We start from the raw sequence: 144,179 nt of genomic DNA on the forward strand, positions 1-144,179 counted from the left end.
CCAGGGCGTGAGTCGAGCCAAGTGACTGAATAAGTTTGTAGAAATGCCTGTCAAAAGTGGTTGAAAGTTCCATAATTAAGGGGGCTACGATATGAAAGGTAAATGTAGGATGTATAGTGGTAATAAATGCAGCAAATTTCAAGAGGAGGGAACGTGACAAGCTTGAGAAATATCAGGAGATGATATCACTGGAAAGCTGGGGATTGTGATGACAAGAGTGGTCCAAGCAGTAGTTGGAGTACTTGGGTTTATCACACACACAAACACAAACACACACACAAACACACAGACATATCTAAACATCCATACAACACCTTTATTGTTTAAATGTAAACATCTCATTACTTCTAATCTGATTGTGGATATGACCCAACAGAACATTTTTTGATCCATTTTCAACCGTGTATTGCCTCAGCGATTCCCCAAATTTGTGTGGTGAAGGCCATTCAGAAGAATATTCTGAGAAATGCCTTGCCCCTCTGTACCTCTTTGTTCTTCTCCCTCTTCATCATCAGCTGATCATCTCTCTTTCTCTCTATCATCATCTGAACCTCTCTCCTCTTTCTTCTCTGTTGGGACTGACTTGTCATGTATGTCTGCACTTGTTTTTCCAAAATAAGTAAACAGGTGGTCAGCAGAAGTTTAAACTAGAATGAGAGTCTAGATTTTTGTGACTTTAATAGTTTAATTATTCCTACTTGAAGTCATCACTGCTCTCTTTGATATCAGATGACCAACGTCATGTCTGTCTCCTTCACCATTCTTCTCCACTATATCGTATGGCCAAGCAGCAATTATTTCATCTTTAAAAAAAATTAAACATCTTGCTAATGCATGTTTTTTTAAATGAAGAATAAAATATAAAAATGACTGACTTTGTATTAAACGCAAAAGGCTGTAAACTAAATAGTCATTAAAAAAAACAATTATCAAACCTTTAACAATACAAAAAGAAACAAAAACACCATCTAACCCATTATCACACGTACTTCTCCCTTCTGCACATAGGAGCATCTTTTATCATCACTTAGTGCTGTTTCAGTCAAAGGATAAACACTTTTTCTGTGTTTTGGTACATCTAGTTAAAGTAATTGTTTAAAACAAAATCAGCAACCCTCTCGGGGCCCCCGGTCACTCTGGGTGTCATCCGCTTCGGCTGCGGGGTCTGGGGTGGGGTGTCGGCTCTGTCCGTGGGGGGGGCGTTCTGGGGGGGAGGGGGGGCCCGCTATTGGTACGGGGCGGGGGGGGTTGACGGGTCGGGGTCTCCGCTGAGGCAATCGGCGGTTGCCCCGGCCGGTTGGCTGCCTCGGTCCCGTCGAGGCCTGACCAGAGCTTTTCTAGGGCCGGCGTTTGGGGGTGGGGGCCTGGGCTTGCTCCGGGGGGGGGGGCGACGCTTTCTGGCTCCTCTCTCTCTGTGTGGGGTGGGTGGTGCCGGGCCTGGGGTGTCGGCGCCTCCAGGGATGGGGCCCCTGGGCTGGGTGGGCCTGGCCCCTTTGCTGGGGGGGGGGGGGGGGGGGGCTGGGGGACAGCTGTTTAACCACCGGGGGCCAGTTTACCAGCTCTCCCCAACTTACCCCCTTCCTCATATGACCTCATATTAGGGTGAGGGGTGGGGGGTTTATCCTGCGATGCACCTTGGGGGGGGGCTACTTGGCAGTGGCCTCCCTCCTATGGTCACCGTATGGAGTGGGCCCCCCTTTTTCTGTTTTATTTGCACCTTAGACATGTAGGGTCCTTGGTAGGGGGGGTGCTTGGACATCACTGCCAGCAAGCAGCAGATGTCCTCCTAGCACCCTACCCGCCAATTTTAACCGCGCCTTAGACATTTAGGGCCCCTTGGTGGGGAGGGTGAGGGGACATCACTGTGAGTAAACAGGAGATGTCCCCTTAGTGCCCTACCCGCCAATTTTAACTGCACCCCCCTTAGTACACACACCCCTCCCCCCTCAATATATACATTCCAACATAAACACACACACATGCACACACACACCCTCTCAAACACACATACACACACACACATTTTGCAAGGAAGGTGGGACCTAGGACCATCTGTCCCCTACCCCTTCCCTGGTGGGGGGTGCGGGCCCCTTGGCAACGGCGGCCGTGTCCCCTGGGTGCCGGCTTCCTGGGCCCAGCGGTGCTCTCTCCGCGCGGTGGGGGGGTTCACATTACACCTGAGCCAGGGGTGTTCGTGTCCCTGGGGGGTGGGTCCTGGTCCTTGCCCCTGAGCGCTGGGCCCCGCCAAATTTGCAACTGTGGCCGAGCCTGGTCGGGCCATATTTACAACACCCCTTATGGGCCCCCTTTTTTCCCCGGGGTTCCCCCCTCCTGGGTGGGGGCAGTGGGCCCCTGCCTTGCTCCTCCCTGGACCAACCGTGGGCCGGTTGGTGATGGGGTGCTCGTCTGGGGCTGTGGGCGTCCTTCTCCGGTGGGGCCCTGCGTTGGGCTCTCCCGGCGCGGCGGGGGGGCTGCTCTCCTCGTTGGGCTGGGGCGGCGCTCTCTTTCCCTCCGTGCTTCCCTGCTCTCTGGCTCTGGGGGCCTCGCGGCGGTCCTGCTGGCCCTGGCCTGGGTGGCGGTCATGGTCGCCCGGGGGGCGGTTGTTCCCTGCCTGTTCCCGTGTGGCGTTGGGGGGATTCCGGCTGCCGCTGCTGCTGCGGCGGGGGTCTTGGGGTGGGGATGGCTGGGCACTCTCCCTCCTTCTTTTCACGTTCCACCATCCATTTTAGAAGAACATAAACACTCACCTGAGCACAGGTGTTAGCTCACCTTTGCACTAACAGTTTGTATGATTGAATGACTGAAATATTTCACACTAGCTGGTTTAAAGGCATAAGTATGCGTGTGTGAACACTATCTGTTTTGTGTACATGTTGACATGTGGGCATTTTTGCGTCTAGCAGGTGTGTTGATAACATTTGAGTGTGTGTGTGGACAGGCCCCGCCCTTTTTGTACTACATTTGAACCTTACCGTAATGATAAACATCCAGTAAACTTGTTGCTTTATGCTGCTTCATGGTCTTATCCCCCCTCCTCTCCTATTATCACCGTCCTACCCCCTTTCTCTCTAACATCCCTCCCTTTTCTTCCATTCTTTCCTTTTCCGTCCGGTCCAACACCCAAGATTTTCAAACATGGTTGAAATTAATAAAGTTTGGCCTCAATTACAAAAGGGGTTTATTCAGACATACCTCTGGTTTGTATGAAGATTAATAACCCCTATTGTTAAAGTAAAATATGTCCAACACAAGAGGCCCTCAGCTCTCATCTGTCTGCCCAGCTGTTGGACAGGACAAGTTAAAAAAAAAAAAAAAGAAAAAAAAAAAAATCAGCACAAACAAGCTCCTTTTCCTCTTCATGATTATTGATACTGTAAATCCTGCTCAGTTAGTACAGCGGCAAGACACTTCTGTGACCATTTTACTGTAGTAGCATTAACCTGAACGTTTCCAAGCCTGTTTTTATCACTGCTATAATATATCTGCTGTCTCTCAACAATTTAGAGAACCATTCTTCATTCACACCACATCCTTGTCCCTTTTGCGTTTTCTGTTTTAAGCCCCAGATTGTTTTTCTTTTGCCTTTCCATTTTAAGCGCGCTGTCATCAGATAATCACACAATTCAAATAAAAACAAACAATGGCGCAATGACAAAAAATACGGACTATAAATAATTTTCACAACTTCAGGTTTGGCGGCCCCTTTGGCCGGTGCCCCATGCGATGCGTATGCTGCACACCCACTTTTTGCGCCACTGAGCCAGAGGTAGGGTCCACAACCAAGTGTAAGAGCCGGAGCGGAGACAAGGTACACGGTCAGGTAAAGGAACACAGACGAGCTGAGGTAAGGTCCACAGCCAAATACAGGAAAGGAACCGGAATCACTCCCCCGGAGGGTACTGGGGAAACAGGGAAAATGCATGAATCGCACTACAACAAGCATAGGCATGGAGAACTGAATGATATATACATTACTAAGAAATGAAAAGAGGAGGAGAGGAGAAGTAGATGAGAGTAGAGGACAGAACCCCAGTGCACCATACTTTCCCCAGCTTCTGGTAAGTGTAAAGCTTAGGGTTCAGGTCAGGGCTATTCAGTCAGGGGTTCTATTTGATTGGTAAGGCACTATGAGGTCTTTAATATAGGATGGGGCCATACTATGCAAGGCCTTGTAGGTTAGCAGGAGGTTTTGAACTAAATTCTAGAATCAACTGGGAGCCAGTGAAGTGATGCTAACACAGGAGTAATGTGTTCTCTTCTGCTAGTTCCTGTCGACAATCTAGGTGCTGCATTCTGAACAAGCTGAAGACTTCTCAAGGAACTTTTAGGGTCCGCTGTTAGCAAAGAGTTAAAGTAATCCAGTCTGGATGTGACAAAGGCATGGATGAGCTTTACAGCATCACTGTCAGGTAATATATTTCTGCTCTTAACTATATCACACAGGTGAAAAACTGCAGTTTTACACGCCTGAGATATGTAAGCCTGAAATGATAAATCCTAGTCAAATAAAATACCTAGGTTGATGGAATTCGAGGCTATACTTATGTAACCGGGACAGCCTTTATCTTACAGTATTTTATAATAGCACAAAATCTGCTCAAGGGTTACCATACCTGAGGGATCTCCAACAAACTGCTCCATTACACTCGTAGTCATAGCCCCTCCTTCCTTTCTTCTTCCTCTTCTTCTTTTGACTCCCCTATATATTCCAAAGGTTACTGTTCCACACCCCTTTTGTATGACCTCATGTCAGAGAGGTTGGTGCCGACATCCTAAAATAATTTTATTATCCCAATCCATCCTATTGTTCATTGCCCTATTTGGTTTTAATTTTTATTTGTATAACTAGAGCAATATTTGTTTCTAACTTGTGATGTGATGATTAAAAGGGATTGATGGTTTAGGAGAGATATTTTGGGGATTCACTGTTAAAGCTTAAATTTTGGTTTGTTTTGTTTGTATAGGAACTGGAGTGGGCAGGATCATACAGTGTAATGTTTTCTGTTTGTTTATTACCAGGTATGTATGAGAAAAATGTGACTGTAAAATGTGTTACAGACATTACCTGTATAAAAATTTTAAGCTAGCATGCCGCGTGCGGCATTTACGCGGCCCCTTTTGCATGACCTCCTGTCAGAGAGGAACTGGAGTGGGCAGGATCATACAGTCACAACGCAGAAAGCGACCGGTTACACTTACGCCATCCAGGGAGACTGTCAGATCAGACAGAGCATCTCTGAGGTTTTAAGGACCCAATATAATGACCTCAGAATGTTGATTAAAACAACAAACCTTTTCCAATTCTGTTCTTCCTCAAATATTTACTCCTTTTATAGCTTTTTAGGACATTTTTGGTGTCAAAACATAAAGGTACTTCTGGAATTTTAATGTTGTATTCAACTACTGCTCAATGCTCTGATTTTTCAAAGATTAATGTTGTATTCAACTACTGCTCAATGCTCTGATTTTTCAAAGATTAAACAGTCTCAGGTCTATTTTGAAATGAGGGAAACCAATTTAGATCCTTCAAACATACTGCGCCAATTAACATTAATTCTTTGATCATTCAAGTTGGTAATTCTAAACAACAGCATTCTATCTATCTATCTATCTATCTATCTATCTATCTATCTATCTATCTATCTATCTATCTATCTATCTATCTATCTATCTATCTATCTATCTATCTATCTATCTATCTATCTATCTATTTATCTATCTAAAATTTTGCAACTTCTATTGTTATTATGAGGTTTCTACATGTAATTAGTGTATTTAACTCTTTTGGTTGTGTTTATCTTTTGTCAACTTTTACACAAATCAACAAGCTGTAATTATTTTAGTCATCTATTGCCTTGTATGCTTCCATTGGCTGGAATCTGAAATTGTCTGCTTAATCTTTCCGCATTTACACTCTCAGTTTCACAGACAAAGCATCCTTTTTATGTATTTATCCATTTATTTTCCACTGGATTTGCGTGCCTGCTTGTGGGCAGGTGCAGGAGGATGGATGATGAGGCAGGGCCAGCGCACGCGATGCGGAATCCCCGCTTTCTGATTGGCCGAGAGGCGCTGGTACCCTACTATGTCAAAGCAGAGGATCTACCGGAAACTAGACTTTCAGAACAAAAGCTGCATTTTCGTTAAACGAGCTCAAAATGAGCTAAAATAGTATGTATCAACATATAGTTTAATTTAAGACAAATCGTGTAATAATAAGAGCTTTAATATTGTCATTTTTGTAAAGACAAAACCCTTTTTGACTTGACAACATCGGCTGTTGCGCTTGCAGTTTCCGGAAATGGAATGTTCCATTTCGACGATCTTCACTGTGGTCCAGAGAAAGAGGAAAGGATGAGCCCTTCTCTTGTTCCTCATCTGTCCTTTAACGAAAAGGAATGGAACCAGCAGGAAAATAGCTAAAGTGCACCTCTTCGACAACTTTTCCTCACCTCTGGAGAATGATCCACGGCCAGGTCCTTTTATCCCAGGTGAGCTGCCTCCATTGTTGCTGTGTAATCTTGATTGATGCAGCGGCCCAGCGCTCCATCACTGCCGAACGTGTCCTTCTCCCCTCGGTGAAGGAAACGATGCGCCGAACCATGTAAACACGGACGGATTTACTCACTTGAAAACACAAAGGTGACGGGGTTTATTGTCAGCTACATTCTGGTTTATCTCGCAAACAAACACTAGTTATATATTATTTTGCGTTCGTGTGTGTTGCTGACAGACGTCCTTATTATAAAAGTTCGCATTATCACAAATTGAAAAAACAAAAAAATCAACAAAGTGTTGCGCGACCCGAATCATTAATAGTGGGTCGACAGCGAACTATTATCGTCGTGTTTTATTACACATTTTAGGAAGCTAGCGTAACGTAATTAGTTTAATGGGGGTTTGACGTAAAGTGGTGACGCTGGGAAATGGGGGCTCAGGGAGCGTCGCCCTACTTTCTCCTGCTTGTGTGTGAAGAGAGGGTTCCCCCCGTGTCTTTTTGTGTGGGAATCCCCGTCGTGAAAATCCTCTTAAAAGCTGGAGGAACGCTCCATGTGGTGTCTTTTGTTTAGCGTTTGTGTGTCTGAGGATTGTTGGAAAAAATACAACACAATCATACCCCCCTGCATCCAGATTGACCATATGTAATGTTTTTAATGTCTAAAGATAATTAAAAAAATCAGTTGGTGTTACTGAAGATATCAGAAACGAAGATATGAATAAAAAATATTTGATGTATGACAGTCAAGATAATAATTTTCAGTTTATATACACTGTTAGAATAATTCCCCCCCTCAAAATGACATACCCCCCCCAAAAAAAACATTTAAAATACTCCTTAGTGCCCTGTTACTTTCACTGCAATATGTAATGCAGCAGAAATTGTATTCTTTTAAATAATTTTAATTCAATAAAAATTGTAGTGTTGTCTTTTATTCAAAGTTTTATGTTCTTCCCATGGTCTTTTAAGTATTTCTACTGATTTACCAATGACTGTATATGAGAACTGGACTGAGTGGCCCCTCCCCTTCATGTACCAAACAGGAAGTACCTGCTGGTTTCAAGAAGCTAAAATCTCATAGATTTTTATTGAGAAATAAAAAACTACTATTGAGTCATTATATTTATTAGAATAAATATTCTTGCCCTGCTACTTTTGTTAACACGTTCTTCCTAATTCCAATTTTTTTCAAAATATTTTTTTTCTGTTAAGATGTTAACCGGCCAATCAGATGCCTCAATAGAAGTAATAAGTCTCATGTGGAACATTTGATCAACAGATTGTCCTGATCCTGCTTTCAAATGGTAGGTGTGTGTCCGACCAATAATCTCACTACTAATTGGCAATAGTGGTTCCCATAGAAATGACGATTCAAACCAACTTGGACCAATCACAGCTGACTGACCAAATCTGATTTCAACTTGTTGCCGTTTGTGTTGTGTTAAAATGCCGACTGAATTGACTCAATTTCGTGAAAACCAGAAGCAAGCCATTTCCTATGGGTGACGTCACACTTGTTTGGTTCAGTTCTCATATACAGTCAATTTATTTTATCTACCTTTTCAAATTTTAATAATAATAATAATGGATTTAATTTATCTGTGCTTTTCCAGACGCTCAAAGCGCTTACAATGTGTCCATTATTCATTCACTCCTCATTAATACTTGGTGATGGTAAACTACTGATGTAGGCGTGGCTGCCAGTTCGTGCCTATGGCCCCTCTGACCATCACCGGGACATTCATGCACCAGTGGAGCCACTCTGGAGTCAAGGAGGTTGAAGTGTCTTGCTCAAGGACACAGCGACAGTTGACAGGGGGATGGGGTTGACAGCGTGGATTAAAGATCATTCGATTTTTTTTCTTTAAAATGTGCTGTTCAGTTATAGGTACTGTAGATTTGATGAGAAGATATAATTAATGATGATTTTCACTCTTAGATTTTTGGTAAATTGTGATGAGTGTTTAAACGCGGCACTCATGTTGAGAAAGGAGGTTCACCTCGGCTTTTCATGTGCTTCAACCTTTTTAAAACCTCTTTGTTGCACTGCGAAGTATAGCCAGCTCAAATGCTAACAAGTAACCAGGCATGGCTAAAGGACAAGATTTTAAACTCATCCCAAATACAATGTTTGTAATGGTGCTTCCTGGGAAAGATGCTTCCTGTCCTTGTTTTGGGTTGGGTTATAAAGGGCGGCTTTTAGGAACTAGACAGGCTAAGTAACAATCCTAGAAACCAGCATCGCTGCTACTGAAGAAAAGGCTTTTATGGAATTGTTTCCAATAACTCATAGATGTAAGCTTTTTACACCAGAGCTTTAGCTCCGACATTCTTTCGACTATCAGAACTACTCAACCATTTACGCAACTATCAATATTCCAGGGGATCCTTAAGCGAATGCTTTACAGTGGTAAAGTGCTAATGCAAGCAACGTATGATTGGTTGATTCTGTCGCGGAGAAAAGCCGCTTTGTCGCATTTCGATACAGAGCTGATATAAAAAGCCACTTTATTCACCCTTATCTGCACATCACAATTATCGCAAACGCTCCAATAGATATAGTTTGTCATAGTCCATGTGTGAATCAGGTGTCACTGGCAACAAGGGGCTAAAACTAAAGTGTCGGATTTTATCATTATTATTATAATTTTTTTTGTGTGAGATAATAGAAAACAGTCACGTCATAGAACATACTCAATTTAAACCAATGCTGTTTCTGAATTCCCTCACTACTTATTGCACTATATAGGATGTTTGCCATGCTGTAGAGATGTCTGAATCTACTATTTCAAAATCCAGTGCCCTGGAAATTTCCCAAAAGTCTTTGCATTAAACTAGTATGCATCAGTTCTCACTAAATGTTCATGTCTACATCAACCCTTCATTTGATTCAGGTTTCTGTTCGTAAGCCTTATTTAGGTTTAGGACAGTGAAATACTTCTTAGCTCGCTCCTCTTCTGCTCTTTTCAAGGTCAGACTCAGTGTTACTGGCAGCACATGTCAAATCTTTAGTCGGGTTTTGCTGAAATCTAGGCGTGTTATGAATCTGAATGTTCTCTTCTGTCACACGCTCAGTGTTTCTTTTATTAACGATTGCTTTGATTCAGTTCTCTGCAAAGCTCTGCAAATCCATCCTGTCTCCCGTTCACATTGTTGTGTGTACTCATGCTTTACTATGTGAGAGGGAAGAGAGGAAGTCTCTTTGAAAGCACTATATTTTAACCATTTCATGAAGATTTACGTTTAAATTGTTTATGTAGGTTTAACTTGATTTCATGTCATGTTCGGTTTTCTGGGTTTTGTTTCCACTGTTTTATTTTGTTTCATAATCACACCTGTCTTGCTAGTCATTTACTGCTGTTTGTTTTGATTACGTTCCTAATGTATGCAAAGCCTCAGCTACAGGGTCTTTGGTTTTCTGTCTTTAAATTTGTTTAGTCCAAATTCAGTTCATATATTTTATAGACAGATTCAAAACATTTTTATTGTGTGTATTACTGCCATCATACACCATATAGAATGCTACAGTCTCATACACAACTGTGATGGAGCGATGGAGAAGCATCGGCAGAATCTTCACCATTAGCTTTTGATTCAGACTATCACTGGCGTGGTCATGAACGCAGACGGCAGTCAGTCAGGTGGGGATGACGCCTTTACGAAATCAGGCGACAGCTTGGCAGCCACAGGGCAGTGGCAGCCGGATCACCAGCCAGCAGCAGCTCTACTTAGGTGATATGTAAACTTCTCCGGACTGCAGCCGTCCATATCATGGGCCAAAGCCAGCCACCCAGTAGTCTAGGGGTTTATAAAAAGCAGGCCATTCAGCACCAGTGGTTATTTGCATCTTAGGTTTGGAGTACACATTAGAATCTTGTCGACTTACAAAAGTACACTTTGAACAACGTGCCTCCCAAGAAAGCACAATATTATGTCTTCTTCGTATTCTTCTCAGCATCAACCGCATTTCGTTAATACGCAGGTCTCAGATCATCAGTGCCATCTCCACATTTGGACTTATGGTGGCCGAGAATGCCAGATTGATGTCTGGTCATCGCCGTGTCCCTGTCAGTCAACAGCCTTCATCAAGTGGCGGCGCTGCTACTCTACTCTAACAATCAGACGCTGGCAGTGGGATGGCAGCAAGGGGGCAGGGGGGAGGCTCGAGGGTTGCAGTCTCAAATCGGCTGATTATCAGACGATTTTGGGGAATTTGGGGACCCTCCCATCAGTAAATTACTGGGCTACTGCTTTCCTGCCACCCGTTAGACTGCCATCACGCTACCTCCAAATACGCCCGGGTGAGCACTGGCTGATGTAAAACAATTGTCCGCCTTTGAATTTGAATTTTTCTTGAAACCTTCGAGTTCGCCGCACTTCATGTAAAAATGGGACTGCTGCCTCTCGATTAAAAATGCCACTGTGCGGCCACCTGCCAATTTGCTAAAAAACTTGCATCTAGGTCACCGAGCTGTGGTTGTTTGGCATGAGTGATCGTAAGCTTAACACGCCTTTCTTATCTATTTGGATAACTAAAAGTTGAAAAAGTTCTGGTGTGTAAAAAGAAAGGATATAAAATAACAAATGCTCTCGCACTCAGTATCCAACCATTTGGAATTACATTACATTACATGTGAGAAAAAAAAATTCATTAATCAGTATCACATTTAAAAAAAAAATACATGCTTAAACGTTTTAACATCAGTGTTAAAACCTGCACCAGCAAAAAACACATGTTCTTCAAACTACCATTACTCTTTTTTCATTTGTGCAATAATGTAATTTCAATGGGTTCTTAGGCGGTGAAAAGCAGCTTTGCGCTGATATGCAACACTTTGCTATGGTAAAATTACAACACCACTTTATGGTCAGCGCAAAGCGCCTTTTCTCCGAGCCAGAATCATTTGTTTTATGTTAATTGTTTACTACTTTACTACTGGAAACATCATAAAGTGTTCCCTCATTTATCACAAGAGGTACATTCTAAAACTAACCAGCTGAAGTTTATTTTCCAAGATTAGTGGTGTATGGAGATTTGATGTCAAGTCAGTTTCATCCTCCTAAAATATGTTTTGCGACTTCTTTAGCCAACTCTGTTTCTTGTAAACAGTAAGACCTCAGGACTTCAACGTCTCCGCTTTTCAGTGACGTGATGAATTTTCCATCCATTGACACTGTGTGAAGGCAGCTAACCCAGCCTTTGAGGCAAGCTGGGAAACCTCTGCCATTAGAGTTCAGTTTCTACTTTGACAGTCACGTTTAGTAAATCATATTCCCTTTGGCTTTCTGACAATGCAAAGAAAGAGTAGAGGGACAATAGAGGTTACTGTTCAACTTTCTACACATCCCTTCAGAGGTCGCCACAGCAAATCAGCTTGCACTAAGTCGTACATTTGGTTTGGCAGAGATTTTTATGCTGGATGCCCTTCCTGACACAACCCTGTATAGCATCTGAACTGGGGACCGGTACAGGAGACCCAGACCCCCCCAACCCCCTTTTGGCTACATGGTTAGGCAGTAGCCCAAGGACCTACACTGGATCAAGCTCATCCGACCCCCTGGAAAGCAAACGCTGGTTTCCCATGTCCCAATTGATCAATGCTAATGTTTTTAATCTGAATTTCTTCTGCGGGTTGAATTATTATTATTATTTTTTTAATTAGTATTTTGAAAATGTTTTGTTTTCTTGGTATGTTCTTTGTTTTAGCTTTGCTCTAGTTGCACATAAATCATAAAATAAATGTGTTATTGTGTGTTGAGCCATATTATTCAATTTGTAGGCTTCACTCCAAGGTTTCAGCAGTTCTTTCCTTTTTTCGATTTTAAAATTTTACTTCCATACCGTATTTTCCACATTATACTTTAAGGTGCACTTAAAAGCTTCTTTCTTTTTCAAAAAAATGACAGTGCATCTTATAATCTGGAGGACCTTGTATTTGGAATAATTCTGATTGTGTTTACTGATGTTAACACGACTTTGAGAGGTACACGGCGCTCTGTTAAAGTCCATGTGTTAATGTAAATACACTAATGCGGCGAATGTGTAGCAGTGTCAGACTGTGTTTTCTTTACATGACACTAGCAAGGTTGTGAGTTAGTGTAGTCACAGTAATGTTTGTTTTAGCGGTATCAGTCTGTATTTTTTCGTGTTGCAAACTAAGTTGGTAGTTACAGGTATTGTATATACGCTAATACAGCTAAATGTAGCGTGTTACAAACAAGTTACTGTGAATGGAGTTCATAAAGTCTGACTGACTGATGGATTTATCTCTGACTTTTTTTGTCTCACTCACTTTGTCTCAAACGTCCGGTTCCGGGTTAACAAACGGACAGGTGTTGCCTGCCGGCTGCTGTCTCAAAAGATTTTCAAGCGACTTAAAGTTATTTCAACGATCAACAATCGACTAAAAAACGCTGATTATCTCTAAGAAAGACAGCCGACCATGCAAGTAATGAACTGAAACTGTGTTGGTAAGGCATTGATATCAGATGAAAAGTTATGAACGGGATAATGATAAATCATGTAATTAGATGGTTACGGTAGAACAGGGGTGGGATTATATAAATTCGCTTCCTTCCACTCCCTTTCAAGCAATCTTTGATTTCATATCTAATTATTCTAAGTTTGATACGTCTTTGAATGAATCTATGAATACTTATCGTATTGTTTTGTGAATTATTCTGAGTGCTTGAGATAAACCATTTCAAAATCAAATCAAATCAAATACCCCTTATAGTTTAGTGAGCCTAACATAAGTTCAAAAATAAACCACTCATTGACGGTGTGCTTTATAATCCAGTATGCCCTATAGTGCGTAAAATACGGTAGTTGTCGGGATAAATTATTAAAGTCAACACAAATACATAATCTCATACCTTAAAATATATTGCTTTCAACATTTCGTCTTCAAAACCTTAAAACAGTGAACATTTTAGCAATCTATCTGTTTTGCCTTTAAGAGTGACACACACACAGACCATTTTTTGTAAATAAAGTTCATTCCATTTTCTTCTCCAACTTCTATGTGTCTGAAATTGCACCAGTCTGCTGGAAGCTGTCCCAGCCATCTTTAGCTTTGGCTCACTAGAGGGGAGTTTGGACACACCACTTAAATAATGTGCAGTTTTAGCACAATTATGCAGGTCTCAATCTCCAAAGACCAGTCTTTCCAGCTAATATTTACATTATGCTAATTTAGGCATTTTTGTGTTGAGGAAACTCAAAAGTAAACAAGAAATGTACTTACTGTCTTTGCAGACTGCTGTCTGCCTCTTAGCTGTCTGTAAAAAGCCTAACATTTACTTTTTGTACATTTCTTAATGACACTGAGCAGCACAACAGCAGCATATCTACTTTCACTGGAAAATGGACGCCAACAGAAGCAATGATTGGAGTAAACTGCTGTGATTAGATCACAGCTGCGGTTACTCATCCTCGCCACTGAACTGCAAGACCTTAAAGGCCAATTCAGGCTGGCCCAACAGACCATTAGTTTGTCATACCGGATGAGTTCATTAAACGGGAAGGGCTTCCAGTCTCACTTGTACAGGCCGTGCTACTCTGCATGTGCTCTAAAATAATAATACTGCTTAATTATGGCGGTGGCAGAACAGTTGGAGAGATTTCCCTGGAGAACCCATGTCAGCAGGGTCCCCACAATAATGTGTGTGTAAGGAGGACACAGAGCAGGTCACTACCAGGTTGCACTTTGAATGGGAGTTTATTATTTTGTTGCCACGGTGTTTAAAGACCCATTCTGATGAAAACTGTGTTTTTGCAACCACTTGTAGACAAACAGATCCATGTATGTATTTGTTGTCCTCATCCAAGCTGGAATATGGATCAAAACTGGATGGCTGGATAGCTCCAACATTGCTCACCATTTTTGTTGCACCGATAATGTTAGGTTTGTGTTGTGAGGGACTGTAAGCTTTTAGTAAAGAGTGTAAACAGATGGATAATGGGAAGTGTGGGTGTGATTGCTCTGCTGCAACCATCTCGGCCACAACAATTTCTAATGAAAAACTTACTTATAATGAAATCAAATACTAGGCGCTCCAAAATAAAATAAAATAAAAACATCGTTAAAACAGTAAATTGAATCTGTGCCTTTGAACATGTACTATGAATACAGCTGATGTTTAGTCTAAGCTGTTGGGGTTAAAAAGAACTTCAAACTATCTTTAAAGTAGGAGTCCTTTTCTTTGAAATTTGTAGTTTCTATATCCATTTTTTAAATTTTGTATGTAGATTTTTTCCCACTGGATGTCCCTTTTACACTGGAGCTGCTGCTGACATTTAAATAACACACGCTCTTTGACACAATGTAAACCTTTGACTGGTAGAAGTTTGTGAGTTGATTCTGACGCAGTGAAAAGCAACTTTTTATATCGGCTTTGCACCTATAAATCAGCTGATTTATGTACGTTGATTGGCTAAACAACTCACTGCTGTGCAGCGTTGCATATCAGCACAAAGCTGCTTTTTTTGGCTTCAGAATCTGCTGGAATTACATTAATTGCGTACACAGCTGAAGAGTTACGGTAGTCGAAAGAATGTCAACACTGGAGCTAAAGCTCCGGTGTTAAAGGGCTAAAGGCAGGGCTAGAACCAAAAGGCTGTAACTGGGATTCATCTGTCATCTGCGTCCTGTAAAACACTCTGCATGTGCACTCCTTACCATTTGAGTTAAAGCTACAACATTTCTTCTTCTCAATAGTCCTGTGATCCTTTCAGGCTCTCACAGGAGTTTATGTAAGTCTTCGTGCTCACGCTCCCACAGTGGATGTTCTTGAGTGAGGGCACCAGCTTCTGTCATCTCCTTGCAGATTCAGCCTTGAAAGCTGACTCTCACTCAGAGATTTTGGAGAAAATCAGGCAGCATTTCAGACCAGTTTTAGTTACAGCAAAACACACTTACCAATCAAGAATTAATACTAAATAATACTCATAAATTATTCATTTAAAAAGAGGCAATAATCATAAAATAATGACAATTATTCTCAGTGGTCTTTATAAATACCCTAAAGCTGTCTGATCTTTGCTGTTGGAGCTTTTTGTTTGCCATATTAGCTTTTATTATTGTAGATAGAGCTTTATTTTTCCACACAGCTGATTTTTGCCGACCAAATGTTCCTTCTTTTCCGTGGTATTAGGTTTTTCCTTTGGGGATCAATCCCTTCAGCTGAATTGATCTTCAGACAACATGTTCAAATGGTTATTATGTGATATGTAAAGGCCAGCAGTGGCAAAAGGATTTTCCTGCTCATGACCAAAGCAGCAGTAAATATAATGGTTTGGCAAAGATTTTACGTCAGACGCCCTTTCTGACACAACCCTCACTATGTATCCGGGGCTGGGACCAGCCCAATAAGACCCTGGTTTAGGCCCTTCATGGCTAAACAACTTGAAGGGTTATGTATGGGAAACATAGATCTTAGTAGTCTTTCCTTAGTTTCTATTCACTTTATATTCATAACATCTGTAGTAAATTGGTTATTTTTGAGTATTCCCTGAGTGTTGCTTAGAAAAAGATAAGGATGGGAGTCCAGGCATCATCTGTGTCAGAATGACAGCCCATTGTGGCCATGTTTTTGCTAACATACCTTAAAAACAGTGGGCTTCTTTTGCAGCTATAGCACCTTGACATAATTCAGTCATCTGTTAAGATTTTTACACACAAATACCATAAATTCAACAATTCTGTTTGAATATAATTTATTATTTCCAGAAGGGGAAATAAAAAAGAAAAGTGAATCAAATTAATAAGTAAATGAGAACATTGTTGTATAAAAAGCGGACCAAAGACCCTTGAAAATATTGTGAGACCCAAACTAAAAGAAGAAAACTGCATAAACAAACAAGATATATCTCTTTGAGGTGGATCTATGAGCTGCCAATTCCTTCCTAATGGTCATCATGTGTTTTTGCTTCATTTTCAGTTCCATATGTGAGCAAATCACTGTGCTGTTGCTCTGCAGATGTGGATTCTGCCTCATGCTTAATACGCTGTGATCTGAACATTTTGATTGTTTTTGGAATTTGTAAGACTAACTTTTTCTCTGACTGCATATGCACCATCATCAGACGATGCTGCTGTGTTGTCCACCTTTGTTTTACTGTTGTTAGTCTGTTTCTGCTTCATTGTTCATATTTCAGTCTGATGAAGTATGAAGGGTTAAAGATGATGCACATATGCCCTCACCTGCAACATTGGCTGCCCTTTGTCTTTTATTTTTTATTTTCTTTTGTTCTTGTTGTTTGTAACACACCACCCTTTTCCCACTTCCTTCAGGTTTTGGTCTGCTTTGGGTTGACTGGTCATTATGCTGATGCAGCTCTGTAGTTTCAAGGTCAGTGCCCCCACTTCCCTGCTGTCCAACCGTCTCCATTCCCATTTCAACCCATACAGCATGGTCAAAAATACATAGAACCTTAAACTTTACATCACACTTTCATCTAATCTCAAGGACCTATGTTTGCAGAATGAACTCGGCAAACACAAGTCCACTGCTAACATGGCATGGTATGTGTGGGTTTGCATGCTACATCACTAACTGCACGCACAAACTCCTTTAGCATTTAGATCAGGTAAGGCTGGCAGATTTGTGGCCAGAAGCTGCTTTTCAACTGGAGCATTTTCTGATCTGATCGTGTCTGAGCCCCCGCCACGATAAAACGCTCTCCATTTACGATCTGCTGCCGGAAATGCTGCAAGATGCCCCAAAATCCTAGCAAAAGACAATGTCAGCTTTTTTTTCTTTTTTATTGATTCATTTATTTATCATAACTATTTACTCAAAGCGTCTTATGATGACAAACACAACACTTGGATGTAGCACGACAAACAAACCTTAATTTTATTTTTCTGTAAAGAACGTAAACCTGTGAAACAAAGGCAATATTTCTGAGTAAATTTATATGTTGTTTAAATAAATAGATCAATCATTTTGTTTGTCTTCAGGTGACGTTCATCGAATTGTCAATAAATGAAGTGTTTATGAGAGAAGGGGGCTTTTTTGCTAAAACATTAGAACTAAACCCCAATAAAAATCCTGGCACTGTTGGTTAAAAACAAGAGAATAACCAAAGGCTTTTTTACCTTTTGTTATTCAAACTATGATTTTAGTCATATCAAATTATATATGAGCCCCAGACGAAACTGGTCGCAAAAATAATTATTTGACCCAACTGTTCTTAATGTTTTGGCTTCCTCCCTTTCATGGCTTTCTGAATAACCTTTGCGCTCTATTCTTGCAGTTAATGGATGACAACACTTTTGAAGTTTCCCTCATAACAATGAGAGCCAGATAATAAAAAAACTACTGAGACCAAGGTCATCAGAGTTGTGTGACACCAAGAGATATTTTTTTAGCAGGGGATGAACTTATGTTTCCCATATTGCAACACAAGATATGAAACATGATACACAATGCTGATAACAACTACTATTTAAAAATTGCTTGAGAATTCTTTCTAGATTTTGAGTGACAGATATTTCAAAAGCAAGGACCATGTTTGTTGGAATTTGTAAAACTGAATTATATTGGGCAAAAGGACATTTAGGAGTCACCGATTGTGCAAATTGAGTCTTTCTTTTACCTCTTTTCAATAAAACTCTGTATGAGTCAGAGTTATGCTATGCATTGGACTGTCGGTTACATGTGCATCATTTTGTCATCATAAAATCCTTTTTTTTCTTGTCACAACTTAAGTATAATTGAAAGTTTGGTCAGAACATTGAATCCCATTCATCTTTTTACTCTCAAAACTGGGACCCACTTATGGAACTCACAAAATACACTATAAAAAGACTTCTTTTTTCATCTGATATTCAAGAAGAATATGAACAAATAATTGTTTTCCCATCCATGTTACAGTTAAAATTTACTAAGATGGAGTTAGCTCAGTAATGATGTTAGAAAATCGTCCACAGCAAAAGATTTCAGCACGATTTGAAACTGCTGGACACAAAAGCAGCTAAGCCATTAAAAATTGGCAGAGGCAGATGTTTTGACCAGAACGAGCTATCTCTGTCTATATATAAATAAGAGACAAATGTACCTACTGTACAAACACATCAACATTTATGTTATTTAAAAGATATTGTAAACTATTATCCCAGAGAAATGTTACCAATATTGCTTGCAAATGTATTGAAGGGTGGAAACTCTGTCCAGGTAATGCACTGCTGCAGACTGTCAAAGTTTCACCACATCTTATGAAATATTGAACAAGCACTAACAGATAACCACGTCCGTAATTCATGTTACCACAAACTTCATCCATTGATTTGGCTAAAAGCATCCTGCTGTGTGTCTTCTGTAGAACTTGTACCAAAACCGGCTCCTGAGCCTGGCTACAATGGCCTCCCCGACCCGCAGCGGGCCGACGCGCCAGCGCTGCAAGGATGCTGTTCGTCATAGCTACGGCGCTGAGACCTACGCTGTCAATGGTCTGAACCAGGAGGCTTTTGTGCTGGGCTTGTCGCGCTCCACCAGTGACACCGACCTGGTCTCCCCTGATGCCCGCTCCACGCTCACTGTTAGCACCTCCCACTACACCATAGGCCAGTCTGAAGATCTGGTGATTTCTTGGGACATCAAGGAGGAGGTAGATGCTGGAGACTGGATTGGAATGTACCAAGTTGGTGAGTGAGATAAGATCAAACATGGCAGAGTGATCGACACATAAAGGACCTTTCATTTTTTTAGAGAAAACAATCAAATCAATGTATTCTTCATAGCACAGTGTTCCATGGTTTATTGCGCAAGTTGCATTATGAAAATAGATGAAATCTGCAAAGTAAGATTACAGATGTTTATAGAGTGCAAAACTTATCAATAAATACTTTATTCATAAACCTTTCCCAGACATACATGAATATTTTCACACTTTCCTCTTTTGTTTCAAAAGATTTAGGAAGATTGATTGACAAGGTCAAGAGCCAATCAGGACACAGAACGAAGCGCCCTATTTAAAAAAAAAAAGCAAAATTACTCCAAAAAGATATGTGAAATATCAAGACCAGTAAACCAGGATGAGCTGTTCTATAGCTAAGGAACACTGTACTGTAAAGCCACTAAAAGTTCATAAGGGTTTTAGTATTTCACTTCCTAAAAAGACATTTAATTTATTTACATGTTGTAGATGTCCTGCTGGGTGTCAGATAACTATGTTGTTAAAGGATCCCACTGCTTGCTGTGTGTCAGATGCAGATAGCAGTATGTTGGAGAAATTCTTGATGTCTGGATGGTTGCCCTTCTCAGTTTGATCTTTCCTTCCAGATGAAGTTCTGTCTGAGAACTTCCTGGACTATAAGAACCGAGGCATCAGTGGATCTCACAAGGGACAGATCGTTTGGAAAATCGATTCCAGCTCAAACTTCCGTGACGGTAGGTAGCAAAGAGAAGAAAATAACTTCACTTTCATTTGAAGTTTGAAAAATCATGTCAACAAAAAGTACATGTATGTGAAAAATTTAGTGTTTTTTTTTTTTTTTTTTTCCAAATATGTACATCAATTCACAGTTTACATCACAATTTAATTATAACACTAGTTTTAAATCCAGTTGTCCAGAAAATGTTAAAGAACAACCCCAGCCTAATATTTACACTATAAATTATTTTCCACCTTCAGTTAAAAAACATTTTTCCATTTTTTTTGTATAATTTCATGGTGATCTATACAAAATTTTACTTATAATAAAGTTATATATTTTAATCCAAAGAATTGTCAGAAAACAGTTCGTCCTACACCATAACCTGCTCCTTTAGTTCAGATTAAATATGCGTGTCTTTATTTTATTTTATTTTTAGATAGATAGATTTGGGTTTATTTATCATATTTAGTTACCATGTTTTGTTCCTTCCCGGTTATATTATAACCAGGTTTAAATTTTTAAACACTGCAGCTGTTACTGTTTTAGTGTATAACTCCTCCAATATATTAAAGAGCCCTATATCATGCAAAATCAACTTTTAAAACTTTTAAGTGCATTAAAGTGCATTCAAATTCCTCATGGAAAACAGTCCCAAAGCAGTGATTTGCTCCATTCACGCATTTCAGATTACCAGTATTCCTCTAAAAATCTGTGATCTTATTAACAGCCCCTTCCAATTCACAAAAACGAATGGGTCGTACTGTGCAAACAAAATCTAAAGTGTAATCCCTAACTACTAAAAAACGATATAATGCCCTGGATTTAAAAAACTTATTTGGACACCATGCTAACAATTTTTCTTTTTTAAACCGTAAATATGTCGTCATAGAATTCACAAAGTGAAAATCTTAAATAATATGAACATTTTATGATGACTACTTATCAATCCAATGTGTTCTGATGATGAAAATGATGATGGTTTATTTAAAAAACACATATAAATACATTTTTCTCACAAAAATGCCCCAATTTAGTGAGCAGCAATACACACTGGTTTTTTGCAGAGACTTGCGGGAAATTTCTGGGGCACTGGAATTTGGAACTGTAGATTCGGACGGCACTACAAAATGGCGAACGCACTATATAGTGCACTATGTAGTGAGTAGTGAAAGGAATTCGGATATAGCCAGTATGTACATCCATTTCATTCAAAATCGTTCTTTAGTGTGCCAAAAGTTATATATTGTCATATGGATATAGTTTACTCTGAAAGGCTTAAGAAAATCATGATATAGGCCATTTAAATCCAAGTGTTTAGTTACTAAATCTGTCCATTTGTGGTACCAGAATTCAAAGTTATTCAAAAGATAATTAACATTGACATAACAATTTACACTGTGGAAATGATTGCTATCCACTACAGTAGATTGACGATATAAGACCCCTTAGAAATGATGGACTGCTCCGATAGCAGTCCTTTATTCTGTAGGAAGAATGGTCAGTCAGAATGCAGACCAGATGATCATCTAGAAATCCAGCAAACTATTCAGACTACACAATTCAGGAGTGGCTGTGACATTTTTTTGGATACCAGCTCACATAGGACTTTCAGGAAATGAATCCTCCAAAACTGGTTTCTAAAAAAGCAGTACTAAGCAGTAATGACAATTTAATCAAAGGAAAAGTAATACAATTATGGCAAAAAAAATGTGGGAGGAAGAAAGGAAGGGAAGGTGGTTGTATGGAATACAGAGAACGGTGGGGGGTATGGGGTATATAGGTAGGAACAGTAGAGGAGATCATGTAATAGGCTTAGATTGGGTCATGTTTTTTTAAGCCAACATCTTTTCAGGAGAGTATAACATGTGAGTTGGACTTGTGCCTTCTGAGGTGATGCAGAGACAATAGAACAAGTGTGACAAGTATTCAGGACAACGAAAAATACTCAAGGATAAAATAGGAAAACTGGAGATAAGATGGAATATACAGTGTGCTCAGTGAAATAAGTGCTTATGATTTTTTTATTTTGTTTCTCAAGAGAATAAAGTTGTTGTTGAGAATCTAACATGCACCTAGAGAGGGTAGAGAAAAAGTTGTGGGGGGGAACATCCTGATCCACACTCCAGACTGGCTGGTGGCAATAATGCACCAATAAGCTGTTTGCCAACCGGCAACAAGCCACAAAAGAAGAAGAAGAGGGAGCAGTTACTGGCGTAATTCATATTATACCTTTGGCTGGTGTCCTGTCCTTGAGTCATCAAACATCATCTTATGAAGTCAGAACGATCTGACAAACTGAAGTTCCAAAAGAGGAGTTAGTGTGGAACAGCCAGTCCAAAACAATAAAACATTGCACATATAAAATCCAACGAGAAAAGTGAAACAGCATGAGAACGGAGCAGATATGAAGTTCAAACACAGGAAATAAAAGTAAACATCAAATGTTTAGGGATAACCCTGGAAATCTTAAATGAAGACAGAGAACCTCGCTTAAAGCTCCTGTCAGTTTGATTTATCTGTGGGATCAGCTTTTCTCCATCCAGCCCACTGCAGGATAGACAAACTCTGTCATTAATCTACTCTTTTCCAACTGAAGATTCTCATTTTGCCAGTTTCTGACATTCAAACTAAACATTTTATGTCCCAGCTGCATCTGATCGCTCTTTAATAGGGTCAACAGCACAGAAAAGCTATGGGTTAATGTCTTGATTGTAGTCATAACTCCAAAACAACCTCCTATAGGAGTTCTGCTGAACCTTTAAAATGAATAGATTTTGCCATCATCTATTGTTCACTTATATTCAGGTCAGTTTTACCCTTGAGAACAAGCGAGTGGCAGTGAAATTAAACTGTTTAAATCACATGGTTCTCCATATCTTGTTCTTCCTCCACAGTTGAAACCCAAGTCTGCTTCAGGTACTACCACGGTGTTACTGGAGCGCTGAGGGCAACAACACCCAGTGTTACCATCAAGAAGAGTGCTGCACCAGTAAGTTTACTCACACTTCTGATAGCCTCACACAGAGTCATGAGGAACCCCAATTGCCTTTAGTACAACTATTGAAAAGCACAGATGATTGTTTTTGAAACTAAAATGGGGGAAATTCACAGAAGAGCAACACTCTAGAGGGAAAATCTAGATCTTTGCAAGTCCGTGAAGATTCTCAGTCATTCAGGTGGTCTTATCCTAGGATTCTATTCTTTAGGACTATCCCAAGATAATATAATGAATAAAAATGAAAGCAGCTTTGTAATGACCTTCATGGACTTCATCTAATCAATGTCTGAGTTGGGTCTTCTCACACAGAACCTACATACATTAAAACCGGGGCAGAAATACGAATAAACCATGCATAAATCACATAGAGCAACGTAGAACATGGTTTCCTTATTTGCAAATTCTGTGTATTTGCAGGTGTCTCTGGTCCCTAAACCCAGGGAATACGGATGGAATACTGTAAACTATGTTAAATACGCATAAACTGCACATTTTACCTAGAAGAACATCTGCGCACATGGACAAATACTTATGAATTACGAATCACGCATGTATCGCAAAAAGACTGAAATGTCATATGTGGAAAATGCGCAAATCGTACATGGTGGCTCTGTGTGACACCGCCTTACTGCTTATTTTATTCAAATATTTTTTCTCTTCTTCAATCTTAATGATGCAGGTCCTTTTCTCTGAAAAAGCACTTTGAATCGCCTCTGTGTGTGAAAAAACGTCAATGTGACCTCTTACATCAGTCTGACCCACTGTTCACTTCAATGATCTCAGTCACACTTTTAAACCAACAAAATCACAAATAAGGAAGCCACCCAGACAAAGAGCAGATTATTGACTGACCTGTTGGCTTACTGTCAGATTAGACTGACACTGAGATGTTCGGATGTTAAACCAGACAGGACTGTTGTTCAAAAATCAAATGTAGAACAAACAACAGACAGGAAGTTGACTATCAAACCCAGTTTCAAGGGATTAAGTGAATGTTGGATTGGCAGTAGAGTAATAAATTGGGACTTGAGTTGATTTTGGTGACTGAATTATCATAAAGGGATGGGGTTTGAATCAAATGCCACATCCAGTAATATAAAGTCTGATACTAATGTGGAAAAAAACTTTACTCCAAAAATCATTGAGGAATCTCCTTCAGGACCTCACAAAAGGCCATATTTCACTCAATATTCTATGTTTTAGTGAATTTTAATATAGATTTCTTTGATATAATTAAAGGTCCATGCACAGCTTGTATAACAGCCGACATTGGTTGTCATCAATCCAACATACATCTACTAATCTGTCAACTGTAAGGCAGTCAAAAAAGTAAGTACACTACTAAGTGAAATTGTCTGATCTTTACGAAGTGTCTAAATTTTTTTAATCTATTTCTCCAACACTCCCCTAAAGACCTCCTTTGATGAAAATATGTTTTTTGAGTTTTTGACATGTAGAGTACGTGTGGCATTTTTCCTATGAAAGAGAACAAATGTAATAAGAAATCATTTCATTTTTGCATTTCTGAGTATTTCTCCTTTTAAATTGCTGTCAATCAAACAGTCGTAAAGACGTTCTGTTTGAATTAATGAGCTGTTGTGATGTCACAACGCCCCAGGAGCGCATGCACATTGCTCAAGCTCCCTGATCGGCCCCGTCCAGCGTGCACATGCTCAGGTGTGGGAGAAGAGAAGATGGCACATTGCTGCGTTGTCGCAGGCATTTTAAGTACGTCCAAGGCTTTTGGACCAAGGATTTTCTTGTTGGCAGCACATATTTAAAATTAAACTTAAAGTTAAAGTCCCAAATGTGTTTTCCGCATTTGTGTTCTCTCATAAAACCAGGAGATCTTTTTTGTTATTGACTCAATGAATATAAGAAAAATATCATAAAGTTCAGGAGGCCCGAGCAGGCTGGCTCCTCATCCCTCAGTGCAGTGTTTTTCAACCTTTGACAAAATCCCGCGGCACACCAGCATCCAAAAAAAAAGGAGAAACTCATAGTCTGTATTGATCTACAGCCCCTCTATAATCTCACATGAATTTTTTTGATAATTGTGGCAGAAAAAACAGGAAGCTGCAGCGATTTTTTCTAAAAGATGAAATAAAAGTTAAGTCAGAAGATTTAAAAACTGTTTGATGTGTGATCGTTGTGGTTTCATGACGTTTAAAAAAGACGACTCTGTGTGCTGAGGCGCTGTCACTTTAACCCAATGCATCATGGGAGATGTAGTGCAAACAGCCGCCGAACGCCAGACAGACTAGCGTCTCTGAGCTTCATTGCTTTGTTCACTTGTTCCACGGTCTGATACTGGATTATGTGGAAAGCTACACCACTAAATATGCGCTTTAGATGTTATTTTTCTTGGAACTCAGAGACTTTACGAGCTAAATCGTAACAAGGAAGTGAAGACTTTAACCATTTCTGATTGGTCAGACTGATGACATGTGATTAAGCCTCCACAAATGATTGGTGGAGACAGTTAAAGGGGCGGGACTTTTCCTAAAACAGTTATAGCTGCAGCTAAATCGCAGTACCGTCATTCTTATCAAAGTGTCTTTAATAGAATCAAATAAACACAAATAAAAAAGTATTTTACGATCTTTCATATTCCTAACTACTCAGTGTTTTATCAGGGCCTGTTTGGATGAACAAAGAGCTGATATCCTGGAGATGGAAAATGTTTTTAGATCAGTTAATGAGGGCAATTTCCCACAGCACACCTGGCCATCTCCCACGGCGCACTCGTGTGCACTCTGGTTGAAAAACACTGCCTCAGTGGCTCTCTGTCTGATCGCCAGCTCGCCTCCCGGGAGCCGGCATCAGAATCACTCCAGCTCCATAGGCCCTGTGAAAGACTTTCCAGGGCATACCTGCTTTCGCCCAACTGTAGCCGGGATGGGTACTGTTGGACGATTTTGTCAAAACGGTTCATACGGGTACCAAATTTCTGAAACCGCACTGCTACCAGACTTTTGTGCCACACTTGATGCTCAAATTGCACTGCAGGAACTCAGATCACATCTGTACCATTGACTAAGGGTTGAAAGTGGCCCCATCGGCCGCGAGAATCACGTTCACAGCTTAACCCTAACCTGTAATCTTAAGCTTAACCTTTTCTCTGGATCGGTGAGTCTTTCTGGCATTTCATTTTATTTACTCTGCAAGGTAATTCAACAATCTGCATGTGCAATCTAGCCTAAATTATGATGTAATTCAAAGCATTTTCCATGGACATATTAAAGTTATTTTTCATGTGTAATTTCATTAAACAGCAGGGTCTGGTACACACGCTCGTTTTGTCATTCCACACGTTTTTCAAAAGTGTTGATTTGGAACCAAAAATATGTCACTTTTCACAGTTTCTTTATCGCTAAAGAGAAACTTTTGAGAATAGAGACTGTCAATCGGTGTCGTTTGTGCCCCTCCTCTTGTGTCATGCTCTTCACTCATGCAAGACACAGCTATCATCATCAGAAAGGGGGAATCAAGGGCGGGGCTGCTAAGTTCAGCACAAACAGTCACACCCATGTAGAGGAGATTTTGGAAACAGAGTCTCCAGATAAACATGAAATATGAGTTTTTGAGGTTGTGGGATTTTGGTTAAAATCATAATTAAAACACCACTCTGAACGTTTTTATAAAAAAGTGTGATGGGGGACTGACACTCTTTTGGTCATAGGTTTGACCAGTTTTACAGGTTCATACCACAATCCTCTTCCACCTCTCAGTAATGACTTCACAGAGCCGGTTGATGTTGGAGATTGGCACCATCACATCCACTTTGAGAATATCCTGCAGAGGCTCATTAGGGTTTATTCTGAGAATATTTAACTTTAGTTGCGATTGAATTGGTTAGTTCAAAAGGGGCCCAAGTCCAAGAGGTTTGTTTTTCCAGGAAATGATTTTAATTGCATAGCTTAAAGGGAGCCAGATTTAGCACCAGTTCATAGCTTACAAATGCTATAATATGAAGCACCGTACTTTTATAATTTCAGAGGACTAGCAAACTAAAGTCTCCGGACTTGGGCCCTTATTGAATTGAACAGGGGCGCTGCCATAATGGATAACTAGTGCTGCCATCTATGGGATAAAGCAAAACCCATGCAAGAGGGGCCAAGGTCCAGGAATTCTGTACTTAATGCATTTAACATGTCAAGCATAGTCAATACATTACAACGGACTTGGGACTTTTTTGCACATAATCAGTTAGCTTTTCCCTTGAAGACCATAGAACAAAAAATATCTCTGTTTTGAAAAATTGTAGACTTGGGCCCCTTTTGAACTAACCAATTCGATTTCTTCATCAATATGGTGGTTTTCCTGGAGGAGTGCTACGGGCCTTTATCAGTCAAATTACATGAACTTTAATGTAATGTAGTGCCCTGGAATTTAAAAGCAGTTCGACACCATGCTCACTACTTTTTTTTTTTTTTTACTGCAAACGTGACATCGTCAATTTCCTGAAGTTAAAATTTAATTGACATGAGCGTTTTGCGATGATCATTTATGAACCCACTGTCTTCTGAAGATAAAAAACGTTGATGGTTTATTTAAAAAATGCATTTAAATTTATTTTGGGGCAAAAATTGTTCAGACGCAATGCATTGTGGTTTATATTCGCCGGTCTAGTGAGCATCGATCCACACTGGTTTTTCGCAGAGACTTCTTGGAAATTTCTAGGGCACTCAATTTTGGAATTGTAGATTTGGCCAGCACTGCAAAATGGTGAACCCACTATAGTGCACTATGTGGTGAGTAGTGAAGGAATTTGGACACAACCATACTCAAATATCAAATTTAAGCAAAACTTGCTTTTACATTTGCTTAAATGAAGCTTTTTGTTTTGTTCTGTCCTTGTAAAATGAAAGCATTAACCCTCCTTTACTGATAGCTCCTAGAGCTGATACAGAAGGTCTTCATCTTCTTTGATGTTAAAACTTTCAAGCATTTTGTTTTTTACTTCCCAAAAGCCACCAGATAACAGTATTCTGATGAACTCGACACTTTCCAAACCTGCAACATATAATTATCAGTCTATTGTCCTTCCACCGTGGATGAGTTTTAACTGTTATCTGCAGGGTGTCTGCATCAGGATTGAATTTCCATGTTTGTCTTTGCATTTTGCTGCTGTGGCCCCCCGTAAAATGCTGATGGGCCCAGAACTTGATCTGTACTTTCTTCCTGAGGACAAAGGAGTAAAAATAACCAGCACACAGGATGGGGAGAAAGACAGGGAGGGTGCCAGCATGGAGAGCAAATATCCGTCCAGTCCTGGTGAGGCACTCTGGTTTTTGGAGACGAAGTAGGGTGGATGCCGAGACCGGACGAAGACATATTTATTATTACTGACTGGAGTTCAGGCTAGCTGCAGAACCTGTCAGATGCAGCAGTCAGGGGAGACACGGTGCTTATTTCTGCATGTGTGGGATGGATGGCATATGTCTCCAGCTGGGACTGCTGTTTCCCAGTCACCAGAGGAGAGGAAGGAGGAGGACGAGGCCCAGCTGGATATCCGGGGGAACTGTAAATATTCACTTAGTCCAAGTCCTTCATCTTTTTTCTGTCGTTCAGCTTTTTCACTGAAATCTGATTGTGTTGATTGACTTTCAAAGTAATGGGTGAAGTGTCACAGGCTATAGATCTCCTTATCTGTTGGAATGTATGATAAGACTGTAGAATGGAACACCTTCTATGATGCAGCTTATGTGATGATATGTGATGCTGGAATGGTTTCTCCAAATTCTTTAGATTAACTTCTTGTCGGATAATGTGACAAGCAGCTGCTGGATTTGTTTGGAAGAAAAATCTACTGGATGTGTGGCATGAGAAATGACAGATGAAAGTAGTTGCAACTTAAAGCAGTAACATTCTCATTTGAGAGAATAAGAAGCAAAGTGCTTTTTTTTTGTTTCTTGTATTTTATATTTATATTCTGATTTGCACAATTGCAAAGTTATTCTGATCCAGAAAATGATGTGTCGATGTCTTGACGGTTAAATTCTATTTACATTTTTACATGGTTGTGTTTTTTTTCCTGCCAAAATAAGACATTTACCCCCCCCCCACTCCCTTTTTTTTCTTCTTTTTTTCTTTTATCTAGTTTTGAATTTGAAGTTTTTTTTTGATGAATTGTTTGCCAGTTTATAATGAAACACATCCAGCAGACAGATGCAAAAGGGAAATATAAACTTCCAGTCTCTTTCAGCTGGCAAACAGAACAAAACATAAACACTGAATTTTTTTACAGGTAGGAATGTGTTTTCTTTTTTTCTACTGAGATGCCATCAGGATCCGTTCCTAATTAAAGACCCACTCTGATGAAAAAACATTGTTTTTGGTGTTTTTTAAATTTTTTCTTCATGATGGAGGACATGTATAAAGAAATTAAGCCCAAAATTGCATTTAAGTGTTTCTTTATTCAAATTCTTGTGAATCAGAAGCAGTTGAAAAAAATGACATTTCAAAAGTATCATATTTGTGACGAGAAAATACACTGGGCAGACCACAAGCTCCCTGATCCTCTCCATTCTGATGCATCCATTGCAGACGAATAGATCCAAGTACGTCTTTGTTTTTCCTGCCTCAAAACTGTACGGCTGGACAGCTCCAATATTGCTCGCCATTTTTTGTTGCTCCAGTAATGTTAGGTAGCAGGAGAGCAGATGGATGATAGGAAATGGGGGTGGGGTTGCTCCTGGTCCAGCAGTCTCATCCACAACTCAGAGCCACTCTGGAGGCATTATTTCCTAATTCTTTCCTAGAAAACAACAGTTTTTTTTGTGACTAAAAATGGCACAATCATAATTTTTTTTAAAACACTAAGAACACTTTTACAATAGATCAAAAATTAGGACAACTTTCGTGTGACGGATAATAGATGATGGTGTCTCATCAACCAGCCTGACCCGACCTTGTCTAACGCTGAGCTGAGATAAGCCCCTCTGGTTCATTGTGCTTCTGCACTAACTAGGTTTGACCATATGACCTTTCTTTCTGGAGTGTCATTGACCTTTCCTGACATTTCCTAATCACAAATGTGGGCAAGAATCTTTAATATTGTCTCATTCTGGCTCAAATCAGCAGAACTTTCATTGCAAATCTCTCTCTTCAACATATTTTCAACATAGAAGCAAAGCTTCTTTCATTAACGCTATTTTGAAAAGAAAAATAACTTTTTAGAATAGGATTTTCAATAACTTTTAGTTTTCCAAGAATGTCCTGGTAATCCAAGTCAAACGAATTGTATGTGCTCTTCTTTGGAATCAAGTTGACACCATTGACATTGATTGAACTGGTCTATGGCTTGAAGCGGAGTGGGAGTTCTCTCTCTCTCTCTCTCTCTCTTCTTTTATTGTTGAGCTCACTCTGCCGCTACAGATGGGGCTGCACCTGCTTTTTCTGAGTTATTTGAAGTGAGTGTGAAAACTTCCAGGAATCATTTGACCTACTTTAGGATAAAAAGCAAAAGGTTGCTCAGAGAGAAAAACACCACAAGATTTCTACAATTTTTCACACTTGCAGCCTCAGAAGAATGTAGTTTCAAATCCCACAATATTTATTATACAGTATTTTAGTTGAAGGAAATCCAACTGAAGACTTTCTCTGTCTTCAATAATTCAGGGAAATGAAGCATTCTTGCTTCTTTTTTTTAACCATTTGCCCGTTGGATGCAAGTGAAGGAAAGTGGTTTCTCTGCATGCTGCAGCTGACAGGACTCAGCAGCATTTATTCTCCTCGACTTCCTGCTCTCTTCCCCCAGCCCCCCATCCCATGCCCTCCTCTTCCTGGCTGCAAAATCAATGTCAGCATAATGAAGACACAGTATTGATCACAGGACACGGCCAAGATCACCCAAACCGAGCTCTAGAAATGAGCATTTCTCATTTCTATGACAACCTTTTTTGCATTTGTAGCAACCACGTTTATCACGCATTTACGCTGCAAAATATTAAGAAGCAAATTGTGTTTTATTGTAGTTTAATTACTGTTCTTTTGTTTTCATGTGTCTACAGGTTTCAAAGCCAGTAGTCAGTCCTGAGGTGAATCATGTAATGGGGAACAGGAGGCTAATCAACTTTTGGTTGTCAGGTAAACCTAAAAAACTTTTTTTTTCTTATTCCCTTCCCGTATTACTTTTTTTAAAAACACTCAACATGTCATTCTCACCTTTTCTCAGCTTTTTGTTAAAGTTTAGAGCCGATATTATGCCAAACTTGACTTACTTTTGAAACGTTTCGGAAATAATTTGTATTAAATATTTATGATAAACTCTGAAGCTAGCGCCCTTGGCAAGGCGCATTCAAGCGTCCACATCCAATGAAAAGTCTATGTAGAGCTGCAGTGCTTGGGGCTTCCATGTTCAAAACACAAGTTTTTGCGACTGTTTTCAGGCTCAACGTACGAAGCGACCATTGAATGAGCTTTGAAAGTTAAACCAGGTAGAACTTTGACCAATCAGGGACTCGGATGGCGTCCCTTTTATTTCCAGAAAGTGCCAACCATTTGAAAATTGATAATGAAGGAGAAACTAATAAATGAGGTTTATGTCTGACGGAAATTATGACGCCAATTCTGTGATATATCGGAAAAAAGCTGTAAAAGAAAAAGCCTGGAGTAAGATTCCCCAGATTTGCCCCGCTTTGATACTTCGCACCAAACCTCTTCCAACAATAGTTGGTGGACATGCGCTAATAAACAGTGGAAGAAGAAAACCCTCCCTGCTTGTCCAGTGTGAACACCATGGGCTATACTCACGCGTCACTCATGTGTCTGTAGCTTGACGCAAAAAAACTGTATTGAGGACGTGAGCAAAATGACATTCTAAAATTATTGGATGGGTTTGTGAGAAATTAACTACTTTCACATGGTCAAATGTTGTTTAAGCTTTTGTTTAACCCTTGTGCTATCCTAGGCACTTTATCATTGGGAGGTTGTAGTCATACCACCAGTAAAGATAATAATGAAAATAATGAAACCATACTGTTATAATGAAACCATTTTGAATCAACTTTTGAGAGTCTAAATAAAACCTCCCCACACCATTACACTACCTCCACCAATCTTCCCACTTCGGACAAGTCAAATCATATCTCTTCCTGTGATTTTCATCTTCTGGGGTTAAAACAAATAGTTTTTGTAGGCTCTCTGTAATCTTTCTGTTTTTAACTTAGAGCAAAGTTTGCTGTTTTACTAAGGGATTCACACTGAATATATTTGTTTCGCTTAAATTGAACAAGAGTTTGATTCCCCAGATAATCAGTTTGGATTTAGCAACTTTGTCAATCTTTTTTCAAATCAGCATTTTTTTCTCAATGTCAAATCGCATGTTGCCATGGTGGCTTACATGGCATTAAAACCGTTAGTGTTGTGTGTATTTTCTGGAAGTCACAATCTTTTATTTATTTTGGTTTTAATATTGTGTTTTTTATCATCCAAACAAAGGAAGAAAGTTTCTTTGTCTTTGTGTTCCCACTTGTCAGACCTGCAGGCTGTTGGACTGAAGAAAGGGATGTTCTTCAACCCCGACCCGTACCTGAAGCTCTCCATACAGCCAGGGAAGCACAGCATCTTTCCCTTGTTGCCTCACCATGGCCAGGAGAAGCGCTCCAGAGTGGTGTGCAACACGGTCAACCCACAGTGGACCACAGAGGCAAGCAGACACACTCATGACACTTATTACACACTCAATCCACAAATGCAAAAGAATTCATGTTCTACTGAACTATAAATCTGGAGAATTTTGTCGGCAAAAGTCATCTGGAAAGCCCTCTTGACAAAAATTGTTTCCCAATGATATGTTTGGGATAAAACTATTGCTATAATGTTTTTTTATGAGCATGCATGAAATATTCATCTTTTAAGTGATTGCATCATTACATTTTGACAGGATTTTCAAAATCTAGTCCTGAGACTCATGTCTCAACCACCTACAGAGCTTCGATGGGGGGGGGTGACTGAGTTTTTTCTTGGTTTTAAAAGCAAAACAAGAGAATCAATGTAATCCATGGCAATTGTGTTTGCGTTGCACAAAACAAGATCAAAAGATTGATTCCTTTCCTTGATGACCTTTTTTTGAAAATCCATGTACATTTCCAGAGAAGTTAGTCTCTAATCGCCTGTGTTGGTCGTTGTGGAGACACGAGACAAAAACATTCAAAAAAATAACTCAAGTCAGCCCTTCATCAAAAAGTAAGTCCTATAGCTGCTGAAAAATATATCATATTTAGCTATATTTGATATTTTATATAATTTTCTTTTAATTCATAGTAAATGTCACCAATGCCCCTACCCCACCATCACGTCCACTGTGTCATGTGGGGAGGGGCAGGCGGGCAGGAAGGACCCAGAATGCAGAGGCGGGAGGGTTCCAGGGCAAGGGATTTATTAACTTAACAAAAAGCGCTGCTAAGCAGGGAAACAAAACAAAAACCAAAACTCACTGTGGGCATAGCATGGTGAACAGGGCAGAAGACTTACATGGAAGAGACATTACAACGTTAATGGACCAGCACAAGAGGAAGGGAGAGACGAGACTTAAATACAGACAGGGCAGACAAGACACAGGTGAACATGATCAGGACAGATAGGGACAAGGAAGTAAAACTCAGGAACATGACCAAACAGAACACCTTTCAAAATAAAACAAGAAACAGAACCAAACATGACAGAACAAGAAATAAAGCAAAAACCAAGACAAAAGAAACCCAAACCATGACACACTGTTTCCTTTATATAATTATTGTAGTTAGTACATGACTTCCTGTTCATTGTGATCACTGGGATATTTAAGGCTGTCAACTGCAGCTACGTAATCTAATAAAGTCCATTTCTCCCTTTCATCGCAATCAAAGCTGCTGAGGTCAGCTGTTTCTGTACGAAACTGAAATCTGAGCAAGAAGTTATATGTAATTTAATTCAATCTGTTTCTGTATAACTTCAGGATCTACATCTAGAGTCATGGAAGACCAGTGCTTTCCAAAAGTACAATTTGCATGGTACCTGATCGATCTATGGATGCAGTTCCTTTTCTCTGTCTGTCTAGAACCACCAAAAAGAGCAATTGCCTTGAGGAGTTGATCTGTACTGATAGCAGCTCAAACAATTAAGCCTGTTTCTTTTTTGACAGTGAAGCTTGACTCTGCCTCTGCTTTTCCCTAGATTTCCCTTAAAGTTGTACTCATGCTTATTTATTTTTGCCACATTGAGGTTAAATGGTTGTAAAAGGGCTAGTTTTTAACGTCCATTTAATTTTAGTGATCATTGGCATCAAAAAACATTTTAATTAATCCTGACAGTATTACGAGGATACTGCTGAAAGCTGTCAGGATATTGTCCCCTTAGAAAAGGGGATAGAAAAGACAATCCTTTTCTGCCTTCCACCACACAATAACTATGCATTTCTCTTTAGTCTGCGTCCTGATACAAAGTGGCCCATGGACCGGTACCAGGGATTGGGGACCAATGCTCTAAAGAACACATACAAGCTTTTTGATGTTTCACTCTGGGGACTTCTATCCTGATTTTAATGTTGGTCTTTTCTGGGAGGCATGCACTCAGCTGGTCCTTACTCTTTCTTTCCACCTGACTTGAAAGCTGAGCAAGTATGAAAAACTGCAATATGTAACAGAAAGATATTTTTAATAGTCGTTGTTTCATTGCAAGAAATAATACATCCAATAGAATAAAACTGTTCTTGTGGATCTGCTTGCAGTTGGACCTTAACGCACAGTCACGCTGCCAGATAAAGGCAGTTATTCCTTAGGATTACCCATCAACCCCCACTTGTCACAGCACCCACATTTTTAAAAATACATTTATATTTTGACTTTAAAATATTTAGATCCCTGACTGCCAAATGTTTTGCAAAGGCTAAAATATGGTGCATCTCAAATTATAAATTAAATTCAATTGCAGAATGAACCGATTCCAAATCACCTTTGAGTTAAATATCATATTCAAGACACTAAATAACCCCTTTTTGCCAAGTTAGTAATTAAGCTACGTCCTTTTAAATAAACTATAAAGGCCCGTACACACCGGGACGAATATTCGCCAGCGTTTTTCGCCACGTTTTTTGTGTTCACACCCAGGCGATTTTCGCTGACGATGAGCCGAGCGAGCATGCAATTTCATTCCCTGACATTAGATGGCGCTTAATGTAAATCAGAAAAACTCCTGTACACAAGGTGGCGCAGCGCAACTTTACGCTTCTTGAAGTCGCTTTTCACTCAGAAGAAGAGAGCAAGTATTTACGCGCTTGTCAGAATCAACATGAATATTTCCAGCAGCAGTAGCTCTAGCTCCAGTTCCAGCGATGAAGAAATTATTGTTCTGTAGAATGATGAAAGACACCGGAATAGACGCCGATTTTGGGTACATGCCATAGTTACGGGAAGAGAAGAACATGGGGAGTTTTGTCGACTGGTACAAGAGCTGAAAATGTATCATGAGCGTTTTCGGGGATATTTTAGAATGTCCGTCAGTGAGTGCATCTTCTTCGTCTTATTTCTTCGCGCAGTGTAGACGCTACTTGGCGTATATCTTCTTCGCCATGACGTATGTGTGCTCAGCAAGACAGTTTTGTGTTTGAGCACCCCCAAGTTTTGTTTTACTGTAACTTCAGAAGCTCCAGATACGTGTGCAAAAGCCCCATTCTCATTGGTCGTATAGTTTTTGACGCGGCGCGTCAAACCAAAAAAACGAACCCGAGGCGTTTTTAAAAAAATGAAGCTTTTACGCGTGGCGTTTTTCGCGTCGGTGTGCACACCGAGCCGCAAATGTTCTTAGCGCCTTAGTCACCTACACCTGAACAAGTGGTGCAGGTTTTTGGGTTATCCTGGCCTGTGGAGGGTTGTAGAGAGGAGAGGGTGTGTCTTGCGGCTCCCTTGAGGCTCAAACGGCAACCTCAAGGAGTGTCATGAAAATGGAACGTACCATTGTTGTACGTGTGGTTAGTTTACCGTACAAGCACTGGCCCCTTACTGACTGCACACGAATGCTGGCTGTACAGGTCTGTGAAAGTGATACATTAATGCCTGTGGGAAGCTATAGAATGTCCATACAAACCATTCTCTGATTGTTTAATTTCCTCATTTTTAACGTTTAGGATGCAACTGATTGCTATGAAAATGGGCATGAACATTTTTACTCTACGGGCTCTCTGAGCGGTCTATGACCACATTCCGTGTGGCTTACCTGCGTGGCCCGTACAAGTTTGCACATTTTTTCACCTGCAGCCCATATCCACCCATAAGGGCAGTTGTGACTAAGGCTTAGGGCAGGTGAGACCAAACACAATTTCCTTTACATCATCCCTGATTAATTACATGATTCTCATGCTCTTTGAAAACCAAAAAGCATTCGCAAAACACAACACAATAGCGCCCTCACATGAAATGTTTTACATGGCGATGGAGGTAAAGGATCTACCATGGGTGTGCATGAATATATTTATGGTTATTCTTATGGTTTGCCAAGCTAAATATTCAGATAAATATAGCTCCCAAAGGAGGCCCGAAGGTTGAAAAAACTAGCCTTTCATGGGAGAACAAATGTAATGTGATAGCACCGCTCTTACTAAATCAAAGTCCTGGATGTCATTGAGATAATATCTTCTGTCAGCTGACATTGGCTTTCCTCTCAGGAGTTGTTATCTCTAAATTTTTATATATTTATTGTGCTCAATCCAAATGCAAATCTCCTCTTAATAAATTCAAAATGTCATCTACTGTGATTCTTGACTACTTTCATGTCTGCCTTGATTTGTAACTCAAATTCTGTGAGAGATATAGATTGTTTTTGCTACTCAGGGCTGCTTCAGCAGAGAGCCACTGCGGAGTTGCAATATTAGAGATGTAATATGCAAAGCCCATGACCTTGCTATATTGATTTTTATTACCCTTTGACTTTGCTGAAGGGTATTTCTAAATTGGTTGAGCCTCTTGCCCTTTGTCTGCCTGTTTCTGCACCAAATCAGCCATTTTCATTTACCTTAATGCTCCTGCTTTTACACACGTCTTTTTCCTGTCTTTGAAATTTTTCCAAATTCAATTTGCTCCCTTTTGGGTCAACTTGTGAATTATTTACCTTTGCCTCTCCTCGCTTCCATCTTTTCTTTTTCTCTCCCTCTCCTTTTCAACGCTGCCAGCATCCCGCTGTCGTCTACCTCCATCCTAAACTGCACGTTTTGCTTCTGCGTGCTGGTTTAATGTCACATTCGTGCTCCACTTCCCTTCAAGGGAAGACAATCAAAAAATGAAAGCAGGCGTGAAAATGCTGCAGGAGCGCTGCAAGTTCAGCAGAAAGCAGCAAACAAAAAATGTTCTCTAGAAGCTGCTGGTAATCAAACTTTCAGAGATGCAGAAACAGTTGAGTCTTTATGCTGTAATTACAGTTTAATTACATTGCAAAAGAGCCTGATAAGTCACCATAAATAAAAATGACTAAATATATTGGAAATGAAAAATTGAGGTATTCCTTAAATCAGCATACTTGCTCATAAGCACCAGAAATGATAGAAACAGAATATCTATCGATAAAAGCACAAAAGACAGCAGCAGCAAACTGAAAGCTTGTTTTTCTGAATTATGCATGTCTTCACAGTCATTGTAAAAGCTCTGAGCTACAGACAGTTAGAAAACTCGGCTCTGTGTACTGCTTTATTGATGTGTCTGCTCTTTTTAAAGGAAGATTCAGGTAAAGAGATGACAATGTCTGTGACAGGAAAGTATGCGGGGATTCCACCTCTTTATTTTGTTTGTAACTATTTTCCTGCATGTTAAATGAAAGATTCTGAAGCAAAGCTGACTTGTTATTGCTGTATTTGTCCAAGAAAATCCTTTTTTTTAATCCACAAACAATTTGCAGTATTACTCTTTGGGCATTAGGCATGACACGATGCTGTTTAGTTTATTAAGAGTTCAATCATACACAACATTTTTTTCTCTTAAATAAACAACCCAAGAGGTGTTTTTTATTATTTTTATTTGGATGTTTGGACCTACAGAAGGACGCTTGAATCAGGCTTGAAAACGACATCAGAGCTAATCAGACCAGGACTGACGCACAGCTTCAAAAATATTTTCAATGAAAACTATTGAGAGTTTTTATTTCGTTTGAAAGAAAATGAATACAGTTTACTAATCTGTGAAGTAATGGATTAATATTAAAAGTATTAGATAGTTTTGAAATCAAATCAAAATTTGCATTTAAATGTTCAAATTAACAAAATTAAAGCGGTAACTGACTGACAAACTCTGCAACAGAACCAGTTCTCTTCAAATGTTTTAATACTCTTTATTTTTTACTGTAGTTAAGTCTGTTTACAGTCTAGTGGAATGGTTTTCCTTTTTTTCCAACAATGTGCTGCCCGCAAAACGTTATTTTGGCAAAGGCTACTTGCTGAAAGAAAGTATTTAGATTTACTAGAGTAGTTGATAAACTACAACTGCTCTTTAATCACTTTATCATTTTTAAGTGTTTTTGATTAACGTTTAGAATATTGTCAGTAGCTCTCCCCATACATGTATGTTTTCAGATTCAGTATTAATTCAACCTCTTTTGTTTAACATTATTCTAAATCTACAATTTTCAGAACAGAATCAGAATCTTTTATTTTATTTTATTCTCTACTGTGCTTAAACCTTCAAGTCCTTTTTATGTTTTAGTTCCAGTTGTCAACCATTGGTAGAAGAGTGAATACATTTGTTACTATTTCCTTTTCAAATGTTTACCTACAAATTAGAATTGATTTTATCCTCCTGTTCATTCAGGATGTAGGCATTTAAAAGCTAATACTCTTTGAAGTAAAAACAATTTTTTTTTTTATTTCAAAGTCCCACCCTGATCTTCTATTGATCTATTGCAAAGGCGTTCCCAGCGGTCTTTTAATTATGACTGTGCAGTTTTTAGTAAAAAAAAAAAGTATCCTTTTCTATAGCTTTGGCAGAGCGGCAGTAGTTCATTAGAAATTTGTTTCTGAGTTGTGGAGGGGACTGTAAGTCCACCTCCACTTCCCATTATCCATCTGTTTACACTCTGTCCCTTACACTAGATTACAGCTCCTCACAAATCCAACCTAACATTATTGGTGCAACAGAAAAGGCGAGCAATATCAGAGCTATCCAGATGTACAGTTTAGATTCAGATTCCAACTCAGATGAGGAAAACAAAGACGTTCATGGATGTATTTGCCTGCAAGTGGATGCATCAGAATGTAGAGGAGCAGGGAGCTTGTCTACCTGCAGATTGTAGTTTCTTCATCACAAAGTAGCTCTTTTTCAAGCAGCATTTTTTTTTCCTCTGCACCTGATTCACAAGGATTTGAATAAAGGAATACTCAGAAATGCAATTTTAAGGCTTAACTTTCTTTATATCTGTCCTCCATCCTCAGAACATTTTCAAAACACTAAAAACAGACGATTTTCATCAGAGTGGCTCTATTGTTGTATTTCTTCCTGGTAGAGTGGAAGCAGGCATTGGCATGTAACAGTTTGAACGTTTCATTTGTGTTTTCTGGTTGTCATTTTGCAGACTTTATCGTTATAGTAATGTCCACGTCTGGATGATGATTCCGTCTTTGTGTCCACAGAGGTTTAACTTTGTGTCTCTGCCCACGGACGTCCTGGAGATTGAAGTGAAAGACAAATTTGCCAAGAGTCGACCAATCATCAAGCGCTTCCTTGGAAAGCTGTCCGTCCCGGTCCAGAGGCTGCTGGAGAAACATGCCATTGGGTCAGGGAAAGAGCTTGAAACACCTGTTTTCCGTTTCTCTTTTCTGCTTCTGCTCTGATTTTCTCTTGTATTTCATCTGAAGGGATCGGGTTGTGAGTTATTCTCTGGGCCGCAGGGTGCCAACAGATCACGTCTGTGGCCAGCTACTGTTCCGCTTTGAGCTGACCTCCTCCATTCACCCCGGTACGCCAGAATGAGTGTTACATTTGTCATGCCTCCCCTTTCTATTGCTGCTCTGTTTGTTATTTGGATCGGATGCTTCAAAAATAACTTCTATCCTTAGATGACGAGGAAGTCTCTCTGGTCATTGAGACAGCCTGTGCTGAGGCGGGAAATGCAGCAGACGACGCTGGAGGAGCTGCAGATGACGACACGCTGAGTGTGGGCCCCGACATGCCCAGTCTACCCTTGGATGCCCCTTCTGAAGCAGAGACCTTAGTCCCTGCCCCCTCCACACTTGAAGAAGAAACCCATTCTGCTGAGGGGGAGGAGGAGGAAGCTGGAGCTCAGGTGGAGCAAGGAAGACCGGAGGAGGAGGAGAGGAGGGAGGAACCTCCAGCCAGTCAGCAGCAGGAGGAGAATGAGAAATCATCGGAACAGCAGGAAGACAACGGTATAAAGGAGGAAGACATGGTAGGAGGAGAAGAGAGGGTGCAGGAGAGGAGGGAGGAGGAGCAGAGACAGGAGGCCACTCTTCAAACTGAGGAAGAGGCGTCAGTGGAGAGGAAAGATGTTGGCGATGAAGCACAGCTGGAAGCCTCCTCTGGTGGAGCAGCTGCTGTGGAGGCTCCTTCTGAGGAAACTGCCACGTTCCAGGGAAACCACACAGGAGCAGGTGAGGAGGCCCCAACGGGAGTAACAGAGGGAGGTGAGAGGAGCTCTCCTCCCTGCTCCTGCCAGCCTCTATTGTCAAACCTGAATTCCAACGCTTTGTCCCGACGGAAAAACCGCCCCTGCTCCCTCCCGGTGTCGGAGCTGGAGACGGTGATTGCGTCGGCTTGTGGTGAACCGGAGACGCCGCGGTCCCACTACATTCGCATTCACCACCTCCTCCATAGCCTCCCATCTGCCCAACAAAGAGCCCCAAGCCAGGAGGACGAGCACGTCCTGGAGGGAGACGATACCAGCAGCACTGTGGACGCCACGTCACCAACACTCAAAACCTCCAAGGAGGAGAATGGGCCTGAGGAAGAGGAGGAGGATGATGATACAACTCAATCACCATCACAGGTGGGTAGAAGAAAGTCGCCATTACTTGATAGGTTATCTGAGAAATGCTCAGCTTGAGCAGAGCAGATTTCTTCTGGAGTGCAACTGAAGATCCGGGTTGTTTTTAGGTGCCTGAGTGTCCGGGGCCCTGCTGCCGGCGCTCCCTGCCCCGCAGCCTTTCCATCGAACGCCTGTCGGAGCTGAACCAGCTCCTGGAGGGCGATGGAGGAAGAGCACACCCAGTGGTGAGGAGGATCTCCCCCTCCTGCCTGGACAGTGAGGAGGGGGATTCCAGTATCGGAGGAAGAAGAGTTTGTGGCGGCACGCACAGACCTTTGGGTGAGAACGAGTGCGAGTTCTGCGACACCTCCTGCTACAGCACCTCCTGCTACAGCACCTCCTGTTACAGCACCTCCTGCTACAGCAACTCAGGCTTTGAGGCGAGGGGCCGATTCTGTAGCCACAACCGCTTGTCGTCGGTTGACAGCAACCGGCTCTCGGGGAGCACGGTGTTCTCCTCTCAGGATGAGGACGATGAGGAGGAAAGCGCCTTTGAGTCAGTGCCTGACTTCGCCCACCCTGAGGCCCAGAGTCTGGGTGGGCCAGAGGAAGGCAGAACGCCAACAAGTGGATTCAAGGAGAACAGGAGAGGGGAGCAGGAGGAGCCAACTGTGGCTGGACCCAGTGACAGGAACGGCATAGGTGAGGATAAACGAGACATTTTGTTGGCTGATAAACAAATGAACACATAATTCACAGGCTGTGTTTTTTTATGAATCCACTCACATTCAACCATTTTATCCATTGCAACAAATCAGAGGCCACATTATAAAAGACAATACTGTGTGCAGAGTTGGAAGGTTCATTCCTTCCATAATAACAGGGCTGAAGAGTTTAGCTTGTATATTTAGACATATTTTTTGATTCTTCAACACACAGCTTTTTTAACCTTCTTTATGACGCTGTCTCTGACTATATAGAGCTGCACAATGAGTGAAAAATTCAAACCGACAAGCAGAAAAGTTTGAGAGAGAACTTCTTTTTTTTTACATAAGTATGTCCACATAATTCAAATTTTTATCGGCAGAGTGATTACAAACCCAAAAATGTCAGCCTGCGTTTGGTTGGCAACTATATAATGGAAAATTAGGGAATTTTCAGATAATAAGTACATAAAGTACTAGCATTTACTGCACCAATGGCAAAGGAGAAGAGCAATGAACACCACAAATTTTCTGAAGAACAAAAAAAAAAAAAACAGCCACATAAATCAGAAAAAGCCTAAAAAGGATTCCCAAATGTCATCAATAAGAGTAAAAACTGATAACATACAGAAAAAGGGCTGCATGGTTAGCATAATGGCCTCACAGTAAGAAGGTTCGAATCCCAGCTGGGACCTTTCTGTGTGGAGTTTGCATGTTCTCCCCGTGCATGTGTGGGTTTTCTCTAGGCACTTCGGCTTCCTCCCACATTCCAAGAACATGCTTCATAGATTAATTGTTTAGTCTAAAGTGTTCCTAGTTGTGTGTGCAGGAGTGATTGTGTTGCCCTGCAACAGGCTGTCGACCTGTCCAGACTGTACCTTGCCTTCACCCAACACTAGCCGCGACAGGCTTCGACAATCCCATGACCCCGAAAAGGATAAGAAGAAAATGGATGAATGCGGTCAGAAAAATCAAAAATCTGTCATTGAAGCAAACACATGAGGACAGTAAAGTTCACACCATTTTCCTACAAACTGAAACATCAAATCATTTAATTTTGTTTAAATAGAGCACATGTGCTACAAACGGGATATGGGTGCAGTCATAATTGTACTTTAAAAAATTAGAACTTTGTACTGTGTTGCTTTGTTTGTTTGAATGGTTTGCAGCCTGCATAAATAGTTAATATTTTGCTGTATAGTTTTTTCAGAAATATTATTTTTGACAGTTCAACATGATTTTCTTGATGCTAAATACAGATGTTGACCCCAGCCTAATGGCACGTTTCCACCAGGTATGTTCTTAAACGCGCGTTTAGTGTTTCCACTGGATTGTCGCTACTCAATAGTAGCACATATCTGCCACCTATAGATGGATGATGTTTGATGTGAAATGTTGAAGCGGTTGAAGCAGTACAAACTTTGCTTTTTCTTTTGCTTTCACAGCTCTACTATTCCCATATATGAAAGGCTTTATGTTATACGCTTCCAGCCGGGCACAAACTGCAATTATTCATTTCTCCTCCATGATCAATTTTCAAATAGTTGGCACCGCCTTGAAATAAAAGAGATGCCATCTATACATCACTACCAACTCTGACTCCCTGATTAGTCAAAGTTCTATCTAGTTTAACTTTTAAATTAGCGCTTTAGCTTTGTATGTAGAGCCTGAAAAGGGTCGTAAACAGTTACAGAGAGACACGTGAACACGAGAGTTTTACACAAACTTTTCACTGAAAGTGGCTGCTTGAACGTGGGTTGCTGAGGGCGGCGTGAATGTAGCTTAAAGCTAAAAAGGTCAATTAAAAACTAGTCAAAGAAAGGCAAAATTTGTTTTGAAAAATTGCTGGAACTATGAAAATCACAATATCTGCATGAAAGGTTCAAACAATTACCAAATACTAAATAAGTTGATGCTATTTTATAACTATATTTCAAATTTAATTACCAAAAAAGCTAAAAAAAAAAAAAAAAAAAAAAATTAAATGCCCAAAGAGGGATGCCAAAAAATAAATAAATACTGGTAATAGTAAAAAAATGCCAAGAGCAATACTTAATTTTAGATGGTCTATCAGGAGAAATCAATGAATTAGTACGGTGGTTTCAATTGTGCAGTAAAACCCTAAAGTCAACAAATTCAAAAGTGGACCAATCCCTTGATGGTAAAAGCATTCATTTTGAAAAAGCTGAACGTAGGCCGAAGATTTTATGTGCAGAGAACCAGAATACAGTTCTCAGTAAAGTAATGTCAGTGCTTAAACAGAACACATATAAACCACATTGTAAGTTGGATAGATCCGCTTAATGGTCTGCTGTAAACGGAGACTGGCTGCCAAGCTTCACTGGATGATGCATCTGTACCACAGTAGATTTTTCAGGACGACTGTCTCACACTGTGGACCAAGAAAGTAGGACACAGTGCCACCTTTGTTTTCCTCTGTTGACGATAACCCTCCAAGGCTTGTTCATTTACCAACATTGATCTGTTTTTTTCTCTTTTCTTTAACACTCACAGAAAAACCAGGGACACTCCCTGCTATGGTTGCACATAAACACAAATGCACACACTCGTGGAGTGTCTCACAAAAATAAAATTGAATTACCCTTCTGCGAAATGCAATAAAAATGTCAGACTTTCAGACTCCTGGACAGATGTGGGCGTTTTTAAGTTATTTATGTTGGCTGGTCTTGTTGTTTAAACACACACACACACAGCTATTACCAATTTTAGGATTATATCTAGTTGTGGTGACCCTAAAAATAAATCCAGGATTCTAACAAATTTACTTGTTCGTCTGGAAGAAAAATGTTGACTGTTCCCTCTCGTCCAGCGGGGTTTAACCTTGTTTAAAGACCAGCAGGTGGAGGAGGAACAGGGAGGTGAGTGCTTTCTCTGGCTAGACTGCAGCTGTTCGGAGACACCTGCAGAGCGGAGTGAGTGCCATGGTGAAATGTTCATTTTTGGATAACACTCTTGATCAGGGGTGGGCCAAATTTTTAACTCGTGGGCCACAAAGTGGGCCAGACCAGGAGCAGATCTGTAGAGTGTTTTGTTTATCCACCTAATTGCTAAAGGAAATCCTGACAAAAAAGTGCTTTAATTTTGATTGGCAATTGAAATATATGTTTTAGGATAGGACATTTTGGAGTTTTTATTTTAAAGCTGTGGCTTTTGTTCTCATTTTAGTACCAATTGCACCAATGGTTTGATGTGAAATGGAAATTAGGGAAATACTCCGTTCATATGCTATTGGAATGATCAGAAAAATGCCTGTCCGAGTCAAATAACACACATAAACAGTTTATTTTTTTTATTCTCCAGCACCACATGAATGCAGAATAACTTTTTGCACCTGGAGAAAGGTCAATGTATTTCTAGTGCACCATCTATTGGGGACACACCAAAAAATAAAGGATTCATAAAGGTTATCAATATATTGATTCCAGTTTAGTGGATCAGATTTGCCCATCACTGCTCTAGATGTATTCGGGATGTTTCTGAATGGAAGCAGAATTGAGCTACAGAGAAGGGCTTTAAATATTGTGTTGAAAGTTTGAAAGTTACAAAATTGTCTCTCACTGTAAGTATAACTGTTAAAAATTTCACAATAGATCAATGTCTAAAACCCATCATGTCTCAATATTCATGTAGTTACAGTATGATGATCATGAACATAAACGTTTGTTACATTCCCTGCTTTTCATTTCCTTATCCATGCATGTGTCATGTTTCTGTTAGGGGATTTAGAGGTCTGAATATCCCAGCAAATGCATCTCAATACTGAATCCACCTATAAAACATACAAATGTAAAAATGGTTCATCTGTATGTATTTCATTCTGTTTCTGCAAATTGGTCCTTTAAGCTGTTCCTGTCAGGCTGCTTCCTGTGTCCAGTGCAGTTTTCACAATTAACAAGAGAGTTGTTGAGTTAAAAACAAAGAAGTGGATTGATCAAAGAAAAAATGGTTTTAAAATTAAAAATAAGAAGAAAGTTTATTAACAGGAGGTTAAAAAAATTCTAAATGAAGGGATTTATAGGAAAGCAGAACCAATATTTAATCCCTCGTAGTAGAAGTTAATTCTGTCAGTCTTTTCTATTACCCCCTCCCAGAAATACCACCTACCTTTTCTTTAATCCTGAGGCTTTACTGTGTTTTTGTCACACTTACTTTGCTCTTACAGTCAAACTAACTACCAAACTCTAAAAGCCGTCTCTCACAGCCACTTAGGAAACATATTGTGCTTATTGAACAGATGAAAATTGGTCATACGTCAATATACGTGGAAAACTGAAAAGAGTGAAAAAAAAGTTGTGGTCTTTACGTGAAATTTTCACAGATGTATCACTAATGAACCACGCTAAAACCACAGAAGAAGCACTGGCTGGACCCAGAAGCAGGACAGAAACAGTAGGTGGCTGAATAAGTGGTCTTTATTGAGTCCCAGTGGTGGTGGAGGATTCAGGCTTGTAGGTTTGTGGCTTTGACAGGTGACAGAATGGAACCTTGCTTGGAGTCCTGAAGAGTGACAAACTGTGACCAAAGGTGGAGGCGTAGCTGATGCCTGGAGAGGCAAACAGAGAGTGGATAAGCTTGCAGCATGAGGCACTTGGCATCAAACCAAACGTAGACTTGGCTTAGAGCATAACATGGGTCTGAATTCTACCGCCTGAAGCAGACGGACTGACGTCGCCTGATGGGTGAGGAGTCCATATGAAGGCCGAGGCTGAAGATTCCCTGGTGCTGTAGGTGTGGGGGATCAAGATCCTACTACAAAGAACACGTACATCAAAGTAGAACATGAAACATGCGTGATTATTACATGGTTTATAAGTAATTCATTAGTGATCCATGCGTCAATTACGTAATTTGAACGTGATATGTGTGCCGTATACATGATATAAATTCATACATCTGTGGCACATGCATAAAAAAAGACCATTAAACGTAAATGGAAGGGTCATAGAAAGCCTCAAATTTTGTGTATGCATCTCGCAAAAATCACGCACTATTGCGTAATATTTGCAATTACAAAAAATATTCACCTAAAGACCCGTCGGCCGAAACCCTCAACGGACATCAGCGCACATCTACGAATGCAAGAAACCCAAGAATTACGCAGAACGTGATGTATAACGAAAGACCAAAATTTCATATGTGGACACAAAATGTAGGTAGTGGCTGTGTGACATGGCCATAAGGAAGGGCATCTATAGTGTTTCTACAGTCTTGATTGTACAATGAGGCTGGGTAGAACCTTCTAGATCAGGGCTGGCCAACTCTGGTCCTTAAGACCCACAACTCTGTCTGTTTTTCAGCTCTCCCTGCTCAGCCTGCTGCTGAATAGCTGACTCAAGTGATTTCACATCCTGATTGACTGAGCTCACCTGATTTAGGATGTGAGCATCAAGTAGTCCAGTTAGAGTCATGGCTCATGAGGATCAGGGTTTGCCAGCCCTTTTCTAGATGAATAAGACAGCTGGATGTCATTAGACCAACTATCCCTGTCTTCTCTATATCATCAGCTCTCATTTTAGCATGTATGATATTGTACTCCTGGATGATCATATATTTCCTCCCATTTTAAGCAACAGAAATATTACAGAGAATGCGCCGGCTTGGTGCTATTTATAGTCGTAATGAGAAAAAAATGATGATCGATGCTTCGGTCTCCTGCAGCCAGGCATCTCCTCCTACTAAAGCCATTTACCACTGATCATAAGGTTTCTCCTCTGTGGGTGATGCCTCCCTGCTAATGTAAATGCACTCTATAGATTATGTGTTCACAACAGTCATTCCATCTGACTTCACCATCTTGCCACAAAGAAAGCTGATCATTTCCATTTTGCATTAACACCCTATTTCCTTTACCCACATGTCAGAGCGATAAGAAAGCTGATAAAAAAACAAGACATTACAAATAAATAATTATGTGATAATTAAATGATAATCCTGTAAAATATGCCTGACTTCATAGGATTCCAATAAAGTAGATTAGTTTTTAAGTAATAGCTCTACAAAAACCCGGTCTTTAAGTATTTTTTGATCACTTTTATAGTTTAACATTGCATATGCTCTCATAGATATTAAGAATACAGATTTTGATGAAGACGTCAGTCGCCAGTTAGCTTCATTACCGTCATTCTGTTCTTTGGTTCTAATGTAGTCTGTTAGCAGTAGGATGTCATAGTCAGTTGCTCATTACCCGACAGCTCACTAAATGCTCCCTCCTATTCTGAGACTCCCATTAATATAGCAAACTGATTTGGTCTGTTAGGAAGTGAAGTATTTTTCTGTACTCTGCTGCATCAAAAGGGGCGAAATTAGTTTGCATAATTTATAATATGGCAATGTGATCATTGACTTGTCTTTAAAGTTTTATACGAAAGGTCAGTCCCCCTCTGTTGTTCCAATTGCTATCATATTTGGGTTCATCCATGGATCCAATTCATATGTGTATAAAATACTGAGAGACATTCAAACTTTCGATAATCAAATCAATATTGCAAAAGAGTAGGTTTATTTTATTACAACATAAAAACGACAGTGCACCACAGCGGACAACACACATGTAATGGTAGCAAAAAATGATGAATCCGTCATTCCAGTCCAATGTGTGGAAACACTTTGAATTTAGAAAAGAGGTGTGACCATACAGTGTGAAAAAATTATCTACTAAGGTTCCCCTTCGGATTATTTTATGTGGAAAAACCAACAGTGGGCTGAAATTTGTGAAACTAAAATGTGAATGTATTTATTCTTGTTTACTTGTTTGTTTGTACCCATTATTCATTTATACTTGATTATCGTAAAGAAAAACAAGGAATTTGTAAATGTTCACCTGCACTGTTTAGTATCCAGATATTTATCTCTGAGTCACACTGGTTAAATATTTGACTAAAGATGTCCTGCTTTCATTTTAGGTTAGTGAATCAGACCGAATCAGATTGTCCAAAATGTGTGCCTTTTTCTCCAAAAATATTAAACCCGAGCTACTTTCTCAATTTTGTCCATGTTTTCCATAATTTAGCAATAGCCCATAAAATAAGTAAAATATAAAATTAGCAGTAGCTGTGTTTGTCGGTGTGAATACAGATGTTCAAAATTTGTCAGCGAAATATAAAGTTTAAATTGGCGAACTATCCCGACAAGGATTGCAAAGCGCAGGATTCCGGTATTCTTTTCTCGTTTCGTTGCCCCACCCTCATAATTACTGGCCAATGACTGAAGAGATATTTAGTCACATGGTTTTGTTTACAAGCTTTGGTCTTGCACAGTAGGGAGTCTGAATACAGTCCAAATGCAAGGTTCAGGACTCGATCAGGACCAAATTAAGCGGACTGGGTGTAGACCAACAGATTTTTCCATTCTGAATACACCCTTAAAGAACATCCTAACTTGTTCTTTCTGTTTGAGTATTGTTAAGAAATATAGCATATGGAGATTATACATTCTGTACTTTCATAGTTGGACAGTTGGCATAGAACATCCCCTTACAGAAATTGATCCATGGTGTCTCTCTGATGTCCTGTAGGCTCAGACTCCTCCCCTCCTGTTGACCATCTTCCTGTTCTGCGACCCAGCCATGACCTAAACCATTTTCCTGCTGCCACAGACCAAGCCTTACCTCCAAGTAAGCTCTCACAGCTCCCAGTCTTACTATGGAGTCTCATTATCACCCCCTGCTGTGCTAAAATGTTTTTTTTGCGCATGTCACCCTCAATATCTGCTTTTTAACATGCGCCTTTTGCGTTGGTGTTATCTTTCCTTCACATCCATAGACTGTAAAAACAATGGACGAATTCAGGTGTGATGCCACCCATAGAAAATGTCTTACCTCCTATTTTCGCAAAATGATGCAAAATCCCTCACCTTTGCTTCTTGATATGGCCGCCGCCATATTGAAACCAGTCGACTGTGATTGGTCCGAGTCACTCTTAGTCATCCTACCTATGGCAATGGCAACAGTAGTTGCCATAGATACGATGACTCAGAGCGACTCGGACCAATCCTTGTCGACTGGTTTCAACATGGCGGCGCCCGAATCACGAAGCAATGGTACTTCCTGTTTGGGAAGACGAGAAGGGAGGGGTTGAGCTTTTCATTGTTTTTACAGTCAATGTTCACATCCATCCTTTGAAAACCTCATTTCCGCTTGAATGTTTCACACTGTCTCACTGCCAAGTGCTGCATGAATACATTGCCTGGATGTTTTAGGGCATGCAGTCGTTTGTGCAATTGTGAAAGTCGCAGAATTAAACTTAATCTGTTAATCAGGCTTCAAGGATTTTATGTTGTCAAGCTTGACCTGTAACTGGTAAATTTTGCATTAAGTCATTTTTGTCTTCTAAAAGGAGGAAACCATTTTTTCAAAATCCCTCAGTTTTAACCACAACTTAAAGCCCCATTACAGTTATCTCATTTAAAAGTGTTCACAGTGGTCTTATGATTATGATTTTTAGCCTAAATAAATAAAAATATAAATAAAAAAAAAAACTGTCGTTTTGTAAGACAAGTTTAGGCAGAGTGACAGGAGTTCATTAGAAATTTACCTCTGAGTGTGAGTGTGAGTGGTAGAACTGTTGGCACAGAGTAAGCCTGTCCCCACATCCTGCCATCAACCTGTTTGCACACTCTTCCACTATCTAATAGCTCCTCATAACCCCAACCTAACATTACTGGTGCAAAAAAAAGGGAGCAATATTGTCACTATCCAGCTGTACAATTTGAATTCAGATGCCAGCTGAGAAAAAGCAAACAAAGACGTTCATAGATCTATTTGTTTGCAAGTGGAGGCATCAGAATGGGGCGGAGCAGGGAGCTTTTGGCAATTGTAGCATCTACGTCATAGCTTTGTCAAACAACATTTTTCATCAGCTACTTATTCACGATTTGAATAAAGGAATACTTAGAAACAGAGTGTCTTTAAGCACAACTTCAAAATGCATAGTTTTTTGTAAAACAAACCTTATCTTATCAGTTAACATTGCAGTCATTTATATTCAGCTCTGTGAGACTTGCTGCTTGTGTTCTTTACAAATTCTGCATCCTGGTCCTTATTTTGACTGGTTAGTTGATGCCAAGCTAAACAACACCACATTTTAGGTCATATTTCTGCCAATTTTTAATATAAACGTGAATTCACAGTGTCTGCTTGTTTATTATCTGCGTGTGTGAAACATTCAAGAATCGTTCATCGCGTCTCAGGCGCAGTAACTTCTGGTACGTGAGAACAACGATCTCAATAAATCTGTATTTGAAGGAAGACTCCTGGTTTTGTAGGGAAGCATTTCTGTGGCATAATTAAAAATAAAAGTCAACACCAGAAATGCTTTTTCATTTTCAAAAAGAAGCCGTATTTGTTGACTCAAAATTAAAATGAAAAAGCAATCCGCCAAACCGCTTTTTCTTTTTTTTCTTCTTTTTCAACAACACGGCTCATTCTGTCACTTAATAAAAAGATTAAGAAAATGGTATTTGACATTTCATTTCCTAAAAGTTCTGTGTGGCCTTAAGGAAGATGGTTTAGCTCGTGCTGTTTTGCGGCGCCTTCCGTCCGTGAAAACAGGGTTCGATTCCGGGCTGCTCCCTGTTCCCTTCTCTACTTCTGTGCCTTCTTTTTCATGTTCACAATGAAATAAATCCATCAAAATGCTTTTTCAGTTCTCTTCAATATAGCTTACTCTATGACATTATTGAAGCGAAAATACAAAAGGGAATTGCATCTGCCCCCCCCCCCCCCCCCCCCCCCGGCTAAAAGTGAAGCATATTTCAATTCCAGTCAGCATTTCCAGGAGGGAGGCGGGGCCATGAGATCAGTGCTGCCGGAGTCGGAGCTTCGCAGTCCGAAGTCTCCTCCGGACCACAGTCAGTCCGTCCGTCTGGCTGCGGTCCAAAGCTTCTGACCGGTGGCGGTTCTGGCACAAATGACACCATGGGCGAGCCGCACCTGTAGCGCCCCTTGGTGCTCCCCAATTAGGACACAGAAATGGACAATTGCTTGTGATGGTTTACTTTATTGTTCAAATACTTAACAACTGAAAATTATAAAAAGTGCAACTAGAGGTTTGTAAATTCTTACAGCTTATAGGACTGTTATAAAAATACTAATGGTAACAATAAGTCTGACAAGGATAACATCACACATGTTTGCTTGAAGGCCCGTACACACCGGGACGAATATTCGCCAGGCGTTATTCGCCAGCGTTTTTCGCCACGTTTTTTGTGTTCACACCCAGGCGATTTTCGCTGACGATGAGTGGAGCGAACATGCAATTTCATTCCCTGACAATAGATGGCGCTTAATGTAAAACAGAAATACTCCTGTACACAAGGTGGCGCTGCGCAACTTTACGCTTCTTAAAGTCGCTTTTCACTCAGAAGAAGAGAGCAAGTATTTACACGCTTGTCAGAATCAAACAAAGAAAACATGAATATTTCAAGCACCAGTAGCTCCAACTGGTGCTTGGTTCGGGGATGTTTTAGAATGTCCGTCATTATTGCTTCGCGGCTGTGTAGACGCTACTTGGCGTCTATCTTCTTCGCTGGTATGTGTGCTCAGCAAGGCAGTTTTGTGTTTGAGCGCCCCCAAGTTGTGTTTTACTGTAACTTCAGAAGCTCCAGACACGTGAGCAAAAGCGCCGTTCTCATTGGTCGAGTAGATTTCGACGCGACGCGTCGAAAAAAAAAAACGAACCCGAGGCGTTTTTTTTTTTTGACGCTTTAACGCCTGCCGTTTTTTCGCGTCGGTGTGCACACTCTCATTGGGGCCCTTTGTTTAGTCACGAGGCGTTAAACGTCGGCGAAAATCGCCGGCGAAATTCGTCCCGGTGTGAACAGGCCTTGAGGTTTAAAATGACCTCATTATAAGATTTTTTAAAAATATATACAACTAGTGTAACTTAAAACTTGAATCCTATTGAGACAACTATTGTTGTAATATTGGGCTATATAAATAATATTAAACTGAGTTAAAAATTCTCATAGGTTACACTATAAAATTGGTCAGCTTCTCTTTGTAGAAACTAGAAATGTGCCCATCTTGCGTTAATACGGGCAAAGTCATCAATCAAATCCTCATATGTTGGTTTCTCAGCAATGGTGTGGTTTATGATTATATCTGCCAAACCAGATAGCCGAGGAGTGGGCAAACTACGGCCAACGGGCTGGATCCGGCCCGCCTCCATGTTTGGTTCGGACTACTGCACAATATCAGAGACCCATGTTTTTTTGTTTTTTTTAATCTGGCCACACGATCAAGACGTAACATTTTCTTCCCCCCTTCTGCAGTCTGTGCTCCAACCTGAAACCCTCTAAAAATCGCTGTCAAACAGAACAGAAGACAGTCTTCCCTTTCTACGTCGCAGTTCATCTTTCCCGGTTTAGCTCATTCTTTTAGAGCGATTATGCTGCTTTTTTTAAACAGTGATCCATGTTCTGTGTCCTGATTGGCTGGAGACCTTGTCAATCAATCTGCTCCGTGTCTCCTGTACAGAAACGCGGATCTCTTCAGATCTACAGAAATCTGTGATTGATCAGATCTTTGTTTTCATTTTAAGATCCTGGACCTAATTTCTATGAAGGTTTGAGAATTTAAACAAGAGAGAAAAGGGTGAAAATGTTCATGTCTGTCTGAGAAAAGTGTATTTAGGCAGTGAGGAGTTTTACTGCCATAAACGTCTGGAACAGACTCCGTGGATTTCACCGATCACGGTTATTTTTAGAACGTAACTCCTGCAAGAAACGAGGGAGACATAGAAATTTGCCTTTAATTATTACTGGATGAGAAACAGACGCACAGGACACAGCCCAGCTGCGCAAACTGTGAAACGTGTGATGAGCTCAAAGTCTCTGCAGAATTATGACGGGAGAGGATCCATTATTTATTGTTTTGTTAGTTTTTTCAAAGGTATCAGTATATTTTTCCTGAATTTTTGTCTTTGAAAATCATAGAGTGTTATTTGGTCATTGTTTTATTTCATAAATAATGTTATTTATTTTATTAAAGGATCATGAATGAATAAAACTTTATTCATATAGCACTTTACAATTCCTTGAAGGTACCAAAGGACTTCACAATAAAAAGAGATATAAAACGGGAACGAAAGGTTTAAACTAAAAACTCTAGAATATTCTGTTTTAGAACATAATTTTCAACCCAAATGTTTTCATCTACATTCCATCTTATATCATTCTCTCTCCATGCATCTGCTGCTGGTCCGGCCCTTCTGTTAAATTTTAAAACCCAATGTGGCCCGCGAGTTAAAATAATTGCCCACCCCTGAGATAGTCGATCTTGATCCATGGATGATCTTAGGAACATTTTGATAAACTTAAGCTTTTTTATCCTTACATCTAGTTCTTTCCAAGTTTTCATGCAATGGATATGATCTGGGGTATTATCATGTGAGGTGATGAAAGAACTGGCATACTTCCAATCATTAGATCCAGGATTGTTTAAACTAATTTTCTTTTTATAAAAAAAAGTTTGCAGCTAATAACACAAGAGCCTGTTTTTTGTATCACTTCTCCACTAACTAAAGTTTATTTGAAGTGTTGGTGATGGCAACTTCTGCCATCATTGTCATTCCTGGGAAAAACAAATGTGGGTGGCACCTCAATCGGTCCTCTGGAAACCAGATGTGTTGGATTGATTGATGGGACAGCGAGCATTCAAACTTGTTCAGAGAGAGATGGAAACACCGCTGAAGGGACCATCATCAAGGTAGCTGAAGCAGAGACTCTTTTTGGGATGATCTCATGAACTCAAACATGGAAAAACTCTTCAAAATAAATAAACCTGATCTCTCAACATTCTCTATGTCTTCCATGCAATGTAAGTGAGATAAACACAGACACCGCTCCATGTAGCGATCAGGCTAATAACATTAGCTGGCATCTCCTCCCAAACCGACCCTAAAACGGCCCAAATTATGCCTACCCGCCCAAAGCCATTTTTACCCGCAAATTTAAAGCCAAAACCGCCCAATCTGGCAACACTCTTTGAGGGTAGGGCTAACAACGCATTTTTTATTTTATTTCTGAGTCTATAGATTCAGTTACATCGTGAAAATAAAAAAGCTTTTCTGTTAATCCATTTTAATTGTGAAATTATATATTTCTAATTGAATTTAACGACACATTTATTACAGAACCTTTGTAAAACATTTTAAAAAATGTATCATTCAAACTAAGTGACAGAATGAGCGGTGTTGAGGAAGTAAAAGAAGAAAGCGCTTTGGGTCAACGCATGCAGCATCATTTTGAAAATGGAAAATCATTTCTGGTATTGAGGTTTATTTTTAATCATGCTGAAGAAATGCTTCCATAGTTTTGTCTGTAAATAGCAGCTGTATTTTTCATTGAAGTCAAAGACCCTTATTCGGGTTCCTCACAGACTCTTTTTTCCTCAAAGAAATTATCCAAATAAATGTTATTGTTTGGTTATCATTCGCTTTTAAGTGTTTAGCTACCAATTTAGCAATCCGAGCAGCTGCTTAAAGTCACGTGACGCGTTCGAGACAGGCAAAAGTGGTGAACAGAATCTGGTAGTTTTCCAAATGAAACGTACATCAGTATCAGAAAAAAAAAATGGAAGTTAGTGTATGCATTTTTTTTTCTTTCTGCAGCCCGGTACCAAGTGACCAGTACCAGTACCAGTCAAAAACAAAACTGTTAATCATCCCAACAGTAATTTTGGTACCAATGTCAACACTAAGACACAGAGACGATACTGGAGTGAATGTATTTAACATCCAAAATGTTTTTGTTAGATTCGTCTTTTAAAAGGACACACTCAGTTGCTCTTTCTGAAAGCCACATTCATCTTTCCATTGCACTGAAATGTCAACAGTCGTCTCCCTCACTATTCACTTTAGTCTCATTCATCTGTGGCAGTAATTATTCCCACAGCTGATCTCAGTGCTCAGTGAATGTCAGCTGCACACAGAGATTAAAACATTGCTGTTTTCTTTATATTCTATCATTAAATCGTCTTTCATTGTTTGTGTGTGTGAGCACAAGGAGCAGTCATGACAAAGAGAACACAGTGAAGTCTTCCTCCTCCTCATCCTGTTGCCGTCAGTCAATTCTGAGTAAAGCTGATTTCATGCAGTCAAACTGTGACGACTCAGAATTCAAATTAGACCATACTCATGGCTCAGTAGAACCCAGCGGTCTCCTCTGCTTTCAAACTGCGTTTCCATTATCAGACTGCAGATCAGGATTCCCACTCAAACTGCTGTTAAAACTGAAACAAGCTTCTCCTTTCAATGATTTCTATCCAGTCCCAACCAGTTATGTCAGCACCATTCATGTCGATTAGGGAACAGAAGTAACATCTCACAGAATCCAAAAAAATAAAAATTGCAGAAAAGGTGAAAAATGTCTTCATTTTATTGGAACCTGAAGTAAACCATTTTCTATGGGTGACTTCATACTCCCTTGGTGCAGTTCTTTTAACCCTGTTGCTATCCTAGGCACTTAAACATTGGGAGTTGCGTCATCTAGACCCTACAAGACAGTGCGCTGAACCTTTTTTCTTCAACGATTTGTGATCTTCATTGGTGTTCATGGATTACATGAAATCCCCTTCACCTTCATCCACCTTTGTCATGGTAGGGATATCACGTCAATGTGAGGATCGGGTCATCTGAACCCCATAGGCTAGCACAATCAATGAGAAAAAAACAGTTTCAATTTTTTTTTTCCTTAAAAGAGTACTAGAGACTAGTTTCAAAAGTGAGTAGATTTAGTATCACATCAGAGATTATTAATCCAGTCTAGTAGATCCATTTCTAATTTTACCCAAATGAGCTGCTTTGGGAAACGTATCCTCTTTCAAGCAGTTGGATCTACTGCAGTGGAGTCTGTATTGCACAACTAAAAGTAATTTGATACCTGGGTAGTTATGAGCACTCAGTTTGGTTTCATACTCATTTATGCTCATAAATGACAGTCTTGTTTTCCCTTGTCTTTTGTCTGTGAAACATTATGTGCACTTTTACAGACGTAAGCAGCAGCACCATCAAGAAAAGGAACAGTGGTGTAAATAATATTAACATCAAACACATGAAAGTAACGCACCAGACCAAATTACAGTCAAATTGATTCTTCAAAATGACTTACTTGCATTGTGAAAATGTGGGAAATGTATAAAAATGTCGCAGGACTCCAAAAATATTTGTTTATATGTATTTTATAGTTAAGATGATGAGTTTGAATTGGTGTTGCAAAGTGGTGTTGTGGTTAACACTATCGCTCTTTCTTTGTGGAGTTTGCATGCTCTCCTCGTGCGTGTGTGGGTTTTCTCCGGCTTCCTCCCACGATCCAAAAACATCCTTTATAGGTTTATTGGGACTCATAATTGCCCCTAGATGTGCATGTGTGAGTGTGTGTCCCTGTGACCGGGGTGTGTCCGGGGGTGGGGGACAGTCACTCAACAGTAGCTGGGATGGCCCCCCGTGACCCTGAAAAAAGTTCAGCGAGTTCTGAAGATAGATATTTTAAAGCAGGGGTCCCCAAACTTTGTACAGCGAGGGCCACTTGATGTTTCCATTCTCTGATCGGGTGCTAGGGTCAGTTTAAAACAGAAAAAGTGTGACAGTCGCTGGGGTGCCTAAATAAATGTAAACTAAACCGCACATAACCAAATAATAATAACCCAATCTGATATAAAATACTTATCTCTGGGTTCTTCACCGAAAAAAATATATATATTATAATAATCAGCAAATATATTCTTTATGAATTCAAATGAATTCAGACTCTTTATGAAATCAGTAAAGATCAAATAACCCTATCTGGGTTATTTACATAAAAAGTCATGAAATATATAGTAACAGTATTTTAGATTTTAGAAAATCAATAATAACCAAATACATCTCTGTGGGTTGTTCACAGAAAAAAAGCTTCTGTTGTCCGTGCACAATCTTAGGTAAATCTTCAACTTCAGTTGTAAGAGCAGAATCTCCTAAATGACTCATATGAGCAGTCACTTAAAGTTTTAGTTCTATTTCCTTATTATCCAGTTTTGGAGGTTTCCAGGAGGCTAGCCTAGTAGACACCACTGTTTGTTCTCTGTGATCAACTTCCTAGGTTAAATACCCTGCATTCTGAATCAATGCTTCACTTACCTAACTTTTTAGTCATTTTTGTGTTTTAATGGGGGGTGTGGGGTCTTGTTCAAGTTCTATGACTGGGGCAAAGTGAGGTTGCAGTAGCAACATTTTTAGCTTGTCTTACATTTCAATTCAAATGAGATTGGATTAGATTAGAGTAGATAACTTTATTTATCCCACAACGGGGAAACCTTTATGGGAAAGCTTTATTGACGTGAGGAAACAAAACCAGGGATTCTGTTTTCCAATCTTCCATGAGTCTCTATTCACATGGCCAGCCTAAAAAAACAATAATGCAGGAAAAAAAGAGGATATCCCTCCAGTATTGCTCCTCGGGCCAGGTTATGCCCGTGGGCCGTAGTTTGGGGACCCCTGTTTATAAGGAAAAAAAAAAAAAAATGAAACCTACTACTTCATTACCAGAGAGTTTTCCTGTCCTCCTTCTCAAATTCTCGTCTACTCTGTTAATTCAGATTGGGAAGCTCGTATTGACAGCCATGGCAGAGTTTTCTACGTGGACCACGTCAACCGGACAACAACCTGGCAGAGGCCAAGCCAGGGCAGCAAATGTAACCAAGGCATCCCTCGCTCCAGTTCTACACAGCAGATGGAGCAGCTCAACCGCAGGTCAGACTCAATAACTCTGGTTCTCTACAGACACGTGAGGCACAAAGCACCTTGTCACTTTTTATATATCCCAGTGTAGATTACCTGATAAAAAATGTTGAAGCTTTATCATCATTTTGTTATCAGGTTTATAATGGTTTTTATCTTCAGAAGACACTGAATTTATAATTAATCGTTGCAAAACACTCATACTAATTAGATTTTAATTTCGTGAAATCGCTGACTTCATATCTGCCGTTTAAGTAAAAATAACAAAAAGGAGTGAGCATGGTGTCCGAATTGCTTTTAAAATTCAGGGCACGAATTAGTGTCGCACTATATAGTTTTTTTGGTGGCTACGGATTAGGGTGGGAATTCGGACACAACCTATGTGTATTCAGTTGTTCTATTAAAAGATGGCCACTTACTGATTCATGACAATATTACTATTATCAGAAAACAAAGTAATAGAAATAATTAAAAGCAACCCAACAAAGAGTAGAGGAAAAACTGTATGTTCATTCCTTGCTTCAAAATTCAAGGACATAGTTAAAAATAAATTACAACTGGTATAAATTTGACTTAAGGCATGACATTTGAAATGTTTGAATGTTTATTTAATGCAGTTTTACTCTTGTTCAGAATAAGATAAATGTCAAAGAGAGTACATTAGTTTATATTCACCGTGAATTTTCATTTATTTTTTTGTTCTCCAATGTTTTTTAACTAAGAAAATACAACGATAAGACAAATGGAGGATCGTAGACATCCTAAAGTGAGGTTAGGCTGACATCTGGTGTCCAGACCAGGTAGCAATAGCCCCACATTTGTCAAAAGGCAGAAGGCTTGTTCAGGAGTACAACCATCTACACAGAAACATTTAAGTGACAACAGTTCAAACAGTTGAGTGAAGCTGTGCTTCCTGCTGCAGGTACCAGAACATCCAGAGGACCATGGCCACAGAAGAGGACGGTGGCAGTCGGAGTTCAGACGGGGACTCTGACTCCCCACAGACAGGTACAGCACTGAATCCTCCCACCCTATAGTCTCCCTCTGATCCGTTTGGTTCCACTAAATTTCAAACCTGAAGGCTTATTACGTTTTTATTTCATTCTCCTGCTACCTGCAGTTCTGCCAGGTGATGCAATGTTTTGCAAATCAGAATAGTTGAAAGTGAACCTCACTTCAGCAGCAGACGTGGCGAAGAGAAGCTGTTCGTCAGCCGCTTATTGACTTTCTTTGGTTTGTCAGTGCGACACCTTAAATCCTATGTAAATCCGTTTATCATCCTTGCTTGATTTTAGGATTAAGTAAAACAGCCTCAGTTTTACTTTGTTTATGTTTAAAGGTCCATTAGTATGTATTTCTTGACACATACTTCCAGTGTGGGTCCATAAACCCACTTGCTTTCAGTGATTTTTTATGTATGATTATGCAGTTTTTAGCTAAAAAAAGGTTTTGTTAAGACACATTTTCTGCAGAGCTGCAGGAGCTCATTCAAAATTTGCTTTTGGGTTCTTGGTGCAAAAGTGAGCCTAGCTAATTTCCCAGAATGCCACTGTCTCCCAGGAGCGACAAGTGTCTCACAAGCTCACTAAACTAGTGTTAGCTTAACAAAAACAAAAATTGGCAAGCAATATAGGAGCTATCCAGCTGAACAGTTTAGATGAAAAAATGAAAATGTGTATGGATCTGTTTGTCTGCGAGTGGAGGATTTAGAATTGGTGCGGAAAAAGTGAGACTTGCTCCTGATCCAACGTGATTTGAATAAAGAAATACTCTGAAACACAGTTTTAATCTTTAAATTCTTTTATGCATGTCCTCCATTATAAGAAAAATGCTACAAGAACATGTTAAAAACACCATTTACACTTAAATCTTATCCAGAGGAGAGACATTTCCTAAAAGTGGAAAAAAACTGAACTTTGGCTGGTCCAGAGGGTGAAAACTTGGTAAAACAAAGGATAACGAATAATGGATGTAATTTTCTTGAAAGAGTAAAGGGATTTGTTTTGTAATAATGAACACTTGGAGCTCAATGTATATGGCTGCCAGTGCCGATATCTAAATGCACGAGTCAGGAAATTATATCATCATTGATATGAAAGTGGAAATTGGCAGAATTGGAATTTAAATAAATCGAGCTAAGATACACACAATATTTGTAGGATTTTTTCGTCTTCAATATTTTTTTGCCGGTGTCTATTATTGCCATTGAAGCCATTTAAAATTGTAAAAATGGTAACAAAAGCCCCTTGGAAGCCGATTATTTGGATTTTCTTTTCTGCAGAAACTCTGTGAAATACTGCTGGAGTATTGGCTGAACACATTCCTGATTGTACTTTGAAAGGTCATAGAGTCAAATAGATGTTTTGTAATGACACAACAGCAGCATCTGTGATTAGACTTACAGTAAATCATGGTCAAAGCTGATGCAATCAGAATCAAATTAGCATTCAACACATGACATGCTTTTCTTTTTAAAGAACTCAGCTACAAAACAAGACAAATAATTAAAAAGAAAAATCTCAAAGTAACATTTAAATGATAAATTGTTGTCTGAGGATTTCACATCCATGTAAGTGGAGACCAGAGGGACCTTTCATGGTTTGGAAGCAAATACAAAAGAATAAAAAAAAGTCTAAAAATGAGCAAAAAATAAGAAAAAAATAAGCAGAAAACAGAGCTAATATTATGAACATCCACTAAAAAAACAATCTGTTGTATAGGAAACTATGATAAGACACAACGCTAGTTTAAAAGCAACACTCTATGAAAAATTACTCTTAGTTGATCCCTTTTTTTTAGTTTAACATAATTTACAAAGTGTTTTCACTTAATGCCTCAGTCACAACTTTCGGAACGGGTTAGGGTTATCAAAATCATAGAACGCTGACGGTCCATAGAGTGGAAATTAATTACATTTGAATTAATGAAGTTTTTGCATTGCGTTTCAATTAATTCTAGTTTTTTTCTATGTGCACGCTGCGACAGGTCAAACAGTTCTACAATACGCAAATGTGACTGACTGATCATCATTCTGTTTTTCCAGGTCCCCCCTCCCCTGTCAATCAACAGAAAATCACTCATCTCCTCCAATCCCCTGCTGTCAAATTCGTCACACATCCAGAGTTCTTCACCGTGTTGCACAGCAACTATGTAAGTGCTGCTCATCTTCATCAAGACTAACACTCTCCTTAAAGATCCCAGTATTTATCTTGAGTCTAAATCACTTCATAAGTGTTGCAGACTCAGAGTCCCATGACAGGGAGGTTATCTTCTTTCACAAATATTGTTGAATGGTCTGATCCTCCTCAGGCAGCGTACCGCATGTTCACCAGCAGCAGCTGTGTGAAGCACATGATCCTGAAGGTGCGTCGGGACGCCAGGAACTTTGAGCGCTACCAGCATAACCGGGATTTGGTGGTTTTCATCAACAAGTTTGCAGACACACAACTGGAGCTGCCCAGAGGCTGGGAGATCAAGACTGACCCACAGGGGAAGGTAGGACAGCTCCCTAACAATGACCAAAAAACAAAACACACAAAAAATAACTAAATCAGGGTATACAAATCTCATTAAAAAGTTGTTCCAATAGCTTACATACATAAATGGCCCCTTTTGTCCTCTTGCATTTTCTAAAGTCATCGGTTTAGTGTCATCCACATCTTTTCTAAACAGTATCACAAGTAGAATCTAACTTCTCACTTTTTTGCTTGCTGTCTTTTAATTGCTCAAAGGTGGAACCTACTGCCTTTTCATGCACAGAAGCACGGACAGGCATGATGAGACGTAAACACACAGAAAGATGAGAGCATTTCAATCTGTGGTTCTGCAGCTTCAGGTGAAACTGATCTGCTCCCTGATTGGTTGGATTGTTTCAAGGATTAAAATAAAGGAAATGGTAAAACACAGATATATCAAAAAACAATTTCAGATAATAATTCATACATTAATTAGAAAATAAAGAAAAATAAAAAAAGATGAAAGATGATTTGACACAATTGTCGTAAGAAAAATTGTCTCAATAATCCATATTTGGAGGAAAACTGGTTTTGTCTGTAAATAGCAGCTTTATATTTCTTTGAAGTTAAAGGTTCTTTTTCATTTTCTGCCCCGACTCTTTTCTCCCCAAAGAAACTTTCCAAATGTGCTTATGTTTTCGGTTTTTTATTACCTTTTTAGCTTTAAGCTACGAACTTTGCGATCCGAGCAGCTTCTTAAAGTCATGTGACGCATCAAAACAGACCAATGTGGTAAACAGAATCAGGTAATTTTTCAAAACAAAACTTAAGTCAGCATCAGAAAAAACAACAACATGGAAATAATCAAAGTTAGCGCATGCATTTGTTTTCTGTCAGTGGGGTTGGGAACCACTTATCTAAAAAATGTAGACAGATTAACAAAGGGTTTTGGTGCTTGGTAAAGAATAGCTTCAAAATCTTCCATAACTTATGTGGATTTTTATAAAGAGCTGTAATATCAGTCAAGAGGTTACATTTTCCCAATTGGTTCCTATTTGCTTTGATGTTTCAGATCAGTTGAAATAATCTGTCTGCACGTCTCTCAGTCTTTTTTTGTAGATCACAACAGTCGAGCCACAACTTTCATCGACCCGCGGATCCCTCTCCAGAACGGTCGATTACCGGGTCACCTCGCTCACAAGCAGCACCTCCAGAGGCTGCGCAGCTACAGCGCTGGAGAGGTATGGTACAAAATGACTGCATGTATTTAACTGGACAATCAGAGAGGACTTACACCATCCTCCTTTAGTGAATGAAGTTAACTGGTGAATTTTTGTGTTTCTGGTGACCCTCGTCAGGCTTCTGAGGTGTCCCGGAGTCGCGGGGCCTCTCTGATGGTCCGGCCTGGAAACAGCCTGGTAGCAGCGATACGAAGCCAACACCAGCCAGACTCCCAGCAGCTGAGCGCTCCATGTGAGACATGTCACCACCCTCACTGTTGGTTTGAAGGCAGAGGAAGTCTGGCGAAATGTGCAAATAAAAAGACTTTAGAGCTATATATCTCTCTCTCTCTCAAATTTATTCCAGACTTATGGTCCAATCAGTAAAAAGAAGTACACAGACCCACCACATTTAAAAAGAATTACACAGTGTCGAGAATACACGAGCTGAGGTACAGTGTATAGTTACAATTAATAAAAAGTAAAAAAAAAAATACTTAATAAAAAACTAAATTAATTAACAAGGATAAGAATAAATACCAAGATAAAAAGATTACATATACATACCACACTATAAAACCTTAATTACAAAGACAAGTAAAAAGACAGTCCCTCCAGTGTTTCCATAGATTTGACCGGAAACGTATTGCACTAAATCTAATATATAAAACAAAATTCATTCATTCATCATCTTCCGTTTGTCCCTTTCGAGGTCACGGGGCTGCCGGAGCCTATCCCGGCCACTTATGGGCAAAATTAATACAGTAAAATAACATTCCCATTTGCACTATCCTAATCATTCAGGTTCCACTGGTGACTTATTACGCTAATGAGCTTATGTAGTCTGACTATACAAAGCCATACTGGATCTAGTCATGTTTTTGTCTGTTAAAAAAAAGTCAGATCAGAGCTGCCCAACCCTGATCCTCAAGATCTACCATGTTTTCCCGCCTTGCCAGCTGACTCAGGTGTTTCTCCATTCTGGACTAACTGAACACACCTGATCCAGGTGATCAGCAGCAGGTAAGGCAGGGAGAGCTGGACAGCAGGAGGTTTGGTAGATCTCCAGGGCCGAGGTCGGACAACTCTGCTCAAGATAATTTCCCTAAAAATGTCTGACATTCAAGATTCAAAAAGGTGTGTGTTTAAAAAAAAGATTGTATTTAGAAGGTTTATAATATTTAAATGTGTAAAACATGCCCAGACCATCGTTCTTCCACTGCCATGCCTTGCAATTGGTGTGTTGGATGTTACTTACTGCTATCCTGTGTGTGTTCTACATAAGCCTAAAGGTTGTTTTTACAATCAGACATGTGACTTTTAAAATTGATGCAATTTCTCTAATTATAATGTTTCTGCTGGTAGACTTTTAGTGACTTTAAGGGCAAAATCAAACTTTTTTTTTTTAAAGTTGTGTTTTTATTTTCGGATTGTGGCTCACTGCCTTCCATTATACTTTCTGAAGAAGCAAACACTTCAGCTTTAGGGTTTTTTTTTAATTGATAAATCCCAGCTGATAAGTATTTGCAAACATTTATGCATTTTTTTTAATGTGATGTTGTATTCACTTTTCACATTTTTCTTTGAGAATTGTTTTCTTTTTCATCATTTTTCTCTTTTGTTGTTGTTGTTTCTTTGCCTTCAGCTTACAACGACAAGATAGTTGCGTTCCTACGGCAACCCAACATCTTCGACATGTTGCAGGAGCGACAGCCCAGTCTGAGCAGAAACCACGCTCTCAGGTAGAACCTTCTCTGAAGTGGATTTACGTGCCATCATTTCAAAGGAAACCATGATGTGCAAAAAAATGTTACATGTGATGCAAATACACCTTTGTTTTACCGGGTCAAAGATGTGACTCTTTTGATTATGTCCCAGAAATGTGTATTAGTGTTTTCATGTTTAGTTAGGCTGCATTAAGCTATGTTTGAACTAATACTGTTGTGGTTTTGTCTTACCTGTGATATTTTATTTACCTTTTATTTTTGTTTAAAAGGTTTTAGAATTATATTCAACTTTGCTCAACAATAATTCTAATAATGGCCTAAAACCACAAAACAAAGTGAATGTAGAAAGATTAACACTGTATTAAATAAAAGAATCAGACCTTTTTATTTTACTTCATTTAAAAGATTCCACAATAAAAGTTGTGTGTGAATCTTAAGAAATTAAAAAGAAATAAGTCATAAGGAATCTTTTTAATAGCAAAATCATCTTAGTTTGATTCTTAATTAAGAACTCTTGGTAGGATCTTGTTTTGTTTGCTTATTTAAAGGAAATCTGCCAATAGAGTAAGAATTTTGCACCTACAGTATTTCTAATGGGCCTGTTTTTGCAGAGTGAAGGACGAGTAGCAACTAAAGACAAAAAAATGAAAAGTTACTTTAACCCAAATATATGACTCAAGAACAAATTCGAAATCTTCCATAAAAATATCTTAATACAAAAATCTCAATGTTAGGTTAAATTAAACTGAAGGATCTATTTTTTGTTGATGTTTTTCTAGAGAGAAGATCCATTACATCCGGACAGAAGGGGCTCAGGGGGTGGAGAAGCTTTCGTGTGATGCAGACCTGGTCATCCTGTTAAGGTTCACTAACTCCAGCCGTCCTGAACTGCACCGTCATAGATTTGTCCTCATAGTCAGAAAAAAAACAGACCGATCCTTCTGATCCCCTCTTTGCAGTTTATTTGAGGAGGAGATCATGTCCTACGTCCCTCCTCACCCCATCCATCCCGGCTTCAGCTTCTCGCCACGCTGCTCACCCGCCTCCTCACCCCAGAATTCTCCCGGTAGGTTCTGGATTTGATTGTTTATTTCTTAAGATATATGCTAGCACAGCATTTGGTTACCATGTTTATGCTAAGTTTGTACTTTCAGCAAAATAATTGTAAGAATTGCTCTATAATTTTACTTTGCACTTTGATGTTTTTCCATGGAACTACCCATTTAGACCCTTGATTTGCATTTGTTTCAAAGATCATACCTAAAACTAAATTTGAGTTAAAAGTAAAAGAACAGGTATGGGTCTGAAAAAAAAAAACAGACCCCTTATGTGTTTTTGGGTCACAAATTAGACAAATGACTTAAAAATGGCTTGTAGTCTGGAATATACGGTACTTTCATGTTTATTTATAAAAGTTTTTTTTACATGAAATTTTAAGTACCGTAATTTCCGGACTACAAGCCACTACTTTTTTCCTGCGCTTACAGCCTTGCGGCTTATTCAGTGACGCGGCTAATTATGGATTTAATTGGCGGCCGTCATATACGTACTTTCGAACTCAGTGAATAGTTTGAATTCTCTAACACCAAGCACGAGGCATTTATATTCAAGACACCTCTAAGCAGCCAAACAGCATGGACTTGACTTCAGGTCTTAGACACTTCAGTCATGGTTCAACAAAACGAAACACGCATGCCCGGCCGCATCCCAGAATCCTTTGGGGCCATTAGACCCAACGTGCACGTGATCGCCGCTACATTATGATGAAGCTTTCAAGTTAAAAGCAATCGTTAAAAGCAGCGTAAAAAAGTCCACCGTCACCAACAGGTTTGGAAAAGCCGGTTTGCTGCGTGACGGAGATAACAGCGCATGGAGTGAATTTACACTCCATTTACGGTTTCTAAGGAAACCGTAAAAGCGGAATTTTGCTTTGAAAAACTCACAGCCTCCGTGTGAGCTGGAGACATCTTCTCCTGCTGATTGAGCTGCGGGGCCGATGGCAGTCTGAAGGCTCCCACACGTAACAACGCACCCGCCCCTCATACACAAAACGTACAGTATTAAGTCCGATTGCTTTGCACAGAAACGATTTGCTCCATCCACCGGCGCAATGGGGGCGAAGCGCTCCTCCTTGAAGCAGCCCTGGCCAGAGGTGTCGGAGTAGATAGGAAGGGGAGACAAGGAGCGCGCGGGGCGGGAGCGGAGCGCAGAGGCTTCTGAATTCTGACGCACGCGCCGCGCTGAGGCGCGCGCTTTTCAGTCGCCGCTGCTTTATTTTACCGTTGTGTTTTCTAACCAGTCCTGTTACTCCCATAACGCTGCTGCGACACAAGCGGAAGGAGAGCTTTTCCCGTTCACCCCTCCATGCACTGCTGCTACTTGCTAATTCTTAAACACGTACAACAGAATGGCGAGCCGGGCGTTGGCCCCGCCTTTAGCCCCTAAGACTCATGGGAAATGTGGAATCGCGGATGTAAATTTCCTCATTATAACTGAGGGATGTAATGTTGATTATATGGTTACTGTTTGTAATTTTATGTTAGATACCTAGATTGTCAATAAGTAAAAAAAAAATGAAATAAAAACACCATAACTGAGGGACTTGTGAACAGAATATAGGTCCATGCTGTTTGACAGATGTCGATACACTCAAGTACGTGACCCAGAGGCAAAACTGGCACCACCCACAATGTGCTAATAAATTGCACTCACTCTGGGATGCTGAGCGTGATCTGTCAGGATGACAATATCGGCTAACACATGCGCGGCTTGTACTCTGACGCGGCTCATGTATGTATAAAAGCAGTCAAACACGTGAATATGGGTGGGTGCGGCTTGTAATCGGGTGCGCTTTGTAGTCCGGAATTTACGGTAGTTTGTTTGGTAGTTTTTAAAAACTACCAATTCCAAGAATTTCTTAAGTCAAATATTGATTACTTGCGCATTTTTCCATGCATTTTTTGACTTTATCTGATACATGTTCAGCAAAATTGAGATGAAAAGGTTTTCAAAACTTTGCTGAAGAGTTTTCTTTGCTCTTTTTTTGCATTCTATCAAATCACCACAACATCTATTCTATGGATTTCATGGAAAGAGGGTGTTACAAATCTTTGTCAAGCTCAATATTTACAGTGAGAACTGGTCCGAGTGAGTCTGATATAATCCATAGCAAATGGCTTACTGCAAGCTCCAGTGAAATTAAGTTAATCCTTTTTTTTTGCTATATGGATGGCACCAAGTTGGAGCCAGATGATTGATCTGACTCGGTCTGTGTCGTTGTTTCTATGGCAACCACTTTTACCAATCAGGAGTGAGCTCGTTTTAGGTCCACACCCCTACCACTGGGATGGGGAGAATCTGTCAATCAAATGTTTTGAACGTACGAAGCAAGGCCACATACTTTTCATGAGGCGTCTGTTTGACCGTGGTGCAGCGGTAGGGCGGTCAACCCATGATCGTAAGATTACAGGTTCGATTCCCGCCTTGCACGCTCATGAGTCGAAGTGTCCTTGGGCAAGACACTGAACCCCACCTTGCCTCTGGTGGTAGGCAGGCGCCTGTGTTTGGCAGCGGAGCTGCCACCAGTGTGTGAATGTGTGTGTGACTGGGTGAATGGGTCTGTGACTGTAAAGCGCTTTGTCCTTGTAGGAAGAAATGCGCTATATAAGTATACGCCATTTACCATTTACCATAACTTTAAAATGTTACAATAAAAAAATAAAAAAAAGTTGGGATTAGCGTGGCCATGTTAAAAAGATGTATCAGAGCAAGAATGATAATTCTGACCAATAGAATGACTGTGTAATAGCTGTTGATTTCTCAGTAGAAGTCTGAGGGATTTTGGCTTCTTGGAACCAGAGGGTACTTCCTGTTTTTAAAGCCAGGGGGAAGGGGTCACTTTTCAATAATATTTACTAATTTTTTCCAACCTTTTTGTTTATATTGTCTGCTCTTCATGATGGTTAATAGATCAGATTAACAACGTAATCTAAATATTTAATTTGGAGGTGATTCATCAGACTCAGAAATTTAATATTTCCATCCAGTTTCATCCTCTGACTTCCTTTTTTAATTTAGAGTTTTATTTACATCTTCAATGAGCTCACATATATTACTTTTATGACTTTTCCTATTTTTTGTTCTAATTTGAACTACTTGTTTTTGTTGGGTAAGAAAGGGGCTTCTGGGAAATAAACTCTTTTCTCCAACAGTGTTTTGACCTAGTTGGACCAGACACCTGCCCCTGCAGTGTGTGTCCCGTTTTGTAGGTAGCAACTGCTTCTATACACACAACAGGAATGAAAAGATCCTCCATCTGATGATGGCGCTCACATAAAACCCACATCACTGTTTGACAAAGCGTGCCGTGTTCGGCTGCTCTGTTGACTCCTCAGTGAACTCCAGCGGGCCACAAGTGTGCGCTGGGGGTGTACATGATGGTTACAGGAGCTTTTAATGAAGGAAAGTGGGTCACAGCAGGATGCTTCGTTGGTAATTACATCTTGTTTATCTGCTGCGTGAATTCTCGTCTTTGGGGAAGGTTGACCCGGAAATCCACATAAAAAAACAGGACTGCCTGTGGAAAAAACGGCATCAGCAAACCATGCTGTGATCCTAATGGAGAAAACGGCAAAAACTGAAAAAACCCAACAACGTGTTTCAGTGTCCTCTGTTTCCTCTATCCAGTTAAAAAAAAAAAGAGTTTTCGCTTGTGGTGAGAACTAAACAAAATCCTGACCAAAAGATTAAATCAAACTGGATCAATGTTTTTCTACACAACATTAAAGACGCTCTCTAATTCATTTAAATAATTCATCTCCTAAACCTGTTTTGTCCCTTTCGGGTCACAGGGCTGCTGGAGCCTATCCCAGGGACTCGTGGGCGAAAACAGGGGACATCCTGGACAGGTTACCAGTTTGTCGCAGGGCAATCCACTCTAATTAAAACCTTTATGGGTTTTTAACAATAGTGTGACACTAAGACTTTGTTATGGGTTAATTCTGTTAAGAAATACAAAGTCACACTATGATAACGTCACATGAGTGATTGGCGCGCGCTGCTTGCAGGGACACAGAGAGCTTTGTTAGACGTGTTTTCAGCAAAGTCCAGTTGGCTCTTTGTTTTATGTTTAAGAACATGACAGTATTCAAAGATTAAAATGAGATTAATGCGATTCAAATAAAATAAAACGCCAATTTGTCTATAACTAATTGAATAATGAATAGAATAGAAATAATAAGAATAGTGAATAATTTGACACTCAGTTTTTATAAGGCTTCAAAATATCCCATACTCGCTAACTGTCATCGATTATTCCAACAACTACCAGTAGAGGCGCTGCAGCCTCCCAGCTTCATCCAACTGCAATGTGTGTTGTCAGGTCTGCAGAGGGCTAGAGCTCCCGCTCCATACCGCAGAGACTTCGAGGCCAAACTGAGGAACTTTTACAGGAAATTAGAAGCGAAAGGTTACGGCCAAGGACCGGGCAAGATAAAGTAAGACTGAGTTGTAATCTTTGCCTCACCACAAAACTGAGGGCAATTGTATGAGGAGCTTTTTATGCTCTGATTGCAGGCTGCTAATCAGGAGAGAGCATCTGCTAGAAGGAACCTTCAATCAGGTGATGGCGTATTCCCGCAAAGAGCTGCAGAGAAACAAGCTCTACGTCACCTTCCTGGGAGAGGAGGGGTAACATTGACACATCTCTTTAAAAACGTTCTTGTTATGAAGATACAGTTTTAGCACAGAACCTCTGAATGTATGCTTCTAGTATTCTCACTGATGGTGTACATGCAGCAAATTCTGCACACAAAGTTGTGGACTTTTGATGTTAAGTGACTTTTAAAGATTACGGCACAGAATTTCAGGAAGACTGACGAGTTTGATCATATTATTCTAGTTTTTTATTAGATTTGAATCCTTTGCTTGGTGCATATATTGTGTATTTGTTGTGCTTTTACTGGTACATTCTCATTTGCAGAGATCTTTGTTTGAAAAGTTGCATTAAATGTAACATTTTGTAAATCAAAAAGTCATACTTTAATGTTTTATTTCTTTAATTTGTAAGCCTTCTATGGACTATAAAAGTATAGATTCTCAGTTGTGTCTAAAGTTTCAAGATTGACTGTATATCCTCAGTAGTTTGTTGTTCTTTTCTTGTCTTTTCAGTTTGGATTACAGTGGTCCTTCCAGAGAGTTCTTCTTCTTTCTGTCTCAGGAATTGTTTAATCCGTACTACGGCCTGTTTGAATACTCTGCAAACGACACGTACACAGTCCAGATCAGTCCGATGTCTGCGTTTGTGGAGAACCACCTGGAGTGGTAGGTTATGAGTCAAACAGCTTTACCCATTTTCTATTTGTCTTTTTACTCCATAACCTGAGAGTTTTGGCTGAACACAGACACCATGCAAAATGGGAATAAAGCCCTGGGAATTCTGAGGATTTACTATGTCGGAACAGAAAAGCCCAGAATCCTCAGCCTGTACACCACACTGACATCATAACAGAGGAGGAACATTCATATGTAAAAAAAATGCATAGTAAAAAAGAAAAAGAAAATTAGTCACATTTTTTCCATGCGATACTGATAACCAATATTTCTCCTGCCAAAGTTTAGATTTCCTTTCTTTTCTTTATTAGTAAGGTACAACAAGAACGAGTATCACTTTAAAACTTTCATATGAATTTATTTGTAAGCATTCAGTCCATTATTTGAATATTGGACATAACTGTAAACCATAAGCTCCCCATTGCCAGGGAACTTGGCATAGTCATAGTCAATTACTGACTATGACTGTAAACATAAACTTCCCAATCTATTAGGAACAAGTATGCATTTTAAAAATAAAGTGTTTGTGAAAACAGTCAGAAGAATATCTGTAGATTTTTTTGAATATTGGACCATTACCTAAAAAATCGAGTTACACAAATGACTTAATAATAATGTACCGATACTGGCACCGATTCAATTCCATTCAATTTTATTTGTATAGCCCAAATTCACAACAACAGTCGTCTTGATGGGCTTCATATAGGTAATTGAAAATGTTAAACATAAAATCAAAAGGATCATGAATACATAGAATTCATAGATACACCGATGTATCGCCCATCCCGTCTCTGGAGTATAAGTCACACTTTTGGGGGAAAAGTCCAGTGCTTCTGAACAAATCCGCCAAGCGCAGTGTAATGTTGCTTTTACACCAAACCCAGTAACGTGTGAAATTCACGTCTGCTGTCTCTTTTGATGCCCATCAAATATGATGCTCATTGCATGTACGAAAACGTGTTCATAAACTAGACACACCCCCATTGCTTGTAGGGGAAGCTACTGTCAAGTTTTTAGCCTCATTGCGACATGGAAGCATTAACTATATATCTAATTTACAATGTATGGAAGACACAAACAACGTTGAGGGATCAGATTTTTTTATATTGAAGAGTTTTACAAAACCACTGTCTGGAATGTCTGGGTTCATAAGATCGTTCAGTCTTTATTTTTAATCTTCTCTACTGCATCTGAATTGTGGTACCTTCATCTCTGTGGCCCAGTTTGATGACTTGCTGTCCCACACTAGTCAGAGGAAGGAAAAACAAGAATAATAATGATACAAAGAAGAAAACTATCATAAAGTTCAGGAGGAGAATGACCAGGGGCCTGTTTCAGAAAGGAGGTTAAGTGTAAACTCTGAGTGCGTTAACCCTGAAATCAGGGAAACCCTGGGTTTTCCGTTTCAGAATGGGAGGTTTGTTAAACCAGAGAAAGCAGAGTAAGTCAAACCCGTTTCTGAAAGAGAGGTAACTTATACTCGGAGTCAGTGTCCATGGTTACTTACGCTGTGAACCTAACCTGGGGCCTGTTTCAGAAAGGAGGTTCAACCAATCAATTCAGCAGGTTTTATTCTCTAAACTCAAGGTTTCTGCCGGTCCCCTCCCCTTTTTAAAGACGAAGCGGTATTTTTCGCTTTGACCTTCATTGCCCAAATTTCCGTCACACAGAGACGGTCTAAGTGACAAGAATGGCTTGTCCTTTTTTGGAGGACCCAATAGACGAGGAGGCTGCATTAATTCGTAGAGAATTACATTTACGTCGTGCGAGGATTTTGAGACCTAGACTCGATTTTTGGTCATTTCCCCATATGTTTTTGTTTGAGCGTTACCGTTTTTCGTTGCAGTCAATTACATGTATACAATGAAAACAACATTAGATATGTATTGCTATGTAAATGTTTCATATGTCAAATATTGTCAACAAAGCCTACATCCATGACATGCTCAAATTTGACCTGATTGAATTATGTTTTTATACTTAATTTTTAGCTGCTGCCATGTTCTTTTAATTCCTGCAGGATTGCATCTACATGAAAATGAAATCAGGGACATTGAATTAGATTAATGTAACAATTACTTTTTGGAAACACAATTTGCTAGCACTGCTTACTTTCTTAATCCCATATAAACTTATACCACTTGATCAATACAAGGGTAGACAAAAGTTCACTTTTAAAAACACAATTGAATGTATTAATATTAAACAGACCAACGTTTGCAAGAGGGGAAGGTTAACAAAAAAGTCCTCTAAACATTACCGACGTTAAATGCATTTTTCCCCCAGATTGGTTCTGTACACTATGCAGCATTTCATGCAATTACACCAGGAATAACACTTCAAAAGTACACCTAAATATCCCCATTTTAAAAAGTTATTACAGCCAATATTTTATAACAATGATTTAAATGCAAACTTACGCATTAACTTGAGCAGCTATGTTTTCCCACGCTAACTGTCTCTGTTTTGCAGATGCAGCGGTGTTGCTTTTCTTCCGGAATATGTTCTCATATTCACTGTAACTCTGCAGCAGCACGTCAAGTTCAGCTGGCGAAAAATATGCAGACCTCTTTTTTTCACAGTTGCCATGGTGACTCGTAATATCTGCGCTCCATTGATAATGGCTTCTTATAGTCGCGGTGCACAAACTTACCTCCGAATCAGTCCACTCAGAGTTGATTAACCTAACTCCGATCAGCTGCTCTGAAACAGAAAACTCAGAGTTGTTAATCTCTCGATGGACCAACTCAGAGTTCAGGTTTAACCTCAGAGTTGGTTGAACCTCCTTTCTGAAACAGGCCCCAGATTCTCCTTCATGTTTGTTTTAGACGGAGCTTCTTCTGCGTTGCTATCAGTAGCAAATACTGACACCTACAGTGTCCTCTAGCTGTTGTTAGCGGGAAACAACTGCCAAAGGGTAACAAGCTGTCAGTGGGAAAATAACAAATTATATGACCTTATTTATGTTTTAAATACATACAGACAAATAAGTCACTCCTGTGTATAAGTTGCACCCCTGGCCAAACCATGAATAGAAACGCGACTGATACTGTGAAAACTACTGTGTTAATAGGGAAACCGTCAGTGCTATGGAAGGTGGATGAGGATGGATATTAGGCAATTTTCCTCTTGTTACAAACATTTTAAGAGGATTAGAAAAGGTTTTGACCAAATATATTTTAATAATCTTGTGAAAGAAGCAAAATCTTCTGTTCTTCTGAAATTCCAGACTCTACAAAAGATGCCAAATGCTCCCAAAATTTTACTGTTTGTTCCGCTTTTGCTGAAAACAAACACCATGCAGTTTTCTCTCTTTCTTTCTTTTCTATATCCTAACCTTTAGCTGAATGTCCACCAGGCTGCGCTGTTGCATTAGTGAGATATTATCCATTATTGTTCAGTCCACTCACTTTGGAGGAAGTAACGTGTCATTTTAAACAAGAAAAAGAATTTCCTTTTAGATTATGTTTGTATATTTTAAATAATCCTCCCTGTTTAGACACAGCTTTAACTCTTTAGAAACCACCCTAAAAGTTACCATTGTTTCTGTATTGTTTCACTTAATCATATCTTTTAAACATATTTTACATTTCAGATGTATTTTATTCAGGCATTTATTGCAATGTCATTCTCCCCTTTGATCAAATTGTACTGATATTTATAGCTAAATAAAAAATGATATGCCTTACTCAGAATTTTAACATTCTGCATTTGTTCAGGTTTGCTGTGAGTTTTGTTATTCTTATTTGGGAAAGTGTTGTGAACTTTGGTCAACTAGTGTTAAGATGGATGAAGTGGTGAAATGTTTCAAGATCCCATGAGTCAACTTCAAACATCACCTCTATGAACATGTATGCCCTATTGTTTGAGTTGATTGTAAAGAGTAGACGTGTAAACACTTAAAAAAATAGTATGTAAACTTTTGAACGTTTGTGTTTCCAGGTTTCGGTTCAGTGGTCGTATTCTGGGCCTGGCTCTGATCCATCAGTACCTGCTGGATGCATTTTTCACCAGACCCTTCTACAAGGCGCTGCTCCGGCTGTAGGTGCACGTCCACACCCAAACGTTTCACTTCTGTTTGTAATGCTTGTTCAGGATTGTGGAGCTGGGAGTTGCATGTGTCAACTTTGTCGTCCTTCAGACCAACAGACCTGTCAGATCTGGAGTACCTGGATGAGGAGTTCCATCAGTCGCTTCAGTGGATGAAGGACAATGACATCACAGACATCCTGGAGCTCACTTTCACAGTGAATGAGGAGGTTTTTGGCCAGGTCAGCACATATTAAAAAAGATCCAGGATGTCATAGATCCACAGACAAATGTAAAGTTTTTTTGTTTGTTTTTTTGTCTTCAAAAGATGTGTCATTGTTTTTTTTTAAGATCATGTGACTCCAAAACAATTTTAATTTTGTTTTCCTGTGTTCAAACCTCATAAACATCAAAATGAATCAGTCTCAGTTTTTAGTAAAGAGCTGTGTGAGAAAACATCAGTTGAATTTAACCAAACCTTGTTTTTAACTTAACACTTAAGAGTTTAAGTTCTGAACCACAGAACACCCCTACTTCTCGAAGTTCGACTTTGATATAATAGTATTCCTGGGCTTCTGGGATTTAACATTTCACTTTGTTGTGTTGTGTTTCCAGGTGACCGAGCGGGAGCTGAAATCTGGAGGCTCCAACCTGCAAGTGACGGAGAAAAACAAGAAGGACTACATAGAGCGAATGGCCAAATGGAGGGTGGAGAGGGGAGTGGTCCAACAGACTGAGGCGCTGGTTCGAGGCTTTTATGAGGTGAGTTCCGATTCCCTGATAGGACGGCAACTCTGAAGAGTTTTGCCTGCTTCTGTCGTAAAAAGAAGAGGATCTCTGCATGATTTTATCGTTTCTGTTGGCCTCAGGTGGTGGACTCCAGGCTTGTATCTGTTTTTGATGCGCGGGAGCTGGAGCTGGTCATTGCTGGGACAGTGGAGATAGACTTGAATGACTGGAGGAGCAACACGGAGTACAGAGGAGGTGTGTCTTACCAGGCATGAATGCCGCACGCACTGGGTGTGCATGTGATATGGAATTCCCCCGTAGGATGTCCACACAAACTACGGTCTATCTGTCCCATTTTGTAATTACTAAATGCCAGGCTGGACGCACGGAGCGTGGTCTTATCACTTGAACAGCACGAACGGGGTTTCTGTACAGTGTGGTTTCGGGTGTTGACAAAATGAAAAATCCATGCCTGCATCTCAACTACTTTCCTTGGTCCATCGTCATTACGTTGCAAGTCCGTTTCACAAATGTCATTTCGTTTATTTTGTCTCTGATGCGTCTCTAATCCCCCCCCCCCCCCCCCCCCCGACTCCCAGATGAGGCGTTTGTCCTGCCACCTCTGTGTCAAGTAGTTCCTCCCGTTCTCTTCCCTTATCCAAAACTCAAGCAAATCAGGCCCCATGCCTTCTCTTTCCTCTCTAAGTTCTTGGAAGATGAAGGCTTTGTGTCATGAGTGACGTCATGTTTTTGTACTTCCAAAATTACACTTGAAGGTGGCGTCCACGGTGTTGACGTCCGTTATCGCGTGGGCATGTCACCCTAAATATTCAACGCAATTCTATGAATTTTTTTTTAAAGTACATTTTTATTTTGAACCCCTGACCCTTTTCTTTTTTCTCCTGGTGTTTTTTGCTACATTGAAGTGTCAACGGAATGAATTAAAACTCCTGTGTAAAACTTGTGTTGCGTTGTGGAGAGACAAATGTCAGACGTAGATATGACAAAAGTGGTGTTAACATTCCCATTGATTGATAATTGCTCTGTTATTTCGAAGATGCACCACAGACAGGCCAGTGTATATTAGCCTTAAGGCTTCACCCGTTAAATCTTCACATCTGTACATCTTCAGAGTTCAGAAAAACACATTTATGAACTAGTTAAGATCATAAACATGATTGTGCGACACATGCAACACTGTTTCTATTTTTGATCATCACGCCACACGCTCTGATTTTCAGGTTACCATGACGGCCACATAGTGATGCGATGGTTCTGGGCAGCTGTGGAGAGGTTCAACAACGAGCAACGCCTCCGCCTGCTGCAGTTTGTCACAGGGACCTCCAGCGTTCCCTACGAAGGCTTTGCTGCCCTCCGTGGATCCAACGGCCTACGGCGCTTCTGCATCGAGAAATGGGGCAAAGTCACCGCATTACCTAGGTATCTAACCTACAACTGTTGCATCTCTTTGTTTTCTTTTTGCATCCTGTGTTCTTTTTAATATTGTACACAGAATGGCCTATCATGGTTTTTAAGTGGAAACACAAACCGAAGGAGCACCCAGCCTCAGATCCCTCCATCTGCAATAAGAGTTTGTAAAAAATGGAAATTTTTAGTGAAGTCACATGCTGACATACTGTATATTTAAATTGCTGTACTTCACTTATGAGAGTATTTGTGGGGCCTGTAGTTGATTACATCGGTCTGTAAGATCATCCTTCCCCCTTCTACACAAAACTATCATGGGTTCAGCACACGTGATCTATAATGTGTAGTTTTCTGTGTAAAATCTTAGTCGACACAGAAAACTGTGAAAGCTTAATTTTATTTCCGTTTCAATTTGTAAAATTGTGGCGCAGTAGGACATCAAAACACTACTAGAAAAGTGGTTTTATCAAAGTTTTGACTTTAAACTTTGTTTCTTTGTTGTAGCTGTACAAAAACAAGCAGGAAGAGATGCTTTGTATCACTAAACATCATGACGTGTAGAACATACCGCTTTCCTTTTCTGCAGGGCGAGGTCGGTGTAGGCTCTGTAACCGTTACCATGGCAACAGGTGTATAAAATAGTCAGCTTTTTTGAATAACAACTTAAACTTAAAACTATAACGAGCTTAAAGTGGTAAGAATCGATTTAATGCTTTTTTTTCTTAAGTGAACATGGTATAAGTGGAACAATTATGCCCCTTCAAGGTGTCCACTATCAGAAATAATGGACTTCCAGGAAGCCACGGTGCAATGCTATCAGCCATCCGGGTACCACATGACTTTATGATAATGATCACCTCATCAGGCTTTATCCCTTACTTATTAGATAATAGATGGCGTTATGGAACGATCAGATTGTCCTCCATGTTGGTTTTGGGACCCCCCCCCCCGCTGATCGCTTCATCAACACGCCATGTGCCAAAGCTGCGTCCCTGATTAGTTGACACAACAAGTTTTCTTTGCCAAAGTTCAGGTTTTTTAACTCTTGACCCTTTCGCGACAACACCAAAAGCGTGCTGCTGCCAGGCTGACGCGCTGCTGCCAGGCTGACGCGCTGTCCTTTCATAAAAACATAGGATACAATCTTTAACTGATGGACTTAAAAAAAAGCATTAATAATACAAGTAAAAGAAATCAACCCTGGTTTGGTATGATAATAGGATTTAAACTAACCAACTCAAAGACTTTGAATGAATACATAGAAAACATTGAGTATGGAAACTTAACCTTTCCACATATACTGATGTGAATGAACCGTATTAGAGTCCGTATTCAGATTGATTAATAATTTCATTTTTAACTGCGTCAAAAGTCAACTCTTTTGTCTCACCTTGTTTGTGTCATCATTTCCTTTTCAGGGCTCACACCTGTTTCAACCGCCTCGACCTGCCTCCATACCCGTCATACACCATTCTGTATGACAAACTGTTGATCGCTGTGGAGGAAACAAGTACATTTGGCCTGGAGTGAGGAGGACTGATCAAATGCAGCAACCAACATTGTGCTCTTCTTCTGGCTTGGTCAAAAGGCCGGAGAAAAGTGGCCTCTTTTTGGCTGAGGACGTTGTAAAGACTTGTTACCTGTCCAGAACAAAGTATGATGGTGTGGATTTATGTACGTCACTGTCAAGTGTTCGTCTTTCACAGAAACACAAGGGGCTCAGGAGAGTACCCACACTCAAGCCATTCAGCAGGACTACAGTTATTTTTATATCATTATTTACAAGTGTGGCATGTGAAACGCTTCACTGGCTCAAAATGGAGAAGAAGAAAAATGTATATATTTACTCCACGTGTAATCAAAGAAAGTATGCAAAGAGATTTGGGATCATATTTTGCATGAACCAAATTGCATCATCCTTTCAATGGTGAAAATACTTCGTAATGGTGATAAAAAAGCATTTTAAAAACAAAAAGTTGGGAAAAAGCAGGGGAAGTCAAATATTATTAATAATATGTTTTAGTGCTGGAAAATGAACAAAAATGTATATGTAATCCACAAATGAAATTACTAATTTATAAATCAGATTTATAAAAGGTCAAATGGTATAATTATTGCTCAAAAAAAAAATATTATTATACAGTACAAAAAAAATGACATATCTAAAATGCAAAAATACATATTTGAAAGTCTTCTGTCCTTCAGGTTTAAAGGAGAAAAGTATTGATTTTTTTAGATACCAATACAAGCAACATTAAAAAGTGCTTTGACATATCCTTACCAAATGTTTTATTCAATTTACATCTCTATTAGAGTTCATGACGTCTAATGAATACATCTTTAGGTGGTCTGTCTGACGGTTTATATCACTGCGTCAAAGGAACAATCAAGAATCCATTTTTAAAAGGGTGTTTTACAAACATTTGCTGCATCTCAAAAAAGAAAAGAAAGAAATGTAGTTGAACTTCAAAAGTGCAAACAAATTATTGAAAAAAATGAAACCTGTTAGCTTCTGGATTTGATTGCATTGATGGGTTTCAAACAAACACATCAAAAAAAAAAAATTTAGAACCTTCTTTTCATTTTGTAAACAAAATGAAAAGCAACCTAGAACACACTACTGTCAAATGATTTAGTGCCCTATCCAAATTTTAGATGCATAAAAACACCTGACATTCAGACTGCTTTGACCATCATCCATTTGATTTCAGTAAAATAATATATCATTCTTTAATATAAAGACTGCTGTGCGACTAGTCCAGATGTGAGCTACTAAATATTTCTCAGTCAGTTGACAGTGCCCAGAAATGTTGGCCAATTCCAAGCTTCCAACTTTGTGGGAACAGTTGGACCTTCCTGCTCCAACATGAATCCATACAACCACAGAAAGAAGGTCCACAAATACAAGGATGAGTTTTTTTTGTGGAAAAATTTAACCAGCCAGAGCAGAACCCAAGAAGATTCAAACATTCTGTGAACACACTTCTAAATCCTTCGGAAAGTGAAGACTAGATGCTGTTATTGCTGTTGAAACAAACCAAAATAACTGTAAAGTCTATGGATTACCAATAAGCTTTGAATTTAGTTTTAATGCAACTTGCAATCTAGCGTAGAGCTCTGAGAAACTGGTGAAGGAGCTTGGTTATCTCCAGTTAGATCAGTCATTCATTCATGTTCTGTTGTCATATTTTACATTTAGGACACAAATTCAAACCAAATAACATTAAATCATGCTTTTTAAGGATTGTTTCTGTACAACCTCAAAACAGTAAAACGTTATGTACCATCCAAATACTTTATACAACATATACAATAAAGTTGAAGGCAAAAGAATTGTCTTTTTCATATTAAATAAAGGATGTAATTATGGAATTTATCATTTATTTGCATTTCCTGGGCAACCATGGATCCATATGTAACAAAAACCTTATATCTGTTGGTCTACAGTTAAAAAAAGGAAAAGAACCCAAGCTATACCAACTAAACTAAAAAGAAAAGAAAAAAAGGAAACATAGTGTTCAAATATACTTTGTAAACCATTAATTATCAAGAATATATGTTAATTGTTGCCTAAAACTTGTTCAAATGATTGACAGTTGGCTCTATTAAATCTCAACTTTACTCACTGCAGTTGAAGTCAAGTCTTCCAGCACACATTTTCTCACAATCTACATCCAGGCATCCTTCCCTCTCCTTTGTGCAGGCTTGTATACATGCCACCTTTAGACATCTGAAAATTTACATTTGCTGCTAAATAAAATGGAAATTTTAAGGAAATTATAAAAAAATAAGACCATCTACCTTAAATTTCCGTGACTGAGACATCAACCAGTGGATAAACCACAGAAAAATATCCAAATGTCAAAACCTTTCCTCTACCATGTTTCCCGGTTCCTTTTGTTCAGCAGCAGCATTCCCAGCTCTTCACGTGAATCTCCATTTCTGTACGGAATTTGTACCTCAGACATTTACTGCATCAAGTGTGGCCTACAGGGTTGATATTTTCTGAGCTTTGTATGCAGAAAATCCATATTTCCAAGGGGTTTGGATCATTGCAGCCCAGCAGTTATTGGAGCTTAAGGTTAATAAGAGTTATCATTTTAAGTGAGACATCTTAACTGTAAGGAGCATTGTTAAAATATAACATATCGACAGTAGTTTAGGCAAAGTCTTGGCTTTGATGATTTAACCCTTTACCATGGAGATGTTGCCGGCGGCATCTAAACAACAAGCTCTTTGACAAAATCGTGAATCTTCAACCATTTATGAATAAAAGCCACTTTTCTAAGTGACAGAATTAGCTGACCTATGTTGATTAACATAAACACTTAACCGGCATATACAGTCAAAATACATGATTTTAGCCAAAATGTCAGTTTAACCAAACAGAATTCGATTTACGATGTGAAATAAATTGCCTGTCATCCAGTCCATAAAGATAGAGTCCACATTAGGGTAAACAAAAATCTGCTCTAAATCATTAAAAACTAAAACAAGCAATGTGTGATCGATATTTTGTGGTTTCAGGTGTTATCTGAAAGCTTTTATTAAGAAAAAACTAGACATCCCAATCTAGAACCCTGTGGAACATCATGTTTGATTTAAAGATATTTTAAAAAGTCCTCTTGATTGACAAACTAAAGAAGATTTGTTTGGAAAAAGTCTAAAGAAGTTATAATCAAATTAAAGACATTTATAACATAAATCTTTTTCAGGACTGACTACTGTAGTGCTAGAAAACAAAACCAGTTATTACTGTATGGTTAGTACTTTACTGTTACTTTACAAACAACAAACTCGTAAAGCTAGCATTAGCTCTTTAAAGCGCTTCCTACACTAAAGAAGTCATGTTGTTACAAAAGCAGCCATTATCAGGATTGTTAGTGTAGCATCAAGAACAAAGAGGTTGTTGGGCTAAAAAGGTAGCTGAAACTGAACAAATAAAGTAGACAGTCCAACCCAAAAAGGGAAAATCTCAATTTGAACTAACAAAATTAACATTTTAACTCAGAAGATGTCACCAGTGACATCTAAATAAATCACACACGCTAAGAGAACTTTTTGACCATTTATGGAATAACCGTAATTCCTAATAATGGATTCTGAGCCAGAAAGAAAGCAACTTTACGTTTCTAAAGTGTTGCATAATGGTGCAACACTGCTTTTCTCTGCGTCAGAATCAACTGATTTACATTGATTGCTGAACCACTTCACTACTGTAACGTGTGCATCAGAATCCGCTGGAACTACGTTCATTGCATAAACGGTTGGTTAGTTAATGTAGTCAAAAGAATGTCAACACCGGACCATTGATTGGTTAACTAACTTATTTGGTCATATTGACACAAAAACTAATATATTGTTTGAAATAAAAGTTATGAATAAAGGTGAACACATCATTTATCTTTAAGTCAAATCCTTACAAATACATGTTAGTTTAACCAAGCAAACTATCTGTATTTCCTAAATTTAATGTGAGGTGGGACAAACACCATTCAGTTCATTTGATCAGTAAAATCCACACATGTGGGAGATCGTCGGTGAAGATGTGAAGAATGGCAATTTTCTTTTTGTTCAACCTTATTCTGTCTGTTGTCTTAACCTGTCCACTAATGACAATCTTTTCGGGAGTTGATCCATGGCAGTTTCCCGGCACTGTGGGTGACTGGAAAATGCTGTCCTTGAATGTTATAGGGATTTAACCCTTGTGCTATCTTAGATGACCCTACCCTTACATTGAAATGTTCTACCTACCATGACAAGGGTGGATAAAGGTGGAAAGATTTCATGTAATCCATGGACACCAGTGAAGATCACAAATCATTGAAGAAAAAAGGTTAAGCGCACTGTCTAGTGGGTCTAGATGACCCAACTCCTAATGTTAAAGTGCCTATGATAGCACAAGGGTCAAGGATTTATGGGAAATCATCTGACATCATTGTTGTTGTCCTGGTGGAGGTGGGGGATATGGTGCTTTTTTTGTGTTGTAGTTTTAGAAAGTGTTTCAAAAACAAAGTTATTCAGTATCAAGAAAACAGAAAATGTTATGATTTTTTTTCTCGGAACAGTGAAAGACGGCACGCATTCATTATGGCCATTACAAATTTAGGAGTCAATTTTATCAGATAATGTCTTCCTATCTTCCCAGCAGTCATGTTCTGGTTTCTAAATGGCTGGGTGAGTAGGGCTTAACCCCCCAAGTGTAAATTAACATGGATTATATTGCAATTCTGTTACATTCACCATTTCATGAATGTTTTGTTTCTGTGCAGATTTTTGATAAAGTGATAACGATCAGCTCTCAAGCTTTGCCTTTAATTCTGACGCCTTTACGTTTGGATGATGGTGACTCCTCAGTGTCATTCTACTTGAAAATTTGAATTGGAGTGTTCACTGGCATTGACTAGGTAATGTTTTTTAAAGAACTTTAATGTCAAAAAAATGGACAGAGGCTGTTACTTTTTAAAGTGAAATCACTGAAGCATGAGCATGTAGTTTTTACTTGTTAATGGCTGTGGTGGTGTCTAACACCCATGTATATAATTTTGAAATCTGGACGGCTACATCTTCAGACGGTGCAGCCATCTAAAATGTGGATATGAATCTCAATAAAACTAGCTCCTTGCTACTACACCAACTCTCACTGAATGCACTAAAAAAGAAAGACGTTAAAAAAGCAAACGTTAACAAGTTTTAGGAGTTAAATAAATGTAATCATTCAAACAACTCTGAACATTTGTCGTTTCAACAGGAAAAACACTGTTCAAAGTTTGATGAGTGCAATGTATAATGTCATCATCTGATAATGTCAATAAGAGGAACATGAAGCTACTTAGCTTTCCAATTGCGTCCATGTCATCCCAAGGAGTGTAGATAATAGAGGACAGAATTACTAAATACAGACTTTTGGAGAAATAAACCTTTGGGCACTGATTACTGACAAAGGAGTCGGAAACTATATCTGCACGGGTTCATTACTAATCGCCATGATTCCGACTGATGTCTATACTATCTTTATACACTCAAAGAAATGAAACATTAGATTTAAATAAAAAAGTATCGTCAACCGGTCCCACAAAACAATTTTGTTTAAATCTGAGACAGACTGAATGACTAAAATTCAACATACTATCTTGAATAAGCGCTACATTACACAGTTATTGTAAGTTTACATAGTGCTATTATGTAAAATTTACTCAACATTGTTGCATTGGATTTATTAATCATTATATTGAATTTACTCAACATTGTTGCGTTGGATTTATTAATCATTATATTGAATTTACTCAACATTGTTGCGTTGGATTTATTAATCATTATATTGAATTTACTCAACATTGTTGCGTTGGATTTATTACCGTATTTTCCGGACTATAAGTCGCACCGGAGTATAAGTCGCACCAGCCCAAAAATGCATTATAAAGTAGAAAAAAACACAGATAAGTCGCACTGGACTATATGTCGCATTTTAACTTTCACAACCTCATATGACACAATCATAGCAGACTTCACAGTAATTCTTTCCCATACTTATTTATTTATTCCTTTCATGAAGCATCATTGGCCAACTAATACTCTGTTTTCATCCTGTATTTGTAGAAACAGTTGTCATTTTTATTGCATTTCTGAATCTATGAAATCATTGGAAAATAGAATATTATGTTTTTAGCCTTCAAGATCTTATTGTAAAAAAAGGTTTGCTGATTCTCTGAGTCACTTAAACTCTTAACACTTAAAATACCTCATACATCAAATTGACCCAGGAACATCATCTCTGTTCCTCACAAATGAACATAACAGGAGGGTTAACAATGTATTTATTTCAATTTAGTTTTAATATAAGTCGCTGCGGAGTATAAGTCACACCCCTTGCCAAACTACGAAAAAAAGGGCGACTTATAGTCCGGAAAATACGGTAATCATTATATTGAATTTACTCAACATTGTTGCGTTGGATTTAGTAATAATATTGAATTTACTCAACATTGTTGCGTTGGATTTATTAATCATTATATTTAATTTACTCAACATTGTTGCATTGAATTAAGCAATCAGATTGAATTTACTTAACATTATTAAGTAAAAGTTATTAATTTTTATATTGGATTTATTCAAAATTCTTCCATTCCATTTATTAACTGTTATGTTGAATTTACTCATTATTGCGTTAAATGTATTGTTTTATTCATAATCAAGTGTCGATATTTAGTTATGTTAAATTTATGAATCATGTTGAGTTTTTTTGTTCCATTTACTAAAATCCCTCACGTTAACAATACTAAATTTAATTGTAATAATAATAATTTTAATAATAACTTTAATCATTTGACATTCACATTTTTTATTTATAACAAATTTAAGGGCAAACACAAGTCAACTCTCAAACGGACCTAACAAAGTGCCTTTTTGAGTTTGTGTCGTCTTAAGTGCGTGTCCGTCTTTGTTGCCTTTTCCCGTTATTTCCCTTTATGTGTAGACACATGTAAACAACAAAATAATACAAAATACCAAAGTGCATTGGTGAGGTGTTAAAACAATTAACAATCAGAAACAGTAACACGTTAACTGAACTCCAACTGTGAGAAATCCAAAGCATTATGCTTTAGGAACTTTGTGAACTTTCCTTTACTCATATAGTTTACCTTTGAGGACCTGTAACTTGGGTGACAGTTTTTGTCCATCCATGTCCATCAATACTTTCTGAATGAATTCAAACGTGTATTTCAGCTTACTGGGGAACTCCAAATTAAGGCAGTAGATGAGCCCCAGGAGGAGAGCGCAACCATACGCCACGTCCTTTACACCTTGCAGCACTTCCACCCCCTCTATGAAAATGTTCACCTCCGCGGGGTCATCTGTGGGCTTAGCTCCTTCATGTTGAATGAAGTGGATCACCATGTCGAGTTGCTCATTCATTGCCTGCTCCACTTCAAGATCAGCATCCTAAAGCAGGGATTTAAAATAAATTACTTATGAAGATGTGTTTAGGTGTGTTTCAGATAGTCTTACTGTCACGTTATATATATAAAAAAATTGATTAAAGTTCAAATTTTTTTATGGCATTTACCAACAACCCAAATACAAAATCAACTACAATAATAAAAAACCACAACTAGAAAATACTTGTATATAAGAAGCTTAACCTACATCATGACTTTTTTCAGCCTAGATAAAAATAATACTCCTAATATTTACCCAAGATCTGGACTAAAAACCTGTAAGAAATATTGTAAATTGCTGGATGATTGTGCACCAAACCTTGTAAGCACGCTTTAAATTCCGAGCTTTCTAGGAAAATTTGAGTTTTATTTGTTTATGGAGCTAAATACAAAACCTGTATGAAGATAGTCTTAACATTTTTAAGTGAAGAAATGTTACACCCAAGGATTCATGTCACACAAATTTGACACTTACCAGGGACTCCTTTATCAGGTCATCAGGACTTTCATTGAGGTAAAGACAAACCGCTTTCAGGATGCATTCTCTTCATTTTTCAACAGATGTGTTCTGTGAAAACACACACAAAAAAAGAAACTTTCACAAACTACGGTAATCTCTGTGCACAGGTTGCCTGCACTTTATTTTCCAGAAATGGGAAATGGAAAAATTAAACCAGAACAGAGTGAAACACCCATTATCGCATTGCCCATACACAAAAGTGAGTAAGATTAAAAATCAGGGTATGTGTGGTTAAGCCAGTGAGAAAATAAATGGAGAGACATGGTGAATACTACGTTATAAGCTTAATGTGAAATAAGTGTAAAATGGCGACCCAGTGCCTAAAGTACTGTATTTTCATGATTAAAAGTCGCACTTAAGTCTTAAGTTTTCTACAAAATGTAGTGGGCGCCCTATGAGGCGGTGCTCCTAATCACCCATAACTGAAACTGCGCCCTATAACCCAGTGGGCCCTATGGTGGTGAAAATACGGTAAACAATAGTACCCATTTATATTTAAAACAGCATTAAGTTTTTGTTACCCTTCCAAGATGGGAATGGCGTCTATGTAATTTCAGATGTTGCTAAATTATGCACAAGACAGAAAAAATGTTTAAGTGAACGTGGACAATTCTATTAAGTTTTTCAGAACACTTAGGCTAGGGTAGAAATTGATTTTATAATCTGGATCAGTGTAAATGATTTCAGTAAGTACCAAACTTTCCCATGGCTGCCAGGATTCTTGTTATCTTTAGTCCTGATGTTCCCCCCTTCTTCTGGAAGGTCTTTACCAACAGATCTGAATAATGATCTAGCTGGAACATGAAGGTGGACACCAGTGGTAATGGGGGTGAACTCGGCAATTACCTGAAACACGGAGTAATTCAATCTCAAACGGAATACCAGTATACAGATTACCATAGAAGTGTCACAGTGTGATGCTCATGTCCTTAAACAAAATATAGTAGCTCATACCTTTAGATACAATTGCAGAACACTCTTTGCATGTCCACATGATTTAGACAAGAAAAAGACGATAAAAGATTAGTGTGTGAATCTATCTATATATATCTATCATCGATGATATATATATATATATATATATATATATATATATATATATCAAGCGATAAAAATTTGAATACATTTTATCTTAAAGTTGTTTTTTGCTGATATCCTAAACTCAAAATATAGGCCACCGCTATGTGCCTGCTTACCATGAGAGAACTAACCAGGCTTGTTTGAGGAGGGTGAGGGAGAACGGTGGGAGCAGGTGTGCAGAGTTCTTTGAAGTGAGGCAGGATCCGCCCACCTCCATTTTGGGTTCGGGTTGACGCTGAGCAGAGGAGGAGTTAACCCGCGCGCACAGAAACTGACGTGTTCCCGGTTTTCTTCCTTCAATACGGGGTCAACAAACACTCAGTTCTAACGCACAATTAACCAGCGTTACAAATAATTTCTGCCGTTAAAAACATTTGCGTTAACGCGGTAATGACGCGTAAAAGGCAAAACTCTTAAAACTTACGGTGAACTCAGCAGCACAAGATGAAAGAGCTACACACATGCACTGCTACGCTCTGGCCTCCTCCCCTTCCTAAACTGGCGCGAGCGCAGACATGAGCGTCTCGGCGGGAACTCGGACTTAACATTAGTTCCGCCTCGGCACAAAGTTTATGCATTGGGGGACGAGGGGATAAACAAAATAACCTCCAAAACGAAGCGTTACAAAAGTGATCCAAACAGAATTTGCCCTACCGAAACGGTTCGATCAACTACGTGTACCGTTAGTATTTAGCTAACGTTTCAAAATGTTCCCGCCCTCGTTTTTTATTCCAGAAATTCAACAGTGCTTGTCAGTCTCTTGATTATTAATCCCCAATGTAAAAATTTTATGTATCGTTTTCTTTTGTATGTTTGTTACACTTAAAGTACTTACCAGAAACTCGATGAAAATTCTTGAGCAAACTATTAGATGAGGAGTCGAGAAATGGCGGCCGCTGTCTTCTTGCTGAATTTATTGCGTAATGCGCATGCGTCAGATGAACGGAAAGCTTGTTGGGACAAGTCCTTTTAAAAATTGACAGTGTTAAATAAATGTTATTAAACATTTTTAAATATTACCCAAATTGCTATTGTTATTTAAATACAATGTAACACCCTTGTTTATATCACTGAAAGTGAATTGATTTAATATTTTCGACATAAATACTTTACATAAATAATACTACAGCACTTTTTCATTTCTCTGAGTGTAGTTGTCTTCTAAACACTTGCACATAGTAAGACTCCGTGAATATGTGTGGGCCTGTCTCTTAAAGCTCCACTCCCATCATCAGTGTTTTTATTTGATTTTTTTTTAGCTTGTCGTATTTTTTCTTTTAAGCATATGTCTGAAATAAAATATGGTCATCATCTTCGAATTTTGACTATGATTATGCCGTTTTTAGCCAAAAAAAAAAACCCTGTGTTGTTTTCCAGGATGCAGTAAGCCCACTCCCATTTCCCATCATCCATCTATTAACATGCTGTCCTGCTAGCTGACAGACCCTCACACTCTCATCTAACATTACCAGTGTACCAGAAATGGCAAGCAATATCAATGCCGTACAGTTTTAAAACCAGATACAAGCTCAGACGAGGAAAATGGATCGATTTCTCTGTAGGTGGATACATCAAAATTGGGTGGATCAGGGAGCTTGTGGTAACTTTTTTCCAGCTGCAGTTTTTAGCCTGCTCCTTATACACAACAATTTGAAGAAAAAAAATCAAACTCAGAAATTCCACCTTAATCATATGTTTCTTTTTATAGGTTTATTTTATATATTTTATATATTTACTCTTTTTATATATTTTATATTATTATATATATTATTTTCACTGTTGCCACCTGGCCAAGCCTGGTGGTGCGCCCAGAGGCACCCATTGGGGAGGGGGTAATGTGGGGTATTAGGGGTGGGGTCTTACTTATGTTTCAATTTTGTTGTTACCTTCTGTTTCCGGCTCCTCTCGTCGCCGGGGTTTTTTCCTTCCAGTCACTTTTCTCTCCCACCTGTCATCATAATGTGGGCACCTGAGTTTGATTATCTCATCCGTCATCCTCCACTTGTTGCGAGATTGTTTTGTGTTTCTTCTCGAGTGTCACAAGCATCTAGTCTTGTTTTCAGTGATCAGTGCTGTAATTAACACTTTTGTATTGGAATTCCCTGCATCCTGCGTTTGTGTCTGCCACAGGATCCTGACAAATGTTTCATATTGGTTGTCTCAACATCTTTCACAACAGCTGCCTTCTCCTACCCAAACTGCAAAAGGTGGACCCTCAATGTTTGTTATTATTTTATTTTTTTCTATTATTTTTTTCATTCTAATTATAAAAACTAGAGTTCAATAGTGATCAATTTTTAACGTCAAGATATATAAATAAAACATTATACAAAAATTAAAATAGTCAAATATAAAATACTGCTAGTATGTGTGACTTTTCTAAACATAATAATAACACTGGACCATCCATCCATCCATCCATCTGCTATCAGTACCTGTTTTATCCTCTGTTGGATCACAAGCAAATAAGATTCTGATTAAAACTGCAGATTTCACATCTATTTCCCTGAAGTTGTTGTGGCTAAACTAATCCTCACAGTGAAAATATATAATTAAGAGATTTAGTTAAGTAATTTGAACAAGGTTAGACGTTAAAAGAGACAACAGTCTAAACTACACTTTAATATAACTAGTAATTTGTAAAAGTAATCATAACTATCTAGATTCCATTGAGACCAGAAGGATTTGAGCTGTTAGTCAACTTGTTACTTAATACTTAAAAATGACCCATGAGAACTTCTGTTTCTACTTACAACATGTTTTATCAGATGGTCTACACCCGAGCCCCGACATCTACGCTGCTTCCTCTTTTATTGCTGTGCAGAAAGAGGAAATGCATCTTGGGAACCCCTGTGCTTCTTGTGTGTAAGATATTCACACCTTTATGGAGAAGTAGTCTTAATGACTTTAAGAGGATTTAAAAGATGACTTCCTGTGTCACAATCACAGCAGGAAAAAAAATATACATTTTGATTAACATCTATGTCTATGCCACACTAGCTTTAAAACAGAGAAATTGCTTTTTGAGCTTCTTCTGAGAAACTGAAGACCAAACCTTCTTGTTTCTCTGTTTCAGCTGCAGACTCAGCAGAAAACATTTACTTTTAGTCTTTAGATTTTCCCTTTATATGCTTTTTTATAAACTATGGTGAAATGTTATAGGACTAATACTAATACTGAGGTCTTATTTATAATTGACAAAAAACAAGCAGGTGATATTTGGAGATAAACTAAGATGTTTATAAAAAATAAATTATAATAGATTTTTTTTAAGATACAAATAACCAAAAGTAGTCACTTGTTTGAAATAAGAATAAGTAACACATCACATCTTTATTTATGAAGGTTCTAGGATGTTAGAATATTAGGCAGTGGGATGGTTTTCATTGTTGCCACACAGGAAAAAGGCTCTGGTTCAAATACTAACTGAGTCCTTTCTGTGTGGAGTCTTCATGGTTTCCATCTTCTTGTTTGGGTTTTATTCAGACGTTCTGGCTACTTCCCAAAGACCAAAATCCTGCTTCATGTTGGTCCTTAAAAAAATCTGTTAGGAATGAATGTGACTGTGTGGTTGTCTGTGTCTGAGGTCTCCTAATGGAATCTAAAACTGAGTACTTTGTATAGAAATAATTGGGTATAGAAAGTTGGTGGATAAACTTGTGTAAAACTGTTTCTACATCTTTTGAACTAAAAAGAGAAGTGAAGAAATTGGACAAGAAAGAAAAAAAGATCAACCTCAAAGAAGAAGTTGAATTTATCAGCATTTTAAAGCAACTGTAGCTGCTTTGTTTCTTAGTTAAAATTCTTTGTTTTGTAAAACACTAAAAAATACATAATTTATTCAAAAACTTTAACTGAGCTTCAACAGAGATCACTGAAAACAGTTTGTTCAAAATTATTTGTTCTTAAGAGTAAATGAACCATCAAAGCTGTAATGACCTAAAGAGGATTTAGAAGATGACTTCCTCTGTCACAGTCACAGCAGGAAAAAAACATACATTTTGATAAACATCTATTTCTACGCCACACTGGCTTTTTAACAGAGAAGTTGCTTTTTGAGCTTCTTCAAGCAACTGAAGACAAAACCTTGTGGTTTCTCTGTTTCAGCTGCAGACTCATCCGGTAAGAAAACATTTACTTTTAGTCTTTAGATTTTCTCTTTCTATGCTTTTGTTATAAACTATGGTGTAATGTTATAAGACTATTACTAATATCAAAGTCTTATTTATATTGAAAAAAAGAAAAAACACCAACAGGTGATGTTTGGAGATAAACTAAAATGTATATTAAAAAATAAATCATAATATCTTTTTAATACAAATAACCAAAAGTAGTCACTTGTTAGGGCCCGAGCACGGAGTGCAAGGACCCTATTGTATCTGTTAGGTTTATTTATTAGGGCCCGAGCACGGAGTGCAAGGACCCTATTGTATCTGTTAGGTTTATTAGGGCCCGAGCACGGAGTGCAAGGACCCTATTGTATCTGTTAGGTTTATTATTAGGGCCCGAGCACGGAGTGCAAGGACCCTATTGTATCTGTTAGGTTTATTATTAGGGCCCGAGCACGGAGTGCAAGGACCCTATTGTATCTGTTAGGTTTATTATTATTATTATTCTTCCGACTTTTCCGTCGCCTTTTTGAGGCCTTTAACATACCCCAAAACTCACCAAATTTTGTATACACATCAGGAGTCGCGAAAAATTTCATATTTTATAGGAGAACGGCATAGGTAAACAAAAATGGCTCGATAGCGCCACCTGCAAAATTTGTTTTCGCGAGCACCTCCATATGCTTTATAGTACAAACCTGATTTTAACAGGGCATGTTCATCGGATAGAAACCTACAAAAAAGTCTCTTGGGACCAAGCTGTCAGTCGCACAGGAAGTCTGATATTTTGATGACAATATGTCATTTTTGCTGTATTTTGGTCATTTGCAGGCCTCGCTCTAGAACGAACTCCTCCTAGAGATTTGAGAGTAATGACTCCAAACTTTGATTTTGTAAACTAAACACATGTCCGATGTTAAATTGCAAAGCTTTTAAGTTTTTATGGATGTTTGTGACCATGGCGGCGCGTCAAAATTGGAGGTCGTTTCGAAAACACGCCATGAAAAGAAAAATGGCCATTACTCAGCCATGCATAATCCAATCTGATCCAAAATTGTTGTGCATGATTGTAGTCTGACTCTGAACACATCTGCAGTGAAAAAATCTGGAAAAAGTGTAGCGCCACCTGCTGGCAAGATGAAATGACATGTTTTACTTGGAGCATCACTGCTCTGAGTAGGATGAGCCGACACACCTGAAAATGACGTCCACCTGTTGAAAAGCCATTGAAGTTTACTCTGACAAAAAACCATAACTTTCAATGCGGGGGTGTGGTCGTGACAGAGCGGCAAAGTTGGGCATCTCGCTATGCACACAAAAGTTGCTCTCACGTGCACATTCCTTGTCCAATCTCACTGAAATTCAATGGATATGATGAAGCTTCTATTCTGAACCCATGGATATGACAATCTTGGACGAGCTCTATAGCGCCACCTAGTTATTGCATTGGGCACATTCTGCCCTGTATTTTCTCTTTGCTTTGTCCGATGTGCATGAAATTAAAACTGGAGATACTCAGAAGGGTCCTCTCTCATCATGTAAAGTTTCATGGGTGTACACCTGACGGTGCCTGCGTAACAGGAAGTGGTCGATTATGTGCACCCAAATAATAGAAATTTATTATAAATCAGCCGTTTGTCTCAGGAAGCTGAGATTTCAGAATTAGATGCCTTTAATAACCTCCAGCTTTGATATGTAACACTATAGGGTCTACGAGAAACTTCATCACTTGATTTTTTTAATGAAATTTTGGACTGAACAAAGATTTTTAGCATAAATTCTGTTTAGGTTATCAGCACCAAGAATTCAACTTTCATAGGCATTTATGTGCTACTGCTTCCTAAAAAAATTCAGAATGATTGAAGTTACAGGTGACATCTTAGAGAGCATTACATCCAAAAAGGTCCGAAAACGTCTTTTTAGGCAAAACTACAAACACCTATTTTTTTTCATAACTTAATCATCATATATCAACACCATTTATTTTTTTAAATGTAGGGATCTGTGTTTGCTGCCTTCCATATTTTTTTCAGAAGTCCAGGTGAAACAGATGATTTTTAAAAAATCCTGATTCATCCCAAAACCTGTGCTTTTTCCGTCTGGACTCCAAACAAGTGTGTTTTAAAATTACTTATGCTTCAAATATCCACACCAAGTTTCACACGCATATAGCTGAACATGTCTAAATGCTTCTTGAATATTCTTTACAGATATAAAATGAACTGGTCAACTGTAGGATGTCATTTCCTCTTACATGCTTAAGTCTTTTCCTCATGCTGCAGCCTGCTCCTCAATCCGCCCTGTTGCTGGAGTCAAATTTCACCCCCCCCCCCCCCCCCCCCCCACACACACACACCAGCTGCCTGTTTATATGCTAACTAACCCAGAAGTGAGGTGACAAGAGTTTAGACACAAGAGGGAGGGCAGACTGCTTTTTCATTTGTTTTGTATGTCTTTCATAGATTTTTATGAATAATCATTGCTTTTCTAGTCATGTAAAATGCAATTAACTTAATATTTTATCTTTTTTTTTTTACAAACAAAACATATGAATGTGCTCCAAAACAAAACCCAACTCTCAGTACAGTTCTACAGATGTAACATAAGACTTAGACAGTAAATGTCTCTTTTATCCTCTTTTAATCAATGCTGCAACTTCTTTTCCTTAATATAAATCCAATGAAATTAAACTACAAAACCAAAAAACACAACCTATAGCAAATTTCTCTAAATAAATTATGTGTATATACAATATGTAGCACTTTTAAACAAAATAATAACAAATCCTTCCAATACAAGCACAGAAAAATGGAACACAAAATTTAAAACCCAAATTTGAAATGGCAATTTTAAAAAGATAATTTTTTCAGCCTGCTAAAAGTGCACAATTGTAAAAGCTCTTTTATATAGACAACTGTTTGGTTGCTTAGAGCTCTAAATATAAAAACAATGCCTTTATGGACGTGGCACGGATGGCACGGATGTTCAGCAGGGTAAACCCCAGGAAAGCGGCGGGACCTGATGGAGTTCCCGGAAAGGTTCTGCGGGCCTGCGCCGATCAACTCTCCCAGGTCTTCACAAAAATCTTCAACCTGTCACTAGCTCAGGCTTTCATCCCTGCTTGCCTGAAGTCATCCACTATCATCCCGATACCCAAAAAGTCCTCATCCACAGCCTTCCTCACGGACTTCCGCCCAGTTGCACTCACTGCTGTCATCACAAAGTGTCTGGAGCGGCTGCTCCTGGGACACATCAAAGACTCCCTCCCTCCAATCTTCGTCCCCCACCAGTTTGCTTACAAAGCAAACAGATCAACGGATGATGCCATTTCCATCACCCTCCACACTGCGCTGAGCCACCTGGAACACAGAGACACCTACGCCAGGATGCTCTTTGTGGACTATAGCTCAGCCTTTAACACAATCATTCCTGACATTCTGGTCAACAAACTGTCTGAACTAGGACTCCACCCACTCACCTGCTCGTGGATCAAGGACTTCCTGACAAACAGACCACAGACAGTCAAACTTGACCCCCACCTCTCCTCCACCCGGACGCTGAGCACAGGCTCCACACAGGGATGTGTGCTGAGTCCTCTGCTGTATACACTGTACACAGCAGACTGCAGACCAGCCCACACCAGCAACACCGTGGTGAAGTTTGCAGACGACACTACTGTGGTGGGGCTGATCTCTGGGGACGACGAGACGGCCTACAGAGACGAAGTCCTGAAACTCTCAAGGTGGTGTCAGGCTAATAACCTCATCCTGAACACCACCAAGACCAAGGAGATCATCCTGGACTTCAGAAAAAACAGAACAGATCCACCCCCACTCTACATCGATGGAAACTGTGTGGAGAGGGTCCACAGCTTCACCCTCCTGGGCACCACCATCTCTGCTGACCTCACATGGTCTAACAACACCATGACTGTCATCAGGAAGGCCCAGCAACGCCTGCACTTCCTGAGAAAACTTAGGAGGAACGACGTCAGCCAGGAGCTGCTGGTAACGTTCTACCGCTCAACCATTGAGAGCATTCTGTCCTATGGCATCACAGTGTGGTTTTCCCACTGCACTGAAGCAGAACGGCAGAGTCTCCAGAGAGTGGTAAAGACAGCGCAGAGGATCATCGGCTGCCCCCTCCCCTCACTGAAGGACATTTACCAGTCTCGCTGCCTCAGCAGAGTGACTAGCATCACCACTAACTCCACCCATTCTGCTTTCCCTCTGTTTGAACTGCTGCCCTCTGGAAGGAGGTACAGGTCCATCAGAACCAGGACAAACAGACTAAGAAACAGCTTTTTTCCATAGGCAATTATCATATGGAATGCACATACGTCCACCAACCACACCTCACTCTAATTTTACTACAATGCGTGCAATATCCTGACTGTCTAACCGGGTCACTGTGCAATAACTTGATATTTATTAAGCTGTGCTCACAGCAACTCATGTAATTCCTTTCTATTTTATTCACAAATATTTAATATTTAACAGTTTCTGTCCATATTGTTCATTTTTTGTTAAGAGTTGTAAATACAGTATTTCTTTTTCTATTCTATTTTTATTTTTATTTTATGTAACTCCTTCACTCCAAGGCTGCTGCAATTTCATTGTATCCCCATGTACAATGACAATAAACGATTCTGATTCTGATTATATCACTTAGACACAGATGGAGAACCATATCAACTGGATTGGTAACAGCAACAACCACCGACCAAGCCGGCAAGCCCTGGCAGAAAAGATCCCCACAAGAAACCCTGCAGGCTGTTCCATAAAAAATATAGTTTTACCATTGCCTTGCAGATCACAGTTGAAGTGGTTTAGTTTTCCTAAAAAAATTCAGAATGATTGAAGTTACAGGTGAACTTTTAGACAACATTTGATCCAAAAAGGTCCGAAAACGTCTTTTTAGGCAAAACTGCAAACACCTATTTTTTTGCATAACTTATCTTTCAAATATCAGCACAAAAAAATTAAAAACGGTAGGGATCTGTGTTTGCTGCCTTCCATATTTTTTTCAGACTTAAAAGTGTAACAGATGATTTATAAAAAATCCTTTTTCATCCAAAAACCTGTGTTAAATCTGTCTAGACTCCAAACAAACATTTTTTTATGGTAACTTATGTTTCAACAATCGACACCAATTTTCACACACCTATAGCTGAACATGTCCCATAGCTACCTGAATATTTTCATAGATATAAAATGAACTGGTCATTCTAACATCTGGCATTCTAACATCTAACATCTTACATGTCAAAGCCTCTCTCAGCCTGGCTCTGCTGAAGGAGTCGTGTTACAACCCCGCCCCCTCCTGCTGGGACCCCTGATATGTAAATTAGCAAGCAGTGAACAGAGAGACGAGGAGTAAGAATGACCATTATTCAGGCATGCATAATCCAAAGACAGCCAGTTAAACACTGAAAGACATATTTTTTCGGTATGTCTTTCATACATCTTTAGTATTAAAAACTCTCCAAGATGAATGTGCCTGACTCCACCTGCAGGTGGATCACAGACTTCCTGACGGACAGACAGCAGTATGTGAGGCTGGGGAAGCTCGTCTCAGATACTCGGACCACAAGCACCGGATCCCCCCAGGGCTGTGTCCTTTCACCCCTGTTACTCTCCCTGTACACAAACAGCTGCACAGCTGGTCACCTGTCTGTCAAACTCCTGAAGTTTGCTGACGACACCACACTCATCGGCCTCATCTCTGACGGAGATGAGTCGGCCTACAGGAGTGAAATAGCCAGGCTGGTGTCATAGTGCAGCGCTAACAACCTGGAGCTTAATGCTCTGAAGACAGTGGAGATGACAGTGGACTTCAGGAAGGCCCCAGCCCCCCTCCCCCCTGTCATCCTCTGTGACTCCCCGGTGACCTCTGTGGAGTCCTTCTGCTTCCTGGGAACCATCATCAGCCAGGACCTCAAGTGGGAGCAGAACATCAGCTCCATCACTAAGAAGGTCCAGCAGAGGATGTACTTCCTGAGGCAGCTGAAGAAGTTTCACCTCCCTGAAAAGATGCTGGTAGACTTTTACACCGCCATCATCGAATCCACCCTCACGTCCTCCATCACAGTCTGGTTTGCTGCGGCCACGGCCAGAGACAAGGCCAAGCTACAACGCGTCATCCACTCAGCAGAGAAGGTGATCGGCTGCCACCTCCCGTCTCTCCAGGAGCTGCACATCTCCAGGACCTGGAGGCGGGCAGCCAGGATTGTAGCCAACCCCTCTCATCCAGGACATAATCTCTTTCGGCCCCTCCCTTCTGGCAAGAGGCTCCGGTCCATCAGGACCAGGACCTCGTGCCACAAGAACAGCTTCTTCCCCACTGCAGCCAGCCTGCTGAACAGAACCCCAACTCCCCCAGGTGACCCCCCCTCCCCCCCCCGCCCACCAAAGGACTGTCGGTGCCACTTACAGGCCCCACCATCCCAGCCCATCTGTGCTCCCACTTTAATTCACCTTACTCTACTGTATATAGTGTGTTGTTGTTGTTAACTTAATTTTTAACTTATTCTTAATTGCACTATACACCAAGTCAAATTCCTCGTTTTGTAAAGTGCGCTCTACTGAACCTGGCAATAAAACTTTTTCTGATTCCTGATTCTGATTCTGATTCTATTAATCATTGTTTTTTATTCATTCAAAATGCAATTAAATCAATATTTTATCTTTTTTCTTTTCCTTTTTCTTTTTTTTTTATCTCTTATATCCTTTTTTATAATCAATGTTTGAACTTCTTTTCCTTTCTATTGTCATGGTTTCAGTTTGTTGTCTTTTTTTTCGCTTTAGTTCTTGTTCTGTCTTGTTTGGTTCTGTTTCCTGTTTTATTTTGAAAGGTTTCCTGTCTTGTCATGTTTCTTGAGTTTTACTTCCTTTGGTCCCCATCTGCCCTAATCGTGTTCACCTGTGTCTTGTCTGCCCTGTCTGTATATAAGTCTTGTCTCTGCCTTCCTCCTGTGCTGGTCCATTAACTTCTGCTCATGTTGATCACGTCTTCTTGTCTGGCGTCCATGTCCCTTGCCATGCCACAGTAAGTTTTTGTTTTTAGTTTTGTCATCCTGCTCTGCAGCGCTTTTTGTTAGTTAAATAAACCCACTTGCCCTGAACCCGTTTGCCTCCCGTCTCTGCGCCTGGGTCCTACCTGCTCTCGAGCCTCCCCCCCACACGACATCTATACATCCAATGAAATTAAACTACAAATCAACAAACACAACTGATAACAAATGTCTCTAAAAAATGATGTGTATATTTGCAGAACCTTAAAAACACCAAACAAATAACAAATGCTTCCCAATTAAAGCACAAAAAATGGAACACAAAATGTAAAACCCAAGTTAGAAATTGCAATTTGAAAAAGATACTTTTTTCAGCAGCTTTTCAAAACCAATCACCAATTCTACTCTTCTGTGGATGAAACAAAGAACTCCAGAACAATGAAGCCATTTCTCTAAGTCTCTCTCACCTTCAGTTTTAAACAAGGTCTGTGAAAATCCACCATACATTGGTCACATGAACTCAGAGACCTGCTAAAAGTGCACAATTGTAAAAGCTCTTTTATATAGACAACTGTTTGTTTGCTTAGAGCTCTAAATATAAAAAAAATGCTTTTCTATCACCTAGACACAGATGGAGAACCATATCAACTGGATTAATAACAGGGTGGCATGTTTAGACAACATGAAGCTGTCCATCACATTTTTGACCTAAACATGTAAACACATCCTTGGCTCTGCGGTTAGGAAATGGTATTTGGGAATCTCTTTATACCAGGAGCCAGCCTGGCCATTGGAACATCGCCACAGTGCCCATCCAGACTGGGACAGCAACGGGGTCCACTTCAGAGCCGTGAGCTGCTGTGTTTAACTCCAGCTGTCCCAGCAAGGGAGACAACTGCAGCAACATCCACTGACCAAGCTGACAAGCCCTGGCAGAAAAGATCCCCACAAGAAAAACACTGGCTCAGGCAGGCTGGTCAAAAAAAAATAGTTTTGCCATTGTCTTGCAGCTCGCAGATCAAGTGGTTTAGTTTTCCAGTAATGTCAGTCAAGAATGCAAGTTCAGATTCACAATGTTCATATTCACCATATTCAACAGACATCTCCTCCAATAGCACCTTAAAAATCCTGTGCTGTTTTGCTTTGCAGCTGAGGTTGTTTACGATTTTCAGAATAAGAGTCAATATATGTCCAGAGCCAATCACTTCTGCACATAAGGCCTGCTGGTGAATGACGCAGCAGTAATGCAGACATTTTGGAAAGTCTGGGTCAGCTTTACAGTGAGTGATGAAACCTGTTTGTCTATTGATCATAGCAGGAGTCCCATCTGCAGTCACTGCTACCAGCTTTTCTAATTGTACCTTTTTCTGCACAAAAACTCCTTCACCGTGTTATACATTTCAACTCCTCTTGTAGTTGTCTGTTAGGGCAGATGTGTCAGGAGTTCTTCTCTTGTGGAAACCAAAAGCTATGCTGTACTGTTGCCGTCCACAGACTCATCACACTGGACGTTAACCACCTGCACTTTGCAAGATCCCGGTCCAGCTAATTGGCCAAGTTATCAGACATAGCTGACACTCATCTAGACATTGTAGTGGAAATTGAATGAGTTCTATTGTTCTCATCCTTAGGGACAGTGATAGCAATTATCATCATTGCTTGAATTTTTTTCATGCTATATGCAAAAGTCTTTGTCCCTTAAGGCAACAGATTACAGCCCCCCCCCCCCCCCCCCCAGGCTGCTGTCGTGTTAACAATAGCTTGGAGCTCCAGAATGGACAAGAAAAAACGACGAGAATGGCTCGAGCAGGGCGTTGCTCACGGGGCGGTCGCTCGTGCCATGCGGTCGCACGTGCTCGGGCCCGCTAAATGCTACTTGTAGCTTTAATTATTATTATTATTATTATTCTTCCGACTTTTCCGTCGCCTTTTTGAGGCCTTTAACATACCCCAAAACTCACCAAATTTTGTATACACATCAGGAGTCGCGAAAAATTTCATATTTTATAGGAGAACGGCATAGGTAAACAAAAATGGCTCGATAGCGCCACCTGCAAAATTTGTTTTCGCGAGCACCTCCATATGCTTTATAGTACAAACCTGATTTTAACAGGGCATGTTCATCGGATAGAAACCTACAAAAAAGTCTCTTGGGACCAAGCTGTCAGTCGCACAGGAAGTCTGATATTTTGATGACAATATGTCATTTTTGCTGTATTTTGGTCATTTGCAGGCCTCGCTCTAGAACGAACTCCTCCTAGAGATTTGAGAGTAATGACTCCAAACTTTGGTTTTGTAAACTAGACACATGTCCGATGTTAAATTGCAAAGCTTTTAAGTTTTTATGGATGTTTGTGACCATGGCGGCGCGTCAAAATTGGAGGTCGTTTCGAAAACACGCCATGAAAAGAAAAATGGCCATTACTCAGCCATGCATAATCCAATCTGATCCAAAATTGATGTGCATGATTGTAGTCTGACTCTGAACACATCTGCAGTGAAAAAATCTGGAAAAAGTGTAGCGCCACCTGCTGGCAAGAGGAAATGACATGTTTTACTTGGAGCATCACTACTCCGAGTAGGATGAGCCGACACACCTGAAAATGACGTCCACCTGTTGAAAAGCCATTGAAGTTTACTCTGACAAAAAACCATAACTTTCAATGCGGGGGTGTGGTCGTGACAGAGCGGCAAAGTTGGGCATCTCGCTATGCACACAAAAGTTGCTCTCACGTGCACATTCCTTGTCCAATCTCACTGAAATTCAATGGATATGATGAAACTTCTATTCTGAACCCATGGATATGACAATCTTGGACGAGCTCTATAGCGCCACCTAGTTATTGCATTGGGCACATTCTGCCCTGTATTTTCTCTTTGCTTTGTCCGATGTGCATGAAATTAAAACTGGAGATACTCAGAAGGGTCCTCTCTCATCATGTAAAGTTTCATGGGTGTACACCTGACGGTGCCTGCGTAACAGGAAGTGGTCGATTATGTGCACCCAAATAATAGAAATTTATTATAAATCAGCCGTTTGTCTCAGGAAGCTGAGATTTCAGAATTAGATGCCTTTAATAACCTCCAGCTTTGATATGTAACACTATAGGGTCTACGAGAAACTTCATCACTTGATTTTTTTAATGAAATTTTGGACTGAACAAAGATTTTTAGCATAAATTCTGTTTAGGTTATCAGCACCAAGAATTCAACTTTCATAGGCATTTATGTGCTACTGCTTCCTAAAAAAATTCAGAATGATTGAAGTTACAGGTGACATCTTAGAGAGCATTACATCCAAAAAGGTCCGAAAACGTCTTTTTAGGCAAAACTACAAACACCTATTTTTTTTCATAACTTAATCATCATATATCAACACCATTTATTTTTTTAAATGTAGGGATCTGTGTTTGCTGCCTTCCATATTTTTTTCAGAAGTCCAGGTGAAACAGATGATTTTAAAAAAATCCTGATTCATCCCAAAACCTGTGCTTTTTCCGTCTGGACTCCAAACAAGTGTGTTTTAAAATTACTTATGCTTCAAATATCCACACCAAGTTTCACACGCATATAGCTGAACATGTCTAAATGCTTCTTGAATATTCTTTACAGATATAAAATGAACTGGTCAACTGTAGGATGTCATTTCCTCTTACATGCTTAAGTCTTTTCCTCATGCTGCAGCCTGCTCCTCAATCATCCCTGTTGCTGGAGTCAAATTTCACCCCCCCCCCCCCCCCACACACACACACACCAGCTGCCAGTTCATATGCTAACTAACCCAGAAGTGAGGTGACAATAGTTTAGACACAAGAGGGAGGGCAGACTGCTTTTTCATTTGTTTTGTATGTCTTTCATAGATTTTTATGAATAATCATTGCTTTTCTAGTCATGTAAAATGCAATTAACCTAATATTTTATCTTTTTTTTTTACAAACAAAACATATGAATGTGCTCCAAAACAAAACCCAACTCTCAGTACAGTTCTACAGATGTAACATAAGACTTAGACAGTAAATGTCTCTTTTATCCTTTTTTAATCAATGCTGCAACTTCTTTTCCTTAATATAAATCCAATGAAATTAAACTACAAAACCAAAAAACACAACGTATAGCAAATTTCTCTAAATAAATTATGTGTATATACAATATGTAGCACTTTTAAACAAAATAATAACAAATCCTTCCAATACAAGCACAGAAAAATGGAACACAAAATTTAAAACCCAAATTTGAAATGGCAATTTTAAAAAGATAATTTTTTCAGCCTGCTAAAAGTGCACAATTGTAAAAGCTCTTTTATATAGACAACTGTTTGGTTGCTTAGAGCTCTAAATATAAAAACAATGCCTTTATGGACGTGGCACGGATGGCACGGATGTTCAGCAGGGTAAACCCCAGGAAAGCGGCGGGACCTGATGGAGTTCCCGGAAAGGTTCTGCGGGCCTGCGCCGATCAACTCTCCCAGGTCTTCACAAAAATCTTCAACCTGTCGCTAGCTCAGGCTTTCATCCCTGCTTGCCTGAAGTCATCCACTATCATCCCGATACCCAAAAAGTCCTCATCCACAGCCTTCCTCACGGACTTCCGCCCAGTTGCACTCACTGCTGTCATCACAAAGTGTCTGGAGCGGCTGCTCCTGGGACACATCAAAGACTCCCTCCCTCCAATCTTCGTCCCCCACCAGTTTGCTTACAAAGCAAACAGATCAACGGATGATGCCATTTCCATCACCCTCCACACTGCGCTGAGCCACCTGGAACACAGAGACACCTACGCCAGGATGCTCTTTGTGGACTATAGCTCAGCCTTTAACACAATCATTCCTGACATTCTGGTCAACAAACTGTCTGAACTAGGACTCCACCCACTCACCTGCTCGTGGATCAAGGACTTCCTGACAAACAGACCACAGACAGTCAAACTTGACCCCCACCTCTCCTCCACCCGGACGCTGAGCATAGGCTCCACACAGGGATGTGTGCTGAGTCCTCTGCTGTACACACTGTACACAGCAGACTGCAGACCAGCCCACACCAGCAACACCGTGGTGAAGTTTGCAGACGACACTACTGTGGTGGGGCTGATCTCTGGGGACGACGAGACGGCCTACAGAGACGAAGTCCTGAAACTCTCAAGGTGGTGTCAGGCTAATAACCTCATCCTGAACACCACCAAGACCAAGGAGATCATCCTGGACTTCAGAAAAAACAGAACAGATCCACCCCCACTCTACATCGATGGAAACTGTGTGGAGAGGGTCCACAGCTTCACCCTCCTGGGCACCACCATCTCTGCTGACCTCACATGGTCTAACAACACCATGACTGTCATCAGGAAGGCCCAGCAACGCCTGCACTTCCTGAGAAAACTTAGGAGGAACGACGTCAGCCAGGAGCTGCTGGTAACGTTCTACCGCTCAACCATTGAGAGCATTCTGTCCTATGGCATCACAGTGTGGTTTTCCCACTGCACTGAAGCAGAACGGCAGAGTCTCCAGAGAGTGGTAAAGACAGCGCAGAGGATCATCGGCTGCCCCCTCCCCTCACTGAAGGACATTTACCAGTCTCGCTGCCTCAGCAGAGTGACTAGCATCACCACTAACTCCACCCATTCTGCTTTCCCTCTGTTTGAACTGCTGCCCTCTGGAAGGAGGTACAGGTCCATCAGAACCAGGACAAACAGACTAAGAAACAGCTTTTTTCCATAGGCAATTATCATACGGAATGCACATACGTCCACCAACCACACCTCACTCTAATTTTACTACAATGCGTGCAATATCCTGACTGTCTAACCGGGTCACTGTGCAATAACTTGATATTTATTAAGCTGTGCTCACAGCAACTCATGTAATTCCATTCTATTTTATTCACAAATATTTAATATTTAACAGTTTCTGTCCATATTGTTCATTTTTTGTTAAGAGTTGTAAATACAGTATTTCTTTTTCTATTCTATTTTTATTTTTATTTTATGTAACTCCTTCACTCCAAGGCTGCTGCAATTTCATTGTATCCCCATGTACAATGACAATAAACGATTCTGATTCTGATTATATCACTTAGACACAGATGGAGAACCATATCAACTGGATTGGTAACAGCAACAACCACCGACCAAGCCGGCAAGCCCTGGCAGAAAAGATCCCCACAAGAAACACTGCAGGCTGTTCCATAAAAAATATAGTTTTACCATTGCCTTGCAGATCACAGTTGAAGTGGTTTAGTTTTCCTAAAAAAATTCAGAATGATTGAAGTTACAGGTGAACTTTTAGACAACATTTGATCCAAAAAGGTCCGAAAACGTCTTTTTAGGCAAAACTGCAAACACCTATTTTTTTGCATAACTTATCTTTCAAATATCAGCACAAAAAAATTAAAAACGGTAGGGATCTGTGTTTGCTGCCTTCCATATTTTTTTCAGACTTAAAAGTGTAACAGATGATTTATAAAAAATCCTTTTTCATCCAAAAACCTGTGTTAAATCTGTCTAGACTTAGTATTAAAAACTCTCCAAGATGAATGTGCCTGACTCCACCTGCAGGTGGATCACAGACTTCCTGACGGACAGACAGCAGTATGTGAGGCTGGGGAAGCTCGTCTCAGATACTCGGACCACAAGCACCGGATCCCCCCAGGGCTGTGTCCTTTCACCCCTGTTACTCTCCCTGTACACAAACAGCTGCACAGCTGGTCACCTGTCTGTCAAACTCCTGAAGTTTGCTGACGACACCACACTCATCGGCCTCATCTCTGACGGAGATGAGTCGGCCTACAGGAGTGAAATAGCCAGGCTGGTGTCATAGTGCAGCGCTAACAACCTGGAGCTTAATGCTCTGAAGACAGTGGAGATGACAGTGGACTTCAGGAAGGCCCCAGCCCCCCTCCCCCCTGTCATCCTCTGTGACTCCCCGTTGACCTCTGTGGAGTCCTTCTGCTTCCTGGGAACCATCATCAGCCAGGACCTCAAGTGGGAGCAGAACATCAGCTCCATCACTAAGAAGGTCCAGCAGAGGATGTACTTCCTGAGGCAGCTGAAGAAGTTTCACCTCCCTGAAAAGATGCTGGTAGACTTTTACACCGCCATCATCGAATCCACCCTCACGTCCTCCATCACAGTCTGGTTCGCTGCGGCCACGGCCAGAGACAAGGCCAAGCTGCAACGCGTCATCCACTCAGCAGAGAAGGTGATCGGCTGCCACCTCCCGTCTCTCCAGGAGCTGCACATCTCCAGGACCTGGAGGCGGGCAGCCAGGATTGTAGCCAACCCCTCTCATCCAGGACATAATCTCTTTCGGCCCCTCCCTTCTGGCAAGAGGCTCCGGTCCATCAGGACCAGGACCTCGCGCCACAAGAACAGCTTCTTCCCCACTGCAGTCAGCCTGCTGAACAGTACCCCAACTCCCCCAGGTGACCCCCCCCCCCCCCCCCCCGCCCACCAAAGGACTGTCGGTGCCACTTACAGGCCCCACCATCCCAGCCCATCTGTGCTCCCACTTTAATTCACCTTACTCTACTGTATATAGTGTGTTGTTGTTGTTAACTTAATTTTTAACTTATTCTTAATTGCACTATACACCAAGTCAAATTCCTCGTTTTGTAAAGTGCGCTCTACTGAACCTGGCAATAAAACTTTTTCTGATTTCTGATTCTATTAATCATTGTTTTTTATTCATTCAAAATGCAATTAAATCAATATTTTATCTTTTTTCTTTTCCTTTTTCTTTTTTTTTATCTCTTATATCCTTTTTTATAATCAATGTTTGAACTTCTTTTCCTTTCTATTGTCATGGTTTCAGTTTGTTGTCTTTTTTTTCGCTTTAGTTCTTGTTCTGTCTTGTTTGGTTCTGTTTCCTGTTTTATTTTGAAAGGTTTCCTGTCTTGTCATGTTTTTGAGTTTTACTTCCTTTGGTCCCCATCTGCCCTAATCGTGTTCACCTGTGTCTTGTCTGCCCTGTCTGTATATAAGTCTTGTCTCTGCCTTCCTCCTGTGCTGGTCCATTAACTTCTGCTCATGTTGATCACGTCTTCTTGTCTGGCGTCCATGTCCCTTGCCATGCCACAGTAAGTTTTTGTTTTTAGTTTTGTCATCCTGCTCTGCAGCGCTTTTTGTTAGTTAAATAAACCCACTTGCCCTGAACCCGTTTGCCTCCCGTCTCTGCGCCTGGGTCCTACCTGCTGTCGAGCCTCCCCCCCACACGACATCTATACATCCAATGAAATTAAACTACAAATCAACAAACACAACTGATAACAAATGTCTCTAAAAAATGATGTGTATATTTGCAGAACCTTAAAAACACCAAACAAATAACAAATGCTTCCCAAATAAAGCACAAAAAATGGAAAACAAAATGTAAAACCCAAGTTAGAAATTGCAATTTGAAAAGATACTTTTTTCAGCAGCTTTTCAAAATCAATCACCAATTCTACTCTTCTGTGGATGAAACAAAGAACTCCAGAACAATGAAGCCATTTCTCTAAGTCTCTCTCACCTTCAGTTTTAAACAAGGTCTGTGAAAATCCACCATACATTGGTCACATGAACTCAGAGACCTGCTAAAAGTGCACAATTGTAAAAGCTCTTTTATATAGACAACTGTTTGTTTGCTTAGAGCTGTAAATATAAAAAAAAATGCTTTTCTATCACCTAGACACAGATGGAGAACCATATCAACTGGATTAATAACAGGGTGGCATGTTTAGACAACATGAAGCTGTCCATCACATTTTTGACCTAAACATGTAAACACATCCTTGGCTCTGCGGTTAGGAAATGGTATTTGGGAATCTCTTTATACCAGGAGCCAGCCTGGCCATTGGAACATCGCCACAGTGCCCATCCAGACTGGGACAGCAACGGGGTCCACTTCAGAGCCGTGAGCTGCTGTGTTTAACTCCAGCTGTCCCAGCAAGGGAGACAACTGCAGCAACATCCACTGACCAAGCTGACAAGCCCTGGCAGAAAAGATCCCCACAAGAAAAACACTGGCTCAGGCAGGCTGGTCAAAAAAAAATAGTTTTGCCATTGTCTTGCAGCTCGCAGATCAAGTGGTTTAGTTTTCCAGTAATGTCAGTCAAGAATGCAAGTTCAGATTCACAATGTTCATATTCACCATATTCAACAGACATCTCCTCCAATAGCACCTTAAAAATCCTGTGCTGTTTTGCTTTGCAGCTGAGGTTGTTTACGATTTTCAGAATAAGAGTCATTATATGTCCAGAGCCAATCACTTCTGCACATAAGGCCTGCTGGTGAATGACGCAGCAGTAATGCAGACATTTTGGAAAGTCTGGGTCAGCTTTACAGTGAGTGATGAAACCTGTTTGTCTATTGATCATAGCAGGAGTCCCATCTGCAGTCACTGCTACCAGCTTTTCTAATTGTACCTTTTTCTGCACAAAAACTCCTTCACCGTGTTATACATTTCAACTCCTCTTGTAGTTGTCTGTTAGGGCAGATGTGTCAGGAGTTCTTCTCTTGTGGAAACCAAAAGCTATGCTGTACTGTTGCCGTCCACAGACTCATCACACTGGACGTTAACCACCTGCACTTTGCAAGATCCCGGTCCAGCTAATTGGCCAAGTTATCAGACATAGCTGACACTCATCTAGACATTGTAGTGGAAATTGAATGAGTTCTATTGTTCTCATCCTTAGGGACAGTGATAGCAATTATCATCATTGCTTGAATTTTTTTCATGCTATATGCAAAAGTCTTTGTCCCTTAAGGCAACAGATTACAGCCCCCCCCCCCCCCCCCCCCCCGGCTGCTGTCGTATTAACAATAGCTTGGAGCTCCAGAATGGACAAGAAAAAACGACGAGAATGGCTCGAGCAGGGCGTTGCTCACGGGGCGGTCACTCGTGCCAGGCCGTGGCACGTGCTCGGGCCCGCTAAATGCTACTTGTAGCTTTAATTATTATTATTATTTTTCTTCTGCCGGAAGAATCGCATTTTTGAGGCCTTTAACATACCCCAAAACTCACCAAATTTGGCACACACATCAGGGGTCGCGAAAAATTTCGTATTTTATGAGAAATTGGCATGGGTGCGCAAAAATGGCTCGACAGCGCCACCTACACTGACTTTTGTCCCGACGCCCCGCATACGCTTTAACGTACAAGCTTGATTTTTTCAGGGCATGTTCATCAGATGGAAACCTACAAAAAAGTCTGTAGGTACCAAGCTGTCAGTCGCACAGGAAGTCTGCTATATTGATGTCAATATGTCATTTTTGCTCTATTTTGGACATTTGCAGGCCTCCTTCTAGAACGAACTCCTCCTAGAGATTTGTGAATAATGACTCCAAACTTTGGTTTTGTAAACTAGACACATGTCCGATGTTAAATTGCAAAGCTTTTAAGTTTTTACAGAAGTTTGTGACCGTGGCGGCGCGTAGAAATTCGACGTTGTTTCGAAAACACGCCATGAAAAGAAAAATGGCCATTACTCAGCCATGCATAATCCAATCTGATCAAAAATTGATATGCATGATTGTAGTCTGACTCTGAACACATCTGCAGTGAAAGAATCTGGAAAAAGTGTAGCGCCACCTGCTGGCAAGAGGAAATGACATGTTTGACTTGGAGCATCACTGCTCCGAGTAGGATGAGCCGACACACCTGAAAATGACGTCCACCTGTTGAAAAGCCATTGAAGTTTACTCTGACAAAAAACCATAACTTTCAATGCGGGGGTGTGGTCGTGACAGAGCGGCAAAGTTGGGCATCTCGCTATGCACACAAAAGTTGCTCTCACGTGCACATTCCTTGTCCAATCTCACTGAAATTCAATGGATATGATGAAGCTTCTATTCTGAACCCATGGATATGACAATCTTGGACGAGCTCTATAGCGCCACCTAGTTATTGCATTGGGCACATTCTGCCCTGTATTTTCTCTTTGCTTTGTCCGATGTGCATGAAATTAAAACTGGAGATACTCAGAAGGGTCCTCTCTCATCATGTAAAGTTTCATGGGTGTACACCTGACGGTGCCTGCGTAACAGGAAGTGGTCGATTATGTGCACCCAAATAATAGAAATTTATTATAAATCAGCCGTTTGTCTCAGGAAGCTGAGATTTCAGAATTAGATGCCTTTAATAACCTCCAGCTTTGATATGTAACACTATAGGGTCTACGAGAAACTTCATCACTTGATTTTTTTAATGAAATTTTGGACTGAACAAAGATTTTTAGCATAAATTCTGTTTAGGTTATCAGCACCAAGAATTCAACTTTCATAGGCATTTATGTGCTACTGCTTCCTAAAAAAATTCAGAATGATTGAAGTTACAGGTGACATCTTAGAGAGCATTACATCCAAAAAGGTCCGAAAACGTCTTTTTAGGCAAAACTGCAAACACCTATTTTTTTGCATAACTTATCTTTCAAATATCAGCACAAAAAAATTAAAAACGGTAGGGATCTGTGTTTGCTGCCTTCCATATTTTTTTCAGACTTAAAAGTGTAACAGATGATTTATAAAAAATCCTTTTCATCCAAAAACCTGTGTTAAATCTGTCTAGACTCCAAACAAACATTTTTTTATGGTAACTTATGTTTCAACAATCGACACCAATTTTCACAGACCTAAAGCTGAACATGTCCCATAGCTACCTGTATATTTATATAGATATAAAATGAACTGGTCATTCTAACATCTGGCATTCTAACATCTAACATCTTACATGTCAAAGCCTCTCTCAGCCTGGCTCTGCTGAAGGAGTCGTGTTACAACCCCGCCCCCTCCTGCTGGGACCCCTGCTATGTAAATTAGCAAGCAGTGAACAGAGAGATGAGGAGTAAGAATGGTCATTACTCAGGCATGCATAATCCAAAGACAGCCAGTTAAACACTGAAAGACATATTTTTTCGGTATGTCTTTCATACATCTTTAGTATTAAAAACTCTCCAAGATGAATGTGCCTGACTCCACCTGCAGGTGGATCACAGACTTCCTGACGGACAGACAGCAGTATGTGAGGCTGGGGAAGCTCGTCTCAGATACTCGGACCACAAGCACCGGATCCCCCCAGGGCTGTGTCCTTTCACCCCTGTTACTCTCCCTGTACACAAACAGCTGCACAGCTGGTCACCTGTCTGTCAAACTCCTGAAGTTTGCTGACGACACCACACTCATCGGCCTCATCTCTGACGGAGATGAGTCGGCCTACAGGAGTGAAATAGCCAGGCTGGTGTCATAGTGCAGCGCTAACAACCTGGAGCTTAATGCTCTGAAGACAGTGGAGATGACAGTGGACTTCAGGAAGGCCCCAGCCCCCCTCCCCCCTGTCATCCTCTGTGACTCCCCGGTGACCTCTGTGGAGTCCTTCTGCTTCCTGGGAACCATCATCAGCCAGGACCTCAAGTGGGAGCAGAACATCAGCTCCATCACTAAGAAGGTCCAGCAGAGGATGTACTTCCTGAGGCAGCTGAAGAAGTTTCACCTCCCTGAAAAGATGCTGGTAGACTTTTACACCGCCATCATCGAATCCACCCTCACGTCCTCCATCACAGTCTGGTTCGCTGCGGCCACGGCCAGAGACAAGGCCAAGCTGCAACGCGTCATCCACTCAGCAGAGAAGGTGATCGGCTGCCACCTCCCGTCTCTCCAGGAGCTGCACATCTCCAGGACCTGGAGGCGGGCAGCCAGGATTGTAGCCAACCCCTCTCATCCAGGACATAATCTCTTTCGGCCCCTCCCTTCTGGCAAGAGGCTCCGGTCCATCAGGACCTCGCGCCACAAGAACAGCTTCTTCCCCACTGCAGTCAGCCTGCTGAACAGTACCCCAACTCCCCCAGGTGACCCCCCCTCCCCCCCCCGCCCACCAAAGGACTGTCGGTGCCACTTACAGGCCCCACCATCCCAGCCCATCTGTGCTCCCACTTTAATTCACCTTACTCTACTGTATATAGTGTGTTGTTGTTGTTAACTTAATTTTTAACTTATTCTTAATTGCACTATACACCAAGTCAAATTCCTCGTTTTGTAAAGTGCGCTCTACTGAACCTGGCAATAAAACTTTTTCTGATTTCTGATTCTGATTCTGATTCTATTAATCATTGTTTTTTATTCATTCAAAATGCAATTAAATCAATATTTTATCTTTTTTCTTTTCCTTTTTCTTTTTTTTTATCTCTTATATCCTTTTTTATAATCAATGTTTGAACTTCTTTTCCTTTCTATTGTCATGGTTTCAGTTTGTTGTCTTTTTTTTCGCTTTAGTTCTTGTTCTGTCTTGTTTGGTTCTGTTTCCTGTTTTATTTTGAAAGGTTTCCTGTCTTGTCATGTTTCTTGAGTTTTACTTCCTTTGGTCCCCATCTGCCCTAATCGTGTTCACCTGTGTCTTGTCTGCCCTGTCTGTATATAAGTCTTGTCTCTGCCTTCCTCCTGTGCTGGTCCATTAACTTCTGCTCATGTTGATCACGTCTTCTTGTCTGGCGTCCATGTCCCTTGCCAAGCCACAGTAAGTTTTTGTTTTTAGTTTTGTCATCCTGCTCTGCAGCGCTTTTTGTTAGTTAAATAAACCCACTTGCCCTGAACCCGTTTGCCTCCCGTCTCTGCGCCTGGGTCCTACCTGCTCTCGAGCCTCCCCCCCACACGACATCTATACATCCAATGAAATTAAACTACAAATCAACAAACACAACTGATAACAAATGTCTCTAAAAAATGATGTGTATATTTGCAGAACCTTAAAAACACCAAACAAATAACAAATGCTTCCCAATTAAAGCACAAAAAATGGAACACAAAATGTAAAACCCAAGTTAGAAATTGCAATTTGAAAAAGATACTTTTTTCAGCAGCTTTTCAAAATCAATCACCAATTCTACTCTTCTGTGGATGAAACAAAGAACTCCAGAACAATGAAGCCATTTCTCTAAGTCTCTCTCACCTTCAGTTTTAAACAAGGTCTGTGAAAATCCACCATACATTGGTCACATGAACTCAGAGACCTGCTAAAAGTGCACAATTGTAAAAGCTCTTTTATATAGACAACTGTTTGTTTGCTTAGAGCTCTAAATATAAAAAAAAATGCTTTTCTATCACCTAGACACAGATGGAGAACCATATCAACTGGATTAATAACAGGGTGGCATGTTTAGACAACATGAAGCTGTCCATCACATTTTTGACCTAAACATGTAAACACATCCTTGGCTCTGCGGTTAGGAAATGGTATTTGGGAATCTCTTTATACCAGGAGCCAGCCTGGCCATTGGAACATCGCCACAGTGCCCATCCAGACTGGGACAGCAACGGGGTCCACTTCAGAGCCGTGAGCTGCTGTGTTTAACTCCAGCTGTCCCAGCAAGGTAGACAACTGCAGCAACATCCACTGACCAAGCTGACAAGCCCTGGCAGAAAAGATCCCCACAAGAAAAACACTGGCTCAGGCAGGCTGGTCAAAAAAAAATAGTTTTGCCATTGTCTTGCAGCTCGCAGATCAAGTGGTTTAGTTTTCCAGTAATGTCAGTCAAGAATGCAAGTTCAGATTCACAATGTTCATATTCACCATATTCAACAGACATCTCCTCCAATAGCACCTTAAAAATCCTGTGCTGTTTAGCTTTGCAGCTGAGGTTGTTTACGATTTTCAGAATAAGAGTCATTATATGTCCAGAGCCAATCACTTCTGCACATAAGGCCTGCTGGTGAATGACGCAGCAGTAATGCAGACATTTTGGAAAGTCTGGTTCAGCTTTACAGTGAGTGATGAAACCTGTTTGTCTATTGATCATAGCAGGAGTCCCATCTGCAGTCACTGCTACCAGCTTTTCTAATTGTACCTTTTTCTGCACAAAAACTCCTTCACCGTGTTATACATTTCAACTCCTCTTGTAATTGTCTGTTAGGGCAGATGTGTCAGGAGTTCTTCTCTTGTGGAAACCAAAAGCTATGCTGTACTGTTGCCGTCCACAGACTCATCACACTGGACGTTAACCACCTGCACTTTGCAAGATCCCGGTCCAGCTAATTGGCCAAGTTATCAGACATAGCTGACACTCATCTAGACATTGTAGTGGAAATTGAATGAGTTCTATTGTTCTCATCCTTAGGGACAGTGATAGCAATTATCATCATTGCTTGAATTTTTTTCATGCTATATGCAAAAGTCTTTGTCCCTTAAGGCAACAGATTACAGCCCCCCCCCCCCCCCCCCCCCCCCCCCAGGCTGCTGTCGTATTAACAATAGCTTGGAGCTCCAGAATGGACAAGAAAAAACGACGAGAATGGCTCGAGCAGGGTGTTGCTCACGGGGCGGTCGCTCGTGCCATGCGGTCGCACGTGCTCGGGCCCGCTAAATGCTACTTGTAGCTTTAATTATTATTATTATTATTATTATTCTTTTTCTTCCGACGGAAGAGTCGCCTTTTTGAGGCCTTTAACATACCCCAAAACTCACCAAATTTGGCACACACATCAGGAGTCGCGAAAAATTTTGTATTTTACAGGAGATTGGCATGGGCGCACAAAGACGGCTCGACAGCGCCACCTACAGTGACATTTGTCCCGAGCCCCCGCATATGCTTTAACATACAAGCTTGATTTTTACAGGACATGTTCATCAGATGGAAACCTACAAAAAAGTCTCTTGGTACCAAGCTGTCAGTCGCACAGGAAGTCTGCTATATTGGTGTCAATATGTCATTTTTGCTCTATTTTGGACATTTGTAGGCCTCCTTCTAGAACGAACTCCTCCTAGAGATTTATGAATAATGACTCCAAACTTTGGTTTTGTAAACTAAACACATGTCCGATGTTAAATTGCAAAGCTTTTAAGTTTTTATGGATGTTTGTGACCATGGCGGCGCGTCAAAATTGGAGGTCGTTTCGAAAACACGCCATGAAAAGAAAAATGGCCATTACTCAGCCATGCATAATCCAATCTGATCCAAAATTGATGTGCATGATTGTAGTCTGACTCTGAACACATCTGCAGTGAAAAAATCTGGAAAAAGTGTAGCGCCACCTGCTGGCAAGAGGAAATGACATGTTTTACTTGGAGCATCACTGCTCCGAGTAGGATGAGCCGACACACCTGAAAATGACGTCCACCTGTTGAAAAGCCATTGAAGTTTACTCTGACAAAAAACCATAACTTTCAATGTGGGGGTGTGGTCGTGACAGAGCGGCAAAGTTGGGCATCTCGCTATGCACACAAAAGTTGCTCTCACGTGCACATTCCTTGTCCAATCTCACTGAAATTCAATGGATATGATGAAGCTTCTATTCTGAACCCATGGATATGACAATCTTGGACGAGCTCTATAGCGCCACCTAGTTATTGCATTGGGCACATTCTGCCCTGTATTTTCTCTTTGCTTTGTCCGATGTGCATGAAATTAAAACTGGAGATACTCAGAAGGGTCCTCTCTCATCATGTAAAGTTTCATGGGTGTACACCTGACGGTGCCTGTTTAACAGGAAGTGGTCGATTATGTACACCCAAATAATAGAAATTTATTATAAATCAGCCGTTTGTCTCAGGAAGCTGAGATTTCAGAATTAGATGCCTTTAATAACCTCCAGCTTTGATATGTAACACTATAGGGTCTACGAGAAACTTCATCACTTGATTTTTTTAATGAAATTTTGGACTGAACAAAGATTTTTAGCATAAATTCTGTTTAGGTTATCAGCACCAAGAATTCAACTTTCATAGGCATTTATGTGCTACTGCTTCCTAAAAAAATTCAGAATGATTGAAGTTACAGGTGACATCTTAGAGAGCATTACATCCAAAAAGGTCCGAAAACGTCTTTTTAGGCAAAACTGCAAACACCTATTTTTTTGCATAACTTATCTTTCAAATATCAGCACAAAAAAATTAAAAACGGTAGGGATCTGTGTTTGCTGCCTTCCATATTTTTTTCAGACTTAAAAGTGTAACAGATGATTTATAAAAAATCCTTTTCATCCAAAAACCTGTGTTAAATCTGTCTAGACTCCAAACAAACATTTTTTTATGGTAACTTATGTTTCAACAATCGACACCAATTTTCACAGACCTAAAGCTGAACATGTCCCATAGCTCCCTGAATATTTTCATAGATATAAAATGAACTGGTCATTCTAACATCTGGCATTCTAACATCTAACATCTTACATGTCAAAGCCTCTCTCAGCCTGGCTCTGCTGAAGGAGTCGTGTTACAACCCCGCCCCCTCCTGCTGGGACCCCTGCTATGTAAATTAGCAAGCAGTGAACAGAGAGATGAAGAGTAAGAATGGTCATTACTCAGGCATGCATAATCCAAAGACAGCCAGTTAAACACTGAAAGACATATTTTTTCGGTATGTCTTTCATACATCTTTAGTATTAAAAACTCTCCAAGATGAATGTGCCTGACTCCACCTGCAGGTGGATCACAGACTTCCTGACGGACAGACAGCAGTATGTGAGGCTGGGGAAGCTCGTCTCAGATACTCGGACCACAAGCACCGGATCCCCCCAGGGCTGTGTCCTTTCACCCCTGTTACTCTCCCTGTACACAAACAGCTGCACAGCTGGTCACCTGTCTGTCAAACTCCTGAAGTTTGCTGACGACACCACACTCATCGGCCTCATCTCTGACGGAGATGAGTCGGCCTACAGGAGTGAAATAGCCAGGCTGGTGTCATAGTGCAGCGCTAACAACCTGGAGCTTAATGCTCTGAAGACAGTGGAGATGACAGTGGACTTCAGGAAGGCCCCAGCCCCCCTCCCCCTGTCATCCTCTGTGACTCCCCGGTGACCTCTGTGGAGTCCTTCTGCTTCCTGGGAACCATCATCAGCCAGGACCTCAAGTGGGAGCAGAACATCAGCTCCATCACTAAGAAGGTCCAGCAGAGGATGTACTTCCTGAGGCAGCTGAAGAAGTTTCACCTCCCTGAAAAGATGCTGGTAGACTTTTACACCGCCATCATCGAATCCACCCTCACGTCCTCCATCACAGTCTGGTTCGCTGCGGCCACGGCCAGAGACAAGGCCAAGCTGCAACGCGTCATCCACTCAGCAGAGAAGGTGATCGGCTGCCACCTCCCGTCTCTCCAGGAGCTGCACATCTCCAGGACCTGGAGGCGGGCAGCCAGGATTGTAGCCAACCCCTCTCATCCAGGACATAATCTCTTTCGGCCCCTCCCTTCTGGCAAGAGGCTCCGGTCCATAAGGACCAGGACCTCGCGCCACAAGAACAGCTTCTTCCCCACTGCAGTCAGCCTGCTGAACAGAACCCCAACTCCCCCAGCTGACCCTCCCCCCGCCCACCAAAGGACTGTCGGTGCCACTTACAGGCCCCACCATCCCATCTTTTTTCTTTTCCTTTTTCTTTTTTTTTTATCTCTTATATCCTTTTTTATAATCAATGTTCGAACTTCTTTTCCTTTCTATTGTCATGGTTTCAGTTTGTTGTCTTGTTTTTCGCTTTAGTTCTTGTTCTGTCTTGTTTGGCTCTGTTTCCTGTTTTATTTTGAAAGGTTTCCTGTCTTGTCATGTTTCTTGAGTTTTACTTCCTTTGGTCCCCATCTGCCCTAATCGTGTTCACCTGTGTCTTGTCTGCCCTGTCTGTATATAAGTCTTGTCTCTGCCTTCCTCCTGTGCTGGTCCATTAACTTCTGCTCATGTTGATCACGTCTTCTTGTCTGGCGTCCATGTCCCTTGCCATGCCACAGTAAGTTTTTGTTTTTAGTTTTGTCATCCTGCTCTGCAGCGCTTTTTGTTAGTTAAATAAACCCACTTGCCCTGAACCCGTTTGCCTCCCGTCTCTGCGCCTGGGTCCTACCTGCTCTCGAGCCTCCCCCCCACACGACATCTATACATCCAATGAAATTAAACTACAAATCAACAAACACAACTGATAACAAATGTCTCTAAAAAATGATGTGTATATTTGCAGAACCTTAAAAACACCAAACAAATAACAAATGCTTCCCAAATAAAGCACAAAAAATGGAACACAAAATGTAAAACCCAAGTTAGAAATTGCAATTTGAAAAAGATACTTTTTTCAGCAGCTTTTCAAAATCAATCACCAATTCTACTCTTCTGTGGATGAAACAAAGAACTCCAGAACAATGAAGCCATTTCTCTAAGTCTCTCTCACCTTCCGTTTTAAACAAGGTCTGTGAAAATCCACCATACATTGGTCACATGAACTCAGAGACCTGCTAAAAGTGCACAATTGTAAAAGCTCTTTTATATAGACAACTGTTTGTTTGCTTAGAGCTCTAAATATAAAAAAAAAATGCTTTTCTATCACCTAGACACAGATGGAGAACCATATCAACTGGATTAATAACAGGGTGGCATGTTTAGGTTTAAACTTACATCAATAGACAACATGAAGCTGTCCATCACATTTTTGACCTAAACATGTAAACACATCCTTGGCTCTGCGGTTAGGAAATGGCATTTGGGAATCTCTTTATACCAGGAGCCAGCCTGGCCATTGGAACATCGCCACAGTGCCCATCCAGACTGGGACAGCAACGGGGTCCACTTCAGAGCCGTGAGCTGCTGTGTTTAACTCCAGCTGTCCCAGCAAGGGAGACAACTGCAGCAACATCCACTGACCAAGCTGACAAGCCCTGGCAGAAAAGATCCCCACAAGAAAAACACTGGCTAAGGCAGGCTGGTCAAAAAAAAATAGTTTTGCCATTGTCTTGCTGCTCACAGATCAAGTGGTTTAGTTTTCCAGTAATGTCAGTCAAGAATGCAAGTTCAGATTCACAATGTTCATATTCACCATATTCAACAGACATCTCCTCCAATAGCACCTTAAAAATCCTGTGCTGTTTTGCTTTGCAGCTGAGGTTGTTTACGATTTTCAGAATAAGAGTCATATGTCCAGAGCCAATCACTTCTGCACATAAGGCCTGCTGGTGAATGACGCAGCAGTAATGCAGACATTTTGGAAAGTCTGGGTCAGCTTTACAGTGAGTGATGAAACCTGTTTGTCTATTGATCATAGCAGGAGTCCCATCTGCAGTCACTGCTACCAGCTTTTCTAATTGTACCTTTTTCTGCACAAAAACTCCTTCACCGTGTTATACATTTCAACTCCTCTTGTAGTTGTCTGTTAGGGCAGATGTGTCAGGAGTTCTTCTCTTGTGGAAACCAAAAGCTATGCTGTACTGTTGCCGTCCACAGACTCATCACACTGGACGTTAACCACCTGCACTTTGCAAGATCCCGGTCCAGCTAATTGGCCAAGTTATCAGACATAGCTGACACTCATCTAGACATTGTAGTGGAAATTGAATGAGTTCTATTGTTCTCATCCTTAGGGACAGTGATAGCAATTATCATCATTGCTTGAATTTTTTTCATGCTATATGCAAAAGTCTTTGTCCCTTAAGGCAACAGATTACAGCCCCCCCCCCCCCCCCCCAGGCTGCTGTCGTATTAACAATAGCTTGGAGCTCCAGAATGGACAAGAAAAAACGACGAGAATGGCTCGAGCAGGGCGTTGCTCACGGGGCGGTCGCTCGTGCCATGCGGTCGCACGTGCTCGGGCCCGCTAAATGCTACTTGTAGCTTTAATTATTATTATTATTTTTCTTCTGCCGGAAGAATCGCATTTTTGAGGCCTTTAACATACCCCAAAACTCACCAAATTTGGCACACACATCAGGAGTCGTGAAAAATTTCGTATTTTATGGGAAATTGGCATGGGTGCGCAAAAATGGCTCGACAGCGCCACCTACAGTGACTTTTGTCCCGACGCCCCGCATACGCTTTAACGTACAAGCTTGATTTTTACAGGGCATGTTCTTCAGATGGAGACCTACAAAAAAGTCTGAAAGGACCCACCTGTCACTCGCACAGGAAGTCTGATATATTGAGGTCAAAATGTCATTTTTGCTCTATTTTGGACATTTGCAGGCCTCCTTCTAGAACGAACTCCTCCTAGAGATTTGTGAATAATGACTCCAAACTTTGGTTTTGTAAACTATACACATGTCCGATGTTAAATTGCAAAGCTTTTAAGTTTTTACAGAAGTTTGTGGCCGTGGCGGCGCGTAGAAATTTGACGTTGTTTCGAAAACACGCCATGAAAAGAAAAATGGCCATAACTCAGCCATGCATATTCCAATCTGATCCAAAATTGATATGCATGATTGTAGTCTGACTCTGAACACATCTGCAGTGAAAGAATCCGGAAAAAGTGTAGCGCCACCTGCTGGCAAGATGAAATGACATGTTTTACTTGGAGCATCACTGCTCTGAGTAGGATGAGCCGACACACCTGAAAATGACATCCACCTGTTGAAAAGCCATTGAAGTTTACTCTGACAAAAAACCATAACTTTCAATGCGGGGGTGTGGTCGTGACAGAGCGGCAAAGTTGGGCATCTCGCCATGCACACAAAAGTTGCTCTCACGTGCACATTCCTTGTCCAATCTCACTGAAATTCAATGGATATGATGAAGCTTCTATTCTGAACCCATGGATATGACAATCTTGGACGAGCTCTATAGCGCCACCTAGTTATTGCATTGGGCACATTCTGCCCATTTTTATCTAATTGCTTTGTCCAATGTGCATGAAATTAAAACTGGAGATACTCAGAAGGGTCCTCTCTCATAATCTGAAGTTTCATGGGTGTACACCTGACGGTGCCTGCGTAACAGGAAGTGGTCGATTATGTGCACCCAAATAATAGAAATTTATTATAAATCAGCCGTTTGTCTCAGGAAGCTGAGATTTCAGAATTAGATGCCTTTAATAACCTCCAGCTTTGATATGTAACACAATAGGGTCTATGAGAAACTTCATACCTCTTTTTTTCCTATGCAATTTTGGACTGAACAAAGATTTTTAGCATAAATTCTGTTTAGGTTATCAGCACCAAAGACTAGACTTTAATAGGCATTTATGTGCTACTGCTTCCTAAAAAAATTCAGAATGATTGAAGTTACAGGTGACATCTTAGAGAGCATTACATCCAAAAAGGTCAGAAAACGTCTTTTTAGGCAAAACTACAAACACCTATTTTTTTTCATAACTTAATCATCATATATCAACACCATTTATTTTTTTAAATGTAGGGATCTGTGTTTGCTGCCTTCCATATTTTTTTCAGAAGTCCAGGTGAAACAGATGATTTTAAAAAAATCCTGATTCATCCCAAAACCTGTGCTTTTTCCGTCTGGACTCCAAACAAGTGTGTTTTAAAATTACTTATGCTTCAAATATCCACACCAAGTTTCACACGCATATAGCTGAACATGTCTAAATGCTTCTTGAATATTCTTTACAGATATAAAATGAACTGGTCAACTGTAGGATGTCATTTCCTCTTACATGCTTAAGTCTTTTCCTCATGCTGCAGCCTGCTCCTCAATCATCCCTGTTGCTGGAGTCAAATTTCACCCCCCCCCCCCACACACACACACACACCAGCTGCCAGTTCATATGCTAACTAACCCAGAAGTGAGGTGACAAGAGTTTAGACACAAGAGGGAGGGCAGACTGCTTTTTCATTTGTTTTGTATGTCTTTCATAGATTTTTATGAATAATCATTGCTTTTCTAGTCATGTAAAATGCAATTAACCTAATATTTTATCTTTTTTTTTTACAAAAAAAACATATGAATGTGCTCCAAAACAAAACCCAACTCTCAGTACAGTTCTACAGATGTAACATAAGACTTAGACAGTAAATGTCTCTTTTATCCTTTTTTAATCAATGCTGCAACTTCTTTTCCTTAATATAAATCCAATGAAATTAAACTACAAAACCAAAAAACACAACGTATAGCAAATTTCTCTAAATAAATTATGTGTATATACAATATGTAGCACTTTTAAACAAAATAATAACAAATCCTTCCAATACAAGCACAGAAAAATGGAACACAAAATTTAAAACCCAAATTTGAAATGGCAATTTTAAAAAGATAATTTTTTCAGCCTGCTAAAAGTGCACATTTGTAAAAGCTCTTTTATATAGACAACTGTTTGGTTGCTTAGAGCTCTAAATATAAAAACAATGCCTTTATGGACGTGGCACGGATGGCACGGATGTTCAGCAGGGTAAACCCCAGGAAAGCGGCGGGACCTGATGGAGTTCCCGGAAAGGTTCTGCGGGCCTGCGCCGATCAACTCTCCCAGGTCTTCACAAAAATCTTCAACCTGTCGCTAGCTCAGGCTTTCATCCCTGCTTGCCTGAAGTCATCCACTGTCATCCCGATACCCAAAAAGTCCTCATCCACAGCCTTCCTCACGGACTTCCGCCCAGTTGCACTCACTGCTGTCATCACAAAGTGTCTGGAGCGGCTGCTCCTGGGACACATCAAAGACTCCCTCCCTCCAATCTTCGTCCCCCACCAGTTTGCTTACAAAGCAAACAGATCAACGGATGATGCCATTTCCATCACCCTCCACACTGCGCTGAGCCACCTGGAACACAGAGACACCTACGCCAGGATGCTCTTTGTGGACTATAGCTCAGCCTTTAACACAATCATTCCTGACATTCTGGTCAACAAACTGTCTGAACTAGGACTCCACCCACTCACCTGCTCGTGGATCAAGGACTTCCTGACAAACAGACCACAGACAGTCAAACTTGACCCCCACCTCTCCTCCACCCGGACGCTGAGCACAGGCTCCACACAGGGATGTGTGCTGAGTCCTCTGCTGTATACACTGTACACAGCAGACTGCAGACCAGCCCACACCAGCAACACCGTGGTGAAGTTTGCAGACGACACTACTGTGGTGGGGCTGATCTCTGGGGACGACGAGACGGCCTACAGAGACGAAGTCCTGAAACTCTCAAGGTGGTGTCAGGCTAATAACCTCATCCTAAACACCACCAAGACCAAGGAGATCATCCTGGACTTCAGAAAAAACAGAACAGATCCACCCCCACTCTACATCGATGGAAACTGTGTGGAGAGGGTCCACAGCTTCACCCTCCTGGGCACCACCATCTCTGCTGACCTCACATGGTCTAACAACACCATGACTGTCATCAGGAAGGCCCAGCAACGCCTGCACTTCCTGAGAAAACTTAGGAGGAACGACGTCAGCCAGGAGCTGCTGGTAACGTTCTACCGCTCAACCATTGAGAGCATTCTGTCCTATGGCATCACAGTGTGGTTTTCCCACTGCACTGAAGCAGAACGGCAGAGTCTCCAGAGAGTGGTAAAGACAGCGCAGAGGATCATCGGCTGCCCCCTCCCCTCACTGAAGGACATTTACCAGTCTCGCTGCCTCAGCAGAGTGACTAGCATCACCACTAACTCCACCCATTCTGCTTTCCCTCTGTTTGAACTGCTGCCCTCTGGAAGGAGGTACAGGTCCATCAGAACCAGGACAAACAGACTAAGAAACAGCTTTTTTCCACAGGCAATTATCATACGGAATGCACATACGTCCACCAACCACACCTCACTCTAATTTTACTACAATGCGTGCAATATCCTGACTGTCTAACCGGGTCACTGTGCAATAACTTGATATTTATTAAGCTGTGCTCACAGCAACTCATGTAATTCCATTCTATTTTATTCACAAATATTTAATATTTAACAGTTTCTGAGACAAGGCCAAGCTGCAACGCGTCATCCACTCAGCAGAGAAGGTGATCGGCTGCCACCTCCCGTCTCTCCAGGAGCTGCACATCTCCAGGACCTGGAGGCGGGCAGCCAGGATTGTAGCCAACCCCTCTCATCCAGGACATAATCTCTTTCGGCCCCTCCCTTCTGGCAAGAGGCTCCGGTCCATCAGGACCTCGCGCCACAAGAACAGCTTCTTCCCCACTGCAGTCAGCCTGCTGAACAGTACCCCAACTCCCCCAGGTGACCCCCCCCCCCCCCCGCCCACCAAAGGACTGTCGGTGCCACTTACAGGCCCCACCATCCCAGCCCATCTGTGCTCCCACTTTAATTCACCTTACTCTACTGTATATAGTGTGTTGTTGTTGTTAACTTAATTTTTAACTTATTCTTAATTGCACTATACACCAAGTCAAATTCCTCGTTTTGTAAAGTGCGCTCTACTGAACCTGGCAATAAAACTTTTTCTGATTTCTGATTCTGATTCTGATTCTATTAATCATTGTTTTTTATTCATTCAAAATGCAATTAAATCAATATTTTATATTTTTTCTTTTCCTTTTTCTTTTTTTTTTATCTCTTATATCCTTTTTTATAATCAATGTTTGAACTTCTTTTCCTTTCTATTGTCATGGTTTCAGTTTGTTGTCTTGTTTTTCGCTTTAGTTCTTGTTCTGTCTTGTTTGGTTCTGTTTCCTGTTTTATTTTGAAAGGTTTCCTGTCTTGTCATGTTTCTTGAGTTTTACTTCCTTTGGTCCCCATCTGCCCTAATCGTGTTCACCTGTGTCTTGTCTGCCCTGTCTGTATATAAGTCTTGTCTCTGCCTTCCTCCTGTGCTGGTCCATTAACTTCTGCTCATGTTGATCACGTCTTCTTGTCTGGCGTCCATGTCCCTTGCCATGCCACAGTAAGTTTTTGTTTTTAGTTTTGTCATCCTGCTCTGCAGCGCTTTTTGTTAGTTAAATAAACCCACTTGCCCTGAACCCGTTTGCCTCCCGTCTCTGCGCCTGGGTCCTACCTGCTCTCGAGCCTCCCCCCCACACGACATCTATACATCCAATGAAATTAAACTACAAATCAACAAACACAACTGATAACAAATGTCTCTAAAAAATGATGTGTATATTTGCAGAACCTTAAAAACACCAAACAAATAACAAATGCTTCCCAAATAAAGCACAAAAAATGGAACACAAAATGTAAAACCCAAGTTAGAAATTGCAATTTGAAAAAGATACTTTTTCAGCAGCTTTTCAAAATCAATCACCAATTCTACTCTTCTGTGGATGAAACAAAGAACTCCAGAACAATGAAGCCATTTCTCTAAGTCTCTCTCACCTTCAGTTTTAAACAAGGTCTGTGAAAATCCACCATACATTGGTCACATGAACTCAGAGACGTGCTAAAAGTGCACAATTGTAAAAGCTCTTTTATATAGACAACTGTTTGTTTGCTTAGAGCTCTAAATATAAAAAAAAATGCTTTTCTATCACCTAGACACAGATGGAGAACCATATCAACTGGATTAATAACAGGGTGGCATGTTTAGGTTTAAACTTACATCAATAGACAACATAAAGATGTCCATCACATTTTTGACCTAAACATGTAAACACATCCTTGGCTCTGCGGTTAGGAAATGGTATTTGGGAATCTCTTTATACCAGGAGCCAGCCTGGCCATTGGAACATCGCCACAGTGCCCATCCAGACTGGGACAGCAACGGGGTCCACTTCAGAGCCGTGAGCTGCTGTGTTTAACTCCAGCTGTCCCAGCAAGGGAGACAACTGCAGCAACATCCACTGACCAAGCTGACAAGCCCTGGCAGAAAAGATCCCCACAAGAAAAACACTGGCTAAGGCAGGCTGGTCAAAAAAAAATAGTTTTGCCATTGTCTTGCAGCTCGCAGATCAAGTGGTTTAGTTTTCCAGTAATGTCAGTCAAGAATGCAAGTTCAGATTCACAATGTTCATATTCACCATATTCAACAGACATCTCCTCCAATAGCACCTTAAAAATCCTGTGCTGTTTTGCTTTGCAGCTGAGGTTGTTTACGATTTTCAGAATAAGAGTCATTATATGTCCAGAGCCAATCACTTCTGCACATAAGGCCTGCTGGTGAATGACGCAGCAGTAATGCAGACATTTTGGAAAGTCTGGGTCAGCTTTACAGTGAGTGATGAAACCTGTTTGTCTATTGATCATAGCAGGAGTCCCATCTGCAGTCACTGCTACCAGCTTTTCTAATTGTACCTTTTTCTGCACAAAAACTCCTTCACCGTGTTATACATTTCAACTCCTCTTGTAGTTGTCTGTTAGGGCAGATGTGTCAGGAGTTCTTCTCTTGTGGAAACCAAAAGCTATGCTGTACTGTTGCCGTCCACAGACTCATCACACTGGACGTTAACCACCTGCACTTTGCAAGATCCCGGTCCAGCTAATTGGCCAAGTTATCAGACATAGCTGACACTCATCTAGACATTGTAGTGGAAATTGAATGAGTTCTATTGTTCTCATCCTTAGGGACAGTGATAGCAATTATCATCATTGCTTGAATTTTTTTCATGCTATATGCAAAAGTCTTTGTCCCTTAAGGCAACAGATTACAGCCCCCCCCCCCCCCCCCCCCCCCCCCCAGGCTGCTGTCGTATTAACATTAGCTTGGAGCTCCAGAATGGACAAGAAAAAACGACGAGAATGGCTCGAGCAGGGCGTTGCTCACGGGGGGGTCGCTCGTGCCATGCGGTCGCACGTGCTCGGGCCCGCTAAATGCTACTTGTAGCTTTAATTATTATTATTATTTTTCTTCTGCCGGAAGAATCGCATTTTTGAGGCCTTTAACATACCCCAAAACTCACCAAATTTGGCACACACATCAGGAGTCGCGAAAAATTTCGTATTTTATGGGAAATTGGCATGGGTGCGCAAAAATGGCTCGACAGCGCCACCTACAGTGACTTTTGTCCCGACGCCCCGCATACGCTTTAACGTACAAGCTTGATTTTTACAGGGCATGTTCTTCAGATGGAGACCTACAAAAAAGTCTGAAAGGACCCACCTGTCACTCGCACAGGAAGTCTGATATATTGAGGTCAATATGTCATTTTTGCTCTATTTTGGACATTTGCAGGCCTCCTTCTAGAACGAACTCCTCCTAGAGATTTGTGAATAATGACTCCAAACTTTGGTTTTGTAAACTAAACACATGTCCGATGTTAAATTGCAAAGCTTTTAAGTTTTTACAGAAGTTTGTGGTCGTGGCGGCGCGTAGAAATTTGACGTTGTTTCGAAAACACGCCATGAAAAGAAAAATGGCCATAACTCAGCCATGCATATTCCAATCTGATCCAAAATTGATATGCATGATTGTAGTCTGACTCTGAACACATCTGCAGTGAAAGAATCTGGAAAAAGTGTAGCGCCACCTGCTGGCAAGATGAAATGACATGTTTTACTTGGAGCATCACTGCTCTGAGTAGGATGAGCCGACACACCTGAAAATGACATCCACCTGTTGAAAAGCCATTGAAGTTTACTCTGACAAAAAACCATAACTTTCAATGCGGGGGTGTGGTCGTGACAGAGCGGCAAAGTTGGGCATCTCGCCATGCACACAAAAGTTGCTCTCACGTGCACATTCCTTGTCCAATCTCACTGAAATTCAATGGATATGATGAAGCTTCTATTCTGAACCCATGGATATGACAATCTTGGACGAGCTCTATAGCGCCACCTAGTTATTGCATTGGGCACATTCTGCCCTGTATTTTCTCTTTGCTTTGTCCGATGTGCATGAAATTAAAACTGGAGATACTCAGAAGGGTCCTCTCTCATAATCTGAAGTTTCATGGGTGTACACCTGACGGTGCCTGCGTAACAGGAAGTGGTCGATTATGTGCACCCAAATAATTGAAATTTATTATAAATCAGCCGTTTGTCTCAGGAAGCTGAGATTTCAGAATTAGATGCCTTTAATAACCTCCAGCTTTGATATGTAACACTATAGGGTCTACGAGAAACTTCATCACTTGATTTTTTTAATGAAATTTTGGACTGAACAAAGATTTTTAGCATAAATTCTGTTTAGGTTATCAGCACCAAGAATTCAACTTTCATAGGCATTTATGTGCTACTGCTTCCTAAAAAAATTCAGAATGATTGAAGTTACAGGTGACATCTTAGAGAGCATTACATCCAAAAAGGTCCGAAAACGTCTTTTTAGGCAAAACTACAAACACCTATTTTTTTTCATAACTTAATCATCATATATCAACACCATTTATTTTTTTAAATGTAGGGATCTGTGTTTGCTGCCTTCCATATTTTTTTCAGAAGTCCAGGTGAAACAGATGATTTTAAAAAAATCCTGATTCATCCCAAAACCTGTGCTTTTTCCGTCTGGACTCCAAACAAGTGTGTTTTAAAATTACTTATGCTTCAAATATCCACACCAAGTTTCACACGCATATAGCTGAACATGTCTAAATGCTTCTTGAATATTCTTTACAGATATAAAATGAACTGGTCAACTGTAGGATGTCATTTCCTCTTACATGCTTAAGTCTTTTCCTCATGCTGCAGCCTGCTCCTCAATCATCCCTGTTGCTGGAGTCAAATTCCCCCCCCCCCCCCCCCCACACACACACACCAGCTGCCAGTTCATATGCTAACTAACCCAGAAGTGAGGTGACAAGAGTTTAGACACAAGAGGGAGGGCAGACTGCTTTTTCATTTGTTTTGTATGTCTTTCATAGATTTTTATGAATAATCATTGCTTTTCTAGTCATGTAAAATGCAATTAACCTAATATTTTATCTTTTTTTTTTACAAACAAAACATATGAATGTGCTCCAAAACAAAACCCAACTCTCAGTACAGTTCTACAGATGTAACATAAGACTTAGACAGTAAATGTCTCTTTTATCCTTTTTTAATCAATGCTGCAACTTCTTTTCCTTAATATAAATCCAATGAAATTAAACTACAAAACCAAAAAACACAACGTATAGCAAATTTCTCTAAATAAATTATGTGTATATACAATATGTAGCACTTTTAAACAAAATAATAACAAATCCTTCCAATACAAGCACAGAAAAATGGAACACAAAATTTAAAACCCAAATTTGAAATGGCAATTTTAAAAAGATAATTTTTTCAGCCTGCTAAAAGTGCACAATTGTAAAAGCTCTTTTATATAGACAACTGTTTGGTTGCTTAGAGCTCTAAATATAAAAACAATGCCTTTATGGACGTGGCACGGATGGCACGGATGTTCAGCAGGGTAAACCCCAGGAAAGCGGCGGGACCTGATGGAGTTCCCGGAAAGGTTCTGCGGGCCTGCGCCGATCAACTCTCCCAGGTCTTCACAAAAATCTTCAACCTGTCGCTAGCTCAGGCTTTCATCCCTGCTTGCCTGAAGTCATCCACTATCATCCCGATACCCAAAAAGTCCTCATCCACAGCCTTCCTCACGGACTTCCGCCCAGTTGCACTCACTGCTGTCATCACAAAGTGTCTGGAGCGGCTGCTCCTGGGACACATCAAAGACTCCCTCCCTCCAATCTTCGTCCCCCACCAGTTTGCTTACAAAGCAAACAGATCAACGGATGATGCCATTTCCATCACCCTCCACACTGCGCTGAGCCACCTGGAACACAGAGACACCTACGCCAGGATGCTCTTTGTGGACTATAGCTCAGCCTTTAACACAATCATTCCTGACATTCTGGTCAACAAACTGTCTGAACTAGGACTCCACCCACTCACCTGCTCGTGGATCAAGGACTTCCTGACAAACAGACCACAGACAGTCAAACTTGACCCCCACCTCTCCTCCACCCGGACGCTGAGCACAGGCTCCACACAGGGATGTGTGCTGAGTCCTCTGCTGTATACACTGTACACAGCAGACTGCAGACCAGCCCACACCAGCAACACCGTGGTGAAGTTTGCAGACGACACTACTGTGGTGGGGCTGATCTCTGGGGACGACGAGACGGCCTACAGAGACGAAGTCCTGAAACTCTCAAGGTGGTGTCAGGCTAATAACCTCATCCTGAACACCACCAAGACCAAGGAGATCATCCTGGACTTCAGAAAAAACAGAACAGATCCACCCCCACTCTACATCGATGGAAACTGTGTGGAGAGGGTCCACAGCTTCACCCTCCTGGGCACCACCATCTCTGCTGACCTCACATGGTCTAACAACACCATGACTGTCATCAGGAAGGCCCAGCAACGCCTGCACTTCCTGAGAAAACTTAGGAGGAACGACGTCAGCCAGGAGCTGCTGGTAACGTTCTACCGCTCAACCATTGAGAGCATTCTGTCCTATGGCATCACAGTGTGGTTTTCCCACTGCACTGAAGCAGAACGGCAGAGTCTCCAGAGAGTGGTAAAGACAGCGCAGAGGATCATCGGCTGCCCCCTCCCCTCACTGAAGGACATTTACCAGTCTCGCTGCCTCAGCAGAGTGACTAGCATCACCACTAACTCCACCCATTCTGCTTTCCCTCTGTTTGAACTGCTGCCCTCTGGAAGGAGGTACAGGTCCATCAGAACCAGGACAAACAGACTAAGAAACAGCTTTTTTCCACAGGCAATTATCATACGGAATGCACATACGTCCACCAACCACACCTCACTCTAATTTTACTACAATGCGTGCAATATCCTGACTGTCTAACCGGGTCACTGTGCAATAACTTGATATTTATTAAGCTGTGCTCACAGCAACTCATGTAATTCCATTCTATTTTATTCACAAATATTTAATATTTAACAGTTTCTGTCCATATTGTTCATTTTTTGTTAAGAGTTGTAAATACAGTATTTCTTTTTCTATTCTATTTTTATTTTTATTTTATGTAACTCCTTCACTCCAAGGCTGCTGCAATTTCATTGTATCCCCATGTACAATGACAATAAACGATTCTGATTCTGATTATATCACTTAGACACAGATGGAGAACCATATCAACTGGATTGGTAACAGCAACAACCACCGACCAAGCCGGCAAGCCCTGGCAGAAAAGATCCCCACAAGAAACACTGCAGGCTGTTCCATAAAAAATATAGTTTTACCATTGCCTTGCAGATCACAGTTGAAGTGGTTTAGTTTTCCTAAAAAAATTCAGAATGATTGAAGTTACAGGTGAACTTTTAGACAACATTTGATCCAAAAAGGTCCGAAAACGTCTTTTTAGGCAAAACTGCAAACACCTATTTTTTTGCATAACTTATCTTTCAAATATCAGCACAAAAAAATTAAAAACGGTAGGGATCTGTGTTTGCTGCCTTCCATATTTTTTTCAGACTTAAAAGTGTAACAGATGATTTATAAAAAATCCTTTTTCATCCAAAAACCTGTGTTAAATCTGTCTAGACTTAGTATTAAAAACTCTCCAAGATGAATGTGCCTGACTCCACCTGCAGGTGGATCACAGACTTCCTGACGGACAGACAGCAGTATGTGAGGCTGGGGAAGCTCGTCTCAGATACTCGGACCACAAGCACCGGATCCCCCCAGGGCTGTGTCCTTTCACCCCTGTTACTCTCCCTGTACACAAACAGCTGCACAGCTGGTCACCTGTCTGTCAAACTCCTGAAGTTTGCTGACGACACCACACTCATCGGCCTCATCTCTGACGGAGATGAGTCGGCCTACAGGAGTGAAATAGCCAGGCTGGTGTCATAGTGCAGCGCTAACAACCTGGAGCTTAATGCTCTGAAGACAGTGGAGATGACAGTGGACTTCAGGAAGGCCCCAGCCCCCCTCCCCCCTGTCATCCTCTGTGACTCCCCGGTGACCTCTGTGGAGTCCTTCTGCTTCCTGGGAACCATCATCAGCCAGGACCTCAAGTGGGAGCAGAACATCAGCTCCATCACTAAGAAGGTCCAGCAGAGGATGTACTTCCTGAGGCAGCTGAAGAAGTTTCACCTCCCTGAAAAGATGTTGGTAGACTTTTACACCGCCATCATCGAATCCACCCTCACGTCCTCCATCACAGTCTGGTTCGCTGCGGCCACGGCCAGAGACAAGGCCAAGCTGCAACGCGTCATCCACTCAGCAGAGAAGGTGATCGGCTGCCACCTCCCGTCTCTCCAGGAGCTGCACATCTCCAGGACCTGGAGGCGGGCAGCCAGGATTGTAGCCAACCCCTCTCATCCAGGACATAATCTCTTTCGGCCCCTCCCTCCTGGCAAGAGGCTCCGGTCCATCAGGACCAGGACCTCGCGCCACAAGAACAGCTTCTTCCCCACTGCAGTCAGCCTGCTGAACAGTACCCCAACTCCCCCAGGTGACCCCCCCTCCCCCACCCCCCCCCGCCCACCAAAGGACTGTCGGTGCCACTTACAGGCCCCACCATCCCAGCCCATCTGTGCTCCCACTTTAATTCACCTTACTCTACTGTATATAGTGTGTTGTTGTTGTTAACTTAATTTTTAACTTATTCTTAATTGCACTATACACCAAGTCAAATTCCTCGTTTTGTAAAGTGCGCTCTACTGAACCTGGCAATAAAACTTTTTCTGATTTCTGATTCTATTAATCATTGTTTTTTATTCATTCAAAATGCAATTAAATCAATATTTTATCTTTTTTCTTTTCCTTTTTCTTTTTTTTTTATCTCTTATATCCTTTTTTATAATCAATGTTTGAACTTCTTTTCCTTTTTATTGTCATGGTTTCAGTTTGTTGTCTTTTTTTTTCGCTTTAGTTCTTGTTCTGTCTTGTTTGGTTCTGTTTCCTGTTTTATTTTGAAAGGTTTCCTGTCTTTTCATGTTTCTTGAGTTTTACTTCCTTTGGTCCCCATCTGCCCTAATCGTGTTCACCTGTGTCTTGTCTGCCCTGTCTGTATATAAGTCTTGTCTCTGCCTTCCTCCTGTGCTGGTCCATTAACTTCTGCTCATGTTGATCACGTCTTCTTGTCTGGCGTCCATGTCCCTTGCCATGCCACAGTAAGTTTTTGTTTTTAGTTTTGTCATCCTGCTCTGCAGCACTTTTTGTTAGTTAAATAAACCCACTTGCCCTGAACCCGTTTGCCTCCCGTCTCTGCGCCTGGGTCCTACCTGCTCTCGAGCCTCCCCCCCACACGACATCTATACATCCAATGAAATTAAACTACAAATCAACAAACACAACTGATAACAAATGTCTCTAAAAAATGATGTGTATATTTGCAGAACCTTAAAAACACCAAACAAATAACAAATGCTTCCCAATTAAAGCACAAAAAATGGAACACAAAATGTAAAACCCAAGTTAGAAATTGCAATTTGAAAAAGATACTTTTTTCAGCAGCTTTTCAAAATCAATCACCAATTCTACTCTTCTGTGGATGAAACAAAGAACTCCAGAACAATGAAGCCATTTCTCTAAGTCTCTCTCACCTTCCGTTTTAAACAAGGTCTGTGAAAATCCACCATACATTGGTCACATGAACTCAGAGACCTGCTAAAAGTGCACAATTGTAAAAGCTCTTTTATATAGACAACTGTTTGTTTGCTTAGAGCTCTAAATATAAAAAAAAATGCTTTTCTATCACCTAGACACAGATGGAGAACCATATCAACTGGATTAATAACAGGGTGGCATGTTTAGACAACATGAAGCTGTCCATCACATTTTTGACCTAAACATGTAAACACATCCTTGGCTCTGCGGTTAGGAAATGGTATTTGGGAATCTCTTTATACCAGGAGCCAGCCTGGCCATTGGAACATCGCCACAGTGCCCATCCAGACTGGGACAGCAACGGGGTCCACTTCAGAGCCGTGAGCTGCTGTGTTTAACTCCAGCTGTCCCAGCAAGGGAGACAACTGCAGCAACATCCACTGACCAAGCTGACAAGCCCTGGCAGAAAAGATCCCCACAAGAAAAACACTGGCTCAGGCAGGCTGGTCAAAAAAAATAGTTTTGCCATTGTCTTGCAGCTCGCAGATCAAGTGGTTTAGTTTTCCAGTAATGTCAGTCAAGAATGCAAGTTCAGATTCACAATGTTCATATTCACCATATTCAACAGACATCTCCTCCAATAGCACCTTAAAAATCCTGTGCTGTTTTGCTTTGCAGCTGAGGTTGTTTACGATTTTCAGAATAAGAGTCATTATATGTCCAGAGCCAATCACTTCTGCACATAAGGCCTGCTGGTGAATGACGCAGCAGTAATGCAGACATTTTGGAAAGTCTGGGTCAGCTTTACAGTGAGTGATGAAACCTGTTTGTCTATTGATCATAGCAGGAGTCCCATCTGCAGTCACTGCTACCAGCTTTTCTAATTGTACCTTTTTCTGCACAAAAACTCCTTCACCGTGTTATACATTTCAACTCCTCTTGTAGTTGTCTGTTAGGGCAGATGTGTCAGGAGTTCTTCTCTTGTGGAAACCAAAAGCTATGCTGTACTGTTGCCGTCCACAGACTCATCACACTGGACGTTAACCACCTGCACTTTGCAAGATCCCGGTCCAGCTAATTGGCCAAGTTATCAGACATAGCTGACACTCATCTAGACATTGTAGTGGAAATTGAATGAGTTCTATTGTTCTCATCCTTAGGGACAGTGATAGCAATTATCATCATTGCTTGAATTTTTTTCATGCTATATGCAAAAGTCTTTGTCCCTTAAGGCAACAGATTACAGCCCCCCCCCCCCCCCCCCCCCCCCCCAGGCTGCTGTCGTATTAACATTAGCTTGGAGCTCCAGAATGGACAAGAAAAAACGACGAGAATGGCTCGAGCAGGGCGTTGCTCACGGGGCGGTCGCTCGTGCCATGCGGTCGCACGTGCTCGGGCCCGCTAAATGCTACTTGTAGCTTTAATTTAACTCTTGTTGTCATGGCGCCTCTGTCAGCCCCGCCCCTCTGCCCTGCTCCTGACTCCACCAGCTGTGACCAATTCATCCTCATCAACTCTGCCTTCTTAAGGAGACCCAGCTCCACAACTCATCGCCGGATCGTTACCCCTTATGGTGACTTACCTGGTCTCAGTCTCGCTCACGTTTATGCATCCTATGCTGATCTCGCAACTAACGTTATTATTCCTGTCTCAGGATTCCTGCTCTTGAGTGTCACCTGTGTGGAAGTCAGTTCGAGCCCCCCTGCTGTTCTGGAAACATCACGCAACGCTAGCCGCGCTACTACCTCCAGCCACGCCTCAAGCTTCGCTCCTCTCTGGATCACATTCACGCTGTCTCCATCTTCCTGGAAGGAAGGAATAAAAATCCTTACTTACTTCTCACCCAACTGTGTCCTCATTCTGGGTTCCAGCATCTGGGTCTGCCGTTCCTCCAAATCATGACCCTTGTGCTATCTTAGATGACCCCACCCTTACATTGACATGTTCTCCCTACCATAACAAAGGTGGATGAAGGTGGAAAGATTTCATGTAATCCATGGACACCAGTGAACATCACAAATCATTGAAGAAAAAAGGTTCAGCGCACTGTCTAGTGGGTCTAGATGACCCAACTCCCAATGTTAAAGTGCCTAGGATAGCACAAAGGTTACAATAAGAATAAGTAATTAATATTTCAGATATTTTAACAAAAAATAAATCAAAGTGTCTCAGTGATATTAAACTTGAAGTGCTTTTCTCTTAAAAGATTATTTAGTATAAACGAAATACATCAATAAACCTGGAAAATAAGCCAATATACTCAGATATAAAGTTTTAGTGTGAGCTGTTTTCATTAGTAATTTTTACACCTTAAAACTTTGTTTCTTTCCAAATAGTCATCTAGTTTCCACAGAGATGAAGGATGAATGTAGGAGTTTGCTGGCAGCTCCGTTTGTGAAGGTGCTGACAGTCAACATGTTCCTGAGTGTCTTCTTCCTTCCAGGTCAGATGTTTCTTCTCTTTCCTCTGCAGACATTTTTCAATCATTTCTGCTTTGAAATATTTATTCTAATGTTGTTTAAAGGCTCCATGTGGAACAAACTGCAGCTGAACTGCAGGTTGTTTATCAGAATTTATCATTAAATCCACATCATCTTCATCATTACAGGAGTTTGGGCTGAATGTAAAGAACCATCATTCCTCCACATTACTGCATCAAAGACGCTGGAAGCTCTGAGTGGATCCTGTTTGATAATTCCATGTAGCTTTACTACTACACCAGGAAATGGACAGAAGTTTGACAAAGCTAGAGAAATCATTGGAATGTGGATTAAGAATAATCGCGATTTTGAGAAGAATCCAGGGAATGTGATTTTCAACAGCAGTAAGCAGCAAAACATCTATCCAATGAAGATCATTGGAAACCTGACACAGAATAACTGCACCACTTTGTTTTCTAATTTAACTTCAAAATATACAGAAAAATATTATTTTAGTAATAATGGATGGAGGATTTAAAGCAGGCGACTTTTGCAATTATTCTGAGGTAAAAATTCAAGGTAAGAACTTTTTCTGTTTTTGACAATTATGCTGATGTTAGTTGTTTTTCTAGTGAGGGAAATGAAACCCTGTGTTAGAAAACAAACATATGTATTTAGTTGTTTGCATTTATTAGGTTTTTTTCTCTGTGTTTGATGTGGAAGCACAGATTCTCCTCAGCGTCCCAGCATTGAAATCCCAGATGATCCTAAGGAGGGGGCGTCTGTCTCCATCACCTGCTCGGCTCCCACTCCCTGTCTTCACTCCCCTCCTAAACTCACCTGGAATCTCCAACCAGACTTTCAGAGACAAACAGAGAAAAACACGGATGGAAGCTTTACGACTAAAATCCAGAAGATCATCACTCTGTCAGACACTCATGATGGATTGATCATCAACTGTTCTGCCAGATATCCTGTGAATGGAGGACCACCAAAGACAGCAGAGACACACAAGACTCTCAGTGTTTCATGTAAGTGATCTGTCAGCACATCACACTTCAGCTGCTTCTGATGAATAAAGTTTCTGTGTCACATTTTCCTCAGATGCTCCTAAGAAGACCTCAGCATCCATCAGTCCATCAGGTTTAGTGTCAGCAGGTAGCTGGGTGACAATGACCTGTTCCAGCAGAGCCAAGCCTGCTGTCAGCAACTTCATCTGGTTCAGGAGCAGCAAAGATGGAGACGTGAAAGTAGCTGAAGGAGAATCTTACAGCCTGAATGCAACAGAGGGAGGAGGAGTTTATTACTGTGTGGCTACAAATGATTTGGGGAACCAGACGTCTCCAAAGATTGATCTGACTGTTGGAGGTAAGTGGAAAATTTAAAAGATCTGAATCTTTGCCAGGATTTACAAGTAAAGAAGCTGCACGTCACTTTTTTTTTTCGTAAAATGTGAGGTTAACCAGTACTAAATCAATCAGTCAACATTTTGTCAATGAGAAATATTTAGACATGCAGCATCAACTGTGGGAGAAAGTAGGAGTATATAAGGCATCTGAAGAACAACTGCAGACAAATGATCTGAACTCCAAATTGTTCAAATCTATAAATCAGGGATTATGGGTTAAATTAAACTGAAATTCAAAACAACTTAGTGAAAACCAGTAGCAGTAGCTTTTCTCTTGAGGTCAAATGACTACAAGAAGTGTTATAGTGAGAAAATATGAGTATTTTCATTAAGGGTAAAAGCAAAATACCTTAATAAATTTAAAAGAAAATAAAAAATTCAGAAACCATTGATTTAACATAAAATGTATTTAAATTGATCTGGTAAACTGAAGGTACAAACAATTTCACAGAGGTAGTTGTTAGATTTAGTTATGAGCAGACACGTTTATGTAAAAGTACAAATAAATGAGGAACAGGACAATATAAAAAAAAATAGATGTGGGTCCACAATTTAATAAAACAACTTCTTCTTTTAAGGTGCCACAATAAGTTTCAAAGTAATTTAGGTTTTGAGCTTTTCTTTGGAGATTGGCCAGTGAGTGTTCAATTTAACATGAGAAATAAGATGATTTTTAAAAATTCTTTTTTATGTATTATTATTTATTCTAGATCTTCATTTAAGTTTTGGGAAAACTATTGTCCCGCTTTTATTTTAGCAAGTCTTGATCATTTGTTTTTTTCTTTAGAGAATCTAAATTTCATTTATATCCTCTCTGGAGCTGCTGCTGGGATCCTCCTCCTCCTCCTGATTGTCTTTATTGGGTAAGTTCTTCCCTCCTGTTTACCACCTTTGAACTGTTATCACTTTAAATTATTTTTAATGTTTTTCTGATGTCTTCCAGGTGTTTTAGAAAAAATAAGCAACAGCAGCAGGTTAGTAAAGAGTCAACTTTGAATGGAGGACCACCAAAGACAGCAGAGACACACAAGACTCTCAGTGTTTCATGTAAGTGATCTGTCAGCACATCACACTTCAGCTGCTTCTGATGAATAAAGTTTCTGTGTCACATTTTCCTCAGATGCTCCTAAGAAGACCTCAGCATCCATCAGTCCATCAGGTTTAATGTCAGCAGGTAGTCGGGTGACAATGACCTGTTCCAGCAGAGCCAAGCCTGCTGTCAGCAACTTCATCTGGTTCAGGAGCAGCAAAGATGGAGACGTGAAAGTAGCTGAAGGAGAATCTTACAGCCTGAATGCAACAGAGGGAGGAGGAGTTTATTACTGTGTGGCTACAAATGATTTGGGGAACCAGACGTCTCCAAAGATTGATCTGATTGTTGAAGGTAAATGGAAAATTTTGATGATTTAACAGCAGATCTTTTAAGTAAAGTATTATGTTTGTTGGATGCACCATCAAAAAAAATTCTTCCTACTGTAGATCACCAGTAAATGCACTCTACAGCAAAAAGGAAATTCTTATTTACTGTCAACATCACATTCAGCTTGTGTACAGAATTAACATTTTTACTTAGCCAGTGTTACATAATTCCATTAAATCAAACAAAAATAAAATTGTAACCACTGAGAGAAGTAGTAAATATCTTAAACTTTCATTTTTTAAGGCCCCTAGACACCCCTTGGTCCTAGGTGTTTAAGGGCCTGTATCATACTTTTCTGAAGTCTTTCAGAGTAAACTATATCTATATATATGATAATATGTGACCTTTTGCACACTAAAGAAGGATCGTTTGTGAAATATTAGTTACTTTTGCACCCACAAAAACAGACATCATCCGAAATTTTGCAAAGATGGATGTGCATAAAAGAAAAGTATTTTGCCGATCACCACAGAGAAAGTGTGTTTGTGTTAGCCTGGGGGCGGGGCGCAGAGTCTCCCTGGAAGGGGCCGGTCCTCACTTTATGACACCACAATGTAAGGACCTGCTTGTTTTATTAGAGTGGGAGGGGCTGGTGCTCAGAGAGCAAGTTTTTAGAGGATTTCTCAGAATTATTATTTTCAGTGAGGAATAAATAATAAACGTTATAATACTTTTAAAAGTTTTAAAAAGTTGACTTTGCATGATATAGGCTCTTTAATGTGTTTGAAATGGGAGGAGCCACTGCAGACAAATGGTCTGAACTCCAAATGGGTAAAATCTACTAGTCAGTAATTATTACATATTTATCTGACAGCGTTGACATACAACAGAAAGCCAGTTTAGCTCGTGCTGGTTTGCGGCGCCTTCCGTCCGTGAAACCCGGGTTTGACTCCGGGCTGCTCCCTGTTCCCTTCTCTACCTCTGCCGGTTCCAAGCCCGGTTTGAGAAGGTTGTGTCAGGAAGGGCATCCGGCGTAAAACATTGCCAAATTTACCATGCGACTCGTTCGCTGTGGTGACCCCTGATGGGAGAAGCTGAAAGTGGAAGTTGACATACAACAGAAAAACAACTGTAGGAAGAAAACAGCATGGAATATGTTTTAGGAAGAAAAATCTGAATTTATTATTAAATTCTAGTGAAATTCCAACTTTAAATGCCCTCAAGAGGAATGATAAAAAAAGCAAACCATCTCATTTAACCCTTGTGCTATCCTAGGCACTTTAACATTGGGAGTTGGGTCATCTAGACCCACTAGACAGTGCTCTGAACCTTTTTTCTTCAATGATTTGTGAACCTCACTGGTGTCCATTAATTACATGAAATCTTTCCACCATCAACGATCACACCGCTAAAGGATTCATGAATGACCTGCTGCACCAAAGTGTTAACAATTAGACTGAGGTAGTTATCAGAGTGACTGTGATCACTTTAGTTGGAAGTTAGTTCTTCATTTAAATATTTATTTGGTGTTAGCAAGTGTTTTTTTTTTTTCCATCTTTAGATTCTCCTAAGTTACTTGTTCAGACTTTTGGAAGACTTGCAGCGATCCTCATCCTTACCTGCTTAATTTTCTGCATTTGGTAAGTTTTAGTCCCATATGACAACATTTACTTCTTCAGCCCCTAAAGGATTTTGCCATGATGTCATTGCACCAATTTCTGCAAATTTTACCAAGTCCTGCTCCTTTTCTCAACACAACAACGTTGTCAAATCACCAGAACTTTGGCCAAAGACTCATTTTGAAAAATTTCCACCATCAAACTGTCTCTTCCAAACATGGTTAGATTCTCCAACATGTACATCATCAGTATATCTACTCAAACATGCACATCATCCTGATTATTTTCTTTGTGCCAACACGGCTCACAAGTCGCTGAGTTCCCAACAAAAGACTGAGCTACAGTTCATGCTCAACCGTGTCCTGCTGGTTCTGGTGTCAGACAGTGTAAAGGTAAAAAAAAATGTGAAGCTTGGAGACTAGCTTCTGTTTGCCATCACCGCCACCATCTCACCATCATACACTGCATTTCCCAAGGCTCATAGGAAATTTAGTGTATTAAATATAAAGTTGGTCACTTTTGCGTTAAATCTAGTGAAGATTTAAAGTGATAAAGGTGAAGAGGATTTCATGTAATCCATGGACACCAGTGAAGATCTCAAATCATTGAAGAAAAAAGGTTCAGCGCATTGTTTAGTGCGGTCTAAATGACCCAACTCCCGATGTTACAGTGCCTAGGATAGCACAAGGGTTAAAGCGAACACCAAGAGCCGGCTTCTTCCTGGGAACCATTTTTTTAACTGTCCTTTAGTCTTTCTTACTTCTTTTTCTCTTCAAGCCGCTCATAATTGGTCAATACGTGTTCGTGCTGAGCAGGGGAGGCGGAGCAAAAGCTTGTTACACGTCCAGCCATGTAGCCATTAATGGAATATAGCGCCAGCGCAACAAGAAGATTAGAAAAGACAACATCAACACAAAAATGTATAGAAATGTGTGACATTGGAAAAAGAAGCGAGATCCGGAACCAGTTCTCTTTCATTGATAATACGAAAAGAGAATTTAGAGACTGCAAGAAAATGATTCCATCTAGAACCGGATCTACAACCAACCAGCACCTGAGAACTGAATCTTCTCCTAAACAGAGCAGATCATTACTGTATGAAGAAACTACATCAGCTTCATAAAGCTGCCGTTCTCAGATAAATTCAATGCTTCAGATGCAATGTACACAATCTTTTGTCTTTTTTGGACAATTTTGTGACACATCTTCTTTGTTGACTGATCCAAAAAGGAGAAAAATTGCCTCTTGGCCACTTTAAAAACCTCTTCTCATGATTGCCTTCACACGTGTATGACCTACATACACATGTAGGTCTAGGGTCAATGAGCTTATGAAACTAATTTTGTGTTTCAATAATGAAGGAATTTATTTTTTGTGGTTCTTATTTCTCCTAGGTTTTTATCTTATCTTTATTTCTTTGAAGGTTTTCTTTCTGGTTTACTGTGTGTGGGTTTCAGTCATTTCAATTAAAAGGGACTTCCTGATAATTGCATATGTAAAGAGGTTTCAGGAATGCAGCTCCAACCTCCAACCCCCTTCAGGAGAAAATGGTCTTTGATCTTCTGAGGCCATTTGGTTGTAGGTCTGACTTGGATCATAAATCAATCATCTCAATCCCTGGGAACCGCCACAGGCATCTGCTCCCGTGTGGGGAACAAAGGTGTATTGTCTACTGTATGTTAAGAAGATCCGGCCACACGTGGGGGCCACCTAGGGAGCCATTTGGTTGCGGGACCATGTCAGTCTGGGAGGTGACTTCAGACGCGGGAAAACGGATGCTGACTCCTAACATGGACTGACAGAAGTGGGCAGGCTCCCTGCCAGCCAATCTCTAGCGACCAGAGGCGGAGATTCGGCGGCCATCTTGCTCCCGGGGGAGGATGTTCTGCCCACATGCTTAAAAGTCTGAACTCAAGGAATTTTCCTGTGTCTCCAGACAAGCTGCATGTGAATTCGGAATGTAACCTCTTGCGTATTGCAGGCCTTGATTTTGGACACCCAGATCGATCTGTTTTATTCTGTTTTTACTATGTTTTTAGAAATATTGTTAGGGAATAAATTTGTTAATCTTTAATCCGGACGAATCCCGTGGTTTTCTTCTTCTCGACTTTATTGGACATGCAACAAAGGAAAGTAATCTCAAAGCGACAGATTATATTTTTCCAACATTAATTGGTGACCCCTGAACGTGAAAAGTGGGGAAGAAACGCGGAAGCGCAACGCGGGTAAGAGGACCGATAGTGGTTTATTATGAGATTTCTGGGACTTTCGGCGAAAAGTCGGTGACGCTCCCCCCACGTGCTTGACTTCCCTCGAGGCCTCACAAACAAAAGGTAAAGCAGGAACCTGTTCGTAAATTCTGCATATTGTTTACGTTATTCTTTTAGTGAATAACTCAAATTGTGGGGAAGTGAAGTATGTGGACGGCATAGCGCACCTGTATAAGTTTTGTGGGTTCACCCTCCTGAAACAGCAAATTGGACTGAGGAAATTTATGAAAATTAGAGCTGAGGAAATTGTGCAGGTTTTGTGTCTGTTCAGCCTGTCAAAAATTGAATAAACACTAAATTGGGAGCGGGTGATATTTGGATTACGTTAGAATTTAGGAGGTTTTGCGTCTGTTTGAGCCTGTACGAAATCCCGTACGAAAACAACAGTATTACTATAGGAACTAATTTTGCGCGTTTTAGGATTTTCGGAAAAACCAGGAAGGCAGCGAACCTTCACAAATTATTTTTAATGCGTAGAGAAACCACAGAGGGATTCACAGTAAAAATGAAAGGTGCGTTAGACAGAAAAAATGAGGAAACCGGTGAATTTTCTTTTGACGACAGACTTAATGACGCCGACGACTTGACTTTACAACAGCGGTGAAAATGGCTTGAATGAGAATGAATGGAATGAAATGTATGCGATTTTGGAAAGAATGGGATGAAAATGTTTGAAATCTGTGTATTTTAACTGTATTTTCCACATTTCCCTGTGTATTGTCTGCTCCATGGACGCAGCCATCTTGTTCATCATGTTTACATCGAACGGACCAATGACGGGACGTTTTACTTGTTTTCGAATGTGTAGACGACTGTGATTGGTTTTGTCTGTACCACGTGGTAAGCGTGACGGAGTCCTAGCCAAAATGGCGACGGTGGCTGTGATTGGCTTTGTTTGTACCATGTGGTCGGCGAGACGCGTCCCTGACGACCAAATATGACGGAACGTGCTGAATTTTTTCATGAGGAACATTTGAAGAGTTTGGGATGTAATTTGCGGTAAAATCATGGTGGGGATCGTCGTTATCGAGCGTGGTAATGACCTCGGTTGTAAGACAGCGTTGAAAAACAACTTCCAGTGGGTTTTCGGTTCGCCGAAAAAGGTTTTTATGTTGCACAGCGCCTCCGACGCCCGGGAGCCTCTGCTGCAACGGCGATCAACGTGCATGGTTGCAGGGTCTAATACATTTGGGGTAAAATAATTTTGTAATTATTTCGGTTTTCTTATTGTGAATACATGTCTCTAATTTGTTTGTATGTCCTAATAACCGCGATTAAGTTCAGTTTTGTTCGAAGAAGTATTATTGACATTTTTAATTTGTTTAAGTTCGTTTTTCTGTTTGTTTTGATCTTGTGCACTGCTGGTTGAATGAGAAGCGAATGAGTGGCGGTTTTGTTTGTTTGAATCGTAATCAATAGTATTTGAAAATTGTTTTCAGAATGGGGAAAAGGACGAGGTAAAGGAAAGGGAAACATGGTTTTTGAGGATTTGGAAGGATGTTGCAATGTAGAGACAAGAAATGTGAGGTGAAAAGCAGGAGAAATGAAAGGCATTGTAAGTAAAATGGAGGGTCTGTGGGCATGGAAAAGTGTGGTATGAAAGTGCAGGGTATGGTAGAACAGGAGAAGAGGGAACATGAATGTTAAAACGCTAGTTATGAACGATTCATTTCAGTGAAATGGTTTAATTTTGTGTAAGGTACCTAATTTGTTGTGTTATGTCTTTTGCAAAAACGGTTAAAAGTTATAGTCTTTGTATTGATTGTCTGTGTTTTAGAGTGAGAATTGTGTTTTTGGTGAAATAAGGAAAAGCTTAAATTGTGGGATTTTGTTGCTTTTAGTACTTCTCCAAATTCTTTTTGTAGGGCAAAAACAGTCCTTAAGGGTAAGTCAAAACCATTTGTCTTTATTTTTTGATTAAGAGTGAATGATTAGCGGCCAGAATGCATGTAATACAATATATTTTCCAAAGATTTTACTCCAGGTCCATCATTTCGGCCAAAGAAAATTTTAGGGATTTTTTCCCTTTGCTGGTTTTCATTACTGATCAACTGACGGTGTTGGAGACGGTGAAGACTGAACATGACTAATCCATTCTAAATCTCTTTCCAAGCAGAAGAGCAGCCCCCCCCCCCCGAGATCTCATAAAACTTTAGGCAGAAAACCCCCCTCTGCTACGTGGGTGAGTGACAAAGGCGCATAAGTTTACCATCCTCCGCAGCTCTTTACCTTCACAGGAGGGGGCCGAGTCAGCAGTGACTGACCCCCAGAGCACATTTGAAGAAACAGGACAGGAGAGAG

General features: G+C 40.4%; 2 protein-coding genes and 1 long non-coding RNA gene across 7 annotated transcripts in view; 2 read left to right on the plus strand and 1 right to left on the minus strand.

Annotated features, from left to right (window-relative positions):
- Window positions 1-6,296: 6,296 nt before the first annotated feature.
- On the plus strand, window positions 6,297-79,649 carry hecw1a (HECT, C2 and WW domain containing E3 ubiquitin protein ligase 1a). Of its 4 annotated transcripts, XM_020712462.3 has the most exons (30): window positions 6,297-6,491; window positions 16,795-16,852; window positions 18,828-19,149; window positions 19,787-19,894; window positions 22,776-22,870; window positions 30,895-30,970; window positions 32,362-32,531; window positions 39,471-39,613; window positions 39,696-39,796; window positions 39,897-40,843; window positions 40,951-41,524; window positions 49,061-49,159; window positions 58,118-58,271; window positions 59,182-59,267; window positions 61,303-61,409; window positions 61,569-61,754; window positions 62,821-62,955; window positions 63,073-63,187; window positions 64,580-64,676; window positions 65,441-65,524; window positions 65,621-65,727; window positions 70,042-70,156; window positions 70,236-70,349; window positions 70,830-70,982; window positions 74,934-75,032; window positions 75,133-75,262; window positions 75,636-75,782; window positions 75,890-76,004; window positions 76,991-77,189; window positions 78,596-79,649. In XM_020712462.3, exons 2-30 carry the CDS (start codon window positions 16,826-16,828, stop codon window positions 78,705-78,707), a joined length of 4,917 nt encoding a protein of 1,638 aa, XP_020568121.1. In that variant the 5' UTR covers window positions 6,297-6,491; window positions 16,795-16,825; the 3' UTR covers window positions 78,708-79,649. The 4 variants fall into 4 exon arrangements, with proteins under 4 accessions (XP_020568121.1, XP_078794685.1, XP_020568120.1 ...); XM_078938559.1 differs by lacking the exon at window positions 49,061-49,159; XM_020712461.3 differs by lacking the exon at window positions 16,795-16,852 and having other exon boundaries at window positions 6,315-6,491.
- A 5,844-nt stretch (window positions 79,650-85,493) lies between these two features.
- Window positions 85,494-88,262, minus strand: LOC105356649 (uncharacterized). Of its 2 annotated transcripts, XR_002872414.2 has the most exons (6): window positions 88,141-88,262; window positions 87,833-88,010; window positions 87,591-87,614; window positions 87,331-87,482; window positions 86,592-86,684; window positions 85,494-86,120 (listed from the first exon to the last, which is right to left on the minus strand). It is a non-coding gene; the product is annotated as an uncharacterized LOC105356649 (long non-coding RNA). The 2 variants fall into 2 exon arrangements; XR_013652154.1 differs by lacking the exons at window positions 87,331-87,482; window positions 87,591-87,614; window positions 88,141-88,262 and having other exon boundaries at window positions 87,833-87,972.
- Window positions 88,263-135,601: 47,339 nt separating this feature from the next.
- LOC144981340 (B-cell receptor CD22-like) overlaps window positions 135,602-144,179 on the plus strand; it is a 12,353-nt gene continuing 3,775 nt past the window's right edge. Inside the window, exons 1-6 of the mRNA XM_078938560.1 lie at window positions 135,602-135,800; window positions 135,950-136,252; window positions 136,326-136,589; window positions 137,417-137,492; window positions 137,573-137,676; window positions 137,750-144,179. The exon at window positions 137,750-144,179 is cut by the window's right edge and continues 3,775 nt beyond it. Coding sequence (XP_078794686.1) covers window positions 135,743-135,800; window positions 135,950-136,252; window positions 136,326-136,589; window positions 137,417-137,492; window positions 137,573-137,676; window positions 137,750-138,039 — 1,095 coding nt within the window. The 5' untranslated portion in view covers window positions 135,602-135,742 and the 3' untranslated portion in view covers window positions 138,040-144,179. The remainder of the gene's footprint in view (window positions 135,801-135,949; window positions 136,253-136,325; window positions 136,590-137,416; window positions 137,493-137,572; window positions 137,677-137,749) is intronic.

Source organism: Oryzias latipes, chromosome 20 (assembly GCF_053564925.1).
Source record: "Oryzias latipes strain Hd-rR chromosome 20, Olatipes_Hd-rR_3.1".
NCBI classification, from domain to species: Eukaryota; Metazoa; Chordata; class Actinopteri; order Beloniformes; family Adrianichthyidae; genus Oryzias; species Oryzias latipes.

Bases quoted from the DNA above. Each gene is read 5' to 3' on its own strand.
- hecw1a (XM_020712461.3), top strand. From the start codon at position 6,462: ATGATCCACGGCCAGGTCCTTTTATCCCAG. The intron at 62,956-63,072 runs GTATGGTACAAA...GACCCTCGTCAG, and splicing joins GCAGCTACAGCGCTGGAGAG to GCTTCTGAGGTGTCCCGGAG. The intron at 63,188-64,579 runs GTGAGACATGTC...CTTTGCCTTCAG, and splicing joins CCAGCAGCTGAGCGCTCCAT to CTTACAACGACAAGATAGTT.